General features: G+C 44.7%; 1 protein-coding gene and 2 pseudogenes across 4 annotated transcripts; 1 reads left to right on the plus strand and 2 right to left on the minus strand.

Moving 5' to 3' along the window:
* Nucleotides 1–220: 220 nt before the first annotated feature.
* Nucleotides 221–105902, minus strand: Specc1l (sperm antigen with calponin homology and coiled-coil domains 1-like). 4 transcript variants are annotated; one of them, XM_006256339.5, is made up of 16 exons: nt 105473–105610; nt 87265–87454; nt 77708–77861; nt 72396–74029; nt 70364–70571; nt 60298–60371; nt 59097–59272; nt 54767–54930; nt 53367–53458; nt 48859–48949; nt 39431–39514; nt 36839–36995; nt 32041–32143; nt 5109–5225; nt 4445–4504; nt 221–2767 (listed from the first exon to the last, which is right to left on the minus strand). In XM_006256339.5, exons 2-16 carry the CDS (start codon nt 87415–87417, stop codon nt 2678–2680), a joined length of 3357 nt encoding a protein of 1118 aa, XP_006256401.1. In that variant the 5' UTR covers nt 87418–87454; nt 105473–105610; the 3' UTR covers nt 221–2677. The 4 variants fall into 4 exon arrangements, with proteins under 4 accessions (XP_006256401.1, XP_063135316.1, XP_063135317.1 ...); NM_001039455.2 differs by lacking the exon at nt 105473–105610 and adding an exon at nt 105746–105892 and having other exon boundaries at nt 1932–2767; XM_063279246.1 differs by lacking the exon at nt 105473–105610 and adding an exon at nt 105746–105902 and having other exon boundaries at nt 221–5225.
* On the plus strand, nt 28993–29225 carry Atp5mf-ps5 (ATP synthase membrane subunit f, pseudogene 5; annotated as a pseudogene).
* Nucleotides 33659–35426, minus strand: LOC120098869 (uncharacterized; annotated as a pseudogene).
* Nucleotides 105903–108662: the final 2760 nt, after the last annotated feature.

A 108662-nucleotide genomic window follows, 5' to 3' on the forward strand; every position in this document is an offset into this window, starting at 1 on the left:
AGCATGTGGTTTAAGGGCAGGCCGGAACCTCTAGGCTCGTCGGTTTCCTCCTCCCTCTGTGCAGACCTACCTGGGCACACATGGCAGGGTGCTGTAGCAGGTGGAAGACCTATGTCTTCCACTCCAATTCCACCGGAGGGCTGAGAGCTCTGATTTGTGTGAGGTCAGAGGGACAGCAGAGAGGGAAAACTAACTCGGAAATGAAATCATGACAATGGAATACATTCAAGAGTATTTACTAGAACAAAACGACAAAGTATCATTCATCAGCAGAAGCCATGACTGACAACAGTAGAAAGGTAACTGGCCCTTTTGTAGTGAAGCTTGTGCTTTAGGAAAGAGAGGCGAGCTTACATCTTGGAGCTTCCCAGGAAGCAGCCCTAGAATGAGAGAACCTCCAAGTATCACCTTCTTAGGGGACAGGGTCTCTCACATGCCAGGGCTGGCATCAAACACACCGTGTACCAACAGTAACACTGAACTCATGACCCTCCTGCCTCCGTTTCCCAAGTACTAGAATTACAGGTATGCATCACACTCAGTGTATGTGGTCGTGGGGGTCAACCAAGGGCCTCGTGCATGCACTGGAGACAGTCATTCTAACAACTCCCAAGTACTACTTTTAATAGCACATGGCTGTCTCCGAGCATGCCCAACAGTGCTCTTTAAGGGGCTATTGGAGGAGACAAAAAGCAACGGTCTGGAGACAGCTGGACACTTGTGGACCCTCACACAAACATGGGCAGCCTGACCCTGGCTGTGATGGGCACCAAGTGTGTGTGTGGTGGGGGGCGAGAGTCTCCTCCGGCCCATCATCAGGCCCTGCCTCTGGCCCCAGGCCTTGCAGAATAGAAATGTTTCCTCTGGTCCCAGGCCTTGCAGAATGTTATCTATATATGAAGATACAGCAGCAGCAGACTGACTCCAACTCTTTTCAGAAAACTCTGGTAATTTCTATGTTGGCATGAGGAACAGAAGTTGTGAACTGCAAGCCCAGGAAAGTCTCTTTAACAAGACAACCCTTTTTCATGATAATAAATAAAACCTGGCCTCAGATCAAATACCTCGGTGCACAGTGGATGGGCCTCAGTGAAGGCAGATATAGCAGAGGCTGGAAGCTCAGGAATGCAGTGGAGACTCACTTGGACAGTCAGTGGCCCTGACAGGAACTCATCAGCAGAACAAGAGCAAGAACAGAGTTAGGCCAAGGAGGACCAGAGAGGCACCGGGACAGGTGGATTAACAGGGGTCTTCTGGAATACTCTGCAGCATGAGCTGCCAGATTTGGACATGTAAGCAGGGTGGGACTGACCATCTGATGGCAACACATACAGACGCAGCCCACTTCCTAATAAGTACTTTCAAAATGCTTCCTTCTCTACGTTCCACAGATACGACAAATTCCCAGTCTGGAGCATGTTTGAATACAGAACCCCACTCAGTCCAGGTTTGGACTGGCGTGCCTCCTGGGAGACATTCCCACCATCCTGCTATTGAGGCTGTGAACCCATTTCTATTGATGGCCATTCTCTGCATGGTGTTTGCAGGTGACAAACAAGTGTATCCCAGAAGCAACAGGTCTTGACATTGTCCAAACAATGGCTTCTGTTGTCAGGCACATGAAATAAGGGCTTCCTATTCTTGAAAAGGGGCTGCTCAATTCCAGGCAGAAATCAACAGAACCGAGTTAAGGCCTTGGCTCATGGTGTGGGCCCCATAGCCCAGGCACAGCATGGAGCCACCTCTCCTAGAGTCCCCATCAACATGCAGGACACCCATGCAGGTGTAGGCTCAGCTGTCCTGGTGCAGGGCTAAGGCACTGTCTGAACTCCTGCCCTGGGGCAGCTATCAGTGTGACTTGAGTCTCTGGCCCCCTAAAGCACGTCCTCTTGTCCCTACTGCACGAATCCTCACTCTCACCATGCTAATGCCCACATTATGTTTTTATTTCTATGCTTACTAAAGCAATTAACTTTGGTACTAACAGAATAGGAGCTATTTCACCAATATTGCTTATAATAAAACAACAACTTTAATGAGAGACTCCGTGTGACCAGTCTTTTCCTTGGTGCTACAGGCTAGAGGCTGAGCACCTACTGGGTGTGCCACCTGCTTCTTGAGACTGACAAAAATCTGCTTGGTGGCCGTGTAGACTCAACTGGCTGTGGGCCTCTGCGCTGGCCTTTAACACTGCTAAGTTACCGCAGTGGTTAGGACGGTCCTCGCACGGAAGGGGTACTGACCCTCTTCTCTGATTCACTCCTAGAACCCAGGCCCACATGAAGGGACCAAGGCCAGCTCTGTCCCAGCACTGGGAATCCCACGGATGACAGTCAAGAAGTTCGATAGCTTTAGCTTTCACTGACCCGTGGCTCCCACAACTTAATCCCATTTCCCAGGATGAGCCAGGCACAAGCCTTTGTGTTTTTACACTCCAGGGCTAGTTAGAGCTAGACGGTCTCTGGAAGAAGGCCGGCGGTGTGCTGTGTTCTGATCCCGAGGACAGCCACGTCGAAGAGCCCTGGTCTGCAGTTCCAGTTCCAATGCAGAGGCCTAGAGCTGGGCACACTCCCTGCAGGGAGGCCCAGAGTCGCTGAAAGCTTTAGGGGTTCTAGCTAATGGTGTTGTCACTTGGTGACTGCAGAGGTCCCTAGCTGGTAGCAGCCATCCGGTGTGCTCAGGTTTCAAAGTACTTGTAGATGGCTGTGACATACAGCATTACGTTCTGCCAGTCCGGCCGTTCAGTGCGTGCCATTTCATTGATGTCCTGTGGAGAAGGAGCTTAATTAGGACTTGTTACCCTCACAAGCCACCCCAATGGGTTTTAGTCCCAGTAAGCAGCAGACAGCCTTTAGTCCAAGGCGTACTGCCTCTTCAGAGGACAGGCCTCCAGTAGCCGCTCTACTCCAGTGGCCCCGTGAGCATCTCCTTACTGAGTGTCACACTTCTGTCCCACTAGGGTCTCCTCTACCCCAGCCACAGCTTATCAAGTGGAAACTCTCCCCAGACTTCTAGGTTCTTTCTAGGCTGTTCTCTGGAGACACTTTAGGGCTCACAGCATCATGGTGTGTCGAGTTATAAAGACTTTCTTTTTTAGCTGCGTTGTGAAGAGAACAAGTGGCCTGTGGTGGAAATAGAGCGGCTCCCGCCCTTGGGGTCTCAGCACCTGTCACAAGGGCCTGTAGCAACTAAAGGGCAGGGCCAGGTAGTCTGAGAAGACCGTTCCACACTCGAGGAACCCAGAAATGCCACTGAGCACACGGGATGAGAAGGGCTGTCCTGAGCAAGTTAAGACAGCAAACAAGTCAGTTGGCTTGTGAACAAATCTTGACTATAAGCTTCTTGGTTAGGCTGAAATACCTAGCCTTTTTTTAATGAACACGTTGTACATGGTGTGCAATGTCCTACTACAATGTATCTGATCTCTTCCTACACAGCCAGATAAAGGCTAGCCTAAGCAAGCATGATTTTCTGAGTTTCGAAGACACACTATAGGTGAACACTGTCACGGTATAACTATTACTGTAAGTACTTCTTCCTGGCCCATGCAGTTGCTACAAGTCAAGGTAATGGGTACCTTTAGCTAAGGAGACAGACCTGGAGACCTGCAGGTCCCCTAGGATCCTAAGAATGTTCTGGTTCCACTGGATCCTTTCTTTTGTACATAGCCCTGAGCAGGAACAGGTCTGGGCACTGTCACTGTTACTCTAGCAAGTCCTTCTAGGTGCAGAAGCATCCTTCTGCATCTAGATGTGGTAGGCATGCAGAGGACAGCAAGAGCAGACAGATGTCTGTCTGTGAGCCCAGCAGGGACGGGGTAGAAGCCTAAGAAAGGCCCCCATTTCCACAACTTGGGTTTTGCATCATGAGCAACATTTTCAGCACCTTCTTATGGCCCCTGTGAGGAACTATGGGCAGTGCTGTCCACTTCCGGATAGCTTCTGGGCTCTTGACCCTCACCCTCTAGACCAGTGGTGACTCTTTCACACAGATCCTCATGTTGTGGTGACCCCAACCATAAAATTATTTTCATTGCTGCTTCATAACTGTAATTTTGTTACCGTTATAAATCATAATGCAAATAACTGTGCTTTCCAATGGTCTTAGGCGACCCAACTGAAATGGTCATTCGACCCCCCAGAGGAGTCTCGATCCACAGGCTGAGCCACTACTGCTGCAGACTGACAGAGGGCACACAGCACAGCCCTGTGACACTTTCCCTGAACCTACAGACTCTGCTCATGAACAGACAACCATGAAGAGCAGCTCCATATAAGGTTGCTGGGACTGGGGTCCAAAGCTGCTTATTCCTTTGGATAATTCCTCAAGAGAATCATTTGGTACAGCACTGAGATCCTGTGAGTGTTCACATCCTCAGTCCAGTCCAGCCATGACCACTTTTCCTAGGCACTCACTGTCAGCAAAACCTCAGTGAGGGGCTTACCAGAGTGGATTTGATTCCAACACTTTCAGCTGCCTGGAAAGCCAAGGTGAAGTTCCTTTTCTGTAAGAGAGATCATGTCAGTGGGGTGTGTGGAAAGCGGAAGATCATGCAGGGCAGACCCTAGCCCTCAGGGCCTTGGCTCTCCTCTGCAGCCAGCTCCAGCACTACTTACTGTTTTCCCACTCTGAAAGCTGCAGACAGCTATCCAGAGACCATTCTCCCCTGTGCAGGGTCCCTACAGGGCTTGGGCCACCATAAAAGAAAGCAGGGGCCTGAAGGACCTTTAGAGTGGGGTACCCTGAACCATAGCTTGGATACAAGACTGTCATTGCTGAGTTCCATGGTGTACTACGATAGGCTGTGAACAGAAGTGCTGGTCCTGAGGTGACAGGAGGCTGCCTAGGCTAGCTGGACTGCCCTGACCAATCATGTCACTATTATCTTTCTTTGGGACTTCTTAAAGCCCTTGAGGCTAAATATTGCCAACCAAAGAGAGCCAACTACTCCCACTAGGAATGCTGTTACAGGGGCGATAGGTGGACCCGGGACTGGCTGGCTGAAGTATAAACAAGGAATCCAGGGGAATGAGCCAGGACAGGCTACTGTGAGGCAAGGCTGGAACGAGTGGCCCACCGACAAGGCACCATCCCTGGTTTCGGCTCACCTTCTCTTGGCTGTTCAGCTCTTGATATGGTATGTGGGCTGGGAGATAGGTGTGAAGAAGTGCGCAGAAAGCCAGCCCATCGTTCCAGCTGCTGCTGAAGTTTGTGATGTCGATATTCTGAGGGAAAGGAAAAAACGGGATGAAGTGTGATTTCTCAGTTCTCAAGAAGGTAGGACACTGACCCCCCAACCCCTATCCCATCCCATGACCTCACTCTAGAGGAACCAGAGTGTGCTATGGGCCATGCTCAGTGCTTACCCTGTGACCGTCACTAGGTCTTTTATGGGTTGCCCATCCCACCCATCGATCTACCCATCAGTTCTGTGTTCCTGTGTAGTAAGGCCTGGGCCTCAGACATAATCTATAAGCTGCTTCACACATGGCCTGCTGTGGTAACAACACAGACTGCCAGATGTGAGCGATGACCAGTGAGCTTCCTTTTTTTTTCTTTCTTTTCTTTTCTTTCTTTCTTTCTTTTTTTTTTTTTTTTTTTATTAACTTGAGTATTTCTTATTTACATTTCGAATGTTATTCCCTTTCCCGGTTTCCGGGCCAACATCCCCCTAGCCCCTCCCCCTCCTCCCCCCATTGCCGCCCTCCCCCCAACAGTCTAGTTCACTGGGGGTTCAGTCTTAGCAGGACCCAGGGCTTCCCCTTCCACTGGTGCTCTTACTAGGATATTCATTGCTACCTATGAGGTCAGAGCCCAGGGTCAGTCCATGTATAGTCTTTGGGTAGTGAGCTTCCTCTTGTTTATTAAAGCACTGAAAAGGTCTTTAAGCTAGGCAATGTAGCACACACTTGTAATCCTGATACTCAGGTAGACTGAGTTCAAAGTCAGCTTGGGATATACAGCCACTTTAAGACTCTGTGGCAAACACCAGCCACACTACTAAGGAGACTCTCCTATCTGCCTGCAAGTAGTGTAAGGAGCTGCACGGATTTGGCTTTGGTGAACAGTCAACATGAGAGTGGGCATTTTTGATAACACTGCTGCCTTTGACCACGGTCCAGTCAGATACCCCTCACTCATGTTCCTCTAAGGAACTTCAATAAACTCCCTGGTCCGCTTAAGGGAGGGGTACAGTAACAACAACATCTCCATCCTTCTAGCCACTGCATCTCAGAGGTAGGCATGCACAGGGACTGACGTGCACACTAATGGTGTAAAGCACCCCAAAGCCATCAGGCCTTGGCACACACGACATGAAGACTCCCCCACTCCTCATTTCACATCTTAGTTTATCACATGCCACCTTCAAGTGCACTGAGTCAACCTCGTGAGGCAACAAAGTCCAATCTCACTGTGAGGCAAACCACGCAGCCTCTGAAATCCATCCACGAATGAGAGAAGTCCCCAGGTAACACCAACACCTCCACAGCTATGTGAGCTACAGTTTCACAGCTGGCAAAGCACTTCATCACTCTCACTTCTTTTATAAAAGGACAGGTACTTTTTAAAAACACTGGAGACCAAGTTCTGAGCTGAGAGGCTGTCCCATGCTGGCCAGTGTCTAACTGAGTTACATGGTCTCTTCATGGAGCAGTTACAGGGCCAAGCTCTCTCTCATCAGCTACAGCACCAAGTGCATTTTCTTGCCCCTGACAGTGTGCACAGAACACTGCCCTCTGGCAGCACCTTCATCAAGCACACCTTTAAGTGTAGCGGCTCTAACAGCAATGGGTAACCTGACTACCTGTTGTTTTCCACCTCTGCAGCTGACTTCAACCATTATAAACTTGTTTGGAGAAGGACAGCAATCTGACCAGACCTGGAAGAATGGGAGGAGTAAGTTGGTGGTGGCCAAAGTGCCTTGAATAGCAACTGAAGGGTGCTCCCACCCCATGGTATCTTTCTTCCCCAAATGCCTGGGTCTCATTAGAAGCCTCTGTCTTGGTACCATACTGACCATTTTTCTGTTCTGGCCATTTTCCTCCTCCCCTTCCCACAGTCTCTGCTCCGGTAATAGCTACTATCCCAAAGGGGTTTCTGATGATATTCTAGTCACCTTGAAATAAACGATGGGTAACAGCTGCCTACAGAAGACACCCCCCTCCTAGACATAGATGTCCACGAGCGTAGACACACACTCTTGTGCAGTTGCCTCTCTTGTCTCTTTTCCCGTCTGACTCTTAGCAGACATCGAGGGTGGCCAGCTCCATTGGAGATGAAACACCAACCCAGGGTTCTGGGCAGCAGAAGAGGTCACAGGAACTGGAACTTTTGTCTCAAATACCACAAAAAGAAGCATCTAAGTCCTCCTTAGCTAGAGTTTTCTATTACTGTCATTTTTGCAGCGCTGGGCTGGGGGTCCCCACAAATGCTAGGCCATGCTCTACCACTGGGCAGCTCACCCTGGAGCAGTCTTAAAAGAGGGCGATAGCTTGAGGGTGAGTCCTCACTGCTGCATAGCTTGCCTACATGGTCTGTAAGACAATGAATGGGCAGGCCTGATAAACCGCATGGTGTACAAGGTCCAGTACGAGACGAAAATGAAAGGTCTTTTGTTTATAGAATGCCAAGGGGGAAAGTCTGCTAATGGGACTAAAGTGAAAAGAGGAAAAAAAGAAAAGAAAAGTCCTTTCCATGCTTCCAGGATTTGCATCTAAGTGACTGACGCAGAAGCTGAGGCACAGGCCTCATACAGACAACAGGGCAGGAAGTGTCTCAGTGACACTCAGTCCAGTGCTTGCAGACCAGTGGCAGTATCTCACTCGAGGTCACCGACTGCTGGAGAAAGACAAACCTCTTCTTCCTGTGTCGGTGCCCTCTTTTGCTCCTGAGGACACAGCAGTTCTCACAGGGTTGTGGACGTGCCTGGCTTCACTGTGCCTCACAGCAGAAACTCTTGCACCCCAGCTGACTGGCCAAGGCTGGCTTCCTTCAGACAAACCCCACCCTGCTGGGGGAAAAGCTGCTGGTGCCTCTTTACCCTGTTCCTCCCCTCAAAATAGACACAGGATATGGTTCCTGGATGGACCAGGGGTCCTGGGGTTTCAGGTGAGAGGCGCTTTTGATAGTTGATGATAACATTTCAGATCAAAATAAAGCCCAAACGCAGACAAGCTGGCTGGGTCTTGAGCTCCTATTCCCGCTCAGTGGGGAGGGATGCTAGGTCTGGACACAGGGGTGCTCCTTAGGAAGTGGGAAAAGTCCACAAGCCTGAGAGAGCAGGTCTACTGCCTCCAACCACTATCACTGTTTGTAATGGTCAGGGCTACAAAGGTCTGCAGACACTAGGCTTGCTGGCAAAGGGAAAACAAAAAGCTCAGTGCTAGAAACAGAAGAGGGGAAGACCCCACCCACGTGTGCACATGTGAAGCTCTTCATGCCCTGGTTAGAAGCCCAGTGGTACCATGACAGGATGGTAAGCAGCTTGGAGAAGAAACACACTGAATAATAAAACATCATACCAAGTTACCAGAGAAACAGCTTTTCCCTTCATCACCCAGGTCCAACGGCTCCGCCCTGCACATGCCACCATCTGTCCCGTAGCAGGACGGAAAGTAGGCTCTAGGTCAGTGGGATGGGTAGGAAATCCTGGGGCCTTCACCAAGTCTGTTGCCACCAGAACCAACCTCTCACTCTGTCTTTCAGAGTCTGGATGACCGAGTGCAGCAGGTGCAGTCTGATGTTGTCTTTGCAAGCGCAAACCTGAGCATCCCTCTCAGGTCAACAGCCAAGCCAGCCAGACTTGTCTGGGAACCACTGCCCTATACAGTCCTGTTGTCATTTCACCTGCCCACGATGGCCAAACGCAACGGCAATCTGCGGTTTTCTTGGCACCTGGGTGGTATAAACTTAAACTGTCTGTGACTCAGAAAAACCCAAGTCAATACCACTGTGTGAGGCTTGTAGATGGGGGAGGGCCAGGCCTCACTTCCTGAACACGTAACTGAGAGCAGCTGTCCCAGGCGTCAGAGAAGGAGACATGTAACTGTCAGTCCACTCTGATGACCGACTGCTAAGCCTTTAGGAGACACCTGGAGAGCCTGAGTGTCTACTCACTACAAAGAAGCAGGTGCTAGCAGACCCAGTCTATCACCATTTGTGTCAAAACAGCAAGATGAGTATGGCCTCCTCAAGTGGACCTGTTGTCTAAAATAAGGCTTATCATAGAAACATTAAGGAAAAAAAGACACACAGTGAATGGGCAGGGAAAAAGGAATGAATCTGGGAGGGTGTGTGTGTGTGTGTGTGTGTGTGTGTGTGTGTGTGTGTGTGTGTGTGTGTAGGGGTTATGATCAAAACACACTGTATAAAAGTCTCAAAGAACTAAACAAACAGAAAGTAAAGGGGACCAGACAACCTGAGGAGACAGTGATGGCCTCAGGTCTGCACTGAAACACGAGCTTACATGTGAGGCAGCACGTGGCCCTGGGAATTGAAGCTGCTGACTGACATGAGAAGGAGGGGTGTGGGATACGGCTGTACCTTCTGAGGATCATTTGCCCATTCAATGGATCCTCACCTGAGGCCAGGCCCTTGAGTCAGGCCTTGGTACTCAGGAGTAAAACAGAAGCCCACATGGGGACCTGACGCAGTCCAGGGCCAACAGAAGGCTGCCAAGTGAAGTGTGGTTGAATGGACTCAGAAGAGTCAACGGGACCTGGCAGGCTGGGGCTGCTGACTGTAGAGGTCTGTGGTAGCAGAAAAAGGGAGTTAGGCTACAGATGGACTTGGTAACAGGTTAAATACATGAAGGGTAAGTGCATGTCGTGCCAAGGATAGCCCTTAGCTTCTCTTGGCAGAACCAAACACCTGTACTGACCTTCACAGAAGCAGGGCTCCCTGGAAACAGGGCTTAAACATACAAGGAGTCACATTTTGGGTGCATTAACTTTAAGGTACTTTGTAAATAGGCAGAACAGGCATGGGAGCACTGATACATGGGTGCAGGGGTCATGAGAGAAAATTCAGTGAAAGAGTAAAACTATCGGTGTCCTCAGTAGACTCACCCAGGAGACACAGTAGGGCAGTAAGGGGAAAGGAGACCTTGGAGCTCTCCGAAGCAGTGGCCACGCTGATAAAAAAAAGCATTAATGGGGCATGAAGAGGACCAAAGAACTGAAGAGGAACTTGCACGCAGAGGAAGAGAGTGTTGGAGAGATAAGGGCTGTGGCGCAGCTCCGTGGTAGGAACTTTCCTATCATTGCTGAGGGCCTGGGTGTAATCCCCAGCACCACGTAAGTGAATGGAAATGCACAGCCGAGAAGACAGCAAGGCAGTAGTGGGGCTCAGAGGCCAAGGGGACGGAAACCTCTAACTTACAGTGAGAATGGCCACTTGCAAATCAAACACAGCAGAGGCCTCTAACCTGTAACAGTGCGACCCGCCAGGCACCTTCTCACAAAGATCTACAGTGACAGCTCTAGCTTTTAAAAAGTAGCCTTTGGTGTACAAGGCAGACCCTGATCTTCCAGGGCTGTCCACAGCGACGTCTCTATACTGTAGATTAAGGAGGGTTACAGGCTGAGGATATCACTTCTCAGTTCCTACAGGACAGCCGATGTCTCGGCCAGCCAATCCCATGTATGTATGTATGTGGAGGGTGGCCTGAAGCCAATCTCATGTATGTGGAGGGAGGCCTGAGGACAACTTGCTACAGTTGTCTCTCTCACCGTGTGAGTTATAGGATCCGAATTAGGTCCTCAGGCTTGGCAGCAAAAACTTCTACCCACTGAGCCATCTCATCATCCCCAAAGATAAAATAAATCTTAAAAAAAGAAAAGAAGTATCTTGGGGTTGGGGATTTAGCTCAGTGGTAGAGCGCTTGCCTAGCAAGCACAAGGCCCTGGGTTCGGTCCCCAGCTCCGAAAAAAAGAAAAGAAGTATCTTAAAGAAACAACAACACAGCAGCAGAGGTTGGGCAGAGTGGCATGTGCCTGCATTCCAGCATTCTATGGCTGAGGCAGGAAGATGCTGGGTGTGGGGCTAGCCTGGGCAACATAGTGAGCATCTGTTTTGTAAGCAAACAAACCAAGAGGGAACTAAGAAATATACTAGTAGTTATAGTTCCAGTTTTCATTCTGAATTCATACTTCGCACTTAGCTTCTCCATCAGTATTGGGCTTTTCAGCTTGGCAAGTCAGTTAGTTCTGTGTCTGGAGCAGGACGCAGAGACAAGATGTGTGATGTATATGAACACAGGAGTGCGAGAAAGGCCCAATGAGAGCTCACACAGGAAGCCCAGGCAGGAGGAACCAGGAAAGGCAAACCTGGGATACATAATTAAACTATGTCTTTATATAGTCACACTCACTTTCATCTAGGAAATGTCTACAATGTGAATAGAAAATACCTTTTCTTTGCTTACATGTGATATCATCTGTGACACTCACCTTGGAGGGCCTGGAGCAGAGAAGCCCAGGGGATGATCCTAGGGGAAGGCCTCAGTAGGCATCAGATGGGCCTGTCTTCTTTAAATGCACTGGGAGTTTAGGGGTAGGATATGAAAGCCAAGGCATACATACATCTTCCTATGTATTTAAAGTGACACAGAACACTGAAGAGTGGAGACTAGGACGATGGCCTGGTTAGTGAAGTGCTTGCTGTGTGGACATGAAGCCTGATGCAAAGGTCCTAGCACCCACCCACTGCTGGGCAGTGTGGCGCATCTGTGATGCCAGCACTGGGGAGACAGAGGGAAGGGTCCTGGAGGCTTGCTAACCAGGCAGGCAGTCTAACCTAACTGTTGAGTTCCTGGTTCAGTGAGAGGCATGTTTCAAAAAAAGATATGGTGGAAAGCAATTGAAGAAGATACCTGGCATGGACCTCTGGCCTCCATATGCACATGCACACAGGTACAGGCAAATAGGCAACCCCGCACCCCTGCACACACATCAAAAATGTTTGAATTTGTCTAAAATTTAATTAAGGACCACAGAATACACCCATGAAGACCACATGATCTTTAAAAAGCTATTAAAGGTCGGATCTATTTAAGGACATGCCATTTTAAGGGCATCTGGCAAGAAGCCAGAGGGCATGATTCATCATCTTTCATCCTCTCCTTCCGTAGGCCCCTGCTATGGAAAGCAGAACTGCAGACCACCGTGGTACAGCCATCGTCATTAAGAACCAGTTTTGTGATGTAAAGTGGAAAAAAAAAAAAAAAAAAAAACAAATAACCGAGAAGTAGAGCAGGAGCAGGAAGAAGTCACTCTAGTGCCCGCCTGCCTTCAGGCCAGAGGCAGGCTTGTGTACTGTCCCCTTCAGGCCAGAGGCAGGCTTGTGTACTGTCCCCTTCAGGCCAGAGGCAGGCTTGTGTACTGTCCCCTTCAGGCCAGAGGCAGGCTTGTGCACTGTCCCTTCAGTTATAAAAAACAGTGAAAATAACCTCCTTTTAATCCGTCCCAGAACTGTTAAAAGAAGGACCGGGGGAGAGATGTGGGAGTCTTGTGCTACTATGCCCGCTATGCCCTTTCCTTCCTGAAACTCAGCCAAGCTGTTGTAAGGTAGGGGAAAGAAGATCCACCATGAAGTCCAGATGCTGGGACCGCTGTCACAGTTTGAGTATAAACTGTCCCCCAGGCTTGCTTTTAACAGTTGCCTCCCAGGTAGTGGCACTACCTGTGGGCCATTGGGAGTGTGGACTTGAGGTACATTCCCCCTGGCGCTTCTTCTTGTATTCCTCATCACCAGGAGTAAATAGCCCTCTCTACTACACAGTGCAGCTGCTTCATGTTCTGCTCAGACACATGGGGCTAAACAGCCAAGAAACCATTAGCAAACATAAAGCTTCCCTCCTGAAGTTCCTGTCAGGCAGCCATGGCAGAGCCGGGGAGCCTCCAAAGGCAGGGCTGCTGTCCTCCTGGAGACCCTTAACCCCACTGCACACCACAATCATTGGCCAAGGTTTCCTCTCCCTGGATCATCGCTTTCTTTAAACCTTTTCTTTAGGTGATGTGAGGGAGGACCAAGAGCAGGTAGAAAGTGCATTGGACAGGACTGTCCAGAACATGGTCACAGGGACACACCCTAGAAGCTGGGAAATCAAGGAACACAATTAAGAACATTTGTGTAGAGAGGTTTTATGTTGATGAGCTGGTGTCTGCTGGACTGAGAGGCTCGGCGTTGGAAAAGAATAAGTGTAACACAATGAGTAGCAATGGTCCCCCAGAGGACGGACATTCCTACTGCGCCACACAGCTTCTCAGCCAAGGCTCTGCCAGGCGTGACTGGGAACCACATCTGCCCTCCAGATCTACCCAGCAGTTCACAAGAGACGGCAGCACTGGAGCACCGAGAAGAACATACACCATGGGATACACCCATAAGCTCCTCTTCTGTAAGTAAACCCGACAAAAAAGGAAGGAGTTTATTGACAGACTTTTAATATAATGTGGAACCTTATTTGCATCTTAATTTAAGCAAGTCAATAGTACAGTCTGAGCTACAATGAGACTGAATGGCTGGACTTGGCGTTAGGGGTTGGACGTCCTACGCAGATGACGTAGGGTGGGGGTACACGAGAAAGTCTCATTCCCGTGACAAACAAACTCACATTTGATCTAGAAAGAAAACCTGCCTACCTGCCCAAATGCACACGGACAGGAAGTGTGACGTGTTCCCCAAAGACGACACTCAGGTGGCCAGTACACCTGTGAACAAGTGTTCAATACCACCTACTGCTCGGAGGACACAACTCGAGGCCACCGCAAGATGCCACTTCAAAAACAGCAGTGGGAAATAAGCTAGGGGCGCCGTTCAGTGGTAGGCTCTATACTTATACGTGCAAAGCCCTGTCCACCACCATGTACCCCCAAAATGACAAGCACTGAAGCCACCAAGGAGGAGACTCACAAGTCTTCAGCCGGCTACCATGGCCACCATGTGACTGGCAATTGTACTCCCATGGCTTACAGGAACTGAACGCAGATGTTCATATAAACAAATGAACAGCAACCATCAAAGAGGCGTTCCTCACAGTGGCCCCCAAAGGGAGACACTCCACACGCCCACCAGTGGGGAAAGAAAATGCCGTCTTTCTGTGCAACAGAATATTTGTCAGTCATAGAGAGGAAAGGGGTACTGGCACATTACAACATGAATGAATCCTGAAACTAAGTGAAACACTTAAAAAGTACATTAGTGGTTGCCAGGTACCAGAAGAGAGGAAAGGAGAGTGATAACTTCCTATATGGAAGATTCCCACTGGCAACTGATGGAAAGTTCTGGAACCAGGCAGTGTGATCCATGTACAGCACTGGAAAGGTTATTATACCATATAATTAATATATATGTATATATATATATATATATATATATATATATATATATATATATATATTTTAAACGGGTAAAAGGTAAATTTTATTATGTTTTTACCACAGTGTTTTAAAACCAGGAGACATCGGCAGTGTTTTCTACCCAGGTCTTCTACATGCCAGGCAGAGCTCAGTAGCAAGTAAGTTCTTTTGGAGTATTTACTAAAAGGTTACATAGCCTGACTGTACTTGATTCTTGAAAGACATTTATGGGAATATATTATGGCCCAGCCTTAAAAAAATTACTTCTTTTTTTTTTTTCTTTTTTTTTTTTCGGAGCTGGGGACCGAACCCAGGGCCTTGCGCTTCCTAGGTAAGCGCTCTACCACTGAGCTAAATCCCCAGCCCCCAAAAAAAAAAATTACTTCTTAAAAACAGCAAAGCACTATGGGGTAAGTGTCAGCATCCCAGTGGCTTTCTTCACCACTAGGAGACTGAACATTCCTAGTTCCTCCAAAGAAACTGGTATAACTGGTATGCCACCCCCATGAACAGCTTCTTCAAACCAATGCCAACACCAACACGCCCCCAACTGGCTCAATGCTCCAAGAATGCCACCAAGACATGGCCTCAAATATATTGAATCATCACAAAAAATAAGAGGTAAGTTTGGAGGGGCTGTTAATGGCTTTCTAACTTTTTTTTTCCAGTCAAATTACCCTATTTTGAGGGGATAGTTCAGTGCAGGTCAGGGCAAATGTCACTGTAAGAAAGAAGGATCTGTCTTTTCCTGCCCAGAACCCCTTCCGTCGGGGAGTAACGTTTTAATGGAAGAGCACCGAAGACTGGCAGTGCCTGCCTCCTGAGAGCCCAGGAGAGTCTAGCTACAAAGTTTAGCCCTGTGCCTGGCCAAAGCTGGTGGTGGGGTTGCTGTCCATTAATGAACTAAGGGCAAGTTGTGAGCATTTTTATTAGCAGCTTAAGAATTAGTTTTGTCTTTCTTAATTAACATTTCCACAAATCTGCGATTTCCACAGACTTAGTTTTGTTTTGGCAGGGTTATTACTCACCAAGATAAAATTCTGACTTCCAAGGGAGGAACTTACAGTGGCCTTCCAACCTCTGCCCTGGAGTGTGTTCTGGGAAGGGCTTGGCAAAGCAAGATGGGAGGCTGCTGGTACGGAGGTCATTGTCTATCCCAACCTCCTAAGAGAACGGGCAGCATGTTTGAGGGGAAGATTAAGCATTCCAAAACATCTCTGTTGGCCTTTTTCACTACATTCTTAGGGGGTGTCATCAATTTTGTGTTCAGGGTCTGAAAGTGTGGGGTGTGAACCTCAGCAAAGCATCTTAGGCAACCAACATGGAAACCTTGTTCAAACACATTCTTCAAGGAGACCCTCTGATTCCTGCTAGAACTCTGCTGAAGCGATGCAGCTCCTCAGCGGCTACGACTCTATTTCACGTCAAGGTGAGTCACAGGGGCATGAAATCACATTCTCAGTAGAGTGTGACTGAAAAAGGGCGAGTGAGGTCAGAGCATCCCAAGTCCCAGCCTACTGTGGGTGGGGCCTCTATGTTGGCCACTCTGCGCTAGCTACAAGAGCTCACACACATGGTTTTTCACTCTTGTGACTGAGCCTTGCCTTCCTCACAAGCAGGAGGAAACAATGACCACGTGTGAGAATCAACAGGAGGTTGGTAAAGTGACTAGACCCTCTTGTTGGAGCTGGGCATACAAAGCCTTATCCTGCCTTTCCTGCTCTTGTCCACAAGACAGTGTTGATTCAAACAAAAACATAGATATAAAACACTGCTTCCCCATCCTCAGGAGAGGTCTCTGGGTACCAAGACAGCCACAATAATTTCTCTTCTCTAGACATGCCTGGAGATGAAGAAAGCCTCTATCATGGGTCCTCAATGTATACATTCAAGAGAACTGCACTTACATAACTTTGCTTCCCAAAGAGACTCTTCAAAGGTGGGCTTCATCCTACCTAAGCACTTGAGCAGAAAACCTGAGGGTTTCCTAGAGTCAGCCATGGTTTGCTGAATAAGAAACACACAGAGTGAGAAAACAGTTAAGACAAGTACAAATCCAGAAACAAAGCCAGAGCATCTGAAAGCACAGACGGGGTGAGTATGTCCTCCAAGCCCACAGCGCACTGCTACTTTAATACATGAGACCCGCACCACTGCACTGATGGTGACCCCTGCACACCTGGGACACATCACTTCTCTCTTGGAACTCACGTTTCAGGAAGGTCACCTGTTTGCCTGAATGAGCCGGCACAGGAGACTTGGAAGGACCATTCACCTCTTCTGCCATGGCTCTTCCGAGCTCTGAAATGTAGATGCTGCCTTTCGCCTGACATAGCATGCCCAGGCCATCCGAATGCAGACATCTTGATGTGAAATGCCCGTGGTCTCTCAGGAGCTCAGAAAGGAAATGATCTCAGAAAAGAGATGCTCCATCTACACAGCCTGCTCACCTTACAATACACTGCTTTTGCTGCTTACAGCAGGAACCACGCTGTTTTCTTAAACCTGTGAGTATGTTACTCTACACCAGAGTCGTTGTGGCGGAAGGAAATGGCTTGCTCCTGCTAAGCCCCGAACTCCTCAATTCACTTTCCTTTAATACAACAGATGTTAAGAGAACCCACAGGAGATTTTACTTTGGACCAGATACAGCAAACACTACTGTCAAAAGATGAACAGAGCTGACCAGGCTTTAGAGGAGAACACGTACTCTACCACAGCTGCCCCATGTGTGACACTTTATTCTTGACTCCATATTGTTTCTGACTTTATTTTGCAAATGAGTCCATTACCAGTTTTCCTTGCTATTTTCTTGGTATATAACACAGGATGCACCAATATATAAAGCACTAAAGACCTTAAGGGAAATACAAAGGCAACAAAACTAGATGTTGATGTCGTTAAAAATATTTGTAATGATAAATCTGAGTCATTAAAAAAAAAAAGTTAAATTATGCCCAGGAAAAGGCATGATTTTAAGACTTGGAAATAATGGTTTCAGAAATAATTGGAAAGTTCCTGAGGACAAAGGTCACACTCTAGATTACAAGCTGTTCCTGTTTGTATTTAATTACCTCTCTGGCTGTCCACAGTAAGTGGTAAGTACATAGTTTATGGTTTAGAACAGAAACAGGAAAACAGTTCTTCACAAGTTGAGAAGCTTAAAGGAGCTGGCACCACAGACACACTCCCGCAAGCACCCCACCTCAGAGGCATAACCCCAAGTATCACTGTCACTCGGCACCAAGACCCAGAGCAACGCCTGCTTTCTCCGAACTGAATTTCCTCCTAGGAGTGTGGAGATGAAAGCTCTGTGCACTGTAACAGTAGAGACTCAAACCCATTATCTACAATCTGCTTCCTTTCCCCACGATCTGTTTTGTCCTCCATCCTTTCTAGAGCCGCCATTACCAATCTTGGAGAGACATCCTCCTCTTGGGGAAGGTGTGTGCTCTTTGCCTTGCTGTCTCTGATATTATGGGCATCCTGTATAAATCAGTGTGACCATGCACTGTCTTTAAGATGCTTTTAAATTTTTCTATCACACACAATCGTCCCCCACTTAAGAGCCTATTGGCTTCAGTGTTCACCGTAACTCACGTCTGAAACCATGTACAGAGATGAACTCAGACTTAAACACATAAACGTTCCAGGGGAAATAGAGAGAGTTCTTTGAGATCTCGGGTTAATCAAACACTAATATATTATACCAAAGCATCCATAAAATATTTTCCATAAAAATAATTTCAAAAATTAATGCTATGAAAATAAAGATTGGTCCTTCCTAAGATATTAAGAGTAGAAATAAGTCATAGAAAGTGAGGAATGCTTGAAAGCTGGGCACTGCATATGAAGAACTTGAACTCAGAATATTTACAGAAATCAACAAACAACGTAAACTAACAAATTAAGCAAAAGAACTATACAATTTACCAAATAAAATATATGGTCACAAATATTTTTTGTGACTAGAAATATGGAAATTTCTTGTGAAGAAGAATATGGAAAAGGTGCTACAAAAAGTAAAGCACAAGGAAACTCCACTTTATACTTCTGAAGGCCGTCAGCTGCCCAGAGTAGTCTTGTGAGGATAAGAAATAACCAGAATCCTCAAACACTTGTGGGAAAGCAGTGAGGCAGTCCCTCCTCACCTCAGACCCCTCTCTTCACATGTGCACTTAGATATGCAGTCAATGCTCTGTCACTCCCCAGACCCATACATCCAAACCTGAACGTCTATGGTGAGAGCATAAGGAGCCAAGGTTTGGGCAGGTGATCAAGTCAGGAGAGCAAAGTCCCAGTGAATGGCTTTAGTGTCCTAAAAGATCCCAAGCTGAATATGGTGGTACATGCCTGTGACCTTGAGAGAGGGGAAGGGAGGGGAGGGGAGGAGAGGAGAGAGAAGAGAGAGTGTATGAACGCATACGTACACATACACACTTGTGTGATAGGCTGGAAGATTTCTTGAGTCTATCTCCAGAGGAGGAGGAGGAAGGAAGGAGGGAAACAAGAAGAGGAGAAGAGAAGAGGAGAGGAGAGGAGAGGAGAAGAGAGGAGAGGAGAGGAGAGGAGAAGGGGAGAGGAGGGGAAAGAGGAGAGGAGGGGAGGGGAAGGAAGGGGAGGGATGGAGAATCCCAAGGCAGATAAGGCAGGTACTGTGTTGCATGTCTGGAACCTGGAGTCTAGGAGGCAGACACAGGAGATCAATGGCAACCTGGGGCATGAGCCTCACAATCTTGATCATTGGACACCCTGATCTCAGACTCTTGTCTCAAATCTAAAAGAAATATTTTTGTTTGTTTACAGATGATACTTTATCTATGATACTGAGTAAGAGCAGCTTAGCTAAGCTATCACAATACCATGCGCACACAAGGGAACCTAGTTTTACTTACAGTAAGCAGTAATGGGGAATAACCCCAATGCTTGTTAGATGATGAAGAAACACCTATAATATGGACTACTACTCAGAAGAGAGGGAAACGACATGGACATGGACAACAGAGTTGATTCTCAAAGATAATGCTATGTGAAAGCAGCATCTCCTAGTCTGTAAATGATAAAATGGACAGAGATGTAATGAGAGCAGACGGATGACAGCTGCCAGGCAGTGAGGGATGAGGTGGGCCTAAGAGAACACACAATGGGAGTCGAGGGCCTTCATGTGCTAACGTGCCTGGCATCTGCAGCTACAGTCTAGGTATACAAATGTGATACTACTAAACTAAAAGTGTGTATGCAGCTTAGTAGTACTTATCAGTTATGCTTTAATACATCTATTTTAAAAGGCATTCCAGGTCCACAAACCAACCAACCAACCAACCAACCAACCAACCAACCAACCAACCATTCAGGTATCTCAGAATTCTCAGTTTTCATGAGAGCCGTGCCAGTTGTGCTGGTGTGCACCTGCGAACCCGGGGCTTGGAGACCTGGGTAGGAGGGTCTATGGTCGGCAGACACAGCCCTCTTACCTCTGACAGAAAGGTGATGTCTGGTGAAAGACAATCTGGAGAGTGACTGAGGGACAGGGCTCATCTCCTTAAGTGGCCGGGACACGAGCTCCATCTCAGGGGCTTTGCTTCAAAGCCCTGGAGACACGTTTGGATTGAACAGTGACCTGCTTCCCTTAACTGCTGCTTATTCTCATCTGCAGACGGCTCTGCTTCCCCAAACTGCCCCATTCTTGTGAAGAAAGGTTTATTGTAAAAGGGAGTAGAAGACTGTCCATCTTGTGTCGTACTACTAGCTTCTCTGATGACTTATATAAGAGAGAGAGGGGTCTCTCGTGGGCATATGGCTGCAGCAATCTTTCTAGATTCTCTTTAGAACCTGTCACACCTCTCCCAACCCCCAAGATGTACCCCCCTTGTTTTCCTGCCCCTGTGAATGGGTACAGCTTCATTCCCGCCTGAAAAACAGCATGGCAGAGGGAGCACCGAGACGAAGACTACGTCACAGAAGGAGCGGAGTGTTTGCCCGTCTCTCTGAAGACACTTGTGCCTAGAAGGCAGGTACAGCTAAGGGAGGTTATGGATAGAAGCTCTGTCACAGCCATTAGCCACCAACCACCAGTCCTGAGGGAGGAAACTAAGAGATGATTGCAGCCCCAGGCAGCACTGAGCCACCTCTGAGGAAACTAAATGAAGAAAGATACCCATTATGCCCCACCCAGCCTGCAGAGTGATGAGCTAAACAGATGAGGTCATTATCTGAAGTCATTAGGTTCTGGACAGTAAGTTCTGGGCGGTACGTGCAGATGAGCAGACCTTCTTTCTCTCAGACCTAAAAGGCCCATTCAGAAAAGAAACCTCTTTCCCCTCCTGACAACACCTAATAGCTGGCTGCCCTTTCCATAATTATTTGTCAGGAGGTGGCCATCTTCACAAGTAATCTGCTTCTACAAATGGAGAGGTCACCCTAAATACCCAGGATGTCCTCAGGCTAAACTCCTTTATGAAAGCCAAAGCAATCAAGTATATAATGAAATCAGCATGTCAAACGTCAGCTCCACTGTAGCTGCCATACCACTGAGCTAGGATCCAAACCAGAGGAAACACCAGAGGAGATGGGGACTGTCCACATTTACTTACAAGGATATTTTAAAAATGACTTGAACCAGATATTTTAACGATCTTGCTTTTAGTAAAATTAAACAGATCTTGAAAATTTACTTAGCTATTTTCCCCTCTATTTTCCTTTCTTAGCATTGCTCGTAATAAGAAAACATACTCATGAAAACATACTGAGAATCAGATTGCTGCTGGGGTGCAGGCTAGCTTGGTGCATAACTAGGCAGCAGCTGGTGCCCGCCTTAGCCTACAAGTCTCCAACTTCTGAGGCTAGAACGTGAAGTGCTGACTCAGTAGTTATCGTTTTCTTTCTTTTTCTTTTGAAATAGGACCTTTCTATTCTATGTAGCTATGTATCCCAGCCTGGTCTCAAACTTCTAACAATCCCCCCATTCAGCCTCTAAATACTGAGTTCAAAGGCATGTGCCACCAAACCAAGATATAGTGTCCCCCTCTCTTTAAAGACAAATTCACGAGGCTCAGGCTGGCCTCAAGCTCACTTTGCATTAGAAAACAACACTGAACTCTGGTCCTCTCACCTCTACCTTCCAAGTACTGGATGTATGGACATGCACCACCCACGTGGCTTTGGAGTCTTGCTTTGCTGTTCTCTGAGTGGTTTGCCTTCTTTGTTACTTTACTTATGTGAATGTGGGTATGTGCACACACACAGCTGCCCTTAGACAGCAGAAGAGGTGTTTCCCCTTAAGAAATCCATTCTCGAGGCCACTGTTTTTACAGTAAACCGAGAACAACAGGAGCCGAGCATGCCGCTGTCAACCACAGCAGGTTCGCTCTACAGCACGAGTGGAAGCTACAGAAGCAGGAAGAGCAAACCATCGTCTGCACCCAGTGGCAAGACAAGGACCTAGAAACCTGTCCACACCCTTGAAGCCAGTCTCCCTTCCAGTCTTTCAGGAACCCACTGGTGAAGTAGTAACACTTGGACCCATACACCTATCTTGCTGCACGCTGGCCAGGACTGTTGGGCAGCTGGAAGAGTATCATTGACAAATAATTCCCCAATTTTATAGCCTTTGAATGTAGATCAAAATATTTACAATGAAGAAACTCTAAGTGGGCATTTAAGAATCCGTCTTGTCATTTAAAACCAAGTTGTCAGCCAGGCTTAGTGACTCAGTAGGGCTCCTCCCTGTGCGCTAAAGCACACTTGCAAGGCATGAGGGCTCCCACCTCAACTCCAGCAACTGGGAGACTTCGAGCTGCATTACAATGTGAGAGCCAAAACACAGGACATGATCAAAGGAATTTATGCAATGGTTCTAAGAAATTAACTTTTATAGCAATGACATTTCTGGAAATAGATGTCGATAGTTGCTGTCAATCATGCTTAGACAAAATGCAGTAAGTGCATTTGTTTCTGGGAAAACTTTGTTTCCCTGCTGCTATGTTTGGCATTGAAAGGAATCCCTTGAAAACAGGAAGCAGCTCTTTCACTCCACCGTGACCACAAAGCTATCATCTAACCTCTGCAGGTTAGCACATGGGCCCAGGAAAAGCCCTGAAACTCGGGCTTTCTGTTCCCTGCAGTGTCTTGAGGAAATGAGAAGGTCTCCTCTGTGACTGCTTTCTAGGTGACGGTCTCTTGCCATCAGGGTGGAGGATGCTACATGAGAGCTGTGTTCCTACGTCACCGTGCCACATTTTAGCTGGCACACTCCACAGAGAGAATGGGTGGGGCGACACAGTGGGCTATTCTTTGTTCAAGTATTTTTAACCCCTGGAACACAGTAATATTTACAAACAATAAGATCTTTTCACATATTCGGTTTCCACACAAAAGACAATGTAAAATGAAAAGACTTAGACTTTCACTTAGATTTGATTCAGATTGAACCTTATCTACACTCACACCTTTTTCATTAACTCTGGGAAGGTAAGGAAGCGAAGCTCTGCCTTGCCCTGGGGAATTCTAGTTGTAACTGTTGTGCCCACCCTCTCTGGCCTGGTCCTAACTCTAATTGTGGAGCGAAGGCAGTGTAAGGTGGGGAAAGGAGAAAGAGAAGGACAAACTCAGGTGTAGGGGGAGCAGCACGCTGTCCTGTCTGAGAGACACATGAGTGCTCACTGAAAACCGTAAGGGAAGAACGGGAACAAGAACGGGACAAGTCGGGGGAAGTGGCTTCTTTATTCCTAGGGAATCCTCTGCTGTGTTGCGTGGGCCCAGGCAGAATGGCGGGAACCCGGGCTGGAGGCATCTCCTCAGGCCGAGTTACCTGCACACATATGTAACTCAGGCCTAGAGCGCTGACCATGCTCTCTTGACCATGTCTATCAAAGGAACTTCCTCTTCTCTGCTTTTCTGGGAATGGTCTACTGTCCCAAAGGATACAGGAAGGCTTCTTTGTTAACTATTTCTGACTATGCTGACTCTACACCATGGAGATACACACCCCTAAAAGAATGAAGATTAAGTTCTTGCCTTTGATTTGCTTAGTCCAAAGAGGGCTGAGGTTAGGGAAGAGGAATCCCAAAAAGCATGCTAGGAGATTTTTGGCTGTGGTAGAGCAAAAGATAAGACAAATACTGCCTCTAAAAATCAAATCCAAAAACAAAAATGTCAAAAAATAACTATGTAGAATACCAGAGATAAACTAAAGGCAAATAACAAATTAAGAAGTATTATTCATGGGGTTGGGGATTTAGCTCAGGAAGTGCAAGGCCCTGGGTTCGGTCCCCAGCTCCGAAAAAAAGAATAGAAAAAAAAAAAAAAAAGAAGTATTATTCATGAAAAGTGGCTAAAATGTATGTGTGTGTGTGTTCCTCCTGTTAAAAACTCTTTTTTTTTTTTTTTTTTTTTTTGGTTCTTTTTTTCGGGGGACCGAACCCAGGGCCTTGCACTTCCTAGGCAAGCGCTCTACCACTGAGCTAAATCCCCAACCCCTAAAAACTCTTTTAAAATCCTTTTTTCTTCTAATACTATCTCAAGTTTGTAACACACAGAGAAATACTGAGACTGACAGTGCGAAGAAAGAAGGAAAAAAGCTATTCTGGGCAAAGTTGCTATTTTTCTTTTCTTTCTTTCCTTCTTTACTTATTTTTTTGAGAAAATTAGGACAACCCATAAGTATATTATGGTAAAAATTGATAGTATAAACCTTAGAGAAGCCATTAACAAAGATACTAATAAATCACCCGCCATCCACAGAAGCCCAGGGAAGAGTTGAGCAGCGCTTCTCAGTTGGAAAAGTGCTTACCTGCAAGCACGAGTGCCCGGCGTAAATCTGGGCATGGGCCATGCTTGTACTCATAATGTCGGAGAAGTAGAAACAGGAGGATCCCTGGGACTTGCTGATCAGTCAGCCTAACCTAATGAGCCCAAAGTCAATGAAGAGACTGTCTAAAAGAGGAGAAGGAGGAGAGGAAGAAGAGGAAGAAGGAGGAGGGGTAGAGAAGTGGTTAAGAAAGTATAGCGCTCTTCCGGAGGACCAGTTCTGTCCCCAGCAGGCATGTCAGGAGCTCACTATCACCTATTAACTCCAGGACCCGGGCTGGACTCTAAGGATACCTGCATGTACACACACACCCACATACTCACAATTCAATTAAAATAAAGTAGAAAGGTGAAACACTCAAGGAACACGGCCAAGCTTGACTTCTGACCTCCATATGTATAAAGATACACATGCAGTGGGCAGAAGTATGCATGAGCACAGCTCGCTCGCTCTCTCTCTCTCTCTCTCTCTCTCTCTCTCTCTCTCCACACACACACACACACACACACACACACACACACACACACACACACACACTACATAGCCATGCTGAATGAATAAAAGAAAATGAAAATCGATATATTATCAGATAAAATAAAATTAAGATTAAAAACATCAGGGATGAAAAGCAAACTCATTTCCTAACAACAGAGGCAAAGAGAAAGAATCCTAAACATGGATGGGCCCAGTAAGTCTCTGCAGGTAGGCAAAGGAGAGCACAGCTGTAACCCCAGTGTGTGGTAGTGCTGAGGCCAGAGAATGGCCTCAAGTTCTAGGGCAGCCTGAGATACAGAGAGAGACCAACAACCAACCAGCATCGAAGTGCCCGGGCTGTTAGAACTACAGGCAGAGAAGCCTGCGGTTACTGTCAAGAGAGTCTAATCCCTCAACAGGTGACAGAACAAGCAAACAAAGACTAAGGCTGAAAAGGCACGAGCGCTATCTCAACAAGGAAGCTGAACTGCCCTCTGTCTACACAGCGTCTCTCCAGCCCCAGTACATCAGCGGCCTCTGAGTATTAGCAAAGCATATTCTGAGTCCCAAAGGAGTCTTAAAAGAATCTGAAAGAACTGTCTGGGAACACTGGAATTAAACTAGAAACATGAAGATCTCTGGAAAAATCCTCAAATATTTAGAAACCAAATGCTATTCTTCTAAGTAGCCCATGGTCAGCCCATGGGTCAAAAACTCAAATCAAGATAACATCTTTCACCATAATAAACTGAAACGAAATGGGCCTTTCTCAGCTCCACCTTAAAGTAATAAGAAAGAAATAACAATTACAGTGGGATCAGTGAAACAGAAAATAAAAATAACAGAGAATATAAAACCTAAAACCAAACATTGATTCTTTAATAAGACAAATCTATTTGACAAGATTCTAGGTAGATTAATCTGAGGAAAGAAGACATAAATCACACTATTAGACACAGAGGATCCTGTGACACCTATGACCTCACCAACAACTCAGACGAAGCAGACACACATACAAACCAAGCTCACTCACAGACAGAGATAAACAGTCTGGACTGTTAAAGAAATCAGATTTTATAGTTAAAAACTTCCCAACAAAGAAAACCCCAGGTTCAGAAGGGTCTCTGGGAAATTCTATCAAACACATAAAGAAAAATGTGCCAGTTTTACACAAATTTCTCAAATCTCAAGAGTAATTCCTAGCAGTTTAATTGAGGAAGTCAGTATATCTTGATACCATATCCTGACAAAGTATAAAGAAACAACCTTAAGAGGTTCTAACAATAAAAAGAAAATTAACCATTGAAATTTGTCCTTTGAATACAAATGATTTAACATTCAAAAGTCAGTGTAATTCTATTAATAAACCAAAAAGGAAAAACCATAGAATCAACTCAATAGATACAGATAAAACATTTGACAAAACCCAATACTCATTCCTGCTTGCTTGCTTGCTTGCTTCCTTCCTCCCTCCCTCCCTCCCTCTCTCCTTTCCTTCCTTCCTCCCTCCCTCCCTCCCTCTCTCCTTTCCTTCCTTGCTCCCTCCCTCCCTCCCTCTCTCCTTTCCTTCCTTCCTCCCTCCCTCCCTCCCTCCCTCCCTCCCTCCCTCCCTCTCTCCTTTCCTTCCTTCCTTCCTTTCTGAGGGGGTATTTACCCTTTATTGTATGTACATGGGTTTTTTGCCTGCGTGTCTGCCTGTGTCCTACGTTCATGCCAGAAGAAGGCATTTGATAGACATTTAAAAGCTGCCACATAGGTGCTGGAAACCAGACATTTGTCCCCTGGAAGAGCAGATAGTGCTGTTAACCACTGAACTACCCCTCCCCTTTTCTGAGATAGGATCTCACTGTCTATACCAGACTAGCCACAAATTCATAGAGATCCCCCTGCCTCTGCCTCATGAGTGAGTGTTGGGATTAAAGCCATGTACCACCCCGCCTGACTCCTTGATTTTTTTTTTTTAAGAAACCCTCAGCAAGGAAACCTTACTTACTGATGTCATCTATCAAGCAAAAAAAATAAGTAAATAAATAAATTAAATAAATAGGGTAAAAGTAGTATTCAACTCAAGGTCTGACGAGTTGCCAGTCAAAGCTAATTACGGTATAAGGGAATAGGGTAATGCTGACCCCTCCTCACTAAAAGCTTTGAAAATTTGTTAGACAAGATCAAAGGTTGGATTGAGGTAGGGGATAAGAAAGCCCGGTAGAGGAAGAGGAAGAAATTCGGGAAGGGATCACTAACAAAGACCTGAAAGTTACACAGAAACAAAAGCAGCTTCCAAAAAACCAAAACAAAAAACAAAATGAACAAAAGAAAGAACAACCTTTCTATGTGTGTGTGTTTATATGGGGGGGGGGGGGAGAGGACACAGACAGTTACCCGACAGACATTGCCCCTACTAGAGATCACAGGCTAACAAACCTCTGAGTGCCGGGAATAGGTCAGCTCTTTTGGAGTTGTTAGCTAGTGTGGTCCCATAGGCCCTCAAACATTAGAGATTGCCAGTGCTCTTGGTTGCCCTCCAGAACGTGGTGGTAAGACCCTGTTGCTGAAAACACCACATACTTGAGTCACAGACCATAAAGAAACCAAACAGGTACTGACCTGGAAGATTCATCACTACTGTTTAGATTTCATAGTGCTGGAAGGTGCTATACATTCTACTGGAAGAGAAAAGCAGCCAGTCTAACTTAGACGTGAACCCTGAGAGCTAAAATGACTACTGGCCTGGTAGCTAAAAGGACTACAAGCACACTAATGCAAAAATGTCACAAATACCATGGGAGTAACCAAGCACTTTTGGGTCAAATTGTAGGCCCAACTCTACAAAATAAAACCCATGCCTTGGCACTATTATAGCCAAGAACCTGTGGCCAGAGAGGTCTTGGGCCCTTGCAGTTTATTACTCTGCTAAACTGACAGTATTAAGTTGACTCCTTAAAAAAAAAAAGAATTATTATATATAAGTACACTGAGGCTGTCCTCAGACACACCAGAAGAGGGCATCAGATCCCATTACAGATGGCAGTGAGCCACCATGTGGTTGCTGGGATTTGAACTCAGGACCCCTGGAAGAGCAGCCAGTGCTCTAACCACTGAGCCGTCTCTCTAGCCCCGAGAGCTGACTCCTAATGCCTTATCGCTGTATCCATAGGTTAGTGCGTCTTTTAAGCCTCAGAGAAGCTTCTTTATGCAGCGGCAGATGACGACTGACACAGACCTGAAACTGGGTGAGGAGCAGACCCTGGAGAGGATGCCTGCTGTCTGAAGAATATACCCATAGACAGCGGGTGATGCTCTGGCACTGGTTTGCCTGGCTTGCTTTGCTTGTTAAGAAACGCACCCAAAGAACTGCGGGAGGTGTTCTGGCTGCTCGCTGCTTTAGCATCCTCAGGCCAATTAGCAGGGGCTGGCAGTTTCTTCTGGATCGAGCCCCTCCTACTGGTCTGAATGGACTGGACTGCTGATGACAAAGATTGGAACTGCCCCAAAGAACTACTTCTAAACAGGCCCACATCCCCATTCCTATTAATGATCTTCCTCCCCTACCTTTGTTCAGTGGGCTATAAGGAAGGTTTAAGTGTTTAAGAAGCCTTATTAAAGTAGGTCTTGAAAAATCTAGAAGTTGCTTGTGAAATCACAATATAACTGAGGCAGGTCTTTATCTTCCAGGGGGTTTCACTCCCTCAATAAATCAGAACATCTAGGTCCTTCCAATGCTAATACTCCAGAGTTAGCTACTCTACAGTGTTTTTAACACATGGCGGGGCATGATTAAAGTAGACAAAAGTTATTTGTTAGCTTAAAGGTGAATTCACAAGGGCTTGTTTTGTAATGGATAGTTAATAAGATTACAGTCATCAGCACAGTAATTTGAGGATGCCACTTAAAAGAGTTAATGACAAGATAAAGAGTATTAGGGAATCTCTCTCCATTGATTAGACAGTTTCCTTGACATAAAGCATTCGTGGTCCATTTAGGGGTCTGTGAAAACAGTGCATACGAAGTGTCACGTAACAGCTCCTACTCCACTCAACAGTCAAGTGTCACAACGTGCACTTTCTGAACAGAGATTTGTAAAGCAGCAGAGACCAAAGGCCTGAACCCACTGCTGGTGCCTAAGGACACACATGTCCCCTACGCACACAGCCAGCCTGGACAGAGGCTCTGGCATATCTCACATGGTGTCTGACACATTAAGAGCTCTAACAAATCAGTCTTTTAGTTTAAAAAGATTATGGTTAGAGCTGGATAGAAGGCTCCGCAGTCAAGAGCACGTACTGCTCTTGCAGAGGACCTAAAATCAATCCCCAGCATCCACATTGGTTGGGACACCAGGACTGCATGATGGCAGCACTCGTGTCACTGAAGGAGAAACTCACAGAGGTTAGACTTGGAGACCTGCTAAGCTGGATATTGATGCAAAATTTCAGCCCCAGTGGCATCATGAGAACCTCTCAGAAAGGTTATAGCCAGTATCACAAGTCTATCAAAGGCAGCACTGTGGGTCTAGCATGGTGCTGGCAGCTTGTGTGGTTTTCAGCTTCTGTATTTCTTACAAGGAACTCAAACATGACTAGTGAAGTAAGTACCACTGAAGAGGGTCAGTGTGGGGCACGGCTGAGCACAGCTGGCTACCCAGCCCCCACCCATGAGGAATTGAGCTGTGGCTAAATCCCCGACTTCTGACTGAGAACCAACCTGTAATAAATGGTGACTGATTCATAAAGAGTGGATTGTAAGGAACAATCAAACTAAGGGCTGAAGGAAATAGACACAACCAAATACAAAGAACCAAGGAAATGAAGAGATGGTTCTTAAAGGAAAAAAAAAAAAAAAAGACTGACAAATACTTAGCCAAACTAAATTAAAGACAGAAGATCCAAATTAATAAAATCAGAGATGAAAGGGGGCAGAGTACAACAGACACTAAGAAAATTCAGAGAACCCTAAGGACAAACTTTAGCAATCTCTACCAAACTGGAAAACCTCAAAGAAATGGATGAATTTCTTGATATATACAATCTACCAAATTTAAATCAAGATCAAATAAGCAATTCAAACAGATTCATAACCCCTAATGAAACCAAAGCAATAATTAAGTCTCCCAATCAAACAGTGACAAAAAACTATACAAATGAAAAACAAAACCAAAAAAAGTCAGAAGGATTCTGCACAGAATTCAACTAGACCTTTAAAGAAGAATTAATGGCAATACTTGTAAAATTGTTCCACAAACCAGAAACTGAAGGAACGCTTTCTGATCCTTTGTACAAGGCAACAACTACCCTGACTCCAAAACCACACAAGAACCAACACCAATAATAACAAAGAACACATCAAATGCGATTCCCACCATAATTAAGTAAAGAGCCACGTAAACGTATTCTAAGACAAAGCCTACAAGAGGCGAGAAAAGGCCTTTAACAAAAGCCGACTTCCTCCCTCGATAAAAGTTCTGGCAAGACTAGGGAGACAAAGCATACACCTCAGCATAATAAAGGCACCTACACCAAGCCCCAGGCCATCAACCTAGACAGAGAGAAACTCAAGAATTTCCACTTGAATCAGGAACAAGACAAGGATATCCCTCCTCTCCAAACCCATTCAGTACAGTCCAGGCAGTCCTAACGGAATGGAACGGAAGGGCTTCCATCCACTACAGTGGAAGGCGGTCAAGGGAGACAAGTGTCAAGGAAAGCACCTTTATCTGCCACTGATATGACTTTATACGTGAGTAACTCTAAAAACGTCACCAGGTTCTTAGGTTTATCACTTCTATAGCTGATAAACGCTTTAGCAAAGTAGCAAGACACAAAATTAACACATAAAAGTCAGTAGCCTTCTTTATACAGAGGACTGAGACTACCTCTGTGTGTCCTTCTTTGCCAATGTCCCTGGGATGCCTCCACTTCCGCCTTTTGGCTCCTGTGAATTAAGGTACCATAGAGACCAGAATACCTAAGCTGTCTCCTCAAGTCTGTTCTCAATTCTTCTGCTTATATATCTTTAGATGTGATTGTCAGAACATACGGTAGTCATTCTGAATTTTTGTGAGGACTGCTAAATCACTTCACAGCACTTATAACCCTGAGCATTGTATCTGGCAATACATAGCTCCCCATTTCTTTTTTTTTTTTTTTTTTTTTCCTATTTTTCGGAGCTGGGGACTGAACCCAGGGCCTTGAGTTTGCTAGGCAAGCGCTCTACCACTGAGCTAAATCCCCAGTCCTCCCCATTTCTTTATACCTCCCTCTAAACTCCACTTCAGCTAGTGAGAGCTAGAAACAGGCAGACAACTAGTAGATGCTTAGTGACTACTGCCTTCTCCTTACATCTGCATATACTTGGGTATTTAATCCTAAATGAACTGACAGTCACTGCCTGAGTCATGTACAGATTTGTCTACAGGAAGCTTCTTACTGGTAGACCTTGTTCACCGATTGCTCAACTTCTTTGGTATTTCTTTTGGTTAGTTCTTTCTTGATCATTTTGTTGTTATGAGCCCAGGAATAAAGAACTCTGATCACTTTCTCATATACTTCTGTACATTTATTTCTGAGGAAAATCAGTTGCAATCTGGAAAAAGTTTCTGTAACTTAAATCCTAAATTGCATTTTTTTGCATTATAATAAATACATTTAATTTGTGTGGGATTAAATCTTCTTCACATTTAATATCATCTAAACTAAGCCCTGAGTAAAATGATGGAAGACCGAGGAAGGAAGGAGTGGCAGGACAGCATAAGGCACAGCAGGAATGGCCAAATGCTGTGAAAACAAAGGTTTAATCAACATGGGGCTATCCTATGTGTGCTGTCGTCTCTGCCCAGTGTCATCTCCGCAGAAACACTCCACCTGCACGGCTGAGACTCTTCAGTGGCTGTGCTGCCTGTAGCACAGGCTGACAGACAACCTGAACCAGAACCCTGGGACTGTCTTTGGAAGGAGAAAAGCAATGTCTGAAGCGGTCCCCTGACCTCCACACGCACATTCACAAACACAAATAAGTAAGACATTTTAAGGGTGTTCATTAAAAGTACCAGGAAACTGGTTACTTTTCAAACACAAGAAACTTATTTTGTCCCAAGGGCACTCAATCAAGTTCAGTATGGACTTTGAGAATGTGTCCCTAGAACTCAGTATCAAAATCATTTTGAGCCAGGCAGTAGTGGCGCACGCCTTTAGTCCAAGCACCCAGGAAGTAGAAACAGGCAGATCTCTGAGTTCAAGGCTAGCCTGATCTACAGAGTGAGTTTTAGGATAGCCAGGGATACAGAGAGAGCCTGTCTTGGAAACAACCAACCAACGATCAACCAAACTGACTCATTTGAATGTAAGGTAACAGTCATGGTAGGTGGCACTTGTACATGGAATGAGGGAACCACATGCTTACCTGATAGCCTTCTGTTTTCTTCTGACACCACTTCAACAAGGCATTCCTCTTAGATCCTCCGTATTCTCTCGCCAATGCTGAGAGGGGGTCTTTCCTTTCTTCCCTAATTTGTGAAAATAAGGAACCCGAGTTGAAAGATCGGAGTACCACAATAAGACCACAGCACTACTCTGCACTTTTCAATAGAAAAATGCACAAAACTTGGGCCATTCTATGCTATGACATAGCTCTTGATTAAATTTCACCAACAGTTTTCAGTCTGGCTGGCAACAAACATCCTGTATCAAGTAACAGGATGCTCAACACAATCCTTGTGACATAGAAAACTGTTCTGGGCCTTTTAGTCAATACCTTGCTTAACTCCATATCATGCTTTAGTTTATTTCCACCCCTTTATTTCCTTATGTCCTTAATGCTCTCATCAATTTCAAAATTACGCATCGTAACTACAGAGGACAAGGATCCATGAGACGAAGAGCTAAACAGACAAATGAGACCGAGAAGACCTGGCAGTAAGGGCTGGAGAGATGGCTCAGGGGTTAAGGGCACAGGCTGCTCTTGCAGAGGTCCCAGGTTCAATGCCTAGCACTGACATGGCCGCTCACAATGCTGTCTAACTCCAGTTCCAGGGACCCCAATGCCTTCCTCTGGCCTCTGCAGGTACCATGTGCGCATGCAGTGCACAGACATATATTCAGGCAAAATAGCCACACATAAAACATATACTAAAAATAATTTTACTATATATTTTAAGATATGGAGGAAAAAGAGATAGCAATAATATTAAAAACAGTATTACACTGTGTGTGGAGGCTCAGAAGGCAGAGGCAGGAGAGTGCTGTAAAGTTCTAAGCTGGCCTGGTACGCATAAAGTTTATGAGACCCTGTCTCAAAACAACAACCACAACCACAACCACAACCACAACCACAACAACAACAGCAACAACACACCAAAACCAAAACTGTATTACAAGCCCAAGACCAGCCTGGTGAGGCAGGCCTGGAATCCCACCATTCCCCACCATTTCTGAGGTGAAGGCAGGAAGATTACAAGCTCAAGACTTGTGTAGGCTTTGGTGAAAGTTCTGGGTTAGCCTGGGTGATTTAGGAAAACCTTGATCAATACAGAGTATCGATAGTTAGGATTTCCATTGCTGTGAAGAGATACCACGACCAAGACAATTTCTGATTATTAGTCCATTATCATCATGGTGGGAGCAAAGAAGCAACTAGGCAGGCATGGAGCTGGAGAAGGAGCCGAGAGCTGTACATCTTATTCCAAAGCAAACTTGGAGAAGACTGACTTCCAGGCAGCCAGGAGGAGGGTCTCAAAGCCCACCCTCACAGTGACAGTGACACACTTCCAATAAGATCACAGCACCTGATAGTCCCCTCCCTGGGCAAAGCATATACAAACCTCCACAGATAGATAGATAGATAGATAGATAGATAGATAGATAGATAGATAGATAGATAGATAGATGGATGGATGGATGGATGGATGGATGGATGGACGGACGGACGGACGGACGGCGGACAGACAGACGACGAACAGACAGGTAGGTAGATAAGTGGGTAGGTAGGTAGGTGGGTAGGTAGGTGGGTGGGTGGGTAGGTAGGTAGGTGGGTAGGTAGGTGGGTGGGTGGGTAGGCAGGCAGGCAGGCAGGCAGGCAGGCAGGCAGGCAGGCAGGCAGGCAGGCAGGCAGGCAGGCTATAGTTCAGTCTTAAGAGTGTCTAGAACATACCTAGGTTCAGTCCCCAGCATGGCAAACTAAAACATAGATCACTTCTAAAAAATATGTGCTAAACTGTATACCCTGCTTTTTAAGATGAAAGCTCACTATGTTCCAGGCTGGGCTCAAACTCCTGAGCTCACCCTTCTGCCTCATGTTCCTGAGTCCTAAGAGTACATGTGTGCTCCACTGTGCTTAGCAAGTCTTTGGCATGGCAGGATGGTCAAGCCGCTGTGGCCCCGCACTGTTGACTTATTCATAAAATGTACTGCTTATTGGTGTACACTTCTCAGAGGCTGGTCACATAAGAGGTATGGCTTTAAGTTAGTTCATGGTGCTGGAGGGATGGCTCAGGGGTTAAGAGCATTGGCTGTTCTTCCTGAGGACCCAACTTTGATTCCCTACAACCACTAGACAGCCCAGGGAATCCAATGCCCTCTTCTGGCTTCTGTGGCACTGCATATACATGGTTCACAGACATACATTTAGGAAAAAACACAATAAAATAAAAATAAAGACAATAAATAAATAAATAGATGGATGGATGGATGGATGAATGAATGAATGAATGAATGTATGTCCATATAACAGGCATGTGATGTGAGCCTATAATCTCAATACCTGGGAAACTAAGGTAGAAGAATCTAAAGTTCAAGGCAGGCCTAGACTATGAAGTAACATCCTATCTGTGCAATAATCTTCTTTTTAAAGTTCATAACTTGAGTTTGAATGGTCAAGTGCTACACTTTATCCTTAAAACCTAGAACTTAGCATAACGATTTCTGAAACTCTTTCCATTCTTCCTGTTCTTCTCTTTAAGCGTTTCACCTTTATTAGTGGTGCTATGTGTACAGATGTTTGATCTGCACGTGTCTGTATACCACATGTGTGCCTGGTGCCCACAGCAGTCTTTGGAACAGGAGTTACAGGAGTTAGTCAATGTCCACAGGGCTGCCGGGAATCAAACAGGTCCTGTGGAGAGAGCAGTGCTTTTGACCACTGAGCCATCTCTGCCCCTCGAGTGGTTTCCTGCGGCAGTGTGTCCTTCCCCCACCTCTCTTCCTGCTACCACCAGCCGGTAGTGGGCCAGGGCACGGTTGGCCTCGGCCATCTTATGCATGTTGTGCTTCCTCTTGATCACAGGACCCCTGTTATGAAAAGCCTCCAGCAGCTCATGCGACAGCTTCTCTGGTATCGGCTGTCTGCCGCAGCTTATTCTCTCGGCACTCTGCGATTATCCACTCCATGGCCAGGAAGCACCGGCGTCGGTCAGCCAGAGGCACAGGGACCTGGTAAAAATGGCCCCTTTGAGGATAGGTACCAACCCAATCAGGGGCTCACAGTTTCTCAGCGCCTCATGGAATATCTTGTAGGGGCTTCATTCAATGGTCACCTGTTCCTGTGCTGAGGCCACACGGTACTTGTCAAGCTGCGTTCTTTTCACGGCTTCCAGAGTCTGATGAGAGCGTCTGCAGCACTGAGCTGGTTTCAGTCGCAGCCGCGGCTCTGCTGGGCTGGGTTTTCTTGAGCTCCTGGCCATACTTCTCCTCTTTGGTGAGTTCCGCCACCGGCTTTCGGAAAGGTTCCTTGTCAATCAAGGGGTCCCTGAGTGTGATCCCTGGAAGGTTCCAGACAGACCATTCCTCCTGTTTTTAATCTTTTACCTGTCAACAGTGTTTCCTCATTTCTACGATGTATTAACTGTGTGTGTGTGTGTGTGTGTGTGTGTGTGTGTGTGGTGTGTGTGTGTGTGTGTGCGTGTGTCTGTGTGTGTGGTGTGTGTGTATGTGTGTGTATGCGTGTGTGTGTGTGTGTGTGTGTGTGTGTGTGTGTCCTGGCTGGCCTCAAACTCACAGAGACACCTGCTTCTGTGTCTTGCTATGGTTTACAGTATGCGTCACCATTCCTCTGAACTCTTACTTAGAGTAGCTTCTGCCAGAAAGAACTTCTAAAACATGAACTCACACGTCTATGTCCTCCTGAACAATGATTGGCACAGCACCTTGTTGTCTGATGTCCAGTCTGAGCCATCAGAGCTGCCTCTCACACTTGATATGCCTTCGGTCCTTACACAGAAACTGTTGTTAATGTCACTGTTGCCTTTGCAAAAACTCGTGGACTCAGCCTTTCTTGGGTTCTCCAACCCTGTTATTACCCCAATCAATCAGACTTGATAACTTTGACCCACAATACTAGAACAAATGTCCTTTTAACTAGTTTTCTGGACTTTCTTGCAGAAGAACAAACTTCTTTCATCACCTCAGTTTATTCACTCCCTTATTACCTTATGTCTCCTCAGACTGAGCCAGTTTGACTTCACAGCTGCCTACTCAATATGTCGTCTACTGTGCCCTGAGACAGTAGACATCATCCTGTGGCCGTCTCTATCTGTCTCCTGAACCTGCATAGCATCTCCTAGATCACGTAAGATCAAGTTACTTATCTTGCCAACAATGTCCGTATCCACAATCCTCACAACTTCCTGCAGGTTCTACCTCCTTAGGAAGGTCTTTTCTAATACTCTACCAGATGCCCAGAGTTCCACTTCATAATACATGATTGGACAGTAGTTTGGATTTTGGAGTTTGCTTTGAGACAGTCTTACTGTGTAGCTGAGGTTGGCAGTCAGTCCTTTTGCCTCCATCCTCTGAGTGCAGAATGTTGCGTCTTTCTCTCTGTCCTCCTTCCATCACATTGACTTATTTATTAATGCACTGGGAACTGATCCCACGCTAAGTAAGTATTCTACCACTGGGCCATACTCTCCCCAAAAGCAAGCACCAGATTTTGAAGTATCTGCATAGACTTTACCAGGAGAGCATCTCTAATTTGAAAATGCAGAGTCTGAAACGTTCAAGCTCTCATGTCGGGACTCAAAAGGCATGCACTTGGGTTTTCAGACTTAAGATGCTTCACCTACACTTACTGAACCATTTCTAGGTTCAAACAAAACAAAAGTCAGCACTGGGTAACAGGAAAAGAGAAAGGGGGACAGTCAGCACAGAATTGTAAGCAGGTCCTTCATTCCGAAAGGCCAGGAAAATACACAGAACATGTTTCCTACCTTATTCGGCTCCGGGTGCTTGGAGTGACTGATGCGGTGGGAGAGGAAGACAGGGAGAGCTGTGGGGATGTGGTGCCCATAGCCATGAGAGAGGCTGGTGATGCCCCCTCAGATGCAGATATGTCCCGCTTCATTTCTTCACTACTCCGTCGAGACACTGTAACAAATCATTGTGGAATATAAACTAGTCCAACCACTGTGCAACTCAATATGGAGGTATCGCCCAAAACTAAACTTAGAACTCCCATCTGTCCAAATCAACGCATCATGGAGGAACTGGTTCCTCACGTGGACTGTAGCACTATTCACATTAGCTGAGTCATGGAACCAAGCTAGGTGTCTCACAACAGAGGAAGGACAAAGTGACTTCGGACTTTTTCTCTATGCCACAAAGAACAAATTTTCATCATGTGCAGGGAAAGGGATGCACACTCTAATGAGGCAGTCCCCCAACATTTCATACTGTTTGCATGAACTACGTCAGTCTCCCAAAGACAAATATGCTTTCTCTCATTTGTAGTTCCTGGATGCTATTCAGGTCATAAAATTATGTAAGTACATATGAAACAGACAACTGTGTAGGGGAACAAAGAGAACTAAAGAAAGGGGTGGGAAGAAGATGAGGCTATGATCAACTTTTTATATTTGTGTGAAATCCTATGGAACACGGTACCAAGTACTATCAATAAATACAATGCATTTTCTAATTTAAGGAAAGATCTCTGTGTATGACAATTTGTATGTCTCAGATCCTGCATGTGTTTATATGTTTCTTGGTTCTTTTACCCCCCCCCCCCCATTTGTTTTGCCCTATTCTGGTTAGCTTGGTTGATGATGATGATGATAATGATGATGATGATGATGATCATCATCATCATCATCATCATCATCACATGTTTGTTCTCTAATGAGAGAGAGAGAAAGAGTGTGAAATTGGGTGGGTGGGGAAGTGGGGAGGGTCTAGAAAAAGTTGAAGGAGAAATCATAATCTGAATATACTGGAGAAAAATCTATTTCAATTAAAACAAGTTTAAAATTCTGGGGATAAAATGTCTTAGAAAGATTGAGAGTTATTTTATTTTTTTACATCTAGATTATTTTCTTAGAGAAAAGAAATGCTTTGTTAAACAATTTTTAAGGTTGGGGATTTAGCTCAGTGGTAGAGCGCTTGCCTAGCAAGCACAAGGCCCTGGGTTCGGTCCCCAGCTCCGAAAAAAAAAAAAAGAAAAAAGAAAAAATTTTTTAAATGTTGTGTATACACTGACAATTACAACTGCATATCTTTTAAAAGTATAGTGATATACATGCTTTAAAGTTTTTTAGTTTGAGCTTGAGAATTTCTTCTGAAGAGTCCTAAAAAACAAATGTTACCCTGTGAGAGAAGAGCTAATCCTTGATCTCCCTCGTGACTGAGCTTAGTTTCCATTCAGAACACCTACCCAGCTGGCAACAGTGATTTGCCTAGAATCCCTGTACTTTCAAACTGAGGCAGGAGGCCTACCATGAACATGAGGTTAGCCTGGGCTACAGAATGAGACATTATCATAAAAAATTAAAGAATTTAAAATCTGTGAAAAGGTTGGTAGTGGAAATACAAACTATTTTAAAGGGATCAGGTGCCTTGTTAAGATGTAGAACGCACGGCATCTCCCTGTCTTAAGGGGTCAGGGGCCTTGTTAACACAGCGTCTCCCTGGTACACAGTGAGGGCCACCCAAACACATCTGAAACCCCAAGCAGTATGTGCAGCTGCCCACCCCTACCCCGACCCACAGCGGACATGAACACAGCCCTCCAACTGCAGCAAGCACGGCTGAAAGGGAGGAAGGAGAGGGGCAGCTCTGGAGAGCTGGAGGCCGCTTCAAACACCCGCCAGGAAGACAGAAACTAAAAGACATCAAGTCAATCATTGCTAATTTTGCAAGGCTGACACAGGGGAAAAAAAAAAAAAAAAAAACTGGCCCAGAACTCAACAGCATTCCTGCCTCAGCCTCTGCACGTGAACGCAGGTGTGCCCTTCCACCCCCATGTCTGGATCTGGGTGAAATCAGGATACACACGCAGTATTAGTAAAGTGTTACCCGAAGGATCCTGAAGGGGCGATGCTTTCTCGCATATTAAATGACTGCAATATCGTACTTATATGTTTTTAAGCATAATTTTATGGCTATTATTTTTCTCAAGTACATTGTATGTCCTAAATCAATAAGTTTTTAAGTGGTGTGCTAAGACTCTGAGACAACATTTTATGTAATGCCAACCCTTCAGAGTCATCAGCCGAGGGAGGGTGCTCACTCTGTGTCCGAGAGCAAGTAGCCATACCACAGCAGAGCTACCAGAACTTTTCCTTTATGGGTGCAACTGAGGACAAGCACAGTGAGCCTCCAGGCCCCTCGCTGTGTGGGGCTTTACCATAGGCAAACAGCTTCCAGGAACCTTTCTGTGTGTTCTGACCAACTCTGCAGATCAACTGTTGCATATCTAACTCTCAACTTTCAGAAAGATGTACCTCAGCTGGTCATCAACTACAAGGTGGGCAACTAGAAACTTCTAGGTTTGTTTTCAATACTTTTTTTCAGATAGAAGTCATTACCTGAGATGGTCTTAGCACTTTCCATAGCAGGGACTCTTGGGAGAGAGGCGGGTCGGCTAGTTGAAGACGTTCTTAGTAGATGCTCTGCACAAAGTGGAAACGTCACAAAACAACATGGATGAATGCTGAGGTGGCAGAAGTACAAGGAAGGTGACTCTTACTCTTCTCAACCGTGAGACTCATCCCTTCTCCTAACGGAAAGCACTTCGACCCCGGAACAGCATGTTTACTAAAAGTAGTCTCCACAGACAAGGACCATGCTGACCTCCAGAGATGATGGTGAGACATGCTATGCAGGGGATTCTTTCTAAGTCATTTTGTGCCACTTAATTAATTCTTCAAAGCAACTTAATCAAAATTAAGAGTTTCCTTGCATTGGCCTAGGCCTTTCTATGCCTAAAGTTAGAGGGGACATCAAATATACAAGTATCCATAGATAGACCTGGATGGCATAGTTAGAATTCCATAATACAGCTAAAAAAGGAAAATAGTTCATTCTTATTTCCAAAAAAGGAGAATAGTTCATTATTCTTTCAGGTAGCAGAGAAGGGTTGAAAAACAGTGGGAGTAAGCTGGGTCTTACTAGAAACAAGGCTGGGAAGTGTATTTCAGCCAGAAAATCATGGACCAAAGACACATAGTAGAGGGAAAGAAAGAGCCTGGCTTGATAAACCATGGTTATCTGGACAACAGCAGAGAAGGCTCTCCAGGGGGATAACATTGAGAGCCTTCACTCCTCCTCTGTGGTCTGCTGAGCAGCCAGGAATGACACAATCAGATGTCGCCTCTAGCATGGCTTCAGCATGGTTCTTACCCACATGCTTCCTTAGGAGTCTCTTTAGTTCCTGGAACACTGGTGCAATCTTTCTGTCCTCTCCCTCTCTCTTCTGCACACGTCTAATCTAGGCTTACCAACCCAACAGGCTGTGCTCAGGCTCAAGACATGAATGCATGTGCTCTGCCTAGCCACCATCTGATAGGTCAGGGATAAATGACTAGTAGGAAACTAAACAACAATGCCTGTGTTTAATAAAGACTATGATTAGCCTTACTTTCCAAGAATACCCACCCATTTCTTTTTTTAACATATTAACTATTTAGTGGCTAGAAAAGCAGGTCAACAATAAAGTATGTTTTAGGACGTCTGAGGCCCTACGTTCAATGACTGGCAACGACAAACAAAAAAATAATGGCATATGGTACTGAGTCTTTAGAATATCACATATTTTAGTCCCAGTAATTCTTTAAAAGATTTGTTGTATTTTAATTGTGTCTATATGTGCATGTGTACACATGCATGAGTACAAGGACCCTGGAGGTGGAATTACAGAAGTTATGAGTGCCCTAGCGTGGGCACTGGGAACCACACGCAAAGCCCGTTGCAGCTTGTGTTCTCATGCTAATTGTGTTACCCAAAAACCTGTTCAGTGTCCCCAGTTGCTTTTTGACTGGTCAATAAGATTGGAGGCCAATGGCTAGACAGGGAGAGAGAGGGGGGACTTTTAGAATTTCCAGGAAGGAGGAAGAGGGGATTTCACCATGATGAGAGCACAGGAGATACACCAAGTCAGAAAGGTGCAGGAGGGAGAGACGGCCGACATGTAGGTGCAGGGGGAAAGCAGCCCCAGAAGGGCTGCCCAGCAGGGTCCAGAGCAGCAAAGATAAAATACAGATTTAGTAAGTATTAAATCATGAATATTGGAGGGGAGTGTGTTAGTCATGTGGAGTTAGGGAGTGGCCTAGACATTGAGCTGTTTAAGGTATTTAAAATAAAGGCTGTGTATGTGTCTTTCTTTGGGGAATCCAGAACACTGGGGTGGTAGTGAGAAGCAGGCGGGCACCCGCTGGAAAGTTTAGAGGGGATTAAAATACTACGGCTTCAAAGTCCTCTGAAAAAGCAGTACATATCAAGTACATATTGAGTCATCTCCCCAGGCCCCAGGTAATATTTTACAAGAGTCTTAGGAATATGTAGTTTGAAATAAAAAGTTACTTTCTACTTAGAGGCCAAGGAAGAAGGAAAGAGAGCTTATTTTCTACCTAAGGACACATGAGGTTAAAATCATTAGCAATATCATAAACAAACATCGTTTGGTTGGTTGCTTGGTTGGACGGTTTTTCAAGACAGGGTTTCTCTGTAGCCCTGGCTGTCCTAGAACTCACTCAATAGACAAGGCCGGGCTCAAACTCAGAGATCTACCTGCCTCTGCCTCCTGAATGCTGGGATTAAGGGCATGTAACACCACACCTGACTAAACAAACATTTTATACAAACAGCTTACAAGCATATATCAGAGTCCCGAATCCTATCAGCTTTTAAAGGAAGAGCACTTCATGCACAAATTCTAAAAGACAGCAGAAACAGAAGCCAATGTTTTATTACTTTTTTATTTACATGCATGCGTGGAAGCCAGAGGTCACTTCTCAGGAGCCTTCTGCCTTGGCTTTTGAGAAAGGGTCTCACTGGTACTGGGGTCTGGCCAACCAGGCTAGGCTGGCTTGCCAGTGAGCCCTACAGATCTGACTGTCTGCCTCTCCAGTGCTGGACTTATAAGAGTGCCCCACCGTGCTCAGCTTTTTACAAGGGTGCTGGGCATCAAACCGAGCACCTTGAGTTTACACAGAAAGCATTTTACCAACTGAACTATCTCTCTAGTCCTGTAATCAATATTTTAAATTGAATCAATTATGAACCTAAAGAATCATTTCCTTAAAAGTCTTAAGTCTCTCAAAGAACATAGCAAATTAAGAAGGTAAAACAAATGTCATAAAGACAAACAGGTATCAGCCAGACATGGTGGCATACACATTTAACTTCAGCACGGTACATAGGTCCCTGAGCTTAAGGTCAGCCTGGTCTAAACAGGTCCCAGGCCAGAAGGACTACATAACGTGACCCTGTGAATCACCCCCTTATTCAACCTTACCCCTACATGCTGGTGACTAGGAAAAAGCTCACTCAGGCAGTGCCAGGCCCCTCCTCCCACTTGTCTTTCTACACTGCATCCTGAAAGTCCTTACCCCTGTCCCATTTCAGCAGATAATGCCCATTACAACACAGCTGCCCTCTCTAAAACATGTACCAAATCCTTTTTCTTTTTTTGAGGCAGGAGCTCACTGTGCAACCCAGAGAGGCCTCAAACTCTATTCTCCTCTGCACTGACCTCCCAAGTCTTAGGTTCACAGGCACGGACACCACACCTGGCTAAGTTATTCTTAAATTATGTGTGGCAGGGCCAGAGCAGTAGCTCCACAGAGCTGCTTAAGGGGCATGAAAAGACCCTGGGTTCCACCCCCAGTGCAGAAGGTGAAGGCACCTAGAGTTCTGAGCAGCCGGAAGAAAGGCCATGGGCGTTTCTTGATGCATTTTCACTCCATCCCTAAGCCCAAGCTGAGACGCACATGCCACGGTAGGAGCACAGGTCCATTGGTGTCTTGGGCGAGCAGGCTGGGTTCTGTGTCCATGTAAGCTGGGTCAGCCGTCTGCAGGAAGTGTGACTGGAGGGTTATACTGAGAGCTAAGCCGACCTCTAACGCTGGGACTGCTCTTATATTTTAAGCATCTTTAAAGCGCTTTATCCCTATTGTTGTTAGCGTGCGGTGGGCACGTGTGGAAGCCTGAGATCAAAGAGGCTGCTTCCCTTCCTTCACCTTGCAGGTTCCAGGTCCTGGGGTCAGGCCCTCGGATGGAGCATCAGGCATCTCTGCCCGCTGAGAACCCCACAGGCCTCCCCTTTACTTCACAAACAACCATGTGGGCATCTACTATGTGTTGGGTAGTAGCTTACTGCAAAAGACAGAGAAAGGAGAAAAAACCTGCTTGTCACAGAACCCGGAACCTAGAGTAGAAGCAAGACAACCACCATTCTGTGAGTAAAGGATTCATGGGAGGAAAAAAGGACTCTGGGAACCCAACAGCTGATGAGACTGGGCTGACACGTCCAGGAAAGACTGAGAAATGACACTTGTGAAAAGCGGGCTGGCTGGTTTGTCTCCTGTCAGCGGCAGCCTGAGAAGGGCCTACCCTTTCACCTTCACTTCAGTGAGCCAATGGCAGGTTGTGGAGTTGAGTTCCCACCAGTGGGAAGACGCGGTCGTCACTGTACTGGGGCTTAGGTCAGCAGCGCACACACAGGGCATCTAACGTATACATTACCCCAAGCACGGTTTCAACCTTCTTTCATTAAAGTGCCATTGCACGGCACTAGCTTGAGACAAACAACTACTATCACCTCCATTTCTGCTGGGCCTCCTTACAAAAGGTCATCAAAGCTGTGCTTCTTGACAACCATTGTTCCTTCACAGAAGGGACATGGGAACAGATATCAGACCCACAACAGAGTATCGAGTCACTCTTCCCAACCAGCTGTATGCAATCCTGCCAAATCACATGTGCTGGGAGGAAACACGGCCATCACTTTAGTTTTTGGTTATACCTTCTTTCTATTGTATATGTAACACACAGTGTGTGTGTGTGTGTGTGTGTGTGTGTGTGTGTGTGTGTGTGTGTGTGTGTGTGTGTGTGTGTGTGTGAGAGAGAGAGGAACTAGAATATTTAGGCTGGGGATGGCCAAGGAGAAGAAGCCCCCCCTTGGCAGCAATGGAAAGTAAAGACTTTCCCGTGTGGCTGCTTCCGGGTCACCCATGCTCCAATCAGCAATGCCTTGCACGTGCTCTCACCCCGGCGTTGACCAGTCAGTTATTCAGACTTTATATGGCGGTGGTAGGCCATGCTCAGCTCCACCCCCAAGCTCCCAGCTCCTAGCAAGCATGTGTAAGTTCTACTGAGCGGGTTACTTAAGGTGTGTAAAGGATGACATTCAGAAACAACTGATATTAAAATTTGTGAAGTCAAAGTCCAATACATTGATGCCAAACTTCTGCTTAAATCAATGGAGCTAAAAGGGTTTGTTTTTTGCCCACGTTTTATCTAAATATTGCAGAGCAGTTAAAAGCACCAGATTGGTATAACTGACATTCTAGGTGTTTGTACCCACACTTGGAAGTCAGAGGGATGAAAAGGGAGACTATTTTTCTCTTGCCCTTGAATGTTAACTAGGTCCCAGATGGCCATGGAACATCACAGAATGCCCTGTAACTGTGGGCATTTTTCTTGTTCAAGGAAGCCACAGAGACTGCACCTGACGGGCTCTAACAAGTCAACAGTCTACAACAGGAGAGTCAGCAGAGAGAGATGGCTTCCTCTATAATTCCAAGTTGAGCAAGGCTTCTGAAGATTGAAAAGGAGTATCTCCAACACACACACACACACACACACACACACACACACACACACACACACACACACACACTGAATGTTAAATATACAGTAGGAAGGTATAACCAAAAACTGAAATGATTACCATGTTTCCTTAACAGTCTGAGGATTTCACATACTAGACATTAAACATTAAACATTAAAAATCCATATGTGCTGTTATTTACACAACTATATTTCACTAGTAATTTTCTTCTTAATAAGAAAAATGCTATTCAGATACAAGATTTCAGATCTTGGTTCCATTGAACACTGCAGCACCTGCCTACCTATAAGAGACAGTTTTGCCCTAAAAATTAAATCATGATTAAATTCTCTAACCCCCTGAAGTCATCATAGAGGGACCAAAGCTATCCAACAGCTACCCCAGTACCTGAAAACAAACCCTGGCGTCAGTGCTCGGAAGAGCAGCCCTAGAAGCCAAAGGGAAATGGAGAAAAGCCCGATGGCAGATGTCCTGTGGGCTCATGAAAAGATCTTAATGCACTTGAACCCTTACACCTCTGCGCTTTCCTGCTGGCTCTGGTTCACTGCTTAGAACCTGTGATGCCTATAACTCAGAGGCTACTTCTCTGAGTGCCTCTTCCAGGCCCCACACAGGCACTTCATTTCTCCCTATACCCGGCTGTGACAGAAACAAAGTGCTAATGACATTTTAGGACCTTCTCAATAGCTCCATTGAAGGGGACCCTGACTGCTATGCCCAGTGATCCCACCCAGTTGGAAGAAGCAAATCAGTCATAGCCCCAACTCCAACAGCAGTTAAAGGGAGGTCGAAGATAAACAGAAAATATGTAAGAAAAGAGGGAGAATTCTGAGAAAACTTTCTATCAAAGACAGTCCAACAAGTGCCCCCTTTGCACAGTTAGCCAACTGCATCAGACTGTGAGGCTGAGCTCCCACCAATGAGAGGAGATGCAGTCACCCCTACAGCACAGGTGAACAGGAAGCCATTTTGGTGAGAGTGTTCACTAGACTTACGGAAGTTCTGACTGACCCTTTTGCAAAAATAGAAAACATTAAACAAATAACTACCATTCTGTTCACATGCTCCTTTGTAAAACACTGAGATTATTCTTTTGCACTAACAGTGAGGCTGAAGTTGGAAAGAAAATAGTCTTTACACAGGAAAAAGAAAAGTCAGCAGGGACTAATTCCTGGCTCAAGGCCCAGCAGAAGAGCAGTGCAATGGGAAACAGAGCAAGGTGAGGCTGCAGACACGAGAAAGGCAGGCAGCCAGACTGTTTAAGGAGGTTGGACGTTCTCCTGGAGGTGGGGGGCAGGGGGCATGCAGGTTGTATCGGGTTAGCACGGTGGCTGCAGAAATAAACAGGTTTATGCAGAATGAGCAGGACAGTAGAGATAAAAAATGACACTGACCAGGACTTGGGTATGCACAGTGAAAACGTGAGGTGAGCTGTTCAAGAGCTCCTTAGCAATGTAAGATCCACACGGCTGCCGACGAAGGCATGCAGAGGGGAGGACAGACATGGCCCACTCCGAGATGAGAGAGAGAGGTGAACACACTGAGTGCAAACCCTCTGAGATAACCAAGGGGAGACATGGAAAGGTGACCAGAATGGGTGTGGAAGGAGAACTGAAATGAATGTATAACTTTGGAAATCATCAGCATGCGGTGACAGAGGAGCAGGGTAACTGACCACACAACTCACGGGCATCCTTGGTCAGAGCATTCAACAGATACGGATGGAAACAGAGGGTTAGAATCTCTTGAGGATAACAAGCAGGGATCAACTAACTGCACATGGGGAGAGGATGTAACTGCTGGTGGGGAAAGATGGGACTTGTTTTGTTTTTATGTGGGAAACAAACAGAAAGAGACAGAGAGAAAGACAGACAAAGAAACAGAGCCATGATTTCTTATTCTCTCGCTTCCTGCTTCAACGTCCAGAGTTTGGGATTGCAGGAACGTGCAGCCATGTGCAGTTCTTCATAACACAAGAAAGATGTCAGTGTACTGAGGTGGGAGTTACAAGAGTTGAAAATACTGGACAAGGAAATAATGACCTGAGGCAACAGCATCTGAGGAACACCAAGCAGAAAGGCCATGACTCAGACAGAGACCGAGCTGGTGGGTTTGGTGGCCAGCCTGGGCTGCAGAGTGGGACTCGTCTCAAGTAAATAAACAAGGAGTGTGGCACGCTGGCACATTCCTGTAACCCTAGCACCTAGGAAGAAGAGGCTACACGATGGAGAACTCAAGGTTGTCCTCAGCTCCATAGCAACTTTGAGACCACCCTGAGCTATGATGGGGCCTTGTCTAAAAAAAGAATTTAAAAATAAAACCAGAGGCAGTGATAAGTACAAAGGGGGGGAGCCAAGCTTTTTTAAGGGTCCTCTCCTGGCTGACCATGCTTCATTCAGTAGACGGTCACAGACCCAGAAGTATATGGACAGGCACACTGGAACTGATAGTTACTACTTTTAAAACAAAGGAGAAAACAATGTTGAAGAGGGTGGAGAGTGGCTTATAAGTGGCCCTAACCAGTTGCAGGGGATCCAGAGCCCTCTTCTGGCCTCTGCAGGCACCTGGCACACATACAGTTGTATAGACATCCAGGCAGGCAACAGCACACACTCATAAGTAAATCTTTAAGGACAATCATTAGTTGCTCTAAGGCTTGTCCATCTTGGCTCTATTGGCATTTGGAGCTGTACTGCCCTTGGTTATGGGGGACTGTCTGTGAAGGGGAGGCTGTTCAGCAGGGTCTGTGACTTTGCACAATGAAAGGTGAGCACACACTGGTAGCATGCAGGTGGAGCTAGTACCCACATGGTCCCTCTGGGCGGCAAGATTGTTTTTCAGTTGAAGGAATCTAGAGAATGACTCTCACAGTTTGAATTATTTTTCTGATCTCTGTGGACAGATGGAAAGCATGAGAAAACAAACTAGGAGAGCCTAGATGATCGTGTATATTTTTACTGTTCCCATGTGGGTGCCATGAACTGATCCCAGGTCCTCTACAAGAACAGCAAGCACTCTTCACTGCTGAGCCCTTTTCCCAGTTCCAATAAATATTTTTCTTAAATGATTTATTTTATGTATGTGAGTTGCTGCCTTCAGAACCAGAAGAGGGCATCGGACCCCATTACAGATGGTTGTGAGCCACCATGTGGTTGCTGGGAATTGAACTCAGGACCTCTGGAAGAACAGTCAGTGTTCTAACCACTGAGCCATCTCTCCAGCCTCACAGTAAAAATTTTAAGTTAAAGAAAAAAGGACGTTGCCAGGCAGTGGTGGTACATGCATTTAATCCCAGCACCCAGGAGGCAGGAGCAGGCTCTCTGTGAGTTCAAGGGTAGCCTGCTCTACAGAGAGAGTTCTAAGATAGCCAGGATTACAGAGAAACCTGTCTCAAAAAAACAACAAGAAGAAAGTGTATTAATGTTAATGGGGGGGAGGGGAGTTGAGACCAGGACAAGGTGAGTAGAAAACATTTATCAAGATGGCAGACTTTAGTTCAGACTCATGAATAAGCATGTTAACACGGAATGGTATAAATTTATAGCTATACTGAAATAGGGTCCCACTGTGTAGACCAGGCTTGCCTAGAACTCGGGTCTTCCTGCCTTGCCTACTCGAGCAATGGGATCACAGATGTGTACTACCGTCCTCGGCTTTGCAATGTAAATCTTTATCTGTGCCTCTTCATTAAAGCATGAGTCTTTGAAAGCATGTTGTTGGATCTTAACTTTTTATGTGTTCTACCGTGTCTGTAAAAACGGGAAGGACCGTAATACACTTTCTGTGAAGAACTGTGGAACGGTGTCTTGCAGTGACACGCACACTGTGTTACTTACTATGATTTAAAGGGCATGACCTGGAGGGGCACACGCAGGACTCCCTACTCTACAGCAGTAGGCAGGGAGACCCTGAGTCAGTCAGGCCAGTCTGACTGCACAGCAAGACTTCGTCTCAAAGCACAAGAAAGGAAACGCATGTTCCTGAAAGCTTCATGAGCTGATGAAAGAGTAACTCATCTCCCTACCTGTAGTTAGGACGTGGCAATAAAAACTTTGGATACACCAGATCAGCTAGCACGATGTCAGCACCAAGAAAGTAAGTTAACCAGCTAAAGAACACGACACCTAACAAGGAGGTGAGACAACATGAACACGTTGGCTGTACCTTGTCCGGGAATTTCTCCATAGTTTGACCTCTTATCCGATAAGGCTGTCAGAGGCTTGGAGGTCGAGACTGGCCCACTTATAGAATGTCTCTGAAAAGAAAGCAAGAGCATGTAAGATCTAGTCCCAAGACTCACAGGAAAACAAAAGCTTCCAAGAGTAGATATTTCATTATAAACAATGAGTGATTCCTTTGTTCTGCTAAGGCAAGGTTATAAACACACAATAGGCACATACAATGTATGATCTGTAGACTTAAAAAAACCTTTGGGGGCTGAAGAGATGGCTCAGTGGTTAAAAGTACCCACTAGCTGTTTTCCCAGAGGACCTGGGTTCCCAGCACCTACCTGGCAACTCACAACTGTCTATGATTCCAGTTGTAGAGGATCTGACACCCTCACACAGCTAAATGTGCATGTAAATACTAATGCATTAAGATAAAAACTAAATCATTTAAAAAGATAAATTTATTATAAGAAAAATATATATTCCTATGCAGTTTTAAGAAATAATATAGCCAGCATCGTCTTCACCCGGTTTCCTTTAATGGTAGCATCTTATAATTTTATTATTAAAATATCACAACTAGAATACGGGCAAAGTCAAGATAAGGACACTTCCTCTACATAAAGAGGCTTCCTTGGGACCCTGTTACAGTAACATATACCACTGACCCTAACAGCTTCTGGCACTCTGAATACAATTTAATTCTTCAATAACTTAACCACACGCCAATTCGCTAAACACAAAATTAAGTTCCAGACCGAAATATGCATGTTTCTATTGTGGTTTTACTGCTTTTTCTTGTCCCCATTGCAAACAGACCTCAGCTACACCTCCCACTGGATACTCTGACGACTTCCGGGGACAGGCTGTGGCCTCTAACTCAGCTGAAAGCCCTGCTAGGCGTTTCCTCATCCCCTGACGTAGGTGGGCGTACACAGCGGCCTAGCACCCCTTACCCCACTGCTGCTGCAGCTACTAGATCAGGACCAGGCTGCCCACGCTTCTGTCTGTACTTCTATTTGCTTGGCTTTTCTCCAGCCCCCAAGCCACCCTAAAGACAAAATCTGGCTCAGTAACCCTGGTTGTTCTGGAACTTGCTAGGTCGATCAGGCTGACCTCAAACTCACAGAGACCCACCTACCTCTGCCTTGACACCCCAGCCCTCGTATCTCTCTAAAATCTAGCTAACCTCCAGCTCCTTGTTTCACTTTCCCGTAAGATCTATGCAAAAGGCCCAGCCTCTCCACGTTTCACACTGAAAACCTTTCATTCTGCCCATGGTATGGACTGGCACCTTACTGTGAACTCCATTTCCCTGATGGCTGCCAATGTTGAACACCTTCACGAATGCTCACCTATAAGCCACCTGCCCTTAAGCACACGGGGTCTTCAAGCTACTGCATGCAATTCTTTTCTTCAAGTAAATACTGCAAATACATGCTCTTGTGCATGGTACACCTTTGCTTATCTGCCATGTGTTTAGGGCAAATTAAAAAAAATCTTGCTGCCCAAATATCAGTTGCTTTTATGATTCATTTTGTGCATGAGTATGTGTGTGCGTGTGTGTATGTGTGTGTTTATGTGTGTGTATGTATGTGTATGTATGTGTTTATGTGTACGTGTGTGTATGTGTGTATGTGTATATGTGTGCGTATGTGTGTATGTGTGCGTGTGTGTATGTGTGCGTGCATGTGTGCGTGTATGTGTGTGTGTGCGTGTGTGTGTGTATGTATGTGTGTGTGTATGTGTGTGATAAATAAGAAAGAAGCCTTTGCATGCTCAAAGAATACAAAGATCTTCACTCCTGTTCCTGTGTAGAAGCTTCATGTGCAGTGTTGTCATCTGAGTCTACGGTCAGCCTTAGCATGCCACACAGCATCCTGTGTGGACTATCTACCCTCACACTACAGAACCCTGACAGCCATGCTGAAGTCAGCTCAACTACCCCAGGACTCTCTCCACGCTCTGATCTCTCTTCGAGGAAACACACTGTTCGTGTCATACTGCAAATGTTGAAATCAAGTACTCCGAGTGTTTTCACATACTCAAATCCCTCTGCACGTCTATATAAACATAAGACTATGTTTTATTTTGTTGGAGTCTGCTTAAAAACTGTAATACCGTTCTGGCCGTCTTGACTGGCAGAAATAACGTACTATATCACTTATGGTCACTGTATGACACAGTACCCCAGTACTTCCCGGTGACTTTAAACAATAACGTTGATTATCTCATGATTTCTATGGGTCAAATGCTTAGAAGATAACTCCAGCTCCAGGCCTTCCGTGAGCAGGCAAATCTAGCTGTCAGTTCTCACCAAGGTAGACTGGAGGTAAGGTGTGGGGAGATCCCCACATTTTAAGTTCATCAGCAGGGGTTATTGAGACTCAGTACCACTGCTAAGCTTACTTACTCAGCCGTCGTCTGTGCAAGAACAAGCTCACAACATGGCAACCACGGAGGCTCCCTCAGAGTGGGTGAACCCAAACAGCAGCAAGAGTGAACTTAAGAGGAGCACTCCCAAGAGAAGCCAATTGTATAACCTTCTCTGGGAATGCCGTTGCATTACTCCTGCCATACTCTATTCTCTAGCACGGATCACGGACAACACTCAACCAGGGCAGAGTACACAAACAATGCCTGCCAGTACCTGACTCACTGGGAGTCTACAGACTGCCTGCGACAGTTACTCAGGCTCTCCTAATGCTTCTGCAGGTTACTGTTACAGTCCTTCAGGCAGATCTAACTATCACACACTCGAGAGCTAGCTAGAGGCTCTTTATTCCCTTATCTGTTCAAGAGGCTCTTCACAGAGGCTGACACGAACTCCCAGGACTCCCTGCCCTGTATAAACTATGGAAAGCATCTGTCTGAAAAGTCTTCCTGCCAGGCTTTATAGGGCTTAACTCCAATCAGAGAAAGGCAGCTGGCCTCAAGCGGATTCAGGATTCTTATGGAAATGTCTGGACCTTTTCTGTGTAGCTTCCTCTTCCCAGGGGCTCTGTCCTGAAAATTCTAGCAACTTCATTTTCCTTGAATGTTGGTTTGTATCCTCAGATCTAACTGGTTTGTCCTGTTCTGTTCCAAGTTGGATCATCCTCCCTAAACTGCCCCACGGAAAGAGAGCCACAGCCAGGCTTCCCTCAGGCCAGGCTTCCCTCTTCAGTCAGTATTGTTTTTCAGGGACCACAGCAGGGCGATGTCTGAAAACAATGGCTTTCTACATCTTGCCCAGCTTTCCATCTGTCCAAGATAGCTCTTGTTGTACCCACATAACAAGGATTCCTGCCCAGGACACTTTTAAAAAACTAGTCAGGCAGTCGTGGTAAATGCCTTTAAATTCCAGCACTCAGGAGGTGGCGGCTGGCAGAGCTCTGCAAGCTCAAGGCAGCCTGGTCCACAGGAGAGCCAGCACCACAGAGAAGCCATTTCTTGAAAAACAAACAAACAGAAGCTGCATCTCACTCATCTTATTTGAGGCTTGTTTTACTTGGCATCTTGCTTTGTTCCTTCAGATTCCAAGCCTGATTAATAAAGAACATCTAAAAGGCATTAAATCTGCAGGCAAAACATGGAGTTTCCTTGCCTTCCTTTAAAATTAGTAAGACATCTTGTATAAACATGAAAATGCATGAGGAATGCATGCAGAGAGGCTGCATTTTTCTTAGAGTGTAAGAGCTTAAAAGTCCACCCACAAATCACAGGGCCAATCATGAAGTCTCAACTCAAAAAGACAATGTCCCAAGGTCTAACTTTAGGGAGTTAGCCGTGCTACTGGCTATCACAGAACGCTAGTTCAAGGGCCTTCAGCTACTCTCACCCATGTTAAAGTATTGCACTCCAGCAGCATTCTGAGAGTGGCTGGGAACATGGAGTAACAAGAGTGTCTCTCGAGTACCACAGAGAACAGCCCCCTGCCCTGCTCCTGGATACACTCCAGCAATGGCAAAGAAGAATAATTCTTGGAGTTCTTTATAATGGATCAACAATGTCATATCCTCGAGCCTGACAGTGACAAATGGCCTTAAATGACCAACATTTCTCAACTCATGCCTCGAGTAGACCAACCTTTAACTCTGGGTTGTGTAAGTGCAAGTGTGTAGATATGTGTGCTTGCATTTGGGTGTGCCACGGAGGCCCAGGAAAGGGTGTCAGATATGCCCAAGGAGCTCAAGTTACATGGTATTGTGTGCAGTCTCACTTAAGTGCTAGGAACTGATCGTATGTCCTTTGTAAGACCTGTGAGCTCTCCTAACTGTTCAAGCCATCTCTCCAGCCATTAAGTCTGCAAGATTTAAAATGATCTATTAGACAGCAAAAGAGAAGATACGCCACCTACATAGTCAGAGACACCCAAGTTTCCCAGAAGAGGTTAAGGACACTCCTGGTACTTTAGACAAGCGAAGGCAACAACCGCCCCTTGGAGGCAGTCATTTGTCTATCTGAGCGTCTAACAAGCACATGTAAAGCTTTCTGAGCTGTCAATGATTGCCAGGCTCTTACCTGCATGGGGGAAACGGCAGCTGCAGGGGGGGTCTTCATGGGACTTGGACTCAGAGGTGTCCGAGGGATTGCAGCAGCAGCAGCATTTGGTACTGCAGAACAGCAGATGGGAAAGTTAGCAACAGACACGTGGCGCAGGGAAGGTTCCTGTGACAGGCATTTCTTCAAGCAGAAAGATGGCTGCTTCCCTGGGCCAGCACCTCACTTTGGCTATTTAATCACAATGTAAGGAAAATACTCCATAAGGCAATGAACTCAGAAAGAAAGAAAACAAGAGGATGGGGCGAAGCTCAGTGGTGCAGCACTATAGTACTCATGAGGCCCAGCTCCATCTAACATCACTATTTATGTATCTTTAAGAAACCACAGGCAGGAAAGGCAGCAAATACTTATAATCTCAGTACTTCAGAGGCAGAGGCGGTAGGTGAAACTAGATTGAGCTTCTTCTATTTAGGTCAGCCTGGGCTGCATAGCAGGGCCCTATCTCAATAAACAATATAAACAGAGAAAGAGAGAGAAAGAGAGAGACAGACAGACAGAGAGACAGACAGAGACTGGCTATAGCATTTATGACAGACTGCAGATAAAGCTTCAGGGTCCGTGCCATAAGAGCTACATCATCAAGAGTTTAGCTTGCAGTGCCATCGGGCTGTACAAAGTGAAAGAGGAGCTTGCAGCTACAGAAGTTTGATCTGAACTTCATTCCAGTTATTCCAGATAATTCCAAGATTTTAAACAAGAAAAACTCTCTCAAAGGCAAAAGATGAGACTAATCCCAAGTTTACTGAAATTAGTAGTCGAAGGTGCCTTGAACTAATGCCATTGTCTCTAGAGATGAAGAAAGTGAAAAAAACAGAGAAGTTCATGGTGGAGGTCAGACATTGAGGGAAAGAAGTTAGCTTAGATTCCTAGGTTTCTGGGCCCAGTAACTGGGTAGACCTCTGCTGACTCGAGGGAAAGAGAACAATGAAGCAGAAGAAGTGGGAGAATGGGTTCTGGTCTGGCATGAGGACGCTTGGGGTCTGTATCAACAAGGCACTTGCTATAGAGCACTGAGAAAGTCAGAGGAGGGTTATGTATCCAGAAGTCCGCATATAAAGAAGATACAAGAAGTCACAGGAATGAGTATGATCCACCCAGGGAGACAAGATACTGCTTGGCCTAGGAAGTAAGGCATGGAGCTGAGACCAGGATTTCTAAACTGAAGTGCATTCCAAACCCTGCAGAACGGGCCTTAACTCATGACACCATGCCGCCGCACTGTGTGACACTATGTGATGCTACATGGCACTGTATGATGCCATAGTCAGCCTGACGAAACAAAGAGCATACAATGATACGGATGTCAAGTAGACAGAATCGTAAACCCTGGGGTCCACAGACACAGAAGAAGTAGTTACCTTGAGACGCACTGTCGAAAGACTTGATGAGGGTTTTTACTGTGGGAGTTGGCTCTGAGGAAGTCGAGGACCTTCTACTCAGTCCCATCCCTTGCCTCAAGGCTGCCAGATCTCTTTCAACAGCATTCATGTAGTTATACACCCGGCCACGCTCCTCCTCTTGCCTAAAAACAGTTCAGATAAAGGTATTCATTTGTATGTATGAGGTAATGCCCATTTTTAAATTCCTGATTGAGAAGCATTAAAAGTTATTAGGGTTTGGTTTTTGCCCTTTTTTTTTTTTTGTCTTTTTTTAATTGTACCAGTTGAACACAATTGCCTGACCTAATATTATTTGCCTGGGAGACAGCAGGAAATGATACTGAGATGCTCTCTCAGGCTGTCCTAAGCAAGTTAAATAGCCATCAAGTTCTATTTGCATTACATGTCAGGTGAGGACATCAGCAATCAATTAGCAGTAAGTCGGAGGCAGACTGGCCTCAGCCTGACTCAACTGGGACTCTCTTGTTCTGTGCTGCCAGGAAGGCGCAGCCCTCCTCAGGCACCGGGGAATTCACTAGCAGATGATCTATGCTGACTCCAGCTACACTGTGCTTCTCAGAGACCCACAGAGGAACGCAACCAAAAGTTCCAGCTCCCTAAGAACAGGTAAACCACTATGGTCTCCAAAGCAATCCCTCTAAAGGACTAGAGAAGCTCAACACATTTATTAAGGCCATCAAACATTTGTATTCAGCTCTAAACTAGTCTAATTCACACAGAGCTGAATAAAATATTCTATAATCTTAATGAAATCCTGTTTGAAAAACACCTAAAAATATTTTATAATAAACTTTATTTTCAAAATTCAAAAATTGCTAAGAAAAGTATCTTAAATTGTTTTAAAAGATTTATTTATTTAATTTCAGGTATGTGAGTACACTGTCACTCTCTTCAGATGCACCAGAAGAGGGCATCAGATGCCATTACAGATGGTTGTGAGCCACCATGTGGTTGCTGGGAATTGAATTCAGGAAGAGCAGTCAGTGCTCTTAACCACTGAGCCATCTCTCCAGCCCGTGTCTAACATTTTTAAAAGTATGTATTTAGCCAGGTGTGGTAGTACATGCCTTTAATCCTAGCACTCAGGAGGCAGAGGCAGGAGGATCTCTCTAAGTTCCAGGCCAGCCTGGTCTGAATAGTGAGCTCCAAGACAGCCAGGCTGCACAGGGAGACCTTGTCTCAAAATAAGTAATTAGATAGATAGATAGATAGATAGATAGATAGATAGATAGATAGATAGATAGATAGATGGATGGATGGATGGATGGATGGATGGATGGATGGATGGATGGATGGACGGACGGACGGACGGACGGATAGGTAAACTGACATATGCATTTAACTGCTTAAATGACAACTATATTCTTACTTCTTCTGTATTTAATCTACTAAGATATAAAAAAAAAATCCAGATCTCAAACAGATATGTGTCTGAAATACAGAAGAATATTAACATCCTTTCAGCTAACTCTGACTATTCTACTATATACACTAAAATCAAACAATGGACGTTACTAAATTTTTTCTGGGCTGGAGAGTAACTGAGTGCTGAGCCCCTGCCTAAGCAGGTAGAAAACCCTGGGTTAAATGTGCAGTATCAAGAGGGGAAGTGAGCTGCAGACGGGAGACACCATGCAGCGCTACAGCACTTGCCGAGTGTGAGTGAAGATGTTTGAGAACCAGCACTCCGAGGAGAAGAGACCAGCAACAGTGAGGAAAATGAAGCGGTGTAAATAAACCTCTCCTATCTTACCCATTAAAATCCACTGGTCAGGTACAGATTTTGAAAGACTTTCCTACCATCTGATTCTACAGCATCATATATTGATCATAACAAAAACATTGGCATCTTACAGACTTTTCATTCACATGCTTTTAATTATATAACACATTTAAGTCCTATTTGCTATTACTAATATTAGCATCAAAAACCTCCAAGGCCAGTGAGATGCCTCTTCAGTAAAGCTGCTTGCTACCAAATCAGACAACCTGAGTTTGATGCCCAGAGCACACATAGCAGGAGAAACCAAGCTTGACAAGTTGCCTTCTCATTTCCAGATGTACAGACACAAAATAAACAAACACAATTTTAAAGAAAAAAATCTCTTTAAATTTTCTTGCAATGGCAAGAGAAGTTTTCCAAAATTCTCAGGCTCCCTTGAAGACTGACATTTCGTCAGCAGCAAATACCAGCAGTTGCTTTCCTCGATGGACAGGTGCCTCGTCACTTTCAAGGGACTCCTATCAAATTAGGATGCTGCTCCATGAGGAGAAAGCAGCTCAGACTGAAGCCGACACAGTGGCACCTCAGCCACCCCACACTAGGACACATGGGTGGAAGCAGAAGTGCCCACTCACACTTCCACTTGTCACAGGGAAGGTTGGAAACGGCACTGCTCCAAGACTGTATTTTGTAAACCTTTCAAGAAGGGTACTGTTAAGGGAAACCCATGTTTTGTTTCATTTAGGCAGTTTTGCGCTTAAAAAAAAAAAGGACCAGCTACACGTGTCATAATGAGCTTGACTCTGATTTGGTACACAGGCCCTGCGTCATCGAGCTGAGCTTCCTTCCTCACTGTCAACTCACACATCAGTGAACGCAGTCAGCTACCTGTTAGCAGTACTGTGACAACTAAGAGCAAGGGGCCGGGAAGGGTCTCATAATGGAGAGGATCACTCTGACAACAGCACAGCGCACGACGCTCTCTCGTCGATTTTAATAGAGTGTGTGTGTGTGTGTGGAGGGGGAGAGGCCCAGAGGCCAGAGAGAGCAACATGTTCCCTGGAACGGGATTACAGGTGGTCCTGAGCCACCTAACGAAAGAGTGCTAGAACTAAACTCAGATCTTTTGGAAGAGCAGGAAATACTCTTAACCACTTCCACCCGTCCGAGCCCAGGATGCTGAGTCTTTTGGTAGGCATCTCCTCGAAACATAAACACTAGTACACTTTTGGGATCCCACACAGCGATCCTTCAAGAACAGAATTTTAGGGCTTAAGGGCAGAGCACTGGCTTGGCAGATGTAAGGCCCTAGGTTCATCCCTAGCATGACGGACGGACGGACGGACGGACGGATGGATGGACGGATGGACAGATGGATAGATAGGTGGATGGATGGACGGACGGATGGATGGATAGATAGGTGGATGGATGGACAGACGGACAGATGGATGGATGGAATAGATGGATGGATGAATAGATGGATGGATGGATGGATGAATAGATGGATGGATGGATGGATGGATGGATGGATGGATGGATGGATGGATGGATGGATGGATGGGTGGATGGATGGATGGATGGATGGGTGGGTGGGTAGATGGATGGATGGATGGATGGATAGGTGGGTGGATGGGTAGGTGGGTGGATGGATGGATGGATGGATAGGTGGGTGGATGGATGAGTGGATAGATGGATGGATGGATAGGTGGGTGGATGGGTGGGTGGATGGATGTATGAGTGGACGGATGGATGGACGGACGCAACCAACTTCAGTACTCAGGGCAACTATCAAATGAGGTATTTCTGACAAGGTATTTACTTATGAATACAGATAAAAAAGTAACTCCAGCTTTATACCAGGGGGGTTTCATTAGGTCCCGTTCCAAGTTCAGCTTAAGGATGCCAATGACTAACACTTAGCAACACATTAGGACTAAGTCATAACAAAATAAAAGCCTTTCAAAGATATACTGCTTTTTTTTTCTATGCCTAATTAAACATTATTCAAAGTGAAAAAAAATCAAATTCTTAATAATAACATCAAACACATAAACTTGTTACCCCACTCTGAGTGTCACTGTGGAACTTGAAACATATCTCAGGTGTCACCTCCTGTGGCCATTTTTATGGATTTCCAATGGTCTCTGTGTTAGATGTAGAGGGTACTACTTTGGAGGACTTTGGAAAAAAAAATAGAAATTCCTCAAGTGACTGATGGAAATAAACTCACACTGTCCCAGTCACTGCTTTTCCCAAATTGGTAACTCGAGTTTACTGATCCCTCTGCAAACAGCAGCTCACGTACTCAGCACAGCACTATACAGTGGCTCACAGGGCCTTCCTGTTACAGCTCAGAGAACTGAGGCCCAGGGCACAGGGAAATTAAACTGTTAACTGAGAGCACACACCAAGAGGCAGGGCCAGACTGAAGCTGATTCAGTCTGCTTCCAGACCTGCAGTCTACAGATAAATAAGAGGGCTGCACTGTGAGCACCAGGACAAAGACCAGCACCAGTGCCACATCACTGTTCCTTACGGAAACACAACTGGCTTCTCAGAACTTACTTGCGTGACTTTATTTCCTCCAATTCTTTGGTGAGTTTCTCATTTTTCTCTTGGGCCTCATGTAGCCGCCGCTTTAGATCACCGATCTCCTCTTGGGCTTCAGACTTGATGTCATTTGCAATGACCACCGCAGTCTGGAGATCAGCCTGAAACTGCCGCCATTCTGCGGACTCTTCCTGCATTAGAAAGTAAACTCTCATTTCCAAAAGAAAGCGGTGAGGATTTACTTAAAAGCAGTAAAGTTTGTTTATGATTAGTTTGGCCTAACAAGACATACTCTTGAATGATGACTTTTTTTTAATTCCAAGAATTGCTGTTATCTATTTTTAAAACAAAGCAACTCTTATCAGTAAACTCGTTCCTAATGAAGGAAAGATTTGCCATCTGATCCCCTACCGAGGCATTAAGTATTCAGAGTGCTCAATAAATATTAATGAGAACAATGTTAGACCTCTCTTCCTCATGCAAGTTTCAAAGCAAGTGTTACGAAAATAAATATCATCAAAAATTTAGAGCTGTACCTCTGGAAGGTATATAAATGGTATGTGAACCATACAGTAAAAACTATAAATACCCTGACATCAAAAACTAGCAGGAAAAAAAAATCTAAAGTAAAGGAAAAGGAAGAGGAAGGCAGAAGAAAAACTGAACTTAGCGCAGGCAGACACAGTCACACGGAGACGTAAGGAACTCAGAGCTCCGCTGCTTCCCAGACAAGAAGGATGCGGGTGTGACTGGGCGGAGAAGTCTCCCCAGGGGCTTCGCTTCCCCCAGAGCCACAGCTGGGCCTTGCCTGAGCCATCCTCTCGTCCTCCAAGCAATTTTCTGGTACCATGAAAGTAGCTACAACAACTGGCTCAGGACTCAGGGTCTGTGATTAGCTGTCCCTGCACATCTTAGCAGCATGGGGGCTGGCAGCCAAGCCAACCCCGAGAACACAGAAAACTCACATACAAACAGCCTGGTCTGTGATTTTAAAATCAAGCCTTAATAAACTATTTTCAAACACATCTATCTATAAATAACTACCAGTATATTCTCCTACCTTAAATGCAGTGCCAGATCCAATTTAAAGTACGGGCACTTGCTTTCAGCCCAAATCCCAGTGTGGGCAACATCCCACCACATCTACAGGTTAAGGTACAGTGCACGTCAGAGAGTCACGTTTTCTAGTGAGGCAGCACATGAAGATTTACCCTACCCGAAGTCTCCTGTGAAGGGTCTTGTTTTCTCTTTCCAAGTCATGCTTTTGGTCTTGGAGTTTTTTAACTGTATCTGAAAAAACCACAAAGATTAAATATGGCTTCTTAAACTTAAAGTCCTTATGATCTTAAATGTTCAAAAGAAATGACATAAAAAGAGGTGTTAAAAATACGATCATCTAAATAGTTTTCCTGTGCCAAGGCTTGTTTACTTTCATCACAAAACTTAAAAGCATGAAAGAATATTCAATCCAAGGCTATAGTTTCTGCATCACTTCCTAAGCAAGCTGGAAGCAATTGTTAGAAACATACAGATTATTGGCACAAGGCCAATCAAAACAGCATTGACTGCTATTAAAATGTCAGCTTCTAATCACAGAAGTTATCTCTCCAAGCCATGCAAAGCATATTCCCTTGTCACACTGGAATAAATTCCAGAAACATGAAATCAGTCGAATTATTTCTAAAATTGTAGTATCCAGAGAGCTGCCAATTAATTTATGGAATAGTAGCACTAAATACAATAGGAAATCACATTCTCTGCTTGTAAGGAAGCTCACACAGGGAAATGCCTCGGGCGTGCACCACGTGTCACTGTCCTTCTGGACACCTGCCGCACTCATTATCACACAGCCCAGGAACAATCACTTCTCAGCTACGTGCAGGAACGGTGCTTACGTACGGAAATAGTCCTTTACTAGGATGTTGCCTATTGATGCTACACTGGGTTCGGTCCCCAGCTCCAAAAAAAAAAAAATCAAATGCAGGGCCTCATATATGCTATGCATAGGTTTTCAACCACTGAACGACATCCTGAGTCAGGATACATATTCTTTGAAACAAGGTCTCATTATGCTCTCCATGTAGCTCGAGCTGTTCTGAACTCTGTATGTAGATCGGCCTGGTCTTCTTGATCTCACAGAGATCCACCTTCCTGCCTCGCAATGGTGGGATTAAAAGTATACATCACTACATTCAGCTTTTTAAACCTCAATCTGTGTGTGTGTGTGTGTGTGTGTGTGTGTGTGTGTGTGTGTGTAACAGAAAGAGAGGAGAGAAAGAGGGGGGAGAGAGATTACTTGACTGTGCACTTAAGTGAGTACAGGTGAACAGGTCAGAGGACACCATCAAAGTTAGTTCTTCTCTCCTACTATGGGTTCCAGGACTGAACTCAGGCTCACATGACAAACACTTCTCTCATGAGTCCATGATATATTAAAAACGATACAAAGTAATTTCAGTTATAACATATTACTACAAACTATTATTAGAAGCACATAATAATTTGTAATGTTGGATAAAATGAGATAAAACAACATAGAGAGACAGTCTAATTTTAGCAACCAACCATTAATGTCTCCACTAGGAGACACAGAGACAAAACTGGTTAGTGAAGTCAGGGCCCATGAAATAAAGTGTTCAGAATGCATTCATTAATTCAACAATCATTTTTCTAAGTGTAAACTATGAATCAGTCTGGTTTTCTAGATAATGAAGACACAAAGGAAAATATAGTTTCTACCTTCTCAGAGTTAAAGTTGTGCTAGAGAAGCAGAACGATTTCTCTTCCAATGATTAGACTCCAGAGGCTGTCCTGTGAGAAGCCTCCTTTAACCTGGACAGAGCACTAGTCCAGTCACAGCAAGTACACACAGTGAGTGGACAAGCCCATGGCCCTGCTCTCTGCTGACAGAAACAGGGCAACTCTGAAGCCAGCAGGTCTGGCTCCTTCTCAGCTCATGTGTGGGTGGTTTCACACATTCAGACATAAACAAAGTAAAGACAACAACTGAGAACACTAGAAATTCTACCTTCTCTTTATACTCAGTCCATTTATGTACAAGAGTTATTTTTTTTTATACAATGTGCATTTAGATCTTGCTGGTCTGCAACTTGCTATGTACCTCTAGGTTGGCCTTGAAGTCACAATTCATGTGCCCAGGTTCAATTCTCAGCACCCACATGGCACCTCACAACTGTGTGTAACTCCAGCTCCAGGGTATCTGAGGCACACACGCACACACACACACAGACACACACACGTAAAGCACTCATATACATAAAACAAAACTTTTCTTTTGGTTGCAAAGGACACAGGCAGACTTAACTGTCTGTTACACTAGCTTTTAGCACCTGGCATCTTGGTCCTGTGGCACATCTGACTGAGGTGGCCATCTTAGACTAGTTAGACAATTCTCATTTCTTTAGTGCTTTGTTCTTCTGTTCTCTTGTTCATCAACCTCCACACTCACATTCACAGAATACACACAACCACTCCTCTCAACAGGAACGTGGTTGCTGTGGGTACTACACATGATCAGTGTCTGCCATTCTCCTTTTACATAACAGAAGCACTGCCAGGCAAGGTCACACTCACACAGCACGAATCGCACTACACAGGTCTAGGGCTGTGCTTTCAACCTTATGATCATAATGTACTTTTCCTCTGAGACAGAAAGTTAAGAAATGGCAATGTGCTTTTCTTCCCTGAGAGTGGAGGAGTTTCTATGGAAGTCCTCTTTCTTTTAAAGACCACTGCTATGTAGCACCACCTATAGTCACACGAGAAGGAAATATCACCTCTACTCAGGAACCTTCAAATGAGCCTCCTTCCCGACCAGTTTCCCTCATGTGGGCGACACTGCCACCTACTGTCTTCAACTCAAATTCTATCACAAACAAGAACTATTCTCTCCTTGCTTTTAAATTACAGATTAAACTTCTATTTTTTACAGAACTATTTTTATTCTAGAAATCAGATAAACTGCGGTTGCATTATTATTCCATCTAACTTTCTTCTGAATAGTTCTGGAAACTGCCCTTCCTGTTTAGTAATGGGTTTTGTAATTGTCTCCCTTCCAATGACCTATCCCTGACCATGCTAGCTCTCATATGCAGACACTACTGGGCAGTTACCATGGGCTCAGGCTCAGACTCTGGTCCTCTTGAGGACTTACTAAAATCACCCAGATCCACAATAGCCCTCCCGGCCTCTGAAGCCCAGGAGGTCTCCCGGCACTACCATCAGTTGCTTCCATTTGGTCCAGAATTTCCCAGAGAATGAACTAAGTATTATTTTCAGAATTAAGTATTATTTTCAGAGGAAAGCAAGCGTCAAGAGAAAATAATCTGTCAAAGGCAATGTGTGCAGAACCTGGGAGAAGACACAAATGATTCTCAAATGAACTATAGAACTTTACTTTAGTTTTTAATTTTGTTCAAATCTTTATTCTCCCCTTCTCCAAAAAAAAAAAAAAGTGGTTATAACACTTTTTCTTAATTCTAAAAGTAAGCTATGTTCACAATAAAGCAATTAGAAGATAGAAACTGTATCAAGATAAGATTACCTTTATTTACGTTTGCCTTGCATCCTTCTAGATTCCTCGTGTGTGTATGTCATTTGGACTTGGTCTGCTGTGCTGCCCAGGAAAGCCTTAAATTCCTACAGAGGCTCAAAATAGCCTTCCTACCCCAGCGACTCACTGCACGGGACTACACTCCCACGTCGGCCTGGCTTTGTCTTCCTATGCACAATGAGGTTATATTTGTACTACTTCATAAACCCGTAGCAAATAACAGACTCCATTATCAGTAAATCCAGATATGTAGTACCATCTAGATGGCCCCAGAGTATTCTATTAAAGGAACATATCAGAATTTGTTGTCAAATTCTCCTCTTAACAGAGTTCCAACTTTTTGTTACAAATACAGCAAGTCTTTACACACTTATTCAGATATTATGTGCAGAAAAGAAAAGTTCCAGAGGTGGAAGTAATCAAGGACCCTTTGCAAATACCAACATGAGCTGATTCAGTGTATACTAGAAGGGTCTACTTCAAGAAACTGTTAGTTTCTTGGGTTTTGTTTGTTTTTGAAAGGCGATCAGTTCACTTATGGTTTAAGAGCACAATGAAGTCAGCATTTAAAGGATCACTGTGTCTGGCTGCCATTCATGTCAGGTTAAGTTTGAAGCTTTTTTTTTTTTTTTTTTTTCAGAGCTGGGGACCGAACCCGGGGCCTTGCGCTTGCTAGGCAAGCGCTCAACCGATGAGCTAAATCCCCAACCCCCAAGTTTGAAGCTTTAAGTGGTTCTAAGTGCAGACGTGCACTGTGGCTGCCTTTGTTCATCTTCTAGCCAGGGTACTGAGCTCTGCCTTTCCATCCTCACTGGCATAGTGGCAATGAGAGTGGGAACTCCCACTGTGTACATAAGCTACTTACTATACTACAACCATTGGGCATGTCCACTGTGGGGCTGGAGAGATGGCTCAGCACTTAAGAGCCGCAGATGCTCTTGCAGAGGATCCTGGTTCAGTTCCCAGAACCAACATGGCAACTGAGAACCATGCATAACCCAGTTCCAGGGGATTCTGCAACTCTCAGGGCACAAGATACACATAGTACACATGTGTGCGTGCGTATACACACACACACACACACACTCACACACAGGCACGCACGCACGCACACACGCCACACACCCAACTCATACACATAAAATAAAATACATCTTGACTATTTCCAGGTTTTGGTGACAAGCAGTTCTGAGGCAAGCCCCCACACACATCTACAATCCTACAATGCTGTTTCTAGGGACAGGTTCCTTCAAGTGGACTGCTAAGTCTTTTAATAAAAATTTTTATCAACATTTTTAGAAAGATGCAGCAAGCATATTCTTCTTTTTTTTCTTTTTTTTTTTTTTTTTTTGGTTCTTTTTTTTTTTTCGGAGCTGGGGACCGAACCCAGGGCCTTGCGCTTCCTAGGTAAACGCTCTACCACTGAGCTAAATCCCCAGCCCCAAGCATATTCTTCTTAATGTCACAAAAATATTCCTTCCTCTTGCCTGCTATCAATCTTTTTAATTTTTTCACATCTGCTTAATGAATACTGGCATTTTTGTTCTTTTTCTTTTCCATGCCAACTATCTTCTGTCTTTTCCTGATTTGCCTATTCATATACTTTTACTTTTAAAAAATATGTGTGTGTATGTATGTATGTATGCATGTGTGCATGTGTGTGTGTGTGTATGTATGCATGCTCTCTGTCTTACTCCCTTGAGACAGGGTCTCTCACGGAACCACAGCTTCCTTACTTCAGCGAGGCTGGACAACCAGTCCACTCTCTCAAGCATGCATAGCCATGTTCAGCTTTCTATTTTCTTTTGCTGGGGTTCAAATTCAGATCCTTATGCTTACAGAGTAAGTTCTCTTACCCACGGAGCCAGCTGCCCGGACTTAATCCAAGACCTTTAAGCTGCTCTTCTATCATCACCATCATCACCAACCATCACCATTAAAACCACCATCACCATAATCATTCATCATTCATCATCATCACCATCATCATGGTCATCATCACCACCACCATCATTACCAACCATCACCACTATACCCACCATCATCAACATCACCACCACCATCCTAACCATTCATCATCGTCATCATTATCATCATTGCTCTAAGACAGGCTCTCACTACAGAGCCTTAGCTGGCCCAGGACTCTTTATTTAGACCAGGCATCCCTTGCACTCACAGAGATGGCCTGCCTATGCTGGGATTAAAGGCATGCTTCACCACCACCCCAGAACAGGAGTTAGCTTTGCTAGGTCGGTGACAAAGTCTCTAGCTTTATCTGGGGTGCTCTTTGGTTGATTTTCTTTGGTCAGTCTTCACGGATGTTTCTTATAGGGAACAAGTACTGGTGACTGACACACATCATGTAACAACTGCGGGTGCACTGTTCACCCACAGGCTGCTCCTGGTACAGCAAGTAGTAAGGGCTCTGCTGATGACACATCAACAGGACTGCATCCATTTCACAGCGGAGTCAAACGTACCTATCCCTCTGTGTGGTTCTCTCCCAGACCACTAGCCTACAGTTCTGGAGACACAATCCAATTTACTTTCTGACACCGAGGTCATTCAAAGAACCCTGGCATCCAATTCTACTCCTTTAAAATCTGAGCTCAGGAGCAAATGAGCAAAAGTAAGTCAGGGCCCTCAGTCCAGTGCCCAGCCCTGAGCAGGCAGGCAGTTTTAGTAGTGTTTCCTTCCACCCAAAGCTTGCTGGGAACACCATTCCTCCGAGTCTCACTGTGCTCCTGGACTGCAGGCTTCTCTATTCTGTCTTATTGCGCCATCCATCTGATTCTATGCTCTCTGTATTCCACAAATTACTCAGAACGACTGATCCACTAGCACAGGCCAACCGTTCCATGTCAACATCAGTTTCACTGAGGTTTACATTTCATTCATCTTCTTCCTTCAGGGAAAGGAAGGAGACCGTGATCCGCAGCCATGTTCTGAACTGAAGTTCTGAGTCTACCTCACACCTTTCTGACTAAAATGCTGAGGCCTTCACACTTGATCTGTCTCATAGTTTTTATTTATCTAAGTTTTCCATTGGTCACTTCATTCTGAGTGTATTTTCCTCCACATTCTTGAGGCCAAGAACGGTTGTAAAATCCTCCATAGCAATTCCAAGGTCAGGAATTTATCTTGGGGTAACTGAGGAGCAATTACCATGGAGTACAAATGGGGTTTACCTTGGGGTGGCTGAGGAACAACTACTATGAAAATGTAAGGCTTATTTCAGAGCTGATGAAGAGGTTCTAACCTTGTTAAAATATTCCACAGAAGATACCTTTCTTTCTCAAACAACATAAATTCATGTATTATATGCTGAATTAACTCCAAATGTGAGAATTTTCTAGAAAAAAATTAATTGCCATCAAACTCCAAAGAAAAAGTACCTGCAATCTAACCTAGCGAGCTAACAAAGTATAAAATTTGTTTAGATGCTGGTTATTACTTGAAAGCGTGCGTGCATGTGCAAGCGAGAGAGAAAGAGAAAGAGAAAGAGAGAGGGGGGTAGCACACACTTATAATCCTAGAACTGTAGAAACTAAGAGGCATAAGGGTCATGAGTTGGAAGCTGCTCTAAGATAAATAAAAACCGGGCTGAAGAGATGGCTCAGCGGTTAAGAGCACCCGACTGCTCTTCCAGAGGTCATGAGTTCAATTCCCAGCAACCACATGGTGGCTCACAACCATCTGTAAAGAGATCTGATGCCCTCTTCTGGTGTATCTGAAGACAGCTACAGTGTACTTATATATAATAAATGAATAAATCTTTAAAAAAAAAAAAGATAAATAAAAACCCAAATAAATGAATACATAAGGCTAAAAGGAAGCTTAGCATGAGGCCCTGGGATTGATCTGTAGGACGATCAAAATTAGTTACTAAAACCTGGGAGTAAATAAAGCTGTAAAGATTCACTTTGATGACAAATCTAATTATGAGCTATTAGTTGATACTAGAAAACTAAGAATAATTTTGCTAGACGAGCTCAGGAAAATCTTCTTTTAGGAATCACATTTAAATATTTAAGAATTAAATGTCATAGGGTTACTATGAAGTAGTTCAACATACATATATAAAGACAATTTAAGCACTAGATAATTATTCTTCTAATACTAATGCATATTTGAACTTTTCATCTTAAAAAGTTGTAGAAGAAGCTACATATTTTTCTTTAATTACTCAGGATTTTTTGTCATTTTCCAGTTAAAAACAGTCTGTGAAAAATGAAGGACTGTAAAGTTTTGGCCCAGGACCTCCATCATCTAACATTTTTCTAGCTAATGTCCCAGTTACCACAAGATGTCACTCCTGCCCACGAGTAAGGGAAACAGTGTGGTACTGGCATACACAACAGACAGTACGAGTTGCTCCCAAAGCTACTCTGCAAAATGTAAACACTTATTCCAGGCAAGAAGCAAAATTAGCCCGCCCCTCTCTGAAGCTTTGTAAAGTTGGGGGCAGGGGCATTTCCTTCAGCAGTAACTGCTAGGTGCTCACCTACGTGCCTGTAAGTAGCCCTATAAAAGTCACTGGTGCACACACCAGCTGAGAGGAAGAGAGAAGCAGGGGACAGACAACAGGGGGCAGAGGCAGGGGTAATGTGATTATGATCAAATACACATGCATATATATGAAAGTGTCTAAGTGAAACACTGTTATGTAAAATTAATATGTGCTAATAAAAACTTTAAAATGTATAATAAAAAAGCAGAATTAAATAAATTCTCACAAATACAAAATATAAACTAAATCTAGGGCCAGAGGGATGGCTCAGCAGTTCAGGCTGCTTGCTGCTCTTCCAGAAGAGCCCCGTCTGGTCTCCAGCACCCATGTCAGACTGCTCATGGCCATCTGGATCTCCGGCTCCAGGAGCCCTGCCACCCTCCTCTGGGCTGCTTAACAACCAGTCCACATACAGACATACACGCATATATACAGCTTAAAAATCAAAAACTTTATATACTTTTAAAACTAAATGTAAGTGCTGAAAGCTCTTTTATTTTATTATTGTTTTACTTTTGGCTAAGATAAGACCTTATCGTAGCGGCTAAAGACAGCTTAGAACTCTGTCAATCACTACTGAGCCCTGGACCACGGAGGAGTGTCTACGAGCACCCTGAACGGTTAAGTTGTGGATGAGAAATTTCATGCAGTCACAGCATCATCTTCTTAAAAATAAAAATGCAGACCCACCACTGAGTGTTTTTAATAGTGTTCAACAAAACCTTGGTCAATCCACAGATTCACAATCAGCTAACCAGAACTTAGAATTCCCAAGTTATATCCTAAAAATTTCCTACCTATGACCTGCTTTTCTTCAAAAGTATCTCAAATGTCCCCATACCCCTAGCGATAAGCCCAATGCTACACTTGCTAACCAGCACTGTGAGAAATAATGAACTGACAGTGTGCAAAGGAACATTGCACACAGCCAATTGTTTGAAAGACTTTTAACAAATACTTCAGAAACGGCTACTGCATTCACTCTGTCTGTCTCTAGGTCTGCGATGTCAAAGCATCTAAGTGAGGATGTGATTCGAGGGGTAAGAGTGTGACATTTACATGGACAAGGCCCCGAGCTTCATCCCCAGCATCGCACAAAGGCTGTTCTATCAGCTGCCATCACTTATTTCTGTATCCACCCATCAACCTCACTTTTTCCCAGAACTCCTTGAAGCATAGTAATCACAACCCTTCCCCTGAAAAACTCAGTGTGTGGTTTCTAAGAACAGGGATATTTTATGTAAACATAGTGTAATTAACAACTTCCTAAATGTATTATTAACATATCTTTAATCTCTCAGCCACAATTCAGTTTTTGATTAATGCCTTTATATCATTTTCCCCTGTGGTAATGGACCTGTCTAGACAAGGTATCACATCTAATTACCACGTCTCCTGAGTCTTCTCTCATCTGGGACATGTCCATAGCCTCTCTCTTTCCCAACACGGATGTCTTTGGGGCTGCAGCAGCCTCCACACCTCGGCTACCAGCACACTGTCACGTGGTCTGTCTAGGGTTTCTGTGCGGTTAGCATATGCCTTAGTCAGAACAGCCTCCCTGTGCCCGCCGCTATGACCCACGTGAAAACCCAAAGCACTGCTCAGCCTTCCCGACTGCAGAAGTAGTTGTCGTTTCTGTGTCTCGCCTGTAACTAATAAACAACTCATGAGAAATTAGATTAGTTCATATAAGAATCTGATTTCTCAACTTTCTTACAAATCCCAAATAACTACAAAATAACGTTTAAAAAGAAATCTATTCATGCAAAGTACAATGAAACTTTAAAATGGAGAATAAGAAAAATCAAATACATTTTAAAACAAAATCTTGTGCTCCATGATCAAGATGCTACAAGATTATCTTTTTTTTTTTTTTTTTAAAACTCTGTTCAGTTGCAATCACCAAAAGTAAATGAATGGTTTTTCTTATGGTCTGGAAAATGACTGACTCTGTTTGCTTTCCACTCCAGAGATTCTCAGTCATCAGACACAGTGTTCAAGTAATGCTTTTAGGGAACATTTCAGAACAAAGCACAGTGACCCCAAGTTTCCCAACTAGAGGTGAAGCACAGCCCTGTCAAGTGCGTCTGTAGTCAGCTGCGCTGTCACACACCGCGTGCTGGTCAGAACGCTACTCTCACCGTGGCACACAAGCAAGCAGAGCTGAGGGACACAGGCCCCGGGCGCCGCGTTACTTACTCTCTAAGTCAGAGATAATGAGGTTGTCGTGCAGCTTCACAGCCCGGTGCTGCTCCACCTCATCTTCAAGCTCAAAGATGGTTTCCTTCATGTCGCTCCGCTCTGTTTCTTTTTCCTCCAGCTCTGATCTTAGCTTTTCTAACGTCATATTCAAATCTTCAATCTGCTTCTTGGCTTCTTCCTGGAAAGCTCGGTACTCATCTTCTACCTAGAGAAGTTAAAAGGAGAACTGTTTTGGGACGAACTCCACAGCTGAAGTAGTCACTGTTCCGCATGGAAGCTAAGCCCCACCAGAGACCAGCACTGCAGCTGCCCGAGGTTTTCACTTGATCCGTCTGAGCACAAGCCCACCACATCACCAGCTAAAGTCACACCGATGTGTCACTGAACTTAACAGGATTATTTACGAGGCAATTTGGGGACATTTTCTCTTCTCCAAAGTTTGGGCTTAAAATGTACATTTGATGAATAATTGACACGCTACCCTCTCACCAAAAAAAAAAAAAAAAAAAAAAAGTTGTATGCTGTATTTATAATAAAAAAAAAAATCAAATCAAATATGAGACCCTAAAAACATTTAAGGCTAACAAGATGGCTCAGCAGGTAAAGGTTCTTGCTGCCAAGCCAGAGGGCCTGAGTTGAATCCCCAGAACCCTTGTGGTGGAAGGAGAGAACAGTCTCCAAGTCATCCTCCAATCTCCTCACACGACTCAGAGCACATACACACACAGACACAATACACACATACAAAAACAAGTACAACATAACAGTTCCATTTCAAATAGTCTTTATCAAAGTCCTAGTTCACAGTGCCCCTCCCTCAACATACACTTCCTGAATGATGTCTCTAACAGACTGGCAAAATGGCTCCAGAGGTAAAGGCGCTTGCTGCTAATTCATCAGCTGAGTCTGATCCTTGGAGCTTCCCATGACAGGAGAAACCAACTCTCACAAGTTGTCCTGACTGATGCACCCCAATACTCATGTATGCATATTCCCTCCCCCACCTGACACAAATAAGAAATAACTATTTAAAAAGGGATCACTGAAATAGCTAAAAGATAAGCTATTCAGAGTTTAACCATAGATGCAGTAAAACTTCTCCCTTTAACCCTCACTGCACTTGGGCGGGGAAATACTCAGCAGTCAAAAGCACCCCCTGCTCTTTGGGACAACCCCAGCTCAGTTCCCAGCACCCACATCAAGGGTCTCAACAACAACCTGTAACTCCAGCTTCGCGGGATCCAACATCCTTGGCCTCTGTGGGTGCACACGCATGTGCCATAAATTAGCACATACACATTAAAAAAAGATATAAAATGTAGATGGAATCGTATGTACAAAAACATTCACTTCAAAAATCACTCAGGATACATAACAATGCCAACAACCTAGTCAGCCGTCCTGACTGAGTCTTTACTTGTACACTGAACATCTGTGAGATGGGAGACTAGAAGACATCATCTCTAAACTCTTTGCCAGCAATAAATCCTGTATCTCCAAGAAAAGGAGCAACTCTACTCTAAAAGTAGAATTAATTCACATAAAATGCTATTTAAAAACTGTACCAGGACAAAAGGCAGCAGATGTTGCTAATCCTAGAAAACTGGAATCTTGACTGAGCATCTGCCTAGTGCCGCAGTATATTAAAGATGAGGGTGTAAAGTTATCTACGGCTCAGAAGGAATTCTGGGTGCATGGCTCCCAGCACCTCCAGGCCATCTGGGGAGACGAGGAATGACTGACAATGACAATCTTGCAAGGAAACTTTTTTTCTATGTAAGATAGTGCGTTTTAAAACTTGAGAATGATTTTTAAAAGGCAATGCCACGGGGTTGGGGATTTAGCTCAGTGGTAGAGCGCTTGTCTAGCGAGCACAAGGCCCTGGGTTCAGTCCCCAGCTCCGAAAAAAAAGAAAAAAAAGAAAAAAAAAAAAAAAAAAAAAGGCAATGCCACACTTCTGTTTTCCAACAAGCATGCTACATATGGCACCTGTATAATGCTAAAGGAGACATGTTTACTTGGGCGATACCTTAGCGATGGTGTCCTGTAAGCGATTGGCGTCATTGCGGGTATGAGCCAGGTCCTCCTGCAGGCTGCTGGCCAGAGTCTCGGCCTTTTCCTTGTCCAGCCTGACGCTCTCCAGGAGGTCCTGGATATCGGACTTGTCTCCAGAGTTATGGATAGAGTACAGCTCAGCCACCTTCTGCTTCTCCTTCTCCAGCTGGGCCTTCAAGCGATTCATCTCTATCTGGTCACTGGCCACAGTAGCTTTGTACTCCTCCAACGTGGCTGCCAGGGCCGCCTTGCCCTTCTGCTCAGACTCAATTATCCGCTCCATGTGGTGGCTGCGCTCTTTGAGGGCACCGATCATTTCTTGAGCTTCCTTGTTATCTTGTTCGGCCATCTTCAGAGTGTTGCTTAGATGCTGCTGAACGCCTAGAAGCTGCTCTCGCTCAAAACGGGCATTCTCAGCCAAGTCCATGTAGCGCTGCTCTAGCTCCATGTAGCGCCCGCTCTTTACGTCTTCATCTATGACGTAAGAAATGTGATGCTCATCGAGAAGGGAACGGAAATATTCAATCTGTCGGCCAAAGTGTTCCAGCTTATCACTCTGCTGACACAGCGACTCCATGAGAATGACCTTCTCCTCTCCGAGCCTTTCGTTCTCGCTGTTGAGCTCCTGGGTAATCTGCTGGAGATCCGCTAGCTCTTGCAGAGTTGCCTGAAGCTCCTCACTGGTACTGTGCTGGTTCTCTTCCATCTGGTGAATCCGTTCTGTCAGGCAAGCGACGGACACCTCGCTGGCGTTGCCACTGCTCCCCTTCCGAGAGCGCTCAATGCTTGGGACGCCCTCTGACTCTGAAGAGGAAGGGGCGTCCAGAGCATCATCGCTGGAAGTGAGGGGCTGGTAGACCTCGCTGCACTCACTGTCCAGGTTGTCCATGGAGTTACTGTGCTGATGGGCCATGAGTGTGTTTTCATCCTGGCTCAGGAGATCTTCCACTGACCCCGGAGCAGAGCCTTCTACTGAGGATGTCAGCGTTCCTCCTCCATCACTCTGGTTACCAGGGGTGATTTCTGGGCTCAGGGACTGATAGCCAAACAGTTTTTCAGAATTGTCCAGCCTTTGCTCTAGGGAAAAGCCCAAAGCATTCAGCCTGTCCTTTAGCATTCTGTTTTCATTCTTGAGCTGGTTGAGCTCCTCGCGGATGGCTGTATTCTGTTCCTGCAGCTGCAGGAGGGTAGACTCCACATCAGTTGGCTGGTGGGCAATAATGGTTTCCTTCTCCTCAGACCTGTCCTCACCTTCACAATGGTCCTCACTAATGCCCAGCTGAGCACGCATGTCTCGGAGTTCATTTCTCAAATGTAAAATTTCCACATCCTTGGTTTTCGCCAGTGTGAGGAGATCTTTCACCTTGGCTTCCAAAGCAGCTTTGTCACTGATCTGATTGTCCGACTTAGACTTGCTCATGCGAATATCACCCTCTGTAGCAGTGCGGCTGCGTGAGCGCTTAGCCAGTGCCACATCGTTAGCTCCCTGACTTACGGAGGGCAGTTTTTTGCTCTGGTTTAGCCGGGTGCGTTCACGTAATCTTTCTCTAGTAGAACTGGACTCTTTATTACCAGCCGAAGTACTCCGTTTGGCTGAGGAACTAGTGCCTACATGTTTAAAACAAGGAATTTAAGATAAAATTATTAGCAACAAAAATGTACATGTTCTGAGCGTGGGACTACTGAGATGAAAGCTGGGCACAATACTGACAGAGACCTGCAACTGGTCATCTGCAAAGTCAATCTCCTTGAAACCTGGACATCAATTAGAAGTATTACATCTAATTTTATATATTATGAGGATAAATTTTATGGACCATGAACTATATCTCAATAAGGCTGTTTAAAAGATATGCACAGGGGTTGGGGATTTGGCTCAGTGGTAGAGCGCTTGCCTAGCTGGGTTCGGTCCCCAGCTCCGAAAAAAAGAATAGGAAAAAAAAAAAAAAAGATAGGCACAGTAACTCAGATACAGGAGTAGGACCTGCATGCTGGCCAGGATGCAGTATTCCAGAGCAGGAATTCTCAGTTAGAATGACTCTAAGATCAACCAGTCAGGTGATTAACTACAGGAAACAGAATGAAGGGAGATAACAGACCAGCATGAAAGGAAAGCCAGCCTCAGAATAAACCCAAAGTCTGGGTAACCTACAAGAAAGAGAAGAATGGTAACCAAAGTAAATGCAAACAAGGATCCAATCCCACAACAGCACCTAAGAAGTAACAAAAGCTCTAGCTTACTGATAACTTTTAGGCTCACTCCATGTGCACACAGGAAAACTAGAGCAGGCTGGGGGAAGCAGAATATTTGTGTAGCATGTGCAAGGCTCTGGGCCCAATCATTAGAGCCAGGGAGAGAAGACACATTCACAGGCATTAATTTATCAAAACTTTGAAGTAAGGATATCTTCACTCCATTCTATAACTGCAGACTACTACAGAGTACACCAATAGACAATAGGTAACCATCCTCCTGTATCACAGCGTTCTTCATCTTCTATAGCCTGTGGTCCACTACATAAAAGGGCGGATCCTTAAAGTACTCCAGTTAGTTGGGCCTAGTAATGTGCAGGCTGCAATCCAAGCTACTTCTGAAGGGGAGGGAGGATGGGGTAGGGGATTTCCAGAGGGGAAACCAGGAAAGGGAATAATATTTGAAATGTAAATAAATAAAATATCCAATAAAAAATTAGCAGTTAAGAAAAACTGCTCATGCTAGACACTACAGTACATGCCTGTAATCCCAACACTCTAGGGGTAGAAACAGACAGGAAGATGAACAGTGAGTCTCAGGCTCGCTGGGACTAAAAACAAGGCTCCGTTTCAACTCTCTTCCCCACAAAGTATACTTTGTTCAATGAACTGAAGTAATGAGAATAAATACCATTTTACAAAGAGACAACATTGCCTCCTGGCTGAGTTACAGACTCTAGAGCCCTTGCTGACAGAAATGGCGGCTTGTCCATTTTACTGAAGAACCAGGGTAGACAAGAAAGAAGTCAGGCTGGCTCAAAGACAGGGGAGGAGAGGTGAGCATGGCGCACTAAGTTAAGATCAAACGGTTCAAGTGTTTTCAGGGGCGTTTCCACTGAGACCTGGCCACTGGCAGAGTTCAGGCAGTCACCACAAGTCAACGAGGATTCATAAAAGCAACGAGGAAAAGGGGATGGCTATGAAATTCGTCTACAAGATTATTACCCTAATCTTGGTTCATATATCTGGAATCAACTAAACCCAACCAGGTAAGATCACTTGAGGAGAACCACAGCTTCTGACAGCAGCTTTTGCCTTTTGCCTCCTTGCCCTCACTCTCTCTGGCAAGTCATCGACCCTGTTGCCAAGGCTGGTACTAGAACCGCTCCAACTTCAGGACTCAGTCCCGAGAAGTCCAGTGCCAGACTGAGACTGCTGAGACGTCTGGCCTTGGCACGGGACAACTACCAGATTCCTGTCCTTTCTATCAGGAGACAGCCATGGTTGGACTATCCACAACACAGCCTGTAAGCCACTCAAATAAGCCCTTTCACCAAAATACATGTTTATATTCTATTGTGCTGTATTGTATTATTTATACATATCCATCCTCCCCACTCTGCTGCGTAGGGACACTGACTGATACAGAGTTGCTCTATGCACTGGCAAGGAAGGAAGTAGCCCGCACTTGGCAGTGATGAGTGGACAGAAGGCCTGTGGCAAATTTCAAAGGCAGAGAAAAGGGGATGGTGAAACAAATATAAATGGATAACCAAAGAGGAAGAGGATGGCACAGCCTTCCACAACATTAGGACTGGTACCATCATTCTTACCAACACAAAAGGTCCTTCTCATTTAAAAAAAAAAGTGGATGACTGAACAACAAAAGGAACAGACATCAAGATGTGGACAAGGACTGACTAAGCCACAGAAGGTAAGGAGAGAAAGACACAGAGGAATCGGGGAGACAACGTGGAGAAGAACCGCACCCTTGCTGGTAACTGAGCTGAGAGGTGAAACAGCTCAGAGCAGAGGAGCAGCGTCATTTAGACACTAAAACCAAACAGCCTTAGGTGGTCCTGAGAAAGAGAAGGAGACAGCCAATGAACTGACTGAACCATGTCCCCTGAAAGGTGCATGTCCAAGCCCTGGCCCCTAGAATGTGACTGTATCTGTAGACATGGTAATTCAACCAATTAATACAATTCAGATGAAGCTGTGTGGTGCTTTGGGTGAAAATGGCCCCCACGGTTCATATGTTTAAGTGCTTAGGCAGTGGCACTTGTTGGAGGAAGTGTGTCACTGGGAGAGGGCTTTGAAGTCTCAAAAGCCCAAGCTGGGCCCAGTGTCTGTCTACCTGCTACCTCCTGGTCCAGATGTAGAACTCTCAGTTACTGCTCCAACACCATGCTGCCATGCTTCCTGCCAGGTTGGTGACAATGAACTAAACACTGAAACACTAAGCAAGTCCCAATTAACTGTTTTCTTTTGTAAGAATTTCCATGATCATGGTGTCTCTTCACAGCAATAGAAGACTAAGACAAGGTGTTAGGGTGGCTTTTATCCGGTGTGATTTGTGTCAATAAAGAGGACATTAGGACAAGAGCAGAGGGGCACATTGTGGGGACACATTGAGGAAGCAGTCAAATGCAAGTCAAGGCGGCCTCAGGAGAAAAAAACTGTCAATACTTTGATTTACAGACTATAGACTAATAAGTATCGGTTGTTTAAACTACTCAGACATACAAATCTGAACTGGAATATCTAATCTGAGGAGGTAATAAATGAAGGCTGAGGTTAGATGTAACCATCAACAGGAAACCACTTGTGCACACTGCAATGGCCCCAGCTCAGCTCTAAGAGGAGACGGCTCTAGAGTGTTCCATCCCAAGCCCCCTGCCCTGTGAGTAGGGCATTAAATTAAACGAGAGAAACGCACTGAAGGTTCAAACCTTGTTCTACCACCAGGTTGTACCTTTTATGTCCTGGTACGAAATGGGTTTGCAAGAAACTTCCATCAAGTAAACGAATAGATGGCCATTAGTGAAGCTACGAGGCCAAGCTTCAGGATAGTTCTCTCAAATCTACAATGAGAGAAATAGACTCTATACTTCAAGAGCTGCACTGAGGATCAAAAGGTAAGGACAGGAACACTCCCTCTTGTCAATCACACCACATGACCAACAAAACAACAGTGCAGTTTGATCTGGACCGGAAGAGGAAGGGGCAGAGAGAGGTGGGGACAGGGGGACCTGGACTAGGAGAGCCCAGCACATGAGAAAGGCAGCCGAGCACAGGATTGGGAGCCCGCACCTGTGCTACTCTTGGACTTGCTCTCCGAGATGGTCATGGCAGGGGCAGGGGCTGAAGGCGCTGCAGATGAACAGTTGCTTTTCTTGGCTTTAACACCATTAGTCACGTTCACTCCTCCAGCCATTCCAGCTAAAAGGTCATCATTGCTCTTGGTCTAGAAGCAAGAGAAAATAAACACACAGTGACAACGGGAAGCAGGATTAAATATTTGAAGACCAAGCAAGGTTTTACACTATACTTAAGAACTCTGGTGAGATTTTCTGACATTTAATGAACAAGGACCACATCACTGTGCTACAGAAGCAGACTCAAACCTCTTTATAGTTACAGGCAATCAGGCTAGTTTTCCTAAGGTACCAATCACACACAACAAAAGACTATGGATGCGGGCTATGTGCCCACAGATGCCACATTCAGTAAGACAGGAAGGTGCCACCCTTATTAAACTTTCATTTAGGACATGACTCATGAACAGGGGTGACCTCAATGAAACTACACAGGCAACAATGAGGACAGCCTAAACTGTCTAAATTCTAAAAGTTGTCACTAAGGGTCAAGTAAATCTTTGTTACTTTAAAATGAAGCCAAAAATAAACTCTTTTATAAGTTGCCTTGGTCAGGTATCTAATTACAGCAACAGAAAGTGACTAAAAGAGACCCATTTGTACTTCTGTATTAGAATACCACGAGTTAAAATCCTACAGAAAAAAAGAAAAGCTACTTGCTGTTACTTTCCTTATGTATTTACTAATGTATTTAGTGTATGAGCATATGTATGTTCACATGTTTGTTCCTTCTTGTCCTATAAGTGTGACACAATGCACAGGTGGAGGGCAGAGGTCAACTTCCAGGAACCTATTCTCTCCTTCCTCTATGTGGGTCCTGGGGATCAAACACAGGTGGCAAGGCCCAGAAACAAATGTTTTTACCACCTTCAAGACCAAGACAAACACACACTTTTAAATAAAAGAATTCAAAATTTTTCTTCACTTACGGTGAAGGCAGACATTGGCGGACTGATTTACTATCTTTGACTGAAGCAATACTCTTAAATAATAATAATGAATTCAGCTCTACAGGCTAAAATGGTCCACATGTGACTAACTTCCAAAGTTTCTTCCAGTTTTCAACACCAGGGATCCATATGGAAATGTCTGTTCACCATTCAGTGCTTTGTATTTTTTACTTTATTTTATGTGTGTGTTTTTTTTCCCCGCATATATGCAACACATGTGAACTTGGTGCCCACAAAGGTCAGAAGAAGGCATTGGATTCCCTGGAACTAGGGTTACAGATGATGTGAGTCAGTCATCGAGTGAGTGTTAGGTACCGAACCGAACCCAACCCATGGCTCCTGGAAAAGCAGTATATTCTTTCTTAATCAATTATAAAGCTGTATTACGCTTTTACAGTAGTGCAGAAAGGTGAGATATTTTATTTAAAAAGGGTCTGAAGACTTAGGGTTAAAGCTCACCTACCACAGTGCACTCACAGCCCTGGGTTTGCGTCCAATACCAAAATAAAAAGTAAGAGAGGGGACTGGGAAGACGGCTTAGTGGTTAAGAGCACTGTCAGAGGATCCAGCTTTGATTCCCACCATCTACAAGGTGGCTCACGTGTGTAACAGACACATATGCAGTACACTGACATACATTCAAGCCAAACACTCATAAAAAATTTTTAAAGCTAAAAATGGAAAGAGAATGAATGTTTAAAAACATTTAAACAGAATTAAACTCTGATAATTAAGGGTTGTCATATGTTTGACATACACAATAGGGTACAGAGAAAGAAAGAAGTGACATTAACCATAAAATGTGCATTCTTTAAGACTTGTCTCAGGGGGTTGGGGATTTAGCTCAGTGGTAGAGCGCTTGCCTAGCAAGCGCAAGGCCCTGGGTTCGGTCCCCAGCTCCGAAAAAAAAAAAAAAAAAAGAAAAAGAAAAAAAAAAAAAAAGACTTGTCTCAGCTGGTGAAAAGTAGCCATCAACTCTGGTACAAAATACCTTTAAATCTCAAGTTCCCTAGACTGTCAATCTTCTATGATTAACAGTTAAATAAATGCAATATTCTCTATTTTCAAATCATATTTTCAAACTAATTTTTCCCTCATGTTACATATTCTTTCTTTAACTCATGTGAAAGGGAGATTAATTCTAGCTTTTGGGTCACGACAAAGTCAAATATACATTGGGATACCAAACCACAAATTCATAATGTGCAGCTCTGATCACACAGTATTCACACAAGAAAAAAATCAGTAAGCTAGAATAAGAATCCAAAATCGAGGGTGCAGCTCAGCAGGACAGCGCTTATCTAGCAGGTATGAGGTCCTGGGCTGTGCTCCAGCACCCCAATAATAGTAATAATAAGCCAGGAGTGATGGAGCACACTTTTAGTCCCAGCACTCAGGAGGCAGAGGCAGGTGGATCTCTAAGCTCAAGGCCAGCCTGGTCTACAGAGTTCTAGGACAGTCAGGGCTACACAGAAAAATCCTGTAACAAAACAACAAAATTAATGATAATCAAAAAAAATTATAAAGAAACTATATAGAAAGATAGTTGTAGCTTAAAATTAATGCAGAAAACATAGGTTTTATAGGAAATCATGATAGGTCAACCATGTGATCAGAAAGTAGAGAAAAGACGAGTTTAAAGTGTTTAATACCATATCAAAAATAAAGTATGTGCTTCTAAGTACAACCAAAAATTCTGAAATCATAAAACAAAGACTTGATCAACTTAAGTACATAAAAATCTTAAAACTTGGGGTTGGGGATTTGGCTCAGTGGTAGAGCACTTGCCTAGCAAGCGCAAGGCCCTGGGTTCGGTCCCCAGCTCCGGAAAAAAAAAAAAGAAAAAGAAAAAAAAAGAAAAAAAATCTTAAAACTTTAGTTTATAAAAAGTTTTAAAATCCTTTTCTTAGTCAAAACACAATAAATTTTTAAAAAGGAAGAGAAAGGAAAGAAAAGAAACCAGATGGTAAAATACTTGCTACCTACCAGGCTGACAAAACCAGAAAGAGTGTGATGGGTAACGCACTCATTTGGGAAGGATGGTGTGGAGGGACTGGTGTACACGCAGTGTATGCAGCTACAAAGAAGAACTCCATCCAGCAGTGTGGAGGGCTGGCGAGAGGGCTCACTTGCCGCCACCCCTGAAGCCCTGAGGCCAACCTCTGCAACTGCGGTGGAAAGACTGACTCCCACAGCTGTTGTCTGACCTACACACACACACACACACACACACACACACACACACACACTAAAATCAATATAGAAATTTCTAAAATACATTAAGTAAAAATAAGCAAAGCACAAAAGAATATATTATGCCATGCCCTTTGTATAAAAAAAGGAAAATGTGCGAATAAGTTTATGTCAACTTCACACAAGCTGTCATTTGAGAGGAGGGAGCCTCAGTTGAGAAAATGCCTCCACAAAAATTGGGCTATAGGTAAACCTGCAGGGCATCTTCTTAACTAGTGATGGATGTGGGAGGGCCCAACCCACTGTGGGTGGTTATAGAACCATCCCTGGTTCTGTAAGGAAGTGAGTTGAGCAAGCCAGTAAAGAGCACCCGTCCACGGCCTCTGCATCAGCGCCTGGCTCCAGGTTCCTGCCCTGTGTGAGTCCTGTCCTGACTTCCTCAGGGATGGACTATGATGGAAAAGTGTAAGCTAAATCAACCCTTTCCTCCCCAACTTGATTGCTCATGGTGTTTCATCACAGCAACAACTAAGGCAGGAAATGTTTCCAAATGTTAAGTGTAGGGCTGGAGACAGCGGCAGGTAAGAACACTTGCTTTTAACATACTCTACACACAAAATAAAAGCAAATTTTTAAAAGAAGATATTCTCATCGTGGTACTGAACATTATTGCCATTAGTAAACCTAATAAGCCTATCCACCAGTTGCCAAAAGAATAGTATATAATGCCCAGTTTTGTAATCATACTATGGCTATACAAGAGAATGTTGGTGTTTTCTAGAAAATACAAATATCCAGTAGTAAAGGACCACTACTGTTTACAGTTAAATAGTTTAAGAAACTGTATGTGTGTGTGTGTGTGTGAATGTATGTGTGTATGAATGTGTGTGTACGTATGTGTATATGTGTGTATGTATGTGTGTGTGTGTGCACATGCATACAGGAGGAAATGTCGAAACCAAACATTAATATGTGATGATTCTTAAAGAGTACACTGTGGAGGGCTTGAGAGTCGGTCCAGTAGTTAAGAGGACTTGTTGACTTAGGTTCAATTCCCAGCACCCACATAGAGGTTCACAGCTTCTTTGGGCACCAGAAAAGCATGTGGTGCACAATACATGCAGGCAAAGCAATCACACACAAAGTAAAATAATTTGGAAAAAAAAAAAAAAGCGTAGAGTCAGGGATGATGGTGTAAGCCTTTGAGAGCAAGATTTTAAAGCGTCCGTAACATAGAAAGACCATCTGTAAACCAAGGACCAAAGCACACTGAAAGGGCCCCATGTCATTCATTACAGATGTAAAGTATACCTATTGCAGAAGTCTTTAAAGTAAAGGAGGAACAATGTAGGACTAAAGCACCCCAGAGGCCAACTGGTACCCGCCTGTGAGACAATGTAACCAGTCTATTAAAACCCAGCAGACGGATCATACTCTGGTCACAGGGCTAACAGAAATGAGACACAAAGGGAGTAAGGATCTCCTTAAGAAGGCTCCTGATGGGGTTGGGGATTTAGCTCAGTGGTAGAGCACTTGCCTAGGAAGCGCAAGGCCCTGGGTTCGGTCCCCAGCTCCAAAAAAAAGAAAAAAGAAAAAAAAAAAAAAAAAAAAAAAAACTAACACAAGAGAACCTACAATCAACTAACCTGGACCCATAGGGTCTCACAGCAACTGAACAACCAACCAGGGAGCCGGCAGGGGCCTGACCAAGGTCCACTGTGTATATGTTACAGTTGTGTAGTTTAGTGGGACTTCTAACAGAGGGACCCCTTTCCTCCCATTGTGCTGTTTTGTCTCAATAGGAGAGAGTGCGCCAAGTCTTAATGCAACTTCATATGCCAGGGAGCACTGACATCCATGGGAGGCCTCCTGCTTTCTGAAGAGAAGTGGAGGAGGAGGGGATGGAGGGAGGGGGCGAGAGGGGAGGGGGCTAAGGTGGGAGGAGAGAAGGGAGGGGAAACTGCCCTGGAGATGTAGTTAGTAAATAAATTAATTAATAATAACAACATAATAAAGAATGCTCCTAGCAGCGTGGCTTAAGTCTGAAAGTCACTCAACAATGTGCCAGATGAGTGAGCTAAGGTCTAGTAATCACATGGATTCCTGACCAGCACCAAGGAACTTCTGCTGTTTCCAACAGTGCAGGTAAAACCCCCGACATACACAGTAACAACACTTACAGTTCCATTCATATAAAACCAAAACTAGAAAATGTCTGGCACTGAAATCTAGGGCAGTAGTCACTGAGGAAGAGACAGCAGAGAAGCTTCTGAGAAGCAGGAATGTCCTTTCCTGACCTGGGTGGTGGCTCCACTCACTGCACAATGATGCTTCAAGGGCATCTCCCAGTGCAGCCACACAACCATGTAGCGACCCCAGACGGCTGTCTGTGCTTCCCAGCCTGCCTTGTAAACTACTGCACACTCACTGCTGCTTCCCATTGCTTCTAGTTTCTGTATATAGAGTATATTCTCACAGACATTCCCTATCAACAACATCCCAAAGCTATGAAATTAAGAGAGGAACACGTTATGAATGCATCTTTAACAACAAATGCAAGATTCAATTAATTTGGCAAAAAGACTGCAGACCCAGAATAAAATCCTATATAGTACTACGTACATCTCATCTGTCAAGTCTAAATTTTCCAGTCTGCAATATGCTCAAATTTTAAAATCACTTTCCAAATTTTATGTTTCAGAAATGAACTGTCACACTGTTAACTTTTTCTCTCTCCCCTGTCCTGCCCGTGTGTGTATTCCTGTATATGCCTGTTTGAGTGCATATGTATGCATGTGTGTGTGTGTGTGTGTGTGTGTGTGTGTGTTGCATTAAGCGTCCACCCAGGGCCTTTTCCATACCTATACAAGCAGTCTATTACTAACCTATAACCCTGTTAACTAACTTTTGTACTAAAATAATCATACAAAAGTATGATCAGAAATCATTACAGAGTGCTATCAGTTATTAACTGAATCTTATTGGTTCCCATACATCAATTTACAACAAAACAACGCTGCCCAGTATAACGGGAGCCCTGGTGCCTTGCCAGGGACTGATTAACTGGAAGGAGGCAGCACTGAGCCCGCCTCAGCACAGACAAGTGTGAGGACAGCCTCCCTCCATCCCACTGAGGAGAGCTGTAACTGCACTTTGCCCCACCACATCTCCTATGTGACTGGAGCTCTGTGTCACAGACATCCTCCTCCAAACTGTAACTACAGCTGGCATTTGAAGGGAGACGCTATAACGTTCACATGCTTTTACCCCTGACACTGTGAGAAAGGGGTCATGGGAGTTGTGATCAATGACGAGTGTGAAGGGGACATACGTACACACGAAGTCTAAATAATCACAAACCAAACACCTCACTTGTCCTGCCACCCATCAATGCTCCACTAGTGTTACAGGAGTGAAAATCGTGGGACGTTTGTGACAGAGAAACAGTGAGTTACAGTGACGCTGAAAACCAAAATATAACCAGTCAGAGAGGTCCCCACCTCTTCTGTTAGTAGGGCGAGAGATGGTGCCTTAGGCATAACACATGCTGGGTAAGCATTCAACCACTGGGTTGAACTCCAAGCTTCAAAAGCCCTTTAATGGTTTCCTTTATTTATTTATTTTTTTTGGCTTATTTTCACTTTTTCTTTCCTGTCTCTTCTTCAATTTCAAATCAACAATAGCTTTCTTCTTAGTGACAGTAACTGATCCAGTTCAGGCAAAGTGTTCCCAAGAGTGTGACAGCTGCTCCTCCTTACTCCAAGTCTGCCTACACTGTCCTCACCACACACACGCATACACTTTAACACACCTGCTGATGTAACAAAGCCTGAAGTGGGAACACAGCTGCCGTGTGCTGGCACAAGCAGGCAGGGGAACGGCTTTGCTTCACAATGGACAGTACTCACTGTTCAAGCCCAAACTGCCGGCAACTCCAGACACACACCTCAGATGTGCCATGCCTACTCAGCGTACACACCAAAGTAAATCTGACACGGAGCCTACAGAAGGCAAGCCGGGTACACATCCAACACCAACACTTCAACCTGTTCTTCCAGTCACATAAACAACAGGTCACCTGTCACACAGGTACTCTGAAGACAGCCCCAGCAACTAAGTAACCAGTTAGGTCAGAACATGTCATCTCTCTTACATGAAAGAGTCACAGCACTGCCACCAAGGAAAACATGTCAGGGTGTTGATTCAGATAGTGGAAGTAGGGCAAAGGTCATTCCTGGTACCATCCTCCAGGCCACAGGATGACAACAAGCCACTCATCAAGGATATAGGAAGGAAAACATGCGCCCCCCACCCCACACACACACACACACTGAATCATCACGGGTCCAGTTTTAACAACCTTGAAATAAAAACAGCATGTCCTGCTAGATCTTTCAGAACATGCATGGAAGTCCCTCATAAGCTATTATTCTGAAGTGCTTTTAAAATAAATAAAATAAATGTAATCTGTAACCTTCTGCCTGGGAAGAAAAGGGTTGTTGGGGAGTTCAGGCCACACTTTGTTTCTCCTTGTCAGACCAGCAGAGACCAGCTCCAGTTTCTACCCCAAATATCTCAACTAAAGCCAAGAAGCAGGCAAGGAAATCAACAGACTTTAAACTGAAAGGGCTGGAAGACTGTGTGGATCTCTATGAAGAGCATCCAGCGCTAACCAAGAGCTGCATGTGGTGCTGTGCACTTGGGGAGCTGAGAGAGGAAGACCGAGGGGAGCCTGAGGCCTGCAAGACCCTGTCTTAAAACAAAATAGCAACCATAACAACAACAGCAGCACATTCTGAAAAGTGGAGGACAACTGCTCAGCAGGCAAAGTCGCTCAACACCAAGGCTGACAACCTTGCGTTCAGGCCTCTCTCACTCCTACAGTGTGGCATGAAGGTACACGTATGCATGCTCATACACAAGGCAGACGAGACACAGACAGACAAGACAGGCAGACAGCAATCTGATTCTCTGAATGGCCCAAACCAATATAGAACACATCAAGGGTGAGAACACCCCGGGAAACTGCTATGTTCCCAAAATCAAATCAATCCTGGGCTAAAAGGATTCAAACTTAACAACAACAAACTCTGCTACCACCTGCATGTACTAAGTCCTTGGTCTGTGCTGTGTCCACTTGTAACCTTTCTCTTAATTATGGCCAAAACCTTCTGAAGCCATGTTCTCATCTCTCGGACCCCAAAGACTCTGGTCTAATTACAATTCTATACTAAAAAAGAATACAGTCTCTAAAGAAAATTAACCATGCTCTTACTGAATTAAAACCCCAGTGTTAACTATGACTAATATTGGGTCAGCTGTTGAAAAGAACAGAAATTCACGCTGTAAGCTAGGCATTGTGGCACACACTTTCTATATATGAGCATATTGTCTGTATACAAATATGTGTACCACTTATGTGCCTGCTACACACAAAAGCCAGAAGAGGATGTCTTAATTCCTGGACTAGGGTAATACACGGTTATGAGCCACCACGTGGGAGCTAGGCATTGACCTCTGGTCCTCTGAAAGAGCAGTCAGTGCTCTTCATCACTGAGCCATTTCCCCAGCCCCTGTGGTACACACCTTAACCCCAGCACTCAGAAAGCAGAGGCAAGCAGACTTCTCAGCTCAAGGCCAGCTGATCTACAGAGAGCACAGCCAGAAACTACAGGGCTATACAGAGAAACCCTGTCCCAGAAAAACAAAAACAAAGAAAGAAATTCAAGTGTGTGTCACAGGACAAACACTACTGCCAACGAGTCACAGGAATGTGACAGTCACAGAAATGTGACAGTCAGTCATCCTTAATGCACGGCTCATCTGCTCGTTTCACGAAGCCTTCCTGCTAGGAGCAGTGTGCACCCATACTGCTTACTGTCCCTGGGCATCTGACATGTTACACAGGTGGTTCATGTACCCCGTATGCATCTCTTGGCCGCCATCTGTTCCTCAAACTCCCTGAAGGCAGACTCTTCCTCGGCTCACCTGTACACAACAGTCTGCAGAAAGCAGGCACTTGGTTATTTTCTTCATGCAGAGCCTACTCTTAGTTTCATTCATAAAGATAGACCAAAACACCAATCAAGGTCACCCTGCTGAAAGGTCTCTTCAAAGACTGTGCTCCTAGACCAGCAGAGAGTGAACCCTAGGGGTTGGGGATTTAGCTCAGTGGTAGAGCACTTGCCTAGCGAGCGCAAGGCCCTGGGTTCGGTCCCCAGCTCCGAAAAAAAGAACCAAAAAAAAAAAAAAAAAAAAAAAAAAATTGGGACGAGAGTGAACCCTAATAGTACTCATTTAATAAATTCAACATTAAAATACATGCACTCAAATACTGCTATGTGAATACCTTTGACAAGGCCGCTGCTGCCCCAGGCTTTACAGGTTTGCCTCCTGTGGGTGCTGAAGAGCTGTTTTCAGACTTGCTTTTTTCTACCGTTTGTGGTTTGCTTATCCCAGACACCTTAGGCACTGAGCCAGCACTCCTGTTTGCTTTCTTCATTCTGGGCTGCCTCTTGGTGATGCATTTACAACCAAACCTGTGGAAAGAACAGAAAAGGCAACACGTTGAAAAGAAAACTAGAAAGCAGCTCTTTAGAAATTATTTCTGAAATTTTCCATCACATAATAAAAGTATCTGAAAGACACATGTCTCTCTCAATAACAAAACAAAAATGTTGAAAATCTTCCAATTCACTTAATATTGAAGCATAATACTTTACAGATTTATAATGCCTGTCCTAATCCGTTGAGTAGACAGAACACCTCTATCACATGCTGGCTAGTTCCCATCAGGGCAAACTCCAAGTCCCATGGCCGTGTCCAGTGTGAAAGGGCTTCCTTACTTGGCTAGCTCTTTCCTCCCAGCTTTGCTAACACACACTTCTCTGTCTGGGGCGTCCGCACCCTGTACTCAGTCTTCCCTGGCTTGCATTCCATGGCTCCCGCACCTCTAATATGCTGTGGTCCCTATCTCAATCCTGGCGTGACCTCCACATCTTCACAAAATGGCCTCTCAGGGCTTCCATGCAGGCAGTCCACTGCCACATGCCTGGCCTATACAGCTCTCCTTAACCATGGAAGAAGATTCCACAACCCCTTTACTCCTCTATCCTTCATGGCTCTAAAGCCAGAACCACTGCCTGAGACTGACAAGTTTGACAATTTACTTTAGATGGAACCTGGTCCCTCCCGGAATTACATTTGCATAAGTGTTCCTTTGTAGTTGCTTCTTAGGTAGAGGAAATCCCTCAAACTTTTTCCTTTCACAAACTGTAGGATTAGCTGGGTGGCATCCTGCCCTGAGGGCAACCACTCCCTTTATACCTTTTAATATCAGGTTTGTCTTTCAGCACACACCTTAGTTCTTAGACATCTCTCTGCATGAGTGATCAGTAATGCCCACAGGACAGAGTCAATAGAAGGCTGTCTTGAAATCTCTCTGCCAACAAAAGTTGTCCAAACTTTTTCCAGTTTAGCCAAGACCACAGGGAAATCACAAGATGCATGCAGGGCAGGTGGGTGCTGCTAGGAAGCATGTTTGCTCTAAAAGGAACTTTTCTGCTACTTCAGTGCCATAATCTAAGCTCAAAGCATCACTCGGAAGCACTGTTCTGACTCTACTGTGCTCAGTGTCTGAGAATGCCACAAAGCAGCAATTCTCCACCTTCCTCATGCTGCAACCCTTTAATACAGTTCCTCACATTGTGGTAACCATCCCAACCATAAAATTATTTTTGTTGCTACTTCCTAACTATAATTTTGCTACTGTTATGAATCATAATGTAAATATCTGATATGCAGATAGCCTTGAGTGACCCTGGTCATTCAACCCCCTAAGGATCTCGTCCTACAGGGATCTTGAGCCACAGGTTGAGAAACACTGCCATAAAGATTTCTTCTCCCAGCAGCTCAGTACAAGAAACTTTCCAATTCATTCCTACCAGTCATTCCTACCAGTTCCTGCATCATTCTGAACATACCCGCATCTCTTTAAAAGTTTGTATGTATATGGGTGATTGTCGACATGCATGCCTGTGCAAATGCCTGTGGAGGCCAAAAGAGGGTGTTGGATCCCCTGGAACTGGAGTTAAGTATAGTCCTAAGACACTACCTGAGTGCTGGGAATCAAATCTGGGCCCCTTGAAGATCAGCCACTCTCCATCCATCCATCCATCCATCCATCCATCCATCCATCCATCCATCCATCTATCCTTGCCTAGAATGCTATTACTACTTCTGCAATAAAAGGGAAGGTGCATTGTAAGGAATCTGTATAAGGCATCCTCATAAAACGTTAAGTCACTACAGTTGTCTAAGCGGGAATGGCCACCACTGACTCATGCATTTCAATGCTTGGTCTCTGGTTGGTGGAACTGTTTTGAGAAGGATCTGGAGGTGTGCTCCTATTGGAGAAGGTGTGAAGCCCAAGCCAAAGCCAGCCTCTCTCTTCCCTTCTCTCCCTACCTTCATCCCTCCTTCCCCCTTCCTCTCCCTCCTTCCCTCTATGCCTGCCAGCCACCATGCTTCTTACCATGAAGGATTCACCATCTGAAACAGGTGAGCAAGCCCCCAACTAAGTGCTTTCTTTTATAAATTGCCTTGGTCATCGTACAGCAAAAGAAAAGTGACTAGGATATTCCCCTAATAATTGATACTGTTACATAGGACAAAGCAATAACATGTGGTGTGCCAAAACAGCCTCCTCTGGGCCTCAGACCCAGTCAAGTGCAGTATGCTTCACCATGACGCATGAAGATGGCCAAGTTAAGCTACATAGATTTCTGGTCCAGCCTGAGTTACATAGCAAGGCTCAAATCTGACATTTTTTTAATTTAAAACAATAGTAATAACAAGTAAGAGTTGGTGAGATAGTACAGCCTGACAACCCATGTAGAAGAAAAGAACCAACTCCCATATGTTATCCGCTGACTTTCCCATGCACACTATGGCATGCCCATATGTGTATGAGAGTGTGCACACACACGCAGACACACAAAAACATACTAAATGTAGTAATAGTGTTTTAATAAATAAGATAGTATCAGGAGACCGGGGTTCAAGATTTGCCATAAGTTGTTAGGGCAAATCACTTACCTTTATAAATTCTTCTCTTATAAACAAGAATTAATAAAGCCTAGTTTAAAGACCAATAAGAGGGAAAAAGTATTTATATCCTAGTTGTAGAAGTTACTTCACCAGGGTCCAAAGGTTAGATGGATGTTGTGACAAACCAAGGTTAGAGAAAACAATTTATTTCCAGGACTCAGAAGCCCCACCCTCTCCAATCATCCACCCATAAAAGATGCACCAATCACATTTTAGAAGTGATGCAATGGGACCCTATGAATGTATCTCACCTGTCACGCTGCATCAAAGAGAACCCACTCTGAATCCAGGACACTGAGAGCCCTGGAGACCAAGAGGGCTCTGAGGCCAGTCCCTGGTTGGCAGGTGCCATCAGCCCATCAGTGACGGGACAGGCACTTTCTCGAGACTACAGAAACATTCAAACCCTACTTTCTAAGTCACAGCAGGATTTTATCTTTTCCTTTCACCTGTAACCTCCACTGTTATAATTCTTTTTTACCTCTGCAAAAGAAATACACTGCTATTTTAAAGCATTTAATTTAACTGCTATCTTAAGATCTTCCATGAAGATTTAAAAAATAAAATCCTCCATGTCTAGTTTTAAACCTAGTAACTGGGCTGGAGAGATGGCTCAGCGGTTAAGAGCGCCCGACTGCTCTTCCAGAGGTCATGAGTTCAATTCCCAGCAACCACATGGTGGCTCACAACCATCTGTAAAGAGATCTGATGCCCTCTTCTGGTGTATCTGAAGACAGCTACAGTGTACTTATATATAATAAATAAATAAATCTAAAAAATTAAATAAATAACATTTAAAAAAAAAAAAAAAAAAAAACCTAGTAACTACTTGAGATCAAATCTGTGCCCAGGGACTGGTCACTCAACTCTTTCCTCAAGAGTTTCCTCATTCACAAATGGGGTTGGCAACAGTATGGACTGCATAAGGACACTGAGATGATTAAATGAGAAGAAACCTAGCATACTTATCAGGGAAGCAGCCCACAATGAAGATCTGATAGACGGAAGCTGTTGACATTTACAGAACATCCTGCATATCCTGAATCTGACTAAAGCCTGACTAAATTAAAGACAGTCCGGAGTAGTGGTAGATTCCTGAAACCCAACACCTGGGAGACAGAGGCAGGAAAATCAGTTCATGGTCACCTTCAACTTCAGAGCTTGTGTGAGACCAGCATGGCCTTCATGAAACTGCCTCAAAAATAATTACGTAAATAAATAAATAAGTAAGTAAAAGGCAGCATCTTGGAGCTAGAGAGACAACTGGGCGGTTAAGAGTATGAGATGCTCTTCCAGAGGACGCAGGTTCAGTTCCCAGCATCCACATGGTAGCCCACAACCATCTGTGACCACAGTCCCAGGGAATATGACAGGGAATCTGGTCTTTAAAGGCACCAGGCACAAGGGTGGTGCACAGATATACACAAAAACAAAGCCCCCAAACACATAAAACAAAAATAACTTTTTTAAAGGCAACAACTGAAAAGTTACTTTGTAAGAGAATCTTCTTCACCACCTCCTTCTCCTCTTCCTCTTCCTCCTCCTCTTCTTCCTCTTCCTCCTCCTCCTCTTCCTCCTCCTCCTCCTCCCCCCCCCCTTCTCTTCCTTCTCCTGCCCCTTCCCCCCAGCCCCATTCCCTTTGTGACAGGGTCTCACTAAGGAGCCCCTATGCCATTCAGGCTGGCTTTGAATCTACCAGTTTCTGTTCCTAAGTGCTGGGATTAAAGGAGTGTGTCAGTATGCCTGGTCAAGATTGCTTTCTTTACAAGGAATGACTAAAGGCTGTTTTACTTCTTACTTACATCAAATTACATACTACAGCATGTAGACGTCAACAAACATTAGCTTCTAGTTCTTTCCCACTGAAAATTACAAACCAGGAAATGCTGCAGATGTGTGGTAAGCAGTCCACAGAAATGATACTCAAGAGACCAGGTCTGGAGCTGGAAAGATGACTCAGCAGTTAAGAGCACTGACTGCTCTTCCAGAGGTCCTGAGTTCAATTCCCAGCACCCACATGGTGGCTCATAACCATCTATAATGGGGATCCAATGCCCTCTTCTGGTGTGTCTGAAGACAGCAATAGTGTATCCACATACATGAAGTAAATAAATCTGAGACACACACAGACAGACAGACAGACAGACAGACAGACAGACAGAGAGTGCTTATACATACAGATAGTACATTTAAAGTAGCCACTTTAAAAGTAGATGTGAAATATGACTCCAGGTAATGTCAAGGATTCCTCAGAGGGAAGGCCAAGTTCTCCCTGTCATATCAGAAATCTACATACATGCAATTGGCATGTTGCCAGGGTGCCTGAAACAAAAAGGAGAGATAAACAGGGGTAAAACACTTCAGGCTATGATTTTCCTTCTTTGTCCAAACCCACAGGCAAAGTCTAACCCTGACTCAGGAACATCAATACTTCCTGACCCAAGAAGGACCAGTTTTAAATGCTTATTTTTACTTTAACAATTTTCTTTAATTTTTAAGACCAGATTTTATTCTACATCTAAAATTGGGGCAATTATTACTAACATATATGCATTTAACATGTAATTTACATGTTTTGTACGTTTATACAAATGACCTTCATGAGATTCTCTTCCCCTCACAGCTCTATGCTTTCTGCCTGGCCACAGAGTAAAGGGAGTCTGAAGGTGAAGGCACACTCATCAACTGTGCCCAAGGCCCTCAGTCAGGGTCAGGGGGTGATGGACGGTGAACAGGGTCAAGCTAGCTCCGGGGAAGGACAAGTGCAAATCTGACTGCAGCTGGATCCAGGCTCAGTGGGAAAGAAAAGCTAAAGAGCAGTTTTTTACAAAGTCACAGCCAGCTAGATTGTGCTATTGTCCCTTAAAATAGACAAACACACACAGAGACAGACAGATACACAGACAGGGCAAGATCTATGCTGTACAAGTGCTAGCACATTTAGTCACAGAAGCCCTCTCTGCGCTGGAGAGGAGGCAGACACAGAGGCTATAGACGCAGCAACTGGTCTACTCAAAGTCAGCTCTTTCCATTAAGTCATAACTAAGCAGAGGCCAGAAGGAGTGAGTTAGTTTTCAAAAGATCATTAAACACAACTCTTTTCTGTTGTTTTTAGCACTGGAGCACTCACTCACAATGGGTTTTCTCTCTAAGATTTAACACAAAGAAATATGAGAAAAAAGTAGAAACAACCTGGATTTTTCAAACCTACAACTACATGTCCTCCTTCCTTCCATTATGCTTTTAAAAGAGCAACAGAAGTAAAATCACACCTAGCCCTCTCTGTTTTAAGGCACACTGCTGAGGAGACCGTTAAACTGCTGATAATACTTAGCATTCCAGACAAGTGACAAGACTGGAAAGAAATCGTCTAAAGGAATTTCTGGCTATAGTACACAAATTATTTTTGCAGATTTAGTCCAAAATAAATTGGTTCCCAAAGTTAAAACTGCCAGAACGCAAGAAACTGTGAGTCTCCTCTGGCCATTTCCACCTCTGCCAAGGTTTCTTAACACTTCAAAAAAGAAAATCTGTATTCAAGACCCCTCAAACTTTTGGCAAGGAGTTAAAAATTTACACAGTACAGCATTTATAAAAACTCGAGCCACCTTTAATTAAAAACATCAATTTACATATGTGTACATTTGTGTCTAAACCAACCCAGGCACAGTGGTACACAGAACTGCCACCTGGATGGAGGTTAGTGCTAAAACTGAAACCCAAATATCTGGGGTTCATGAGGAGGGGAGACAGTAAACTTGAAAAACTGAGTCCTTTGTGTTGTACTTCACACAGTTGTGTAGGGTGGCATGGAATGGGATGTGGGACTGGCCTTTTGAGACTGGCTGCTGAAGATGAGGGCCACTGAGGCTGGGGGACTAATATGACAACTGGAAGTCACTGTGTGAGCCAGGCTGCACGACAACAGACTGGCTAGGTTACATTAAGAGAAACAGACTTGAGCTTAAGGTGCTTGGGGGAATCCCTGCTGGTGGATTTGAAACGGCTGACCAGTGATGTGTAGGTTCCTCCCACAGAACTCTCCTACAATGCACAGGCCTTATAAAGGAAGCAAACAGAGCAGGAAAGACACCACGCAGCAAGTATATAAAAATCATAACCAGGAACCTGAGGAACAGAAGTCAAAGCTATGATCTGAAGAGCCTGAGGCACTGCTGAAATGAGATACGCAGTCAGAATCAAAGCCTGACTCTTAGTGAGTCATTCTACTACCTGGTGACCTGTCATAAGGCATCACTAACTCACTCTGTAACTGCTCATATCTCAATAGCAGGATAGAGAATATGAAACAGCAGCAAGCTGGATATTTAGAAAGCAAAATGACAGAATCTACAAAGACCACACTAAACCTGCGTGAACTAACAAGAGACAGACAGCTCTACATGGTAACGTGATAAACCTTACTATACCCATCCCAAACAGTGAGGCAACTCTCCTTTGTTCTAAGCTCACCCCTAATTCCTTCATTTCCCTATGGTACTAGAAACATGCACAGCCCCCCCCCCACACACACACACACACTCACTCACTCACTCACTCACTCACTCACTCACACAGACAAGCGTTGGGAGTTCTCCAGATGACTAAAATCACTGTTGCTTCATCCCAAGCACCTGCCCCTCCTGCTCCTGGCTACCACAGCATTTACTGCTGCCTGTCTCTCAGCACAGCCTACACTTGTGGGTCATTTCTCATACTTACCTTTCTCTGGATGTCCTGGCGTCTGTCTGTCTCTCTGTCCCATTCTCCTCTCATTTATTTACCCACCTCACCCTTATTGACTCACGCCATTGGCCTTTGACTGACAGAGATCTCTTGGCCTTTTGTGAACTACTGCTTCTTTAAGATAGCACATGCACACACACATGCACACACACGCGTGGGCACGCACACACACACACACACACACACACACACACACACACCATAAATAAACCAATTTGACAATATTAAAGAAAAGCAATAAAATTCAAGGTAAGCAAATCAAAGAAAGGCTCACTGCAAAAGCCAAGAAATACAGTGCCTAACACTCACTTTAAGTCAACAAGTTCAAGTTTAGATGAAACAAATCTCTTGAAGCACAGAACGCAAAAGCTCCTTAAAGAAGAGATGGCCTCAGGGAACAAAGTAGATAACCCAGATGGTCAGTACTTTTTAAAGAAATCCAATGTATGATTTAAGTTTACCCTACCTGGGACCACTTCCTATATTCTATGGAATCTGTTTTCCAATTCTAGAATGAAATGTAAAGACAGCTAAAATCAGAAAAAAACATTTCACTGACTCTGGGCATTGCAGCACATACCTCTAATCCCAGCATCCAGGAAGCTGAGGCAGGGGGATGATTTTAAAGCCACCTGGGGCTATACAGCCAACATAGTGAGACTTCTCAAAACAGAAAATAGGGAAGAGATACAATGGTAGGATAACGATAGAAGAGGTATTTTCATTCCCTAAAGGAGGCTAGGTTTGAGAAGTAGGGCAGCTGATCCCATCAAGTTCAAAAGTTACAGGGAAAGTACTACTTAAGGTCCCCAGTAATGTCCTGGCTCCTAACCCCACCTTCTGGACAGACAGGGTCTTCTAGAGCACTGCCCCTAAAGCTCTGCTGGGTAATGGCCTTGTGGCTGCTCTCTAATGAGTTCTAGAGTGCTGGAGACTCCCCTGCATCCTCACACCATAATTCCACTGATAGTGTCATTATTACAGAAGGCTCTCTGTGGTGGACAGACTCAAGAACGAATTCTTGCCTAGGCTCCCAAGGGTGTCTGATACATCCTTCAAATTAATCTAACGAAGGCTTTGATGCCCCCAGCCTGTGCACCAAGTGTGCCCATCATCTGCAATTACACCTTCAGGTAGCACCAAGGCTTGCTTACTGGCTCCTCCTTCCAGAGAGCCACCTGAGCTGCATGTAAACCTGCTTATGTCACAGTTGGGGCAAAGGAGCACTGTACAACAAGACACTGCACTGCCACCCAGGGAACAGAGTCCAAGGCAGCACACAATAGCAAATGCAGTCCACAGAGCCTCCCTGGCAAACACAGTCCTCACAGACTCTGTCTCAAAGTTTCTCAGATGACTTCAGGGTCTTCCGTGTTTTCTACAAATACAACCTACTTTCTCCAAACTGTATTAATCTTTTTAGCAAGTGTTCCCTGGGTCATACCCCCAGTATTCATTCTCTAACACACTTTCACCTGTTAGAGTTTTGTTGTCTGTCATTGTTTGAATTGCTGGTTGGTTTGCTGAGATGGGGTTCTACTCTGTATAGCCCATGCTAGTCTGGAACTCACTACATAGCTCAGAAATGGCCTTGAACACACAGGAACTGTCCTGCCTCGGTCTCCAAAGTGCTGCAGTCATACCTGTGAGCACCTGGCTTTACCTTGGCTCTTTAAGGGATGGTGTCACTAGTAATCCAGGTTCAACCACATGAGTACTGGGGTTCCAAACACACACCACTAACATCCAGCTCCAGACCTCTGTAAAGGCCAGTCTGTAAAGCCTTCCAACCTCCTCATTCTCCTCTTGTTAAGTCTCCTTTGTCATTTCTCTTCCATTTCACTGTAAGCAAGCCCCCACTGAGGTCGTCCTGCACCCTGCCTCCTCATCTGACACATTCTTCAGTTCTGCATCACTACCATGTTTGTAGCTGGGATCTACAGTGCCTTTGCCCAGGTTTCCAGTAGCGTAGCCCTTAGCCCCACCTTAAACCTCATTAAACGCCCTTGCCTGTGCTAGTCTGCGACAACCACTTAACCAGGTCCTAGTGTAGCTCAGTGCCTGGGATGTTCCGATAACAGAAATGTAGATTTTTTTCCCTGGATTGTGCCTCTAAATTCACCTAGCCTCCACTCAGTTTCCAAACTACATATATACTGCCAGGTATTTACAATAGAAATGGCCCAACTTCTTGCTAACAATTTCCTACAACTACTTTGTTCTGAGCTGCTCTAACAGGAAAACTTCGCCTGCACAGAACGCCAACAGAATGTGTTTGGCACACAGCTGAGAAGCCTTCTGTTGATCACACAGGGTAGATAGTGTAAGGCAGACATGTGAAAGAACACACGCTCTGAATGCACAGCCTCAAGCCTTCTGTAACTGTCATTTAATCCATTTGGGGGAGTGAACCTTCATGACTCAAGCACTAACTACACCTCACCTCCTAACCCTGTAAGACTGGGGACTAAGTTTCCAAGCCACTCTTCTTGGGGAAACACATTCAAACCATAATGTTCTTCAAGAAATCTACAAAGTATTTCACAGTTCACTTTATCAATTGAGCTTGTTGGCAAAGGCATTACCAAAAGAAATGGAAATAAATAGAGAAAAAGAAACCCACTGATCAATATCACTTAAGGAAATGAATTTATAAATTCTAAATAAAATTTCAGAAAACTATGACTTGAGAGTATTATACAGGGTTTGCCTAGCATGTGAGATCCTGGGTTTAAGTCACAGCAACACAAGGGGGATGTGGGGGACAGCAAATTTAACCCAACAAACCAAAACAGAAATTAAACATCAAGAATGAATATTGGGGCCAGGCAGGGTGACCTATTCATACACCATTAATCCCAACACTCGGGAGGCAGAGGCAGGCAGATCTCCGAGTTCAAGCCCAGCTTGGTCTACAGAGTGGATTCCAGGACAGCCAGGCCTACAAAGAGAAACCCTGTCTTGAAATATCAAAAAACCATAAAAGCCTTTGAGTATATTAGGGCCAGTAAGCCCAGTAAGCTGCGTTAAGGAACTTGCTGCCAAGCCTGATGACCTGAACCAATTCCTATAAGTTATCCTCCGACACAAGTGTGCTGTGGCGTGCCTCCCCCCCCCTCTCTTCCTCTCTCCCTCCCTCTCCCTCTCTCTCTCTCTTCCTCTCTCCCTCCCTCCCTCTCATATAAACACATGCAAACATATTCATGTGTACACACATGCACATGCAGGCATATTCACACACATATGCACATACATGCACATATACAAACCTTGCATTACACATATACATATACACACCAATTAATGTTTAAAAGAACAAATGTCACTTAACCCACAAAACAAAATTTAACATTCAAACTCAATGTAATACAATTTTACAAAGTAAGAAAGGCTGTAAGATTAGTTCAGCAGAAACAGAATCACCAAAAGTCTAAATTTCATTGTTGATTTAATAAAGCGAAAAAGCCTAAGAAAACTGTAACAGAATCTCCTTAACTTGACATATTGATTCTAGAACATGCCTATACTTAATGTCATGCTGAATGCCATGCTTAATGTCATGCTGTATTTTATCCACATATAAACCATGTGAAGGGCTGCAGAGATGGCTCAGCAGTTCAGAGCTCTAGCTGCTCTTCCAGAGGACCTGGGTCCAATTCCCAGCAAGCACATGGGTGCTCATAACTGTCTGTAAATCTAGTTCCAGAAGATCTGGGGCCCTCCATGTGAGGAAAGAAAAGAGAGTAAGCCCATTCTTCCCCACATTTGTGTACTAGCCAGAAGAGGGGGAAAAAAAAATCAAGGGCTAGAGAGACGGCTCAGCGGTTAAGAGCACTGACTGCTGTTCCAGAGGTCCTAAGTTCAATTCCCAGCAACCACATGGTGGCTCACAACCATCTGTGAGGGGATCCAATGCTCTCTTCTGGTGTGTCTGAAGACAGAGTGTATTCACATACATAAAATAAATAAATCTTTAAACAAACAAACAAAATAAGCAAATAAATCTTTTTTAAAAAAGCAAGCACAAAACTAAACAATATTCCAATTGAGGAAGAAGAAACTGACTTTTGTTTTTACAGACACACTGAACAGAATAGTCAATAGAATCTGCAAATGCTACTGGATAATCTAAGAACAGCAGATCTCAGAGTACAAGACTGGTGTGCAAGAATCAATTACAATTCCATACACATCAATGAACAGCCAGGAACTTAAAATGTTTAAGTATGTCTAAGAGCAGGACAAATCCAGACCATCACAAACTCAAATTATGTTACTGAAGGACTAGAAAATATGGTGGTTTGAACATACTTGGCCCATAGGAAGTGGCACTATTAGAAGATGTGGCCTTGTTAGAAAAAGTATGTCACTGTGGAGGCATGGCTTTGATGTCTCACACATATGATCAAGTCTGGCCAGTGTGATTCAGAGCCTCCTGGCTGTCTGCAGAAGACAGTCATCTCCTTTGGATCAAGATAGAGAGCTCAGAGCTCTTCCACCATCACGGCTGTCTGGACGCTGCCACATTTCCCATCATGATGATAACAGACTGAACCTCTGAACCTGTAAGTCAGTCCCAACTAAATGCTTTCCTTTATAAGAGTTATCTTAGTCATGTTGTCCCTTCAGAGCAACAAAACCTTAAGACGGAAAGAAAATCTTGACTATTCCATGGCATGGAAAACTGTAAAATCCAACGTTTACTGAAATGCAGTTATACTCAGTCACATAATGTGTAAGGCTATTTTGAACTACAGTGCAAGGTGACTAACCACAAAACTGACTGTACAGTTTATAATGACTGAACATTCACTCCCTGACCCTTCATGAAGGACGCTTGTTGACGCCCACTGTCATATGCCTTTCCCGAAACAGAGGAATGTCACAGCTATTCCTAAAAGCTGAAATTTTGGGGTTGGGGATTTAGCTCAGTGGTAGAGCGCTTGCCTAGGAAGCGCAAGGCCCTGGGTTCGGGGGAAAAAAAGAACCAAAAAAAAAAAAAAAAAAGCTGAAATTTCCTTCCCTCTCTTAAAGGCCACCTCATGTACAACCCCCATCCTCTGGAAGAACAAGTGCTCATAAGCACTAGGCCATCTTGCCAGACCCAAATTTTATTTCTTTTTTTTTTTAAGATTTATTTATTTTATTTATATGAGTACACTGTAGCTATCTTTAGACACACCAGAAGAGGGCATCGGATCCTGTTACAGATGGTTGTGAGCCACCATGTGATTGCTGGGATTTGAACTCAGGACCTCTGGAAGAGCAGTCAGTGCTCTTAACCACTGAGTTACCTCTCCAGCCCGAATTTTACTTCTTAACTGAGTCATTTAAGACAAAGTCTCATGTAGCCCCAGGCTGGCTGTAAGCTCCCTTGGCTCTGAGGAGGACTGTCCATCTCCTACTCCCCGGTGCTGGTATTACGGTTGCACACCACACAATGCCAGGACTGGGATTACATCAATTTTAAGACTTTCAAAATAGACCTTTTGATACATTTTGATCCTCCACCATTTTTTTTCACTTTTCCCCTATACAGTGTGTTTTTAAACAGTATGCTCTTATAACTGGATTTTCTGAAGGATGCGTGCAGAATAGACTCCCATGAATTGTAAGAGCTTCATGAACATTAAAGGCATCTATATTTGCTACAGATCAAAGCTGCCTCCCTCCTCAGTGCTCCCACCCTTCAATTCTTTAAGCCCTAGTTACTTATTTTTATGTTGCTGGGGATTGAACCCAGGACCCTGTACACACTAGGAAAGCATTCTACCTCTAAGCTATGGGCTCAAGCTTAAGTTTTCATACAACCATACTTTATAAATACACTACAGTTTACATATTAAATAACATTGAAATAGCATGATTTAATAGTTTTAAACACAAGGAAAAAAGACAGAAAAATGTCCAGTTACAGAGCCCTTCCCTCTAGTACAAAGAAAAAAATGTTTTAATCATTTTTTTCTAAGTTGGTCAATGAGCCCAATGAACTTAGCAACTAATCATGTCCTATTGTGATAATTAATGGAATTAAAAAGAAATCACAATTGATGCCTCAAAAGAATAATGTATTAGATATTTTGGAATGACAGACTGCCACTTCAATACACAGAAGGCAGAGTCACACACACCTATGACAGGCTGAAACTAGAGAATAGTTGGCTGTCCTCTCTCCTCCTTTTGCTCATCATCCTCATCAACTAATAGTCTCCCTTCTTAACTTTTGGATTTAATCCACACTTGGACCTTTTATGCACACACATGAACATACCATCGGCTAGGATCTGCATATGAGGAGGAACATGTGGTTTGGTCTTTTCATTTAGAATGCTTTCCTGGTTCATTAGCCTTCCTACAAAGTCAGGATTTCATTTTTATTTACAGCTGAATAATATCCATCGTATGCATGAACTATATTTTTATTATCCAATCATCATGACTAGATATTTAGGCTGTTTCTATTTTCTTGCTCTTGTGAATGAAGCAGCAATCAACATGAGTGTGCAAATATCTCTGATAGACTATCTTTAGGTAAATCCCCAAACTAACTACCACAATGGCTACAATGATTTGCACTCCCACCAGCACTGACTAAGAGTTCCTCTTCCCCATATCCATGCCAAAAGTCCTTATCAGATTTCTCAACAGCCAGTGGCAAGAATGACAGTATCTCAATGAACTTTAAATTTGCGCTTCCCTTCCCGGATTACTAGGGATGTTGAACACTGAGCTACATCCCCGAGACCACGAGGTTGTTTCAGATCAATCAACTAAAAATAGAAAGAAAGAAAAAGACCAAAAAACAAAAAGCTACTGGGAGTTTTCTTTCTAACTTTGCAGCTAGTCTATCCAGCACTAACAATTCCGACAGGGATTTCCTTTAGTACTGCTCTGTTGGCACATGAAGACAATCCCAGAAGACCTGTCAACCTCTACTAGTGGGCACTTTGTGCACATGACACATATGAACAGGCAGGCACACACATAAAAGACTCCTGATATTTTATATCATGTATGAAATACACATACTGATCTTTGTGAACATTATAGTATGTATGTGTACATTCTGAGCACAGACGGCATGTGCCGCACAGCATATGTGAAGGCCTGAAGACTACTTGGGTACCAGTCCTTCCATCTTGAGATAGGGTCTCCTGTTTGCTACTGAGTACTACAAGGCCAGTAAGCTTCTAGGCATCCTCCTGTCTTCTCAGAACTCCCCAGTACAGCAGAGCAATTACAGGTGTGTACCACCAATGTCAGCTTTGTGAGAATCCCAGGGATCCAAACACCAGTCCTCGCACTTGGGCATCAAGTTTTCTTTACTCACCCACCACACACTCTGCCCAAGAACCACACTTTAAGGCTAACCAAGGCAGGGAACGCTTTGTATCAGTTTTAATGGCTTTTTACATTATTTGTGGTAAGTCACCCAAGTCATATATACAGATCCCTTCACTCAATTCCCAGTACTGCATAAACCTGGACATGGTGCCACACCTACAATTCCAGCATTGGAGAGGTGGAGGCAGAAGAATCAAAAGTTTGAGGTCATCACTGGCTACCCAGTGGGTTCAAGGACAGCCTGAACAACAAAAGATCCCGTCTCAAAAACAAGCAAACAACAATAACAAAACAAACACAAAATCAATCTTTCTTTCTTTCTTTCTTTCTTTCTTTCTTTCTTTCTTTCTTTCTTTCTGGCTTTTGAGACAGGGTCTCTCTATGTAGTCTTGGCTGTCCTGGAACCCCATGTGCCACCAAGCCAGACAGCTGTGTTTGAATCTTTTTTAAAAGCAACAGCCCAGGCTTTTTCCTTAACCTCACTAACAGTAACAACAAAACAAGACTGTAGGCTCTTTACTTCTAGACTCACAGCAAGTGTGCTCTCTTGTATTTAGCATTGACAAGTACCATAACAGTCGTTTGGGATCAGCATCATAAATGATGCTTAATCTTTTCTTAATAGGGCCTGCCTACCTATACTGCTCAGACTGGCCTCAAAGTACTAGACGCAAGCAACCTCTCTCAGCCTCCAATACAACTGAAACTTCAAGCTTGTAAAAACCATGTCCAACTAGATGCTGAAATTCAAGACTTTTTACGACTTCTTTATGTGTATGAGTGTCTTGCACAAATATGTATGTGCACTACAGGCATGCCTGGTGCCCATGGAAGGTGCTGGGTCCCCTGTGTCTGTAGTTTCCGATGGTTGTGAGGTGTGTGTGTGGCTGCTGGGAACCAAACCCAGGTCCTTTGTAAGAGCAACAAATGCTCTTAGCTGCTGAGTCAACTCTCCAGCCCCTATCACCAAGAACTGGGTGGGTTTTGTTTTACTTTGTTCTTTAGAAATGATGGTCCTTTACATTGAATACATTCAGTGTCGTCAGTCCTCCCAACATTGTCCTTGTTGTTCTTATGACATAAACACCTACTCAATACTCCTTCATCCCAGGGTATCTCAGATTCATTCACCTCAGACATACTACACAAGCCTGGCTCATCACCCAAATTTTTGAGGAGGCTACAATATCATTGGCTGAAAACTGTACATAGGATTCTTTAATATTAAAATTGCTCCTGAAGCTCCTCGTGTGCATGCACACAGAATGGAGAAACAAAGACCCAGAAAAGCTTACTTGCCCAAAGCCATGAAGCCAAAAAGAAAAGAAAAATCTCTCAATCCCTTGATGCTGCGCCATCATTCCTCTGTCAAGGTGGCATGGCCGCCATAACACTTTGTGCAAGCTAGACATGTGATTTAAATAGACATACGGTTACTCAGCAAGTCTTGTATATGAGAAAACCCAGCCCTCATAGGGATTTTGACCCGAGTCATCTGATCAAATGAGTTAATGTCAAGTCAGTTAGAAAGCGAACTTCTGCTTCACAAGTCACATGTCGTCAAGAAGACAAGATGTAGGTACAGACCCTGAGCAAATTTCACTTCAACCATAATTACTCTCCGCTCTGCGTCTGACACTAATATTTTGACTGTTACAAAGACACCATCGTACAACTTTTCTATGGTACAAAAATCGCTTTCTTAATGAAAATGTCAAGGAGATGCCTACATATCTGGGATATACACAGGCAAACATACAAAGCATTCTCAAGCTTCCTAAAACTTTGAAAGGTTAGAACACTGTTTGGTGTACACTAGATCCAAAGGGAAAATGAAACATTTTTAATGGGGGATAAAAGAGAGGGGGCATCAGCTTTCTCAATAGGAAAAAATTGTAAGGAGACCACTCTTTTTTTTTCCATATCCCCTTCTATATTGGTTTGAATATTTTACAAAACAAACAATTTTTAATCTTTTTAATTAAGAAAAAATTACAATTATCAAACGTTACACAGGACATCTGAGGCTCTCTGGAGAGAGCTAAAATCTTTGACGTTCACACCCCTTATAGAAATGGTGAGGTTAGGTCAGTAGGGTGGTGAAGGCCTGTAATTAATTCTAGCTACTCCAGAGGCTAAATAAAGCAGGACTGAAGTTCTAGTCCTGCGTGGCAACGAAGTGAGAAATAGACCTAGTTTGGGAAACTTAGTCTGACCTCCATCTCCAAATGAAAGGTTAAGAGGCTAGCGGAGCTGGGCATAGATATAGCTCAGCTATAAAACATTTATCTAGCCATATTGCATGCCCTTAATTACAAAGACGAGAGTGAAGTTATTCATATACGACTCAATCCTCAAGTACACTTCAATCATCACTTGCTTATATTATCCCAGTACAAGGAAAGGACAAGAAAAAAAAAAGAGTCTGTAACCGAATTCAACACAGACATATTGCTTTTCAAACTCTTTCCATTCCTGACGTAGTTAAAGAGGACCAAACCAAACAGTGCCTGTGGTGCCCATGCAACAACGCTGGTACCTCACTCCAGACCTTTAGATAGAACTGCTGTTGCCTGCAGCCCACAGCTGATTTCACCTCAAGATTCAGCCCCCTTAATGACAAGAAGCCTTCCTGGCTTTTGTTTTGGTTTGATTTTGATCCGCAGCCCAACTGGAGTCCATCCTGCCTTGGCCTCCCGAGTACCAGTACTACAGGTGTGGGCCAAAACTTATGATTCTCTTTTATGACAGTAAATTATGATTTTCTTTTATGACAGTAAAATTTCCCCTTAATCAGGTGCCCCCTCACCCCGCCGCACTTTAGGACCTATCTTCAAGGAAATGAAGAAAAAAAAAAAAAAAAAAAAAAAACCTCAAGGTTGCTGCATTTGAATGATCACGGAAATTTACGTCTGGTTGTAGGTGGCTAAGCCCACCCAGAAACTGATTTATTTTCTAGTGTTCTCCGGGGTATCTCCACCACCACCACCACCACCGCCGCCGCCACCAAAACACACACACACACACACACACACACACACACACACACACACACACACACACACACACACACACACACACACACACAAATGTAGCCACTATTGAAAATGCAGCATTCCTTCAACAACACACTGTATTATCCACATCCAATCTGATATAATTAGTCAAGTCTCAAGAATAAAGAACACTGCCAGCTTCAAACAGCCAGGACACAGCAGGACGCAGCCTTCGGGGGTCCTCCTCTCCCCACCCTCAATCCACCAGCTGGGGAGGCAACCTGTCCCAGCCCAGGGCTAGGGACCAGGGTGAATACCCCGTCTCTCCCGACACCACAGGGAATGCAAGCACGAGGGTCGCACCCAGCCTCTCCGCAGGGATGAGACCCCGAGCTAGCCGGGTAGCACCACAGCCTGGGTGCCCGGGGGGTCTGCGGGGCAAGCTGTGAGGTCCGCCGGGACAGGAGACGGCGCAGGCGCGGAATGGCTGGGGATTGGGGGGGGTGACGAGGGGGGACAGCGCAGGCGCGGGGCTGCCAGGGTCTGCGGGGCCGCCCGGGCCTGGCCGCGCGGGCGGCGCTGAGGAGACGAACGTGCCCGCGGCACAAGCGGAGAAGACCCTGCCCCGGCTCTTACCGCGCGGCACCGCCTCGCTCACTCGCTGGCTCCGGGCTGGGGCCGGGCGGCGAGCTCGCCCGGTGGCGCGGCCCGGTCCGTTGAGTCCGGCCTCAGGGCAACAGCCAACCCCACAGCGCCACTCCTTCGGCCCGCCCTGTCTCCCTTACGGCTCCCGCCCTCCGCCCGCCCCTTATCCACCCCTGACCGTCCAGGCACCGCCCCCCTTCTACTCCCTGCGCAAGCGCTGTGACCGTCGCCTCCCTGGCCTGCCACTGCGCAGGCGCCAGCTGTCACGCCTCCTCTCTTCGCGCTGGGTTCTGGGCCGCGCACGCGCTGTGCTAGTCGGCGGGGCCAATTATTATAAATGCAGTCATTGTGGTGGAAGATGTTCCTTAGGAAGTAGGGTTCCTGCTTCCAGGTTTTCCCCCGTAGGCAAATAGATCTGTCTTAGTCGAAATGTAGGTTTACAATGTGCTGAGTATTTAGCTCTTAGTAAACCCGGCAGTTGAGAAAAATGTATATGCCAGGCACCCCTCATAACCCCAGCACGGGTCCCCACTCCACCCACTAAAGAGAACGATTCTACTAGCATTATAAAGGTAAAAAGTTCTATATGTTTATGTAACTCCCTGGTGGTTTTTATTTTACTTTTTAAATTTAATGGTTCTATTGCTGTACTAAAGCACCATGACCCAAAGCAACCTGGGGAGGAAAGGGTTTATTTGGTTTACAACTCCCAGGTCACACGCACATCACTGAGAGAAGTTGGGACAAGAACTCAGATGAACCTGAAGGCAGGAAGAAGCTTTGGAGAAACAGATCGTTGGTTTGCTCCTCATGCCTTGCTCAGCCTGCTTTCTTATAACATCCAGGACTACCTCCCTAGTCATCACACCACTTCCCGTGCGACGGGCCCCTCCCACATCAATCATTAATCAAGAAAATGCCCTGTAGATTTGCCTATAGGCAATCTGACAAAGACATTTTCCCAACTGAATTTCCTCTTCTCAAATAACGGTAACTTAGATCAAATTGACAAGACCTAGCCAGAACATTATTCTTCGATGTTTTCTTTTAAGAAGTTATCTCTCACTGGGCATAGTGGTGCATGCTTTTAATCTCAGCACTCAGGAGGCAGAGGTGGATATCTCTGCTACCGATGTGGTTTTCAACTGCAGGACTACAAAACTTAGGGATGGTTTTCAGAAAGTAAAACCACGACCCTTGTACAAATGTACTACATTAGAGCGTTCACTCGCTAAATCCATTCATTAAATGGCAAAACTGATAAGTCTTCAAAGAGTTCAAGGAACAGACAAAAATCATACATTGGAAATATTGAAATGAATGTGCAAGGTAAAACTGCTTTTCCCTGTTGGGGGAGGGTGGGTGGCGGTTATCCTTGGGTAACAACCGGTTCCATTGCAAACTATTTTCTATAATTCCTAGAATTTGTAAAAAAAAAGGTTCAAAGGTCTGTGACATCCTTCCTCTGCCATAGCACCTCTTCTCTCTTTTAAATTTTATGAATATGAATACACTGTCACTCTCTTCAGACACACCAAAAGAGGGCATCGGATCCCATGACAGATGGTTATAAGTCACCGTGTGGTTGCTGGGAATTGAACTCAGAACCTCTGGAAGAGCAGTCAGTGCTCTTAACCACTGAGCCATCCCTCCTGGTCAAGAGTTAACTTTTTAAATGAACTCTCTCATAGTAGATTGTTAAATCCTTCCCGGGCAGTATGCTTTAAATCATTATTAGTTTTGCAAGTCAGCCTATTAGACATTCACGTCTTTTTAATGACAAATGCCATTTTAGTGTACCTTTGAATAAAATTCTTACCCATCAAGATACATCTCCAGCCCTCTCCTCTCTCTATTCAGCCAGACCATCCTCCCCGCGTCTGGCTTCAGTCTTTAACCCACCTTCTCCCTCTTCCAAACCTTTCCCTACCCCTCCCTTCACCACCCCCCATAACCACTTCACTTGAATTCCCTTCCACTCCACAAGGTTGCTGGACCTGAGGTCCCCATGTGTGCCCATGTCCCCTCCCCCCACCCCTCACTAGTCTCTCTCGAGTAGAAAAATGTTTGGGCTTCTTGTCTAACACCAATTTCTATCACCACAATTTTGAATATATTACCCAATCCTTAAACCTAACCAGACCTGAACTTATGTCACCCTGACCTCTACTGTGTCTCCCAAGGACAGGGAGTGTATCTGGAGGACAGCTCGGGCACATGCCAACACGATTTGTACCCAGGATAGACCTCATAATACAGTGGGGTGCTCTGTCAGTTCCATACACCCATCTTCATTGAAGTCCAATCCAATCCGGATGAGCTCCACAAATAAGGCCTTGTGGTTGTTTGCCTTGCAGCAAAAAGGGGTGACACTTAACGCAGGCAGGCAGGTGGCAGCCTTTAGGGTGGCCAATCTTGAGGAAGCCAAAGCAGTTATCCAGGGAGTCTATGAAAATCCAGCCTTCTATTTCTCTCACCTATTGTGCGTGAGAAAGCACACACTAGACCTCTCCGTGGGTAGAAAGAAAGGTTTATTGGGAAATCAAACTGTGGAGGATTATCTCCCAGGGGACAGAGAGAGAAGAATGGTGGGAAAGCAAGCAGGTTTTATTGTAGGAGAGTCAGCAGGGTGTGGTCTTTGAGCTAATACGGGCTGCTCAGATTGAACAGGAACTAGTGTCCTTGCTTGTGGTGGGTGACCTTTGGGTTGGACTAAGGGAGGTTCCTGGTAATTTATAGGAGTCTCCTGATAAATAGAAGTCTTTGGGGGGAGGAGGGACTCTTTGGACCTAACACTTATCAGAAACTAAATATACCAATCTGACCTTGAATGACAGTGGGGAAATCAGACCAGCCCCTTCATCTGGCTTTCAGTTGGCAAGCTGGTAGTATAAAAAAGAGTCAAAGA

This window comes from Rattus norvegicus, chromosome 20 (genome assembly GCF_036323735.1).
Source record: "Rattus norvegicus strain BN/NHsdMcwi chromosome 20, GRCr8, whole genome shotgun sequence".
NCBI lineage: Eukaryota > Metazoa > Chordata > Mammalia > Rodentia > Muridae > Rattus > Rattus norvegicus.

What these genes read in the sequence shown, in the direction of transcription:
- Specc1l (XM_063279246.1), bottom strand. Translation starts at nt 87,417, where the DNA reads ATGAAGAAAGCAAACAGGAGTGCTGGCTCAGTGCCTAAGGTGTCTGGG. An exon ending in CATTATCTCTGACTTAGAGA is followed by an intron (nt 60,372 to 70,363) that starts GTAAGTAACGCG and finishes TGGTTTTTTCAG; the next exon opens with ATACAGTTAAAAAACTCCAA. An exon ending in CCCTTCACAGGAGACTTCGG is followed by an intron (nt 59,273 to 60,297) that starts GTAGGGTAAATC and finishes TTTCTAATGCAG; the next exon opens with GAAGAGTCCGCAGAATGGCG.